The sequence below is a fragment of the Triturus cristatus genome, chromosome 8 (genome assembly GCF_964204655.1).
Source record: "Triturus cristatus chromosome 8, aTriCri1.1, whole genome shotgun sequence".
Classification (NCBI taxonomy): domain Eukaryota; kingdom Metazoa; phylum Chordata; class Amphibia; order Caudata; family Salamandridae; genus Triturus; species Triturus cristatus.
In genome coordinates, this window is record NC_140591.1 from 402466596 (window position 1) to 402610774 (window position 144179).

The 144179-nt window shown below is 43.0% G+C and overlaps 1 protein-coding gene across 1 annotated transcript; it reads right to left on the bottom strand.

Annotated features, from left to right (window-relative positions):
• Window positions 1–665: 665 nt before the first annotated feature.
• TMEM272 (transmembrane protein 272) lies at window positions 666–97937 on the bottom strand. The gene is made up of 4 exons (XM_085620415.1): window positions 97863–97937; window positions 81270–81329; window positions 14571–14653; window positions 666–1206 (listed from the first exon to the last, which is right to left on the bottom strand). Exons 1-4 carry the CDS (start codon window positions 97918–97920, stop codon window positions 844–846), a joined length of 564 nt encoding a protein of 187 aa, XP_085476541.1. The 5' UTR covers window positions 97921–97937; the 3' UTR covers window positions 666–843.
• Between the last annotated feature and the right edge of the window lie 46242 nt (window positions 97938–144179).

Consider the following 144179-nt stretch of genomic DNA (forward strand, 5'->3'; position numbering starts at 1 on the left):
AGCTTGGAAAGGGTTGGAAACTTAAGGGCCAATAGGAGCATTCCCTCATAGCGTACGTATTGGGACAAGGAAGGAAATGAGGAGGTAATGTAACTCTTCATCCATGTCATTCATAAAATCCAGATATTTCACCCACAGCACCTCCATGTGCCTGCGTCTGCCCTTTCCCTGAACACAATTGCTTACTTTTAGAGTGTGTGTTTCTTTGAGGTCGTCCTATGTGTTAACATAGTTATAATTTGGGTGTTTCATTGTGGGGCAGTGCAAAACAAACCAAAACACGTTTTTTCATGGCTGATTTAGATCCATAATGCTTTGAATGTGTATAGTTTGGAAAAATGTAAAGTAGATCATTCATGCTAAGCCTTGGCCTACTAAGCAGCTGGATGTTTGTCCTCTTCGCGCTTTCAGCTGAAAAACACTTAAGAAAGATTTAATGAATTCAATATTTTTTCTTCTCTAAGGGCCTGGTTCCCACAGGTAAACTTACACTTTAGTTTACGTTTACAATTGTTTGCTATTCACAAAGGAATTTATGACTAGTATGTTTATTTCTGCTGCTTCTTTTTAAAGCGCAAACTCGACCCAAAGATATTGGGGCGCTTTTTGTGATTCACCAATTACATTACACACAGTCAGTTTTTTGTTTGTTTTTATGTTTTTTTTAGGCCCAGGGAGAATAACTGATTTGATCAGAATCACTTGATGTGGATTCCTAAACTCCAAACTCAGCAGCACTGTCAGTAAAACCACATGTTCTCCCCTTCCGTAGGGTTCGCGCCTTGGTCCACTGCATGTGCTGCACCGTTCTCATTAATAATAGTTGCCATTTCTACGTTCCCCCTAGTCCTCCTCATCTGTATACCGATGCCTGGAAAGCCAATATATGCAGCTGCTACAACAGATGACCAAGAACAGCACTATGTGACTAAGGACGAGCACCCCAGTGGCAAACACGTACAAGGTTTTATCGCAGTAGTCTTGAGGTTGGTGGAACGGAGGGATGAAGTTGGGCATGAAAACAGAAAACACCCAGTAGTTTCCCAGTATAAACCAGATGAAGAGGAAGAAGCTGAGGATCACATGAATGTAGTACTTGTGAGCGTTCACTCGCCACGGATAGTCATCATCGTCATCATCATCTATCATGACAGACTTAGAAAGCAACTGTCTCATTCTTGTGGAGTCGTAGAGTAGCATTGAAACCTAGACAGGAAAAGAAAGAGAAAAACAGTTAGCTTCAAAGAGATGTTGTTGCTAATCAGTGCTTTAAACTGAAATATAGAAGTGCAGGTGCTCAATATTTAAACTACCTTTTGCTCCCCAGAAGTGCTGGTACTCTCCCATTAAATGTATTGCAGCAGTGCTGAGTACCGGACAGTACCTGCCCATTTAAAGCACTGTTGCTAATACAAAAATATGTATCTAGAATAATAATCCAAAACAAATTTTGTAGGTCTGGCCTCTGTCTCACCAGACTGTCTTTAAAAAAAGAATTATTTATTCACTACCGTGCAAATGTCAAATTTGAGATTATTATGACAGTACTGATTGTACTGTAAAATAAACATGAGAAAAGCTATTTTCACCGACTCACAGATTCAAATTGGCATATTACACTGTGGTTGCGTGTGTATGTATATGTGTATATCTATGTATGCTTTTTTTCTGCTTCTTTGAAGTAGATATATATATATATATATATATACACAATTTTTATCTACTTCAGTGAAGAAAACAAAGGGTAAAGGGGTATTATAGTTAGGTATGAAGTAGTACCTTACTTTACTTTAAAAATAAAATAAAATTGCTGAAAAACAAAAGTTAATGCAACATTATAGTTAGGTGAAAATTTCAGTAGGGCTAGGAGGTCAGGTTATCCCTACACTTCCCCCTATATTCTTTTTTGAAAACATTTTAAGGACAGGGGGCCATGTCCCAGAGTCTTGTAAGGGCCACCACAACATCTCTTTTCATGTTGCTGCCCGTCAATAAGAGCGCTTTCTAAGAAAAAGCCCCCTCAGTACCCAGAAGGCTTGATTTTTCGAATTTCAGCCCTACAGGTGGAAATACATTTTGAGCATTCATTTTGCAAAAACTACTAAACAGATTTACACAAAATCACACTTTCTGATTCAAGATCTAGCTCTCTGCCAAATTTGATGTAATTCCGTTCAGCCTTTTTGGCTGTAGCGCTGTTCAAAATACCTATGGGAAATTCTATGCAGAAAATGTATTTTGGGAACCTATTTTTTCTCAGCCGCCACTTGACAGATTTCTCAGAAACCTTTCAGGAAGAAGCTAAGGTGGATGAACCTTTTTTTTGTAAAATTTTCCGAAGATTTGTCACATGGCACCAAAGTGATTCTCAAACCAAAAAATCAATTTCCTATGGAAACCCGGTCCTAACTGTAACTACATAGTAGCGACTGCCACTGTTTAATATGTTTCCAGTGATAGTTGATGTGATCAGCAGTGGCCTATTAAGGGCCCTATGAGCTCTCAGGTAAGCAAGGAAAATGGGTCCACCTACGAAGAGTTTAGTAGTGGATTATAGTCATAATTGTGGTCCAGAGGGCCCTATTATACCCATGAGGCCTGGTGCCACTGCACCTGCTGCACTCTTGGTGCTTTCTCTCATGCCTGTGTTAAGGATAACAATCACTTTGTGCCCTGGGGCCTAAATAGGCCCAGGTGAGGGGCAGTGCAGGCAATGTCTCCTGGGAGATAGGGTCCCCGGGGCTTAATAAGGCTCAGGGGAGGGGTGTTCACCCAGCCCCATACCTGCAAAAATGAAAACAAGCATTTGCAATGCAATAGGTCTCGCATTTGCAAAAGTTTAAGCTATTGGCATTGTTCATGACAATGCCTTTTTCAAAATCTATTTTATAAAACAAACACATAAATAAATGCAATTATCATTTACAATGCCAATAGCTAGTGTTGCATTATTATTAGCAATGCCAACTGCTCACACTTTTATATTGCGAGACCTATTGCATTGGGGGCCGGGGGAGAATCACAAACAAAGAGTAAATACACTTGGTGCATAAAACTATTTGCATATTGAATTGTTCACCTCACACCTGCATTACATACCGAAGTCAGGATGTGTTGCCTCTTTTAACAGTACATGCTTTTTTGTATCCCTTGACAGCGCTCGACAGCATGAGACAGTCCTTACCATCCCATTAGGTTTTTTTTTGCTAATTTGAGACGTCTTACACCAAGAATGCAGTCGTGATCTTACAAAGACTTTGGAGACAATGTTTGTTTCGTAGAGTGTCTATCTCTAATGTGCTAACACTCTTTCACCTTGTGTCAGCACTTTCAACCCAGACCTACTGGCATTCTAAAGGCATATTCTCATTTTTGATTGGGTACTTGCTGTAGGTGGCAACTATAAAGACAATTTATTGGAGACAAAATGGTATATCTGCTCATTGCTTATAGGATATCACAGCCAGAGCCTGCCCAGTACATTTGTTGCATTAAAACTCTCTTTCCTCTGATAAGTGTTGATGTTTACAAGATTTCTCCTTCTATTTAAAGGGGTTTTCAGTGTGCCAATGGAGTTATTTTTTAAATCTACTTTTATGTTTCTCTCCTACCTTTTGGTGTGCGGTTATAGTTTGTCACATTTTTTTATTTTCCTTTTGTGTGAACCTAAAATTTGCCTGTTTTACATTTCTTTTCAGGTTGGTACATCTTTAGTTGAGAATCATTTTATATGTGGAATGCTCCACTGGGAATAGTTGTGAACATCCACAACATTTCGACCTGTTATTCACACTTCAAGGTCCACTTATCTGCCCTTATCCTGGAAACACCAGTTTCACCATCCTTAATCCTCAATTCACAGTGCTGTAAAAATCTAGTGCTTAATTTGTGCTGGGTTTTCTAGCAAGTGTGTGTTCTTTCATCAATGCACTCTGACCAAAAGCAAGAAAGAAAGGGACAATCAAGAGGAAACCAAAGCATAGGAAGCATTGAAAGATATAAAGAATGGATAAAAACCTGCAAGTGACATTAGGAGCCAGGAGGCGTAGGGTCAAACAAAGAGTCATTGAAACCATGAAGTGCAATCTGGACTAGGCAGGCTTGGTGTACTGCAACCGCAGCCTTCAGCAGCATCAGCAGCGTGCTCTGAAGGAAAACTTTGCGCCTCTGGACTTGCGCGTTTTTGGTTAAGTAAACACTGCGTAAAATCGAGCATACTCTCGGTTTTCCTCCACTGGAAGAGCACTTTACCATCTTAAACTTCATTTTAGATCACAAATTACTACTGGCCACTCTCTGCGGTAATCTGTGTATGATTCCATGGTAGAATCACTCAATTGGTTAATGCACTGGTCATATAAATGGAAGAGGTAATACTACAAGTCCCAGCATTCTTAGTACAGCGGTCTGAGAACTAAAACCCGCTGAAAGTCATCGGTGTCACATGAAGCAAGCTGACAGCTAGGAGCTCACAGTTTTACTCAAGAAAATGTTGCCAAGTAAGATGTGCCAATGTGGACCTGCCGAAGGGTGCAGTTCAAAATAAACTTTGCAAAAAGGCCCGGGTACTGATGGACTGTGCCAGAGAGACTGAGAAGCGGCCTCTGAAAGGCCTGTCGGGCTGGGGCAGGGAGCCTCCGCCAGATGTCTTTCTCCACCCTCGTCCCTAAAGCCCTCGTGTAACAGGCACACAGCTGGTGACAACTGTCCCAGAACGACCTCGCCCGTGCTAGGCCTGGGCGATATTCTATTTGCGCTAGCGAAATTCTCAAATTTCAACTTACGCGAAATATGCTGGTTTTCGTGATTGGCAATTTCATGTCATTGTTGTCCATTAGATATTGCTCTGACCAGAAAGTGTCTCTGACCAGAAAGTGTCTCAGCAGAGTCATTTTTTGTTGCAAATTAGATTTTTTCATGTGAGCTGCACACTCACGTAAAACCAGCCACACGAGATTTGGGCAAGCCACATGGCATATGTAGGGCACCAGGGCACTTCGGAGCCTGCCAGGCCCGAAGCCAACTCTCGGCCGTCCTCTGACGCCAGGCTGCCCAGAGCAAGTGAAAGTAAGGGGCAGGACAATAGAAAGAGACACGTGGTTGTAGAGCCAAGGATGGTCCCTATCCACATAAGATATGATGCGGGCGGGAGGGCCAATGCAATGAACGATGTAAATTAAGAGATATAGGTAAGGGGGCGAAGGAGAGGGGGTGGGGGGCTAGATAGAGACAGAGTAGTTCAAATGTCAAAAAAGAAACCCCCTAAACATTTTTCTCCGTCACTCTGTGACCTGTTTATTTGATGCCTCTTTCCTGCAGACCCCCTTTCATTTACGTTCAGAGGGTGTGAGAGTGTCAGCACCGGAGAGAGACAGCTGCAGGACAAGGAAGAGTGAGCAGGGAGTGTGGCATAGGCAGAGACACGAGACTGCTTTCAGTAGAGTCAGATAAAGAAACATTATTGAGTCGAGACATATTCAAAGAGATGATTGACAGAGGGGGTAGAAGGAGAGAGAGAGTATCTTAAAAGAAAACCGCCAAAGAGACAGACTAGTCAAGGGGGAGAGTGGATAAAGAGCGATGGAAATAACGGCAGGTGCTGATGAAAAAGACGGCAGGCCAGATCAGTACAAATAGATAGCGAAAGAAGAATGGAAAGAGCTGGATAGATACAAAGCGTAAGAGACAGAGTGGTGAGCAAAGTGAGTGACAGAATAAGCAACAGAGGGAGACGGAAAGAGCCGAAAACACATAATTGTATGCGAGAAAAGGGGGGTGGGGGGAATAAAAAGACGGGAGAGAACATATAGTGCCCACTACAATTGAGAGATGCCTTTCTCATTTGCATAATATAGTCTGCGTGCTCGCCTAGGTTTTTAGTCCGAGGTCATTTACCATATTAAACTCTCATTGCATTTAGATACTCTTGACAGTTATACCGAGGACGAAAGTAATGACTGTATGCAAAACTAAAGTAATAGCGATCGCGATCAAAGCGAAAGTGATCGCGATCGCTTGGACGGGAGCGCTGTGTGGCAAGTACGTGAGTGGTGCGCGCGCAGCAGTGATTGGCGGCTGCGCGCGTGCACGCTCACGTGCACTGAAGCTTTAGGCCACAGGCAGCACTTGAAAATTCCTGACTACAAAATGTCTCTCCGAGCCAGCGCATGCGCTGGGCTCAGCGAGACCTAAAAACGGCTATGGAGGATGGGTTCCCCAGGACCTAATAAGGCTCAGGATGGGGGCCACTTGGTCCTCCTTCCCTTTAAAAAAACATAAGGCCCTGGGGGATAGGGTCCCCAGGGCCTAATGGGCTTAAGGGGTCTCGGGAGGAGGCCCACATGGCCCCCGCATAGGGTAATAAAATATGACTTTACATTAAAAATAATTTCTTGGAAACTCACTGAAAAACCCGAAGGTTCAAGTGACATGAGCAGAGCTAACTATAACTTGATCCATTGCCATGCACTGCTTATGAACTCACATATTACATCACTCATGACATTTTCTATGACATCACTGATAGGTCCCACGGGCCATTAATGGCTCAGGGAAGGGGGCCGCGTTGCCCTCTTCCATATAATTAGTTTAACGGCACGGGGGATGGGGTCCCTGGGGCCTTTAGAGGCTTAGGGCGTGGGTCACCTTCTCCTTAAAAAATACAGTGGGCCCTGGGGGACGGGGTTCCCGGGGCTGAATATGGCATTGGGAGGGGGGGGCACGCATCCACTTTCTATAAAAAAATGCTTCAGGCCCCAGGAGTTCGGGTCCCCGGGCTCAAGGCGGCTGAGGAAGGAGAAGACGCGCACATCTCTCCCCTTAAAACATAATTTGGTCCCTGGGGATGAGGTTCCCAGGGCCGAAAATGGCCTGGGGAGGGGGTCCACGTTCCCCGCTCCCCCCAAATGGCACTACAGGCCCTGGGGGATGGGGTCCGATGGGCCGAAATTTGCCTGAGGATGGAACCATGCAAGCCCCCTCCCCCAAAAATTAAAAGCATCATCCCCCACAGGCCCTTGCCCACCCCGCGGGGTTTAAAAAAGTTCAGGAATACGCACTTCTTTTTTTTAAACACATTTGACGCAAATTCACTGCAATTAAAAAATAAATGCCCCACCACCAGGCCTAACAGGTCAGGGTATTCATACCCTGCAAACACAACACAGATCTGTGACTGGGGATGAGTGTCTGAAAAGTTTCAGTGCTCCGTCCATCATCTCCTTGTGTTTGCTTTATTCGCCCTAAGTTGGCAGGGTAAGCCTAAACGTGGGCTCCTTGCTCACTTTGCCACTGGATTCAAGCTAACCTGGCTGATGAGCGGTGTCACCCCGAAACCGGGCCCAGGATGCTTGTTTTCGGTCCAGGGAAGACCTGGCTTCATAGTTCAGGCTTGACTGTTCCAATGAGGCATAGGGTCAAGACTGATTTGCATATGGCTGGGTCTTAACTTGGGTTGCGAAGTGAGCTAAAGAACGATGATGGATTCAACCCAGATCTGTGACTGGAGGTGAGTGTCTGAAACCTTTCAGGGCTCCGTCCATCATCTCCTGTTGTTTGCCCTAAGCTGCCAGGGTATGCCCAGACGTGGGTCCCTTGCTCAGATTGCGACTGGATTTAAGCTAACCTGGCTGATGAGGGGGTTACCGCGAAACCGGTCCCAGGATGCTTGTTTCTGATCCAGAGAAGACCTGGCTTGGCACTTCGGGCTGGACTGTTCCCATGATGCACATGGTCAAGACTGATTTGCATATGGCCGGGTCTGAACTGGGGTGGCGAAGTGAGCTAAAGAACTATGATGGATTCGCCCTAGATTGTGACTGAGGGTGAGTGTCTGAAAAGTTTCAGGGCTCCGTCCATCATCTTCTAGTGTTTCCTTTGTTTGTCCTTAGTTGGCAGGGTATGTATAGACGTGGGTCCCTTGCTCACTTTGCCACTGGATTCAAGCTAACCTGGCTGATGAGGGGTGTTACTCCGAAACCAGTCCCAGGATGCTTGTTTCTGGTCCAGAGAAGACCTGGCTTGGCAGGTCGGCATGGACCTCCCATGAGGCACAGGGTCAAGACTGATTTGCATATGGCTAGGTCTGAACTGTGGTGGCAAAGTGAGCTAAATAACGAATGATGGATTCCACCCAGATCTGTGACTTGGGTTGAGTGTCTGAAAAGTTTCAGCGATCCGTCCATCATCTCCTTAGGTTTGCTTTTTTCATACCTTGCTCCTTATGTCTTTTTTTCTTAAACCTTTTTTTAGGACTCAGGAGTGAGTCCTGAGTCCTAAGAGGGCTGCTATCACTTCCTGGTTGAGGTGGTGGCAGTCAATCAGATCTATCTCACTTTTAGAGCTGTTGGCTCCGTTGATCCTTCGCTACGTGAAATGTCCAATTTGTTTTACCCTGAATTTCTCCAAAACTACTGAACATATTTACAGCAAAACACAAAAAAGTACTATTCTGGACCACGATCTAGCTTTCTGTCAAATTAGATGTAAATCTGTTCAGAGGTTTGGGCTGTAGTGGTATCTAAAGTTCTCATGGAAAAGTGAAAGCGGATAATGCGTTATGGGACCCCCCCTTTTTCTTGGCCCCGCTTGAAGGATCACACCGAAACTTTCAATACTCAAACTAGTCAACACATAGCACTGTTTTGGAAAGTTTCGTGGAGATTCGTCAAATGGGGCTGAAGTTATTAGCAACACAAAAAATACATTTCCTATGGAAACAGGATCCTAACTATAACTACATATATACGTAACTGCTTACTGGCTTCCACTGTGCTCCTGACCAATGGGCTCATTGGCAGTGCAAAAACAGCAAAATCCACAATACTTTGATTAATCAGACAAAGGAGCCGATGCTTACTGGAAAACTGCAGAAATACGGTTTATTTCAAAGTGCTGATGTGCTACACTGACGCGTTTCGGCTGCCCTGCAGCTTTGCTCACAGAAGCACACACAAAACCATAGAAATTCAGGGGTTAGAGTTCTAGTTATCTCAAGTAACTATAACTCGTGCCCTAAAGTAACTATGACTCGCATCCTCGCCATGCACTGCTGATAACCCCACATGTTACATCACTCATGACATCTTCTATGACATAATTGATAATATCACTGCAACATTTGCAGTGAACTTATTGATGAGAAAACTGTGCAAGGTGGGGGTGCACTAGTTATAGTTACTTGAGATAACTGTAACTATAAGTGCCGAATTTCTATTGTTTTGTGTGTGTAAAATCTGAACCTAACCATAACGTCCCTGTAACCTTTGTTTTTTAGTGATATTATATCTCATTTATAGACTTTATGTATATATTGGATATGCATATACATATATGCGTATGGTCCTGTAGAAAGCTGGGGAGCCGAAATGCATAGTTCATCCTTTGAAGCTGTTTTTTGCACTTTGGTGTGCCAATAAATAATTTTTGAAATTTTACCTCTGTTGTGGTGCTGTGAATTTTCGCTGGATGAAGAGGACAAGCGTAGAGTTGATTTTTCTTTTTATAAATCTTTTTATTAAACATACATCGGTTCAAATAAACATTACAGAGGAATCAACAAATCCGTGCACTGCAATGACATAGGGGAGATTATGTTACATCGTTACATAGAAGGGGAATGTTACAGTGAGAGGGAATCATCTTGTTCAATACAACGAGGCAGCGAACATATTTCTCCACGGTAAATATTCCAAGGGTTCCAAATACAGGACCACTTTTAGGGGCAGCCCCTGGCCGAAAACACCGGGGCAGATTTATATCAGACTTGTGCCACTTTTACGCCGCCGTTGCGTCACTTTTGTGACGCAGCGGCGGCGTAAACATTGTGCCATGTTGCGCCCCATTTACATCGTGACGCATCTATGGTGATGCGTCATGGTGTAAAGCCCTGCGCCACATGAAACCTGTGTCAGGTTTCATGTGGGCGTTTCTACTCAGGGGGGGTGTGCCGTTGCAGGAACGCCCCTGAAAAGTGACTCAGTGAAATCTATAAGATTTCACTGAGTCACTTTCCCAACGCTGATGCGTCAAAACCCTGCGCCTGCTTGAAGCAGGCGTAAGGCTTGACGCACCATGTTAGGGATAGGGTAGGTTGGAACAGTGCTGGAGTTGCGTCGCGCTTGCGACGCAACTTCAGCACTGCGCCAACCTTACGCCGGCAGATGTGTCACATATCTGCTTGTCCTTGCGCCACGATGCACTGCATTGTAAATGCGGCGAATCTGCGGTGGCGCAAGGGCAAACTTGCGTGACGCATCTTCCGTGGCGCATCCATGCTGATTTGCAGGGATGCGCCAGGGAACATAAATCTGCCCCACCGTTTTTTCCATACACATGCACCAATCAAGGTCCTTTTCCCAAGCTTCTATTGTGGGTGGTTGAGCTGCGCCCTATAGCTGTGCAATATTTCATTTAGCAAGCATGAACCCTAGTGTGACCTATTGTTTCTGGTGAGTGTTCTGGTCCGTAGGTTCCCATATGTTCAGGAGGCACCTTCCCGCCTCTGGGTGGAGAGAGACTGAGAGCAATGTATTGATTATATCGTGCATCTTGCGCCAGAAGGATTTGATGTAGGCACACTCCCATATGATGTGCATGAATGTTCCCATATGCCCACATTGTCTCTTGCACTCCCCTCCATCAACCCTCCTCATATGTATCAGACGGGGTCCCGTGATATACACCCTATGGAGGATTTTGAGATGTACTAATCTAAGGCGCGCTGGAATGGTGACCACCCTAGGGGAGGACACTGCCTCCCGCCAGTCCTCCTCATCCAGCTCAATCCCATCCCTTATCCATTTCTCCCGCAATGATTTGGGGATCCTCCATGTTATTTATCAGTTTCTTATATATTAGGGAAATAGTCTTTTCGGGTAGGTGTCCGTCTAATATTCTGTCCTCCAACGGCGAGGACTCGGGACAAGTAGTACCCAATGGGAGAAGAGAGTGTAGTGAGTGTAGAACCTGTGCATATCGGAAATATTCAGTGTCTGTCAACTCGTGATCCGTTTGCAGCTCGGCAAAGGACTTGGCCCCTCCCTCCCCCAAATGTCTTTGATACGTGAAATTCCGATGAGGTCCCACCGGTCAAATCCCTTTGACCTCCATAAGCTGCTTAGCTTCTCAGAGTCCCAAAGTGGAGTCGCTAACGTCAATCTATGACCCCATCCAAGAGAGTTAGTAGCGTCGTGCCAAATTTGGACGGAGTGTTTGGTGGGGCCTGTTAATGTATATCGTTTAGGCAGTGAGTATAGTGCCCTGTTATAATTCCCTCCGGGTAGGAGCCATCTATCCATGGTACAGCCGGCGTCGTCAAGACGACCGGAGGTGCCATGATTGACGGCTGCTAGATGAGCTGCCCAGTAGTATTTGTTGATGTTAGGGAGGCTAATGCCTCCATCATACCAATTTAATGTCAGCTTATTTGGGGCGATACGCGGCCTTCCCTCCAATAGCAGGTCTCTCTGGAGGCTCTCGACCTCCTTGAAGTATTGCGTGGGAACAAGGTCCAGGGTGTTCTGCAGGGCGTAGAGGAATCTAGGCAAAGACATCATTTTAAACAGGGCAGCCCTACCCAAGAGAGAAAGGGGGAGTGATTTCCAGATGGCAATGTCCTTTTTGAGCCTATGCAAGGCTGGAAGAAGATTGTGGGCGTAGCGGAGTGAAGGGTTAAGAGAGATGAAGATCCCTAAATACTTAAAACCAACCGTGTTAATCTGTATTGGACAGTCTCTCGGGGGGATAGGTAGGTCCCCCCTGAGGACATACAAAAGGGACTTACCCCTGTTGACAGTGAATCCAGAAAATCCACCGAATATTGCCAGAATATCTAGTACCGCTATCAGGGATTTCGTAGGGGAGGCCAGGTAGAGCAGTATATCGTCAGCATAGAGTGAGATGCGGTCTTCCCAATCGGGACCATCTCAATTCTCGTATCATGGGGTCTCTGCGGATCCAAGCCGCTAGAGGTTCTAGGGCTAGGGCAAAAAGGAGTGGTGAAAGTAGGAAAGTGGCTGACAGTTCATTATTGACCACCACCTGAGCCAGAGGCTCACTGTACAAGAGACGTATCTATTGGATGTATTTTGGAGCAAAACCCACCTTTGCCAAAACTGCCCAGAGGTAGGCCCATTTGATAGTGTTGAACGCCATGGTCACGTCCAAGGACACGATAACTGCTGGCTCTTAGATGGTAGGCGCTCTGCCCAGCACTCGGTGGGCTCGACGCTAGTTCAAGGCCGTATTTCTGTGGGGCATGAAGCCGGATTGATCCGGGTGAACTAGACTACTTATTATTTTACCCAGGCGATTAGCCAAGAGTTTGGCCAGAATTTTGGGTTCAGCATTGAGAAGGGAAATAGGTCTGTATGAGGCACAGTCAGTCTTGGATTTGCCTTCTTTGTGTATTGTGACTATGGTGGCAATCCTCTGTTCCTGGGCAGCGTCCCACCCTCCCTCGATTCCTCAAACATAGACTTTAAATATGGTGCAAGTTTATAGGGTCGAAGTTTGTACAGCTCAATGGGGAGTCCATTGGGACCAAGGGCCTTCCCCGAGTTTAAGGATCGGATTGCTTGCGCGATCTCATCCGTTGTCAAGTCACTGTCCATAAACTTACGGTCTTCTAAGGAGAGTTGGGGGAGCCTAATGTCTCGTAGCAATTCCCGAGAGTCCTCTTCGGTGTGTGAGGTTACGGTCATGCAGACAGTACGGAAATGGTTGGCGAGCCTATCTACTATTTCCTGCGGCTCTGTGAGAGAAGTGCCTCCATCAACTTTGAGTTCCGGAACCAGCCTGCTCGCCCATTCTTTTTTGTCAAGCCATGCTATGAGTTTCCCTGCCTTGTCTCCCAGGTCGTAAATCCTGACCAGTCTTTCCCTGCCTAGCGTTTTGGCTCTATCCGTCACTAAAGCCTTATAGTTGTGTTGTTTCAGGCTCAGCAAATGGAGTTTCCGGCGTCACTCCAGATTGTAGGTCGCCCTCTAATCTGTAAATTTCGGCTCAATATCTAGAACTGCTTTGTGTTTATCTTTCTTCATTCCAGAGATCAATGACAAGGCCTGACCCTGAATTACAGCCTTAAATGCTTCCCATAAAGACTGGGATGAGGACACGGACCCTTCATTGTCCAAAAACTAGTTATCCATGGTTTTGACGAGGTCTTTGTGGATTTTCAGATCTCTGAGGTACCATGAATTAATGGGGGCTAGTTTTCCCACCGTGGTCTGATTAAGGACTATATGGATCCATACCGGCGAGTGGTCAGAGATGCCCCTGGCTAGGGGCTTGATTTCTTGAATGTAGGTGACCTGTACGGCGGAAACTAGGCAGTAATCTAAGCGGGAAAGGCTATGGTGAGCCCCAGAATGAAAGGTGTGTTGTATCTGATCTGTATGATACGTTCTCCACTCATCCACTAACCCCATGGCATCGAGAAAATCATGCAGCCAGCGGGAAGAAGGCCCTATCTCCCGCGGGGGATAGCGGTCTAGTGTGCCCGAGACCACCGCATTAAAGTCGCCCCCGAGGACTAATAGGCCATCTGGAATGGTGTTTAAGACAGAGCCCAGGTCCGCAAAGGTGGTACTCTGCAATCCTGGTGGAACGTATATGGACATAAGTGTGATGGGACGCCCCTCCCATATGCCCAACACCCCAATGTATCTGCCCCGAATGCCCGTCCACGTGGAGCTCACAGCAAAGGGGAGTGAATTCATCATGATACCCACGCCCCGTGAACCAGATGTAAATCCTGCATGCGCCACCATTTTATACCCCCATCTGTGCATCACCTTACATGAAGTCCCGACCAGGTGTGTCTCCTGTAGCAGGACAATATCCGGGGCCTGCCGTTTAATATATTGGAGTACCACACTACGTTTAATCTTGTCCCCAAGGCCGTTAACATTCCAACTCAATATCTTTACACTTTTGTCTCCCTGTGTACTCATTGGTTAGAGCGTAGGTAGAGTTGATTTTGGATATATTTATCTTTTTGTAAATATGATTTGGAAATATAAAATGTAAATATTTTTGGGCAGAATGTGATACTTTGCTGATAAAGGAATATACACTTTGTACTTTATAGAGATAAAAAAATGGCGCTCACCGATTGCCATAAGCAAAGTGAAGACTTCGAGTCTAGTTGTTCAATGAAGTAAAGGAGGGGTTACTGCACAAGAGCATTTTAAAAAGATGCACTAGACGCAAGGACACGACGATCCAGTAGAAAGCTGGGAGCCGAAACGCGTAGAACGTCCATCCGTGTGATTGCGCTATGCACTTTGGTGTTAAACAGTAAAAAATAAAAAGGAAAAAAGAAACATACCGATATCTGTGGTACCGTGAATTTCTGTCGGAGAAGTGAAACGGAGGCAGTGAAGCATATATATCTATATCTATATATTTATAAAGATATAGATATATAGATATAGATGTATGTATATATCAAGTGTTTAATGTGCATGTCTAAAAGTGCTTATTTAATATACACACAAGTATGTAACAAAGTTGGAGACAAATTCAATGTATATTTGTTAGAAAAATTGCACCTAGTGCACATACAGTACCTTTAAACTGCCAACAACTCCTCCTATCAGCAAGTACAAGGGAATTAATGGCTGGACTGGACAGTGTTCCAGGAACTTTATCCCTAGATAAGAAAATAATGTTGAGATAAGTAACTAAAAAACTGTAACAAGGATTATACTGTGAGACATGAGAAGTGTGAAATATACATGCCATGTGTTTAGGTTTGTTTACGGTATTCATGTTGTGCTGACTGGCTGACCTTTAGTACGGACAAATGCCTTAAAATGGAGGTTTGCAGAACATATCCCAACACAAATATATGCATTTGTTCTTAAACTTTCTACAACTGTGTTCCTATCTTCAGTTATAGAAGAACAACATCCCAGTGCAGCTGAAATCTGAGTACCAACACTTTACTTAAGAAATACTTCTGTTGGTGTAAAATGTGCATCAGCAGTAGCCTTGCTTTTCCAATGTTTCATAGATTCTGCTCAAATCAACGACTTTGATAAATGTTTCATTTGCCATTTTTCTCAGTTAGCTTAAATATACAGGGCCTGATTCACAAAAGTAAACTTAGACCAGAAGTCTAAGTTTAGACCTAAAGTCTAACTTTCCTACTACTAAAGTCAGACTTTTGGTCTAAGTTTACATCAAAAGTCTAACTTAGACCAAAAGCCTAACTCTTTTGGTCTAAGTTTAGACCAAAAGTCTAACTTAGACCAAAAGTCTAACTATAGTAGTAGTAAAGTTAGACTTTTGGTCTAAGTTAGACTTTTGGTCTAAACTTAGACCAAAAGTCTATCTTTAGTAGTAGTAAAGTTAGAAATTTGGTCTCAGTTAGACTTTAGGCCTAAACTTAGACTTCAGGTCTAAACTTAGACTTTTGGTCTAAGTTTACTTTTGTGAATCAGGCCCATAGTGGTTTGCAGTATTTCTGCGTTCAAAAGAGTACATAGCCTCTACTGGAGTTACCACTTAGATTAATGGATCTTGTGTGATTGGTGTAAACACAAAAAACGCTCATCTATCCCATGGCTATGTTTGCGTTAAGTAGTTGCCTATAAGCAGCTGTCATCAATGCAACGATAAAGGTGCAAAAAAATCTTTATACAAGGAACAGACAGAACAGTGCACCTAGGGCCAGAAGTACGACCCTCAGTGTTTGCGACTCACAGTTTGCATTTTTATCGACTTACAATTTGCATTTTTTGCGACTTGCAAATTGCGAGTCGCAAACACTGATGTACAGCAGTATCTGAGACACAATTTGCAATTCCCAAATGGGTCGCAAAGGACCTGCCTCATTAATATTCATGAGGCAGGTCGCATTTTGCGACCCATTGAGAATGGCCGGCACTCACAGGGATGGGGTTAGCAGACCATCATGTCTGTGACTGCTTTTTCAATAAAGCAGCTTTTTAATTTCTTTTTTTAATGCAGCCCGTTTCCCTTAAAGGATGCATTTAAAAAATTAAAATTAACGTTTCAGTTTCATTTTTTATTAGCAGGCAGTGGTCCATTTTCACTGCCAATCATGGGACCCCTTCCCATTTGTGACTGGCTTACCACCAATTTGGAATTGGTTGTAAATGCGATTGTTTTGCTATGCATTTGCGGTTGCAAAACAATCTTACATCCCCTTTTGACGCACTATCAGGAAGGGACGCGCTTGGCACGCCCCTAAAACTAATTTTGGGAGTCGGTAACAGGTTACCGACTTGCACAATCGGTTTGGTACATGCTACAACCCTTTTTAGCAGTCGCAAATGGGCCGATTTATGGTTTGCGACCGCTAAGAACAGTCATGCATCTCGGTAACAAACGGGAAATCGTCCCGTTTGCGACTGCTAAAAAAGGCCCTGGATAGAGTACACCACTGTCATGCATCCACCAGAGTGAATAAATAGTGTCCATATCTAAGTGTTTCCATTCAACTTAACTTCATGAAAACCATCTCACAAACACAATGTACTATTTTATACTGCCTTCCTTGCTCCTACAGGACACTCCAATATCCAACCAATAGAACACACTAGACAGAAAAATCACGTGCTTTCAGCACAGCCAAGATTACATTATAGCCAGTTATTATGTAACTCAGAAAAGTAATAAGCAACAGCAAACACATTAGACAAAACCTTTTTACGCACCTAACATAGCCGAAGTAAGGCACATCATATAACAAGCTATCACAGCACTAACACACATTAATTACACGCATCCAAAAGAAAATATTAAACCAAACCCTTGCATACATACAACTCTGTGCTCACAGTGGCATTTTCCACATGATGTGCCACAGACAAACATCTAGCACAACGCATTAGACAGGATTCTTAGTGCACACCCAACACGCCCTGTTTTCACCATCACCATACACCATCATGGTATGCAGAAGCACTTGACCGCCAGGAAGCTCTTTGCACAAATGCACACAACCACCAGGCAATTGATATGTCTGTGACCCTAGTTTTTTTTTCAAAAAACGATTATTAGATTTTGCTGGTTAGATCATTTCATGATAGCGTCAATACATAATGAAGATAGCAATGCACATGTATGGGACGTTCACAGCATGCGAGATCTGTATTTGACATGTTCTGCTAGTAACAAAACAACATCAACTGTATTGGGGAATGAGAAAGGGGAGGGAAAGGGTGGAGTGTCCCTGCTGCCATCTACAAGCGGGTCCTGCCTCAGTTGAAGCCAGGCGTGGTTAGACTGTAGGTGTTGCATGGGTGGGTCCGGTGTTGCAGTCTATGGGGCCGATCTTGGCATAGTGGCATCTTGTAATGAAGGGTCATGGAAGGTCAGCGCGGGTCCGAGGCCTCAAGCAGGGGTAGGGATAGACAGAAGGAACCTTCAGCGAGACCCAGCTACACCCCACATATGGGGGGAGAAGTGCTTCTTCCAAGCAGGAGGTCGTCGTCGGAGGCCTGATCTTGATGAGCTCGGACCGGGGTGTCACATAGACCAGAGATGGGTAATCACCGAAGTCCTCTCTTTTACTCTTTGCAAAGTAATGTGCCCTCGGCTTGTGCCCAGTGTTGAAGGTCTTGAGGTCAGGAGGACAAAGTGGGAGGGTTTCCAGCCTTCCATCGTCGAGAGATGGCACAGCATGCCAGAAGGAGGGCAATGAACCTGGTGTTGAGTTTATCTCCTTCTAGTCTGGAGTAACCCCTCCGCCACCCACAAGAGGATTGATCTCAAAGAGTGTTGAAGTGATCTGTCTGTGAGCAACTCCAGGGTAGCAAGGACCCCAGACTAAAAGGCCTGCAATTTCGTACAGCCCCACATCATGTGGGTACGTGAGCAGGTGCCTGTTGGTAGCGGGTGCAGTTCGGGGAGGCCCTGGGGAAGAATTTCTGGGGAGTAAAGTAAGGTCTGTCCAGGAGACTTTCGTATAAACTTTAAACGTGCATTCTGGGGAATCTGTGAGGGGTATTTGGAGTGCAGCTTGCCACTGCTTGTCGTTGATGACTGTATGGAGTTCATCTTCCCAGTCTGCCCTAAGTATGTGTAAACAGATGTTTGTGTGTGCCTGAATTCCTTTGTTCAGCCAGGTCCCTAATCTCCTCCCGTGTCCCATGCTTGTAGGGCCACATAAGTTGGTGCATTGCAAGTCATATTCTACCGTACATGAGGAATTCTCCATCTGGGAGCTCAATGCACTTGATTTTTTTTTAAACAGTAGTTAGTGATCCTTTTGCAAAAACAGCATAGCTGTTCAGCAGTTCACAGCACAGCATTCGTTATGCGCTCATTCGTCATTACAACTGATAAATACATATCAAAATGCTCCATAATCACAGCCAGCATTGGATCTATAGCCCTAATTGTCCCCACCCCCTTCCCGCGAGTCTTCAATATATTGATTTGTGTCTTGGGTGCAGGTATGCATTCATAGCAATCAGTCTGAGTGCATCCGTAGGGTGTCATAGTATGGAGGTAGCGTATTAGTCTGTGGGATCTAACTGACATGGGATCTAGATAATGTTGGTTCTGTTCTTGTACATATGTCAGGGGGTATTCTCTATGGGTCTGCTCCTTCTTCCTGTTGGGTCTCCACCTCTGGGTGCTCTAGGTCATACATGAGGGTCTCCCAGGCTCTGGCCATCTCTATGTTTCGTAATCCTCTTTTAGCTTCCCTCATCAGTATTCACCCTTCACACCCAGCCCATTTCAGGGGTTCTTTTCTCCATGTGGTTAGATTAGGGTCTCGTGTGGCTTTCCAATTCCTAGTTATCTTGCGGTACGCTAGCACAAATGCCAGAGCTTGGAATTTACTGCTGACTTTGGTTTTGGCCGTATGGGGAAACCATTTTAAGAGACAGCGTGTTAGGGTGCAGGGGACCTCCCTATCGACAACCTCACTTACAGTTTGCACTACCCCCTCCCAGTATCCTCGTAGCAAGTCCAGAACATGTGTATAATATGTGCTCATACTTCACTGAACCACGGGCAGGCTGCCCCTTTTGCTTGGAAATATATGTGAATGCGATCAGGTGTCAGATAGGCTCTGTGAAAAACATAGTAATTTATCAGCTTGAGTCGTTCATTTCTGGATACCTTGGGTATTCCAGCTAGTATATTGTCCCAGTCCTTCGTTGGGATTGGTGTGTCCAAACAGTCTTCCAACTGGAGGCAGAGTGCCTCAAGCGGGTGCCGTCTGTCCGCATGGAGCGCTTTGTATAGGCAGGATACTGCTTTGATGGTTCCTGCCGACAGGGCAATATAGTAACAGCTCTGTTGCGGTGGGGGCTCTGTAGATCCCGTCTGCCAATGTTTACGGGTTGCTGCTGTGATGGCGCTGTGCAACAGGAAATATCCATGAGATAGATCGAACTCGGTTCGAATGGCAGCAGTTCATTGTCTTTGTAAAGGTCGCTCATTTTTGCCACCCCAGCTTCCATCCATACCTCCAAGTCTCGTCAGTTACCTCCATGCGGGAGAGCCTTTAGCACATCCATCGGGATGTCCGGTGAATACGGTTCCCTCACACCTATTCTCAATTCACAAGATCAGGGCCTAAAAGTCCATGAGGATGCCATCCTCAAGCAGGTCCACTACATTGCATAGTCCTGCAGCCTTCCAGTGTGACAAGTCACCTGAGGAGAGCCACGTTGGCCGAGTTTGCATATCTTACAATGGAGTGGACGGGGCCAATGGGGGCGTAGTCTTTGTATATAGCAGGGCATTGCACAGGCAGGTGCACGCTGTGCCTAGTAGTGGAGTACACTTCGGAAGGACTCTAGCATAAGGGAAAAGTGAATTATGGGGCACCAGTGTGAGGCCTGTTTCAGCCATATGGTGCGCCATCAGCTGGAGTGTTGGCCACTGTAGTTGTGCCGCATAGTAATATGTTCAAAAGATTGGTTAATTTAGGCCACTTTGGTCGATGGAAGGTATTGTTTGGACACAGTGATTCTCTGTCTCCCAATGCCCCATATTAGGTAATGCAATATAATTTTGAGGTCACTAAAGACTTTCCCCAGGATAAGCATCTGAGGGTTTACAAAATAATAGACCAAGCATGGCAAAACCCCCATTTTAGAAAGAGCAACCCTCCCCTGAAACATTAGTAGAAGAGTGGTTTAGAATGCAACTTGGTCATGTATCATTCATGTTGCAGCGCCTGGCTTGCCTTCCAAAATGTCCCTTGGGGGGTGGAATATTTTTATATTCAAATGAATGTGGTGCCCACTGAATGGGATCTGCCTCTAGTGTAAGCAGGCACAGAGTTACCTTCTGTGGTAGTGGAAAAATAAAAGTCTTTGTCGGGTTCACCCTGAGTTCAGCCAGAGCATAAAACTCAGTCAGCAAGCAGGTAAGGGGCTCAAGATCCATGTGGGACGACCGGATATGGATAATATGACTGCGAAGAGGGAAACTGCATATTTTGTGTCTCCTAGGGGTGTTCCTCAGTGTCCCCCAGCCATTCACAGGTTGCTAGCAATTGGTTTTATCACAAGGACAAGGAAGAGGGGGGACAGGGAACAGCCCTGCAGGATTCCAAGGGCAATTGGGTATGCCTCAGAGATATGGCGCCTGGTCCTGACCCTAGCAGTGGTGCGGCGTGCAAAAGTTGGATCCATACGAGGACCAAAACCAAAGCTCTGCAGCACTTCCGGCATGTATTCCCAGCCTAATGTGTCGAAGGCCTGTTCTGTGTTGAAGGAAATGCATGCTGCCTCAGGACAGACCTGTGCAACTCCCTCCATGATCCGGAAGACCCAGCGTATATTGAGAGAAGTGTTGCGCCTGAGCACAAGCCCATTTTGATCGGGATTGATTAGGTCTTGAAGGTGTGGAGGAATACGGCCTGCCAATATTTTACTCAGGATTTTGTAATCTATATGGAGTGTAGATAGGGGACGATAGAAGGCAACATCAGTCGGATCCCCATCGGGCTTTGGTATCAAAATGAGAACTGCCTTCTTTGTTGTGGGGGAAGGGCACCAAGCTGTAGGACCTTGGCAAATAGGATCTCCAGCCTTAGAGCTAGGAGTGCCTTGTACATGGCATAAAATTCCATAGGCAATCCATCCAGTCCTGGCGTTTTACCGCACAGTAAATTCCCTGGTGGGTTTCTGGCTTTGAAATGGGAGGGTCGAGGTCCTGAACAACCTCTAGGGGGTTATGGGAAAGGGTCAGCCCTTCCAAGAACTGTTGGGAGGCTGAATGCGCTCAGTGTAGGGCCCGCTGAGTAATGGTGTCTGTAAAAGTGTGAAAATGTTACATCGATGTCTTTCCAAAATGACAATAATCTAATCTTTAAAACCAAAGTTACTATTTTTTGAAGTTATTTTAGTGAAAATAGCACCAAAAAGCACAAAGCGCCAACTCAGGATATCTGGTCACACTGGACCAGGACAAAGTCATGCTTTCAGGCTGACTACGATGGAGCGCAGTTCGGATACGGTTACCAGGTTAGGCCCACTGAAGTTTACCTTCTAAAGTCTGTGCTGAGAGTCCCATTCGTGTTGTAGAGGGCCGCGAGGAGCAGGGTCAACGTCGCAGAAGGCTGTTGGGTGGACTTTGCTGGAGATTTGTGTTGGCGGTTGATGCTAGAGCGCACAGAGTCGGGATGATGGAGCTTCGTGCTGAATCACAGTGCGAGGTCTCGATGCAAACAAGCCTGTTCGCGGTTGTGAAGAGCCCACAAGCTTAATTTCGGCTCACAGAGCCACACCAAGGGCCCTGGGGCTGAGGGGCACCTCTTGGGGGCCAGGAGCTCACTGCAGCTGGGTCCAGGGGCTGGTGCAGGATGTTGGGGAGCCTTTTATGTCCCTGAGACTCAGATCAGGAGGCCAGAAGACTAGTCATTGGAGTCACTCTGGTGTCCTGGGTTCAAGATGAGGTTGCATGTCCAGTTCTTCCTCCCAGGAAAGAGGGAAGCAAGCAGCAGGTCAGTACAGCAGTGCAACAGTTTCTTCAGAGCTGCATTCCTTTCAGCAGCACTGCAGTCCTTCTTCCTGTCAGAGTATTCACAGTTTCAGAAGTGTACTCAAGAGTTGGTGTCTGAGGTCCGGTATTTATACACAGTTGTGTGTTTGAAGTTGGGTGAAGCTTCTAGAGGCATGTCTTTGAAGTGCACAGATGCGCTGTCTTCCTGGCCCTGGCTCCAGACTAACTGAAGGGGGTATGCAACCCTTTGGGTGGAGAGAGGATGCAGCCTATTCAAGTGTAAATGGGGCTGGGCCCAGCTCTTCCCTCCCATGCTGCCAGTGATGGCTTATCCAGTAACACCTAAGCTCCCCATTGTGGGTGGCTGTCTAGGAGGAATACACAAAGCCCCCCTGTCACTCACTACCAATCATGTGACCTAGAGACAAGCTGCAGGCACCAAACAGCTACGGACAGAAAGTGTCCAACTTTCTAAAAGTGGCATTTTTAGAATTGCAATTTAAAATCCGACTTCACCATATGTCAGGATTTAAAATTGCAATTCCATCGACACAAAACATGAAGGGGTTACCTGTTACAATTTGGAAATTACACTTATAAAATGTAAGAAGGTAACTCGAATGTTAGGCTACGGGAGAGGTAGGTCTTGCACCAGCACTAATTTAAGAGTTTTTCACTACCAGGTCATGTAAAACAAAAGTATATGTCCTACCTTTTAAATACATTGCACCCTGCCCTCTGGGCTTTCCAGAGCCTACCCTAGGGGTGATGTGTATGTACTAAAAAGGAAGGTTTGGGCCTGGCAAAAGGTTTATTTTGGCAGGTCGACATGGCTGTTTAAAACTGCACACAGGCTCTGCAATGGCAGTTCTGCGACATGTTTAACCCCTTGTGTGCCCCGCCCTTTCCCCGCCCTGTGCCGGGCGTTGAATTAGCGGGCGGGGTTCATGACGAGATAGTCTCGTCATGGGCACAGCGCAACCGCGGCCCATGACGAGACCATCTCGTCATGGGCACTCAAGGGGTTAAAGCGCTACTTAAGTGGGTGGCACAGTTGGCACTGCAGGCCAACCAGAAGCCTTTAAATTACAGGCCCAGGGCATAGGTAGTGCCACTTAACAAGGGACTTACAAGTAAATTAAATATGCCAATTTGGTATAAGCCAATGTTAGCATGTTTTATGGAAGGAGCACAAGCTCTTTAGCACTGGTTAGCAGTGGTAAAGTATGCAGAGTCCTAAGGCCAGCAAAAACGAAGTTAGCAAAAACAGGAGGTATAAAGGCAAAAAGATAGGGGAAAACTACACCACAGATGCCAGGTCTAACATTTGTGCAATTACTTTTCCAGCTGTTGTAATTCAGTCATTAGAGAGGACTGCGTGCCTATTGCATGACTGTTATACCTGAATAACCACCTTATAGGACTCTCGCTCAATTGACTGGTTGTGACTGTCTATGTGTTATAGTAGAAGTAGTGTATCGTGGCGTTGCGCAAAGTTTTGTGGAATGCCTCATTATCCAGCCATAAGGACTGCATCCACCAGGCGGACACTGAGGTTAGGACTCAGCCTCAAAGCCATAGGAAGGCGCAGTGGGTTGTGGTTGGAAATTATTTTGCTTAGGGATATCACGTCACAGGCATGTCTGTAACACCAGATGATTTATAAGTAATTGATATAACCCTTCGACATTAACCTCAAAACTCCAAACTCATACATTCACATCACAAAGAATAAAACATAGCTACTTAACCGAGAATATAAGCAGACCACAATGGGCCTGATTCACAAACTACATTTTATGTATTGTAAAGTAGTACTACAGTAGCACTACTTACATACTAAAAATGCCGTTCAGTTCACAGTTGGAGAACTCCACCTTCCCTATCCTTTCTGTGTGGATTTTAACCCCTGAAACTCTGCACTTTTTTTATGAATAAATAAATAATTATGATTTATATTTATTGGGGGAAACTACCCAAAACCTCCATGTATTAATTACCCTTACCACCCTATGCCCCTACCTACCCCTAAATCCTAACAAATAATGTTATCACCCTATGTCCGTACCCTCCCCTCACCCCAAAAAATACCCTTATCACCTAATTCTCTTACCCACCCTTAGCCCAAACACACTTACCACCATATATCTCTATCCACCCATAAACCCTAAAAGATCCCTTATTACCCTATGCCCCTCCCTACCCCTAAACCCTAACATACTCCTACAACCCTATACCCCTACCAACCCCTCAACCGTAAAAACACCCTTACAACCCAATACTCTTAACTACCCCTAAACCCTAAAACAACCCTTATCACCCTATACTCACCCTATAACCAAACCCACCCCATAACATATAAATATAAATAATTATATATATATACACATGCATCTCTCTTTCTCTCTGTCTCTCACTCTCTCTTTATATATATATATATATATATTACCTACTGGCGGTCGCCAGTAGGTAGTTATAGTTAGGACCACGTTTCCATAGGAAAACCTCAAGATTCTATTTTGAATAACTTTGGCGCCGGTCGACGAATCCTCGCGAATTTCTCAAAATAGGTGGGGCGCTACGCTCCGCTCCTACCCTGAAAGTCTCGGGGGGATCCGTCAAGCGGGGGCTGAGATAAAAGGGGGGTCCCAAAACGCGTTTTTCCCATGCATTTTTCCATAGGACCTTTAGAACGAGCTACAGCCCGAACGGCTGAACAGAATTACTAGAAATTTGGCAGAGAGGTAGTCCCTAGGTCAAGGAAGTGCCTTTTGTAGGTTTGGTGTAAATCTGTTCAGTAGATTCTGAGAAAATAGCCTTTAAATCAATATATATATCTGAGCCAGCTTACGGTACGCTTACCGTACGCTTACGGTAAGCGTACGGTGGCGTGCGCGAGCGCGATTCTGATTGGCTCTTAGATCTTAGTAAACATTCGAATCGACCGAAACCAGGAAGCGGCGGCCGCCATTTTGTGTATTTCACTCTGAAAAAAAAGAGTGAAAACAAGGAAAGGGGGCAATGAGGAGAGTTACAGACCCCCTTACATTTGTGAGGGGGTCAAAGAAGGACAGAAAAGTACAAAAAAAACATTTATTGATTTTTAAAAAAATCACGGGGTACGCGTACGGTAAGCTTACGGTAAGCGTACGGTAAAAAAAAAATAATAAATAAATGAAAATCAGATTTAAGAGTTTAGAAATTAGGGAGCTCTAAAAAGAGCTGTTGTGTTTATGGAGTCATTTTTTAAGTGGTACCTACAAGTAAGTACCGATGCAGAGTCTAAGGTTCAAGAGGAAGACTCTGTTCCCTTCATCATTGAAGTGCACACCATCTCCTCTATAAATGTCTTGCATGTCGTAACGCAAGTTGTTGTGGTAAATGGCACCCATACCATAGTCACGGAGGAAAGCAGAAACAGATTTGTTGACGTGCTTTCTTGCTTTGTCAATCTGTGGACAGAAATGATTGGACCAGTTCCATTTTTGCCTTTGGCATATGTTGGAAAACACAAAGGCAGTTTTAGGGAAAAGTGTAAACAGTTGTGCAAAGGTGTCCTTCATAAGCATTTCCAGACCTACCCCAGTCAAAGTGCCTAGGTCATTGCCACCACAGTGCACTATTATGAGGTCAGGGTGTTGGATTTGCATGAAGGATTTCACCAATGGCATCAATTGGTGCCACTTTAACCCTCTCTGACCAATCCATTTAATGTCTACATTTGGCAAAGCAAGGTCTCTCACCATATCTGTTTTCTCTGCAAACTTTTCACTCCAGAAGACATAGCTGTGCCCTACAATCCACACTGTGAACATCTTCAAAGGAGAACTGGATGCACTCAGGAGGTGTCTTTCAGTAGAATGGCAATATGAAAAGAAAGACAGTTTGGAAATGGAGGCATACATATTTTTTACAAAACAAAAAGAACTGATTGGCTGTTTCATACCATTCTAGAAAAAAAACTAGGCTGTATGTGAAAATTAATAGAAGCATGTTTTGTATTGGTACAAAAAAATGTGTAACCAAAGAACAGTACTATGGATTTGCAGTTAGGATTGAAAAGTCAAGCACTCTTGCTCTGTGGAATTGAAACATTGTGTGTCGAACTTCTGACCTAACTGCACACAGCAGTGTTCCATGAGCTGTTGCTATGGTAGCAGGCAGAAGTCAAGTTGGGGGAAGGGTACTAGGCAGAAGTCAAGTTGGGGGCAGGGTACTTTTGGAAAAGGGTTGGTTTTCAACCAATAGAAATGTGTCATTACATTTGAAAAAAAGGGGGAAGCACTGAGATTTGAAACTTACATGTATATGTGTGGAAAAATAGAGGGAAAGTTTGCCATTATCTGGTTCTGCTGAGAGGAGAGAGGTGAACACAACAGAGATCCTGGCTCTGATAATCTGCTGTTTGAGTGACACATTTCTTTCACAACTAACTAATTTTAAAGGTGAGTTTACAGTTTGAGAGGGGATGTATGTGGTAACTTAAGAAATGAATAATAGAAATGGGAATTGTTTTTGTTGTAGTTACACATGGTGGATTCATAATGTGTCAGTCTGTAAAAGAGATTTTCACTTGGCCCGAAAAAAAAAGAGCAGTAAGTGTGCTTTCAAATTGGCAAAGAAATTTCGTTTTGGGACTAATGTGAAAACATGACTCTGTGTGCATAGAAGAATTATAGGCAGAAATTTATTGCGTCTTGCTCTGGTGATTTCACAGTTGCAGTAGATGGAAAAGAGGAGCGAATTTTTGGGGGAAGAAGCAGAGGCTTAGCACACACCCATGTGCTTGCCATGTATAGTCATGCACAGTAATTAGAAGCGAGTGGGGTTTTCAGGTTTAAGTCTGTAATGCAAATACATTCAGCATCACTAAGGCTGGTTGCCCCTGCTGGAGTGTAGGCAGTCACAGAGAATACACACGGTGGTGGTCTGAAAAAAAAACAGCTTGGACATGTGCATTTAAATAAATTTAAAAAAAAGGTTTCAGAATGTGTCAGTCTGTAAAAGTGATTTCAAAGTGTAAAAAGAGATTTTCACTTGGCCCGAAAAAAAAAGAGCAGTAAGTGTGCTTTCAAATTGGCAAAGAAATTTCGTTTTGGCACTAATGTGAAAACATGACTCTGTGTGCATAGAAGAATTATAGGCAGAAATTTATTGCGTCTTGCTCTGGTGATTTCACAGTTGCAGTAGATGGAAAAGAGGAGCGAATTTTTGGGGGAAGAAGCAGAGGCTTAGCACACACCCATGTGCTTGCCATGTATAGTCATGCACAGTAATTAGAAGCGAGTGGGGTTTTCAGGTTTAAGTCTGTAATGCAAATACATTCAGCATCACTAAGGCTGGTTGCCCCTGCTGGAGTGTAGGCAGTCACAGAGAATACACACGGTGGTGGTCTGAAAAAAAAACAGCTTGGACATGTGCATTTAAATAAATTTAAAAAAAAGGTTTCAGAATGTGTCAGTCTGTAAAAGTGATTTCAAAGTGTAAAAAGAGATTTTCACTTGGCCCAAAAAAAAAAGAGCAGTAAGTGTGCTTTCAAATTGGCAAAGAAATTTCGTTTTGGCACTAATGTGAAAACATGACTCTGTGTGCATAGAAGAATTATAGGCAGAAATTTACTGCGTCTTGCTCTGGTGATTTCACAGTTGCAGTAGATGGAAAAGAGGAGCGAATTTTGGGGGGAAGAAGCAGAGGCTTAGCACACACCCATGTGCTTGCCATGTATAGTCATGCACAGTAATTAGAAGCGAGTGGGGTTTTCAGGTTTAAGTCTGTAATGCAAATACATTCAGCATCACTAAGGCTGGTTGCCCCTGCTGGAGTGTAGGCAGTCACAGAGAATACACACGGTGGTGGTCTGAAAAAAAAACAGCTTGGACATGTGCATTTAAAAAAATTTAAAAAAAAGGTTTCAGAATGTGTCAGTCTGTAAAAGTGATTTCAAAGTGTAAAAAGAGATTTTCACTTGGCCCGAAAAAAAAAGAGCAGTAAGTGTGCTTTCAAATTGGCAAAGAAATTTCGTTTTGGCACTAATGTGAAAACATGACTCTGTGTGCATAGAAGAATTATAGGCAGAAATTTATTGCGTCTTGCTCTGGTGATTTCACAGTTGCAGTAGATGGAAAAGAGGAGCGAATTTTTGGGGGAAGAAGCAGAGGCTTAGCACACACCCATGTGCTTGCCATGTATAGTCATGCACAGTAATTAGAAGCGAGTGGGGTTTTCAGGTTTAAGTCTGTAATGCAAATACATTCAGCATCACTAAGGCTGGTTGCCCCTGCTGGAGTGTAGGCAGTCACAGAGAATACACACGGTGGTGGTCTGAAAAAAAAACAGCTTGGACATGTGCATTTAAATAAATTTAAAAAAAAGGTTTCAGAATGTGTCAGTCTGTAAAAGTGATTTCAAAGTGTAAAAAGAGATTTTCACTTGGCCCGAAAAAAAAAGAGCAGTAAGTGTGCTTTCAAATTGGCAAAGAAATTTCGTTTTGGCACTAATGTGAAAACATGACTCTGTGTGCATAGAAGAATTATAGGCAGAAATTTATTGCGTCTTGCTCTGGTGATTTCACAGTTGCAGTAGATGGAAAAGAGGAGCGAATTTTTGGGGGAAGAAGCAGAGGCTTAGCACACACCCATGTGCTTGCCATGTATAGTCATGCACAGTAATTAGAAGCGAGTGGGGTTTTCAGGTTTAAGTCTGTAATGCAAATACATTCAGCATCACTAAGGCTGGTTGCCCCTGCTGGAGTGTAGGCAGTCACAGAGAATACACACGGTGGTGGTCTGAAAAAAAAAAAACAGCTTGGACTTGTGCATTTAAATAAATTTAAAAAAAAGGTTTCAGAATGTGTCAGTCTGTAAAAGTGATTTCAAAGTGTAAAAAGAGATTTTCACTTGGCCCAAAAAAAAAAGAGCAGTAAGTGTGCTTTCAAATTGGCAAAGAAATTTCGTTTTGGCACTAATGTGAAAACATGACTCTGTGTGCATAGAAGAATTATAGGCAGAAATTTATTGCGTCTTGCTCTGGTGATTTCACAGTTGCAGTAGATGGAAAAGAGGAGCGAATTTTTGGGGGAAGAAGCAGAGGCTTAGCACACACCCATGTGCTTGCCATGTATAGTCATGCACAGTAATTAGAAGCGAGTGGGGTTTTCAGGTTTAAGTCTGTAATGCAAATACATTCAGCATCACTAAGGCTGGTTGCCCCTGCTGGAGTGTAGGCAGTCACAGAGAATACACACGGTGGTGGTCTGAAAAAAAAAAAATAGCTTGGACATGTGCATTTAAATAAATTTAAAAAAAAGGTTTCAGAATGTGTCAGTCTGTAAAAGTGATTTCAAAGTGTAAAAAGAGATTTTCACTTGGCCCGAAAAAAAAAGAGCAGTAAGTGTGCTTTCAAATTGGCAAAGAAATTTCGTTTTGGCACTAATGTGAAAACATGACTCTGTGTGCATAGAAGAATTATAGGCAGAAATTTATTGCGTCTTGCTCTGGTGATTTCACAGTTGCAGTAGATGGAAAAGAGGAGCGAATTTTTGGGGGAAGAAGCAGAGGCTTAGCACACACCCATGTGCTTGCCATGTATAGTCATGCACAGTAATTAGAAGCGAGTGGGGTTTTCAGGTTTAAGTCTGTAATGCAAATACATTCAGCATCACTAAGGCTGGTTGCCCCTGCTGGAGTGTAGGCAGTCACAGAGAATACACACGGTGGTGGTCTGAAAAAAAAAAACAGCTTGGACATGTGCATTTAAATAAATTTAAAAAAAAGGTTTCAGAATGTGTCAGTCTGTAAAAGTGATTTCAAAGTGTAAAAAGAGATTTTCACTTGGCCCGAAAAAAAAAGAGCAGTAAGTGTGCTTTCAAATTGGCAAAGAAATTTCGTTTTGGCACTAATGTGAAAACATGACTCTGTGTGCATAGAAGAATTATAGGCAGAAATTAATTGCGTCTTGCTCTGGTGATTTCACAGTTGCAGTAGATGGAAAAGAGGAGCGAATTTTTGGGGGAAGAAGCAGAGGCTTAGCACACACCCATGTGCTTGCCATGTATAGTCATGCACAGTAATTAGAAGCGAGTGGGGTTTTCAGGTTTAAGTCTGTAATGCAAATACATTCAGCATCACTAAGGCTGGTTGCCCCTGCTGGAGTGTAGGCAGTCACAGAGAATACACACGGTGGTGGTCTGAAAAAAAAACAGCTTGGACATGTGCATTTAAATAAATTTAAAAAAAAGGTTTCAGAATGTGTCAGTCTGTAAAAGTGATTTCAAAGTGTAAAAAGAGATTTTCACTTGGCCCAAAAAAAAAAGAGCAGTAAGTGTGCTTTCAAATTGGCAAAGAAATTTCGTTTTGGCACTAATGTGAAAACATGACTCTGTGTGCATAGAAGAATTATAGGCAGAAATTTATTGCGTCTTGCTCTGGTGATTTCACAGTTGCAGTAGATGGAAAAGAGGAGCGAATTTTTGGGGGAAGAAGCAGAGGCTTAGCACACACCCATGTGCTTGCCATGTATAGTCATGCACAGTAATTAGAAGCGAGTGGGGTTTTCAGGTTTAAGTCTGTAATGCAAATACATTCAGCATCACTAAGGCTGGTTGCCCCTGCTGGAGTGTAGGCAGTCACAGAGAATACACACGGTGGTGGTCTGAAAAAAAAACAGCTTGGACATGTGCATTTAAATAAATTTAAAAAAAAGGTTTCAGAATGTGTCAGTCTGTAAAAGTGATTTCAAAGTGTAAAAAGAGATTTTCACTTGGCCCGAAAAAAAAAGAGCAGTAAGTGTGCTTTCAAATTGGCAAAGAAATTTCGTTTTGGCACTAATGTGAAAATATGACTCTGTGTGCATAGAAGAATTATAGGCAGAAATTTATTGCGTCTTGCTCTGGTGATTTCACAGTTGCAGTAGATGGAAAAGAGGAGCGAATTTTTGGGGGAAGAAGCAGAGGCTTAGCACACACCCATGTGCTTGCCATGTATAGTCATGCACAGTAATTAGAAGCGAGTGGGGTTTTCAGGTTTAAGTCTGTAATGCAAATACATTCAGCATCACTAAGGCTGGTTGCCCCTGCTGGAGTGTAGGCAGTCACAGAGAATACACACGGTGGTGGTCTGAAAAAAAAACAGCTTGGACATGTGCATTTAAATAAATTTTAAAAAAAGGTTTCAGAATGTGTCAGTCTGTAAAAGTGATTTCAAAGTGTAAAAAGAGATTTTCACTTGGCCCGAAAAAAAAAGAGCAGTAAGTGTGCTTTCAAATTGGCAAAGAAATTTCGTTTTGGCACTAATGTGAAAATATGACTCTGTGTGCATAGAAGAATTATAGGCAGAAATTTATTGCGTCTTGCTCTGGTGATTTCACAGTTGCAGTAGATGGAAAAGAGGAGCGAATTTTTGGGGGAAGAAGCAGAGGCTTAGCACACACCCATGTGCTTGCCATGTATAGTCATGCACAGTAATTAGAAGCGAGTGGGGTTTTCAGGTTTAAGTCTGTAATGCAAATACATTCAGCATCACTAAGGCTGGTTGCCCCTGCTGGAGTGTAGGCAGTCACAGAGAATACACACGGTGGTGGTCTGAAAAAAAAAACAGCTTGGACATGTGCATTTAAATAAATTTAAAAAAAAGGTTTCAGAATGTGTCAGTCTGTAAAAGTGATTTCAAAGTGTAAAAAGAGATTTTCACTTGGCCCGAAAAAAAAAGAGCAGTAAGTGTGCTTTCAAATTGGCAAAGAAATTTCGTTTTGGCACTAATGTGAAAACATGACTCTGTGTGCATAGAAGAATTATAGGCAGAAATTTATTGCGTCTTGCTCTGGTGATTTCACAGTTGCAGTAGATGGAAAAGAGGAGCGAATTTTTGGGGGAAGAAGCAGAGGCTTAGCACACACCCATGTGCTTGCCATGTATAGTCATGCACAGTAATTAGAAGCGAGTGGGGTTTTCAGGTTTAAGTCTGTAATGCAAATACATTCAGCATCACTAAGGCTGGTTGCCCCTGCTGGAGTGTAGGCAGTCACAGAGAATACACACGGTGGTGGTCTGAAAAAAAAACAGCTTGGACATGTGCATTTAAATAAATTTAAAAAAAAGGTTTCAGAATGTGTCAGTCTGTAAAAGTGATTTCAAAGTGTAAAAAGAGATTTTCACTTGGCCCAAAAAAAAAAGAGCAGTAAGTGTGCTTTCAAATTGGCAAAGAAATTTCGTTTTGGCACTAATGTGAAAACATGACTCTGTGTGCATAGAAGAATTATAGGCAGAAATTTATTGCGTCTTGCTCTGGTGATTTCACAGTTGCAGTAGATGGAAAAGAGGAGCGAATTTTTGGGGGAAGAAGCAGAGGCTTAGCACACACCCATGTGCTTGCCATGTATAGTCATGCACAGTAATTAGAAGCGAGTGGGGTTTTCAGGTTTAAGTCTGTAATGCAAATATATTCAGCATCACTAAGGCTGGTTGCCCCTGCTGGAGTGTAGGCAGTCACAGAGAATACACACGGTGGTGGAATGAAAAAAAAAAACAGGTTGGACATGTGCATTTAAATAAATTTAAAAAAAAGGTTTCAGAATGTGTCTGTCTGTAAAAGTGATTTCAAAGTGTAAAAAGAGATTTTCACTTGGCCCGAAAAAAAAAGAGCAGTAAGTGTGCTTTCAAATTGGCAAAGAAATTTCGTTTTGGCACTAATGTGAAAACATGACTCTGTGTGCATAGAAGAATTATAGGCAGAAATTTATTGCGTCTTGCTCTGGTGATTTCACAGTTGCAGTAGATGGAAAAGAGGAGCGAATTTTTGGGGGAAGAAGCAGAGGCTTAGCACACACCCATGTGCTTGCCATGTATAGTCATGCACAGTAATTAGAAGCGAGTGGGGTTTTCAGGTTTAAGTCTGTAATGCAAATACATTCAGCATCACTAAGGCTGGTTGCCCCTGCTGGAGTGTAGGCAGTCACAGAGAATACACACGGTGGTGGTCTGAAAAAAAAAAAAAGCTTGGACATGTGCATTTAAATAAATTTAAAAAAAGAGCAGTTTGTGTGCATTCAAAATGGCAAAGAAATTTCGTTTTGTGACTATTGTGAAAAGAAATGTAGTAATATATTTAAATACAATAAAGGATTTTTTTTTTAGTTTTTTTCAGGTATTGCTGAAGAACAGTGAACAAAATTTAAGATGCCTACAAAATCTCGAGTTCAAAAAACGCTAAAAAAAAAACTATATTTGAGGACAACTGGAGGACCAAAGTTAGTAGAAGATGCTGATGTTGGGAAAAAGAAAAAATCTTCTGGTAAGCAAAAAAAACAATTCCTAAACAAAATATTGAAAACAAACAAAAATGTACAAAATGTCTGTTCTCGGAAAAATGTAACAAAACCTACAGAACAGCAAAAAATTGAGGATTTAGTTAATGCAAATATACCTTCTGCAATTGAAAAGTTTAACATAAACAGAAAAACAGCATTTAAAGAGATACGTAGAAAAATGTTTCAGAGAAGAGTTATGTCCAATTTGATAAAGGATATAAAGAAATATAAGCAAAAGGCTAAATATTATAAGAGAAAAAAAGAAATTGAAGCCATTGCAGCAAAAGCATTAGAATTAAAAAGGAAACTATTCATATTAATTTTGAATAGGATGCGTACATTAGATAAAATGGTTAATGTACTGAAATCACAAAGCAAAAGCAAAAGAGTAGTGAACAGAACAAACTTTTGTAAAGTGTTTTTAGGAAAGTGGATGCATAGTTCAAGTAGTGAACCTTTTTTTAATGAAGAAAGCTATTTTCAAAGTAATAGTTTGCTGCATGCAGTTGACACCAGAGGTCGTTCATACGAAGTAAAAAATGGTTGCATAATGGAGAAGGAGATAATGGTTCCAAGAGATGAGGTACAAGTGATGGCAGATGAGGCAATGGGGAGACGTCCTAAAGCCCCAGTGTACACTTGGAATTGTAGTAGTATTTGCACTGTGCGTCAGGAATCTATTGACAGATTTCGAGAGTTTCTAAGAGAATATAGTAAAAAAAGTGTAAAACAAAAGATTAAGGTGCTTCAAAGTCTGGATCCATGCAGAGTGAGAGAGAATACTGGTTTGCAGGGTCATTCTCTTGCTTGTCTATCTAGAAAAGTGTGCAATAGTGTTTTCCATCATTTTAGGATGCTGGCTGTTCATCATACTGAAATGAGAAAGTTTGTGAGACGGTTGTATTTTGCCAAAAGTCCAGCAATAAAGTTAAATGAATTGAATAGGGCTCTGTTCCGAGGAACGGTATCAGATGTAGAGAAGGTTGTTGATGAAATTCAGTTTTGTTACTTTGGTCCTGAACAAAACAGTGCAGAGAAGGACACAGTAAATGAGGCAGAAGTGGAAGAGAATGTAGAACCCTCTGTAAGTAACACATTTAATGATCACATAACAAAATTTGCAATAGTCTCTAATGAAAGACCAAATGTTACTTGTATTTGTTGCCGCAGAACTCATTATAGAAAACAAACTAGGAATGTTGATCTCTACAGAAAGAGTGAAAATGAAGATAATTATAAGTGGATGGATTTTGCCACATATATATTTCTTGAAAATTGTTTTGAATTGGGTGAAGATCAGCGTATTTGTAAATACTGCTACAACAAGTTAGAGGAAAATAGAATGCCGACCAGAGCTGTACATAATAATTTAGAATTGGATGCTATTCCTGCTGAACTTTCTGAATTAAATACATATGAGTCTATACTCATTCAATGTGTTCATCCGTTCCAGACCATAGTACGTATGGAGCCCAAAACTGGTAAATTACCTCCTTCAGATTTACTGAGAGGTTTAAAAGGTAGAGTGGTGTATTTGCCCTTGGATTTGAAAAAAAATATGGAAACTATTGATGCAGATACTTTGGAAACTGAACCATTAATGATTCTGGTTAATGGTGTCCCTACAAAGAATAAGAAGATTTGGCAGGAGCTGGTAGATGTGCGGAAAGTACAAAGAGCAAATTTGTATTTGAAAAAAAATAACAAATGGTATGAATCAATTTATATAGAAGAAGAAGAAGAAGAAGAAGATTTACAAGGAGACACAGAAACACCAACTGGACAAATTGAAAAAGTGGACAAGTCAAAGGAAGAAGAAATTTATGAACATTTTAGCATACATCCTCTCCATTCGAAAGAAGTTATGGGAGACAATATTGATCTCTTTCAGATGAAGAAAGCAAAAGGAAATCCCGTGAGTGTATGGGAGGAGAGCTTGGAAGCTCGATGTTTTCCCCAGCTGTTTCCTAAAGGAAAAGGAGGACGATACGATGAACGTCCGGAACAGATTCCAGCTTCTGAGTATCGGACTACAAGACTATATGCTGAAGATCCCAGATTTCGACAAAGTATCCCTTATTTGTTCCATCTTTTATTTGAAAGCGACTTGTCTGCACTGTCTTATGCAGTAAATCACATTTTAAAAAGTGGAGTACATTTACAAAATGTGTCTGCTAAGGATTTTATGGAGAAAGTGCAGCACCGAGATGATCATTTGGAAACACAACTGATCAATCTGATGGCTTGTCAGCGTGGGACAAATGAATATTGGTACCGACGCCATGGTGAACTAAAATGCATGTTACGCAATTTAGGAACACCAACATGGTTCCTTACCCTAAGCTGCGCCGAGTACGCTTGGGATGATTTACTGGATTTTCTACGAGAGGCCAATTCAAACATTGAAAACATCGAATACAAGACAGCAGGAGAACTGTGCTCATTGGATCCGGTTAATGTTTGCAGATATTTCAATCATAGATTTGAGGCTATGATGTCCTTCATCTGCAATAAAAAAAATCCACCCCTTGGAGAAGTAGTGGATTTCTTTTGGAGAAAAGAGTACCAGGCAAGAGGTGCTCCTCATATTCATATGCTGCTGTGGATCAAGGATGCCCCAAAGTTTGGAACAGATACTGATGAAGCAGTGTTATCTTACATTGAAGAATATGCAACATGTGCTATACCTAAAAGCACAGAAGAGAACAAGTTAAAGGAGCAAGTTCTACGTTTCCAAAGTCATCGGTGTGGAAAATACTGTCGACGGAAATACAAGAGCAAAGAAAAATACTACACTAAATGTCGATTTGGATTTCCTAGACCTGTTCTTACAAATGGAAGAGTCAACAGTTTTATGTCATCTGTGAGACATACTATCACAAGAAAATCACCTAAGAATACCTACAACCTTAAAAGAAAAGAAGAATCAAAAAATATAAATGACTACAACCCAGTCATTTTATCCATGTGGAACGCTAACATGGATATACAGTATGTTGCTGACAATTCCATTGCTGTTGCTCGATATGTAACGTCTTACATTACGAAATCAGAAAAAACAGAATTGAAGGAAATGTGGGAAGAGATTTCTCACGAGAAGACTGTCAGTAAGAAGCTGTACAGTTTCAGTTTGAAGATGTTATCGCATCGAGAAATTGGATCCTACGAATGTTCAGATAGGTTATCTTCTGCAAGTCTCTACTCGAAGTCAAGAAGAATAATTTGGGCAAGTTTAGGCCTTGCAGCAATGAGAAATCGGGTACTGAAATCTGTTGGAGAAATTGAATATTTGGCTGAGAATGACCCAGAAAGTACAGACATATTGAAAACAAACATGTTGGACACATATTATCCCAAGAGAAGTCATCATCTGGAGAACATGTGTCTCTATGAAGTGCTGCAGAACTACATTTATTCACGGAAAGCTGCAGAAGACATCAACAGTGGAAAATATAAAGTTGTTGGTGAAGAAGGATGTTTGGTGAAGCAAACCAAAGGAAGTTTGATAAATCACCGGAAGCTGAGTTGCGACACTACCGACAAGAAAGAATTTTACTACTTGGCTCTTTTACAGTTGTTTAAACCATGGCGTACAGAGGATGAACTACTGGGAGAATTCCAGAGCTATGAAGATTCTTTTAATGCTTGCAAAGACAGCATACAATGCAGTACATTCTCAACTTATCTGCAAATGTTAAATGAAGAAATTGAACAGGAAACTACAATTGCAGCAGAAATAGCTAGAGACAGTTCTCAGGACAGCCAAAGTTCAGGAACATACAGTCAAGATCCCCTAGGACAACCAATCGTTGAAAATGAAGCATCAATAGCCATGAATGAAGTGGAAACGGCTATGAATCAAGCTCAAGAAGAATTTATAGACTTAGAAAATTTGGAAAGACAACTGAATCAAGAGCAGCAACAAATTTATGAAGAGATCAAAAACAAAATTGATCACGGATTTCTACATATCAAAAAAGAGTGCTCATGCACATCATTTCATCCAATCAGGATGTATGTAAGCGGACAAGCTGGCACTGGAAAAAGTTTCCTAATTAAAGTCATCAGAAGCTACCTAAAGCAAAAAACGGATTCTACTTTGTCTTGTGTGGTTACTGCTCCAACTGGGTTAGCAGCATATAACATAAAAGGAATCACCTTACATCGTTTGCTAATGTTACCAGTGGAGCATGAGAACAAAATACAATTCAACAAGCTAACTGGAGAAGCATCCTTGGAAGTGTCAAGAGTATTGAAGAAGATGCAAGTTCTCATTATTGATGAGGTGAGCATGGTATCAAACTTAATGCTTGCCTTTGTGCATTTAAGAATGCAGCAAATTTTGAAGACAGACTATGACGTGTTATTTGGTGGAAAACACGTCATAGTTTTTGGGGATCTTTTGCAACTTACTCCAGTTAAAGGACAACCAGTGTTTAATACTGTGACACATGAAGACACGAAGAAGTCATTGGGAAGCATTGGAAATACAAATATTTGGTCCTTCTTTGAGTACAAGGAACTTACAACTAATATGAGGCAAGCAAACGATGAAGAATATGGAAGTATTCTGAAAGATATCAGAATTGGACTACTCACAGAAGTTGGCAAAAAAGCATTACAGAGTCGGCTGTTACATAACTTATTTCCAAAGGAAGAAATAGTTGCAGAGAAAATATACAAGAATATTGCAGAAAACAAAAGTGTCATCTGCTTAATGCCAACTCTACGTGAATGCTCAATATTTAATGAGGAGCTTTTGAAATTGGAAAATGAAGACATCAGGAAATTGGAAGCAGTGGACAAAATTGAGGATGGAAGAATTACTGTCACAGTAACAGGCAAACTGAAAAATAAATTGGACTCACTAGAGAAGAATATCTCCAAAACAGCAGGATTAGAAAAAAATCTATATGTTTGCATGAACTGTAGAGTGTTTTTAAGGAGAAATTTGGATGTTGAAAAAGGCTTAGTGAATGGAGCGATGGGAAGAGTTGTGGGTTTTATTAATTATCAGAAAAAAGATGGAATTGAATGTTTAAAAATAAAATTTGATCAGATAGAGGAAGTTAAAGACATTTGTCGTTGTTCAGTTCGTTTCATGCTTGTGAAAGACTTATATGTACGTAGGAAGCAGTTTCCGTTTTCACTAGCATATGCTGTAACTATCCACAAGTCTCAAGGATTGACTGTAGATTGTGCATTTGTGAACATTGGTTCAACTGTGTTCAAAGAAGGTATGGCATATGTAGCTTTGTCACGAGTCAAAACATTATCAGGTTTATTCATGATTGACTTTGATGATTCAAAAGTTAGTGCTGATACAAACTGTGTAAAGGAGTATAATAGATTAAGAAGAAGCTATGCTCCTCATTTAGGTCAGTATCCTGTGTTGGAGAAACGTGTAGTTTCTCGTAAAAGGAGAAATGAGAATATCTGTAATGAAGATGTAGAGAAGAGGAAAAAAAAGAGGAGTGATGTAATTGCAAGCAAAAAGAATAAGGAAAATGAAGAACAGGTTGTAGGATGTCATTTTGAAAATAGCTCTGGTGTCAACTGCTACGCTAATGTAGTGCTGAATGTTGCATTTTATCTGGAAAGTTTGCAAGAGCAGATAATAGTAAATCAGGGAAAAAGATTCTGTTCAGAGCTCAGTCTCCTTTTTCAAAAGCTGAGTAAAGATAAAACTCAAATAGAAAGTGCTACTGACATTAGAAAACTTTTAGATGTATGTTCAGGACGAACACAGTTTTCTCAAAATGAACAGCAAGATGCACACGAATTTTTGATGTATTTTCTTCAGGTAGTGGAAGAAGAAGGAGTTCCCATTGACATTTTTTTTGGTCTCTCTTATAAATGGGAACATAGTTGTGAAAATTGTTATAATATATGTGGCTCTATTGTTGATAATGAAAGGTTTATTTATTTGACATTGCCAGAGAGTAAAACAGTCACTTTTGCAAAATTAGTTAAAGATGCTAATCATAGCATGAAATGTGGTGAGTGTAATTCTGACATGTTTTCAACATTAATTTTAAGGGAATACGGACAGTATGTAATTTTAATGATGCAACGATGTAGAGCTGATGGTTCAAAATTGGATACTTTAATAAAGAAGTTTACAGGACAGCAATTATCAATTTCAGGAAAAACTTTTGTAACTGTTGCAATAATTTTCCATGATGGACCTACTGTTACTTCTGGACATTACACAGTTTATCTTAAATGTGAAAAAGGCTGGACACTGTGTAATGATTCCCAATTGATTTTCAAACAACGTTTGCCTTTTGATTTAGCAAATTCCTATCTAATCTTTCTGAAACCTAAATTTTAGAGAGACTTGGCAAGATCTGGACAAAATAATTTTACCATTTTACTGGATTCCCATTGCAATTTTGTAGAAAAAATATTTTTTTAAATTATCATTTGGCCTAAAGGAAAGATATAATCTATATAAAGGAGCTAAGGGGCAGAAAGCAGGTCATCCCCCACTCAGTACATTATAAACAACAAGGACCTGCTCACAATGTGAACCAATAGTTTATACATCCGTATTGGTGGCTATGAATATTAGACCCTCATTTGTAGCTTGCGATGCTATCGTCTAAGCTAATTTACGGTGTAGTTCACAGAAAGAGGACGAAAAACAAATTGTCTACGTGGTGTGTCAGAATGGCTATCTGTGTATACTAGTCCTATGTCTCCCCCACCCAAATATAGTGAAGTGAAAAATGGAAGAAAAAAAGGAGTGAGAGGAGTGTTGGTGCCTCACGGTAGCGCCACCAAAGAGGGTTAAGCAGGATGGTACTCGCCTGCTACCTCAATTTCTCATCATCAGCTACCAACACTCCAAAAGCAAGAAATAGTGTCTGATACTAGTGATAAACTAAATAGGTGCTAGGGTGTATGTTTAAGAAAGAAAAAGAAACTGTGCTAGAATATGTGCACGTCTCAACCCCTTAGTGATATGTAATAATATCTAAAAGAGCTGAATCACACTGGCTTGTATACTTTATTCTCAGCTGCGTGATAGCTCATGTGTTAAAATGCCGACATGTTTCGTTACCATTGGACAACACTCACGGTAACTTCTTCAGGGCGTGGGGTCTGTTCCATTCACCCTGCACCTCAATGTTCTCGTTTAAAAACCATTCTGTGGGAGACAAAAAGAGAATATACACACACACAACAGCACAACTGGGTTGGTAACCTGTTAGAAATAGGGCGAATGTCCTATTGGTCTTATAGAACCCCCCATATGGCATATATTTACCAGGGTTTTGCCCGCGTTGGGCATACCTTGACCCTTAGGACCTTGCGGCTCTCTGTGCGCGTTCAAGGCACCGTTTGCTTCGCTCCAAACGTGAGTCTGTAATGTATAATACATGATAAAAGATACATGCTTACTCTCGTTTTTGTACTTGTATATTTTGTAATATGGATGTGTCCCCCTCCCGTTTAAAATGATGCTTCCATGTCTCCGGTAATCATTGCCTACACATTATACATCCCCTATAGAGATGCCAGTGCCCCTCCATCTCCACAACTACCTCTTTTTACATTTCAGATTCAGATCACCCCTCGTAGGCCTGTTTCGAGTCCAAATCCCCAAGATTTCCGCTTTCTAACAACACTCACCGTGCATCTGTTCGTAACTGGCGTTTACTCAGCCCAGGAACAACACGATCGTTCCACGGCGCCGTTTAAAAGCGTAATAGCGCATACCATGTGACTGTCCTACGCTGGAGAAGGAACTCGGTAGTGAAAGCGCGGCGCCATTTCGTAATGGGCAATGTAAGCTAGGCTCGCCATAGAAGTAAACTTCATAATTGATTTGCTCTAAGCCTGCCTGAACGCTTTGCGAGTTAAAACTCTTATAGTTAATCTACTTCTCATAACACCAAGGGACAGTGCTCAGTTTGATATAGATATAACTGAAGTCCGCTGGTAAGAGAGCTCGGTAGTGAAAGCGGGGCGCCATTTTGTAGTGGGCATAACCTGCTAGACTCGCCATGAGAATAGACATAATTATTGATCTACTCTAAGCCTGCCTGACCGCTTCACGAGTTAAGTCTCTTTTAGTTGATCTACTGTTCGTTCTACCAATAAACAGTGCTCTGTTTAATGTAAACAAAACTTGGTGTAGTGCAGCGGATGATGGCCATGTTACAATGGGGAGTGTCTTATTATCATAATCTGCACTCATTGGCATACTTATTTTGCTGAATTTCCCAAGTGATGTATTTCCTGGGTTGTTCCTATAAGTATATATCCGAGTCTGCTTGTCTCACCGATAAGGATGATGTATACAGAACTTCAATGTTAAGTAGTTGGCAACTGCGGTCAGTGGTTCTAGGTTGAAAATACCAAAGTAGCGTTCCCTAATGCTACATATTTACTCATTAAACTGATGGTGTAACCTCAATGGCCATAGGTTCAGATGATAAATTATGCAGTCACCTTGCCCCATTCTATAAGGTCATTAAGTCCCGTTTGATACACTCCCTCTTGGTAAATCCATCGTGCTTCCCTATTGCTTAGTCTGGATTCAATACTGTATTGATCCCCTGTAACTCTCTCAAGAACTACCCAGCGCACTTCTTGCGCCGTATGTTTTAACGCTTGAAAATGTTGCACCAGTTTGGTGCTCAATTTTCCTGCACGGAGTGTGCTTAGGTGTTCCTGTATTCTTGTTTTTACCTTTCTGGTGGTAAGGCCGATGTAGTGGAGCTCACAGGGGCATGTCAATCTGTATATTACATGTGAGGTGTTACAATTGCTAAATTTATTTAGAAACCAGATCTTGTTGTTTTTAAGAGTGACACTTTTGGTTTGTGATGTAAGTGCGCAAACCGAGCAATTGCCACAAGGGTAATGCCCAGAGGGGATGTTGGTTTCACGTGGACTTGTTTTGGGTCTGGTGTGGACCAGTCGGTCCCGGATATTCGCAGACCTTTTGAATGCGAAACGAGGAGGAGGCATCTGCATGTTGGTGGTACTAAGCAGATGCCAGTGCCTCCGGATAATTTGCCTGATTTTTGTGGACAGTGGTCCAAAGGTAGTGACCACTGGGATGCAATCTCCTTTCTCTTTTTTGGTTTTCTCCAACAAGGCTGCGCGTGGAGTGTTAAGTGCTCGTTTTTTAGCCTGTCTTATGACCTTCCTGGGGTACGCCCGGTCCTGTAGTTTACTGGCCAAGATGTCAGATTGTGCAGAGTACTCCTGTGCGGTGGAGCAGTTTCTACGGTATCTAAGAAACTGTCCCACAGGCAAGTTGTCCCGAAGGGCCCTCGGGTGGTAGGAGCTGTAATGCAAAAGAGAATTTTTGTCCGTTGGTTTATGGTGAACCGTGGTCACCAACCTGTCGCCCTCAGATAGGATGTCTAAATCCAAATAGACTGCTCTGGTTTTACTCACTTCCCAGGTGAATTTTAAGCACTCATCCAAACCATTGAGCCAGGCCAAAAAATCATTTAGTTCTGTTTCGGTCCCTTCCCAAATACAGAGTATATCATCTATATATCTCTTCCAGAGGACAATGTTCCTCTGGAAGAGATTAGTGTCGGTATCGATGTAGTAGGCTTCGAACTGGCCTACATAAATGCAGGCCAGACTAGGGGCGAATGTAGCCCCCATCGAAGTCCCCGACACTTGGAGATATATCTGATCTTTGCATGAAAAGAAATTTTGGGTCAACGCAATTTCTATGCATTGAAGGACAAACGTTTGGGGGCAATCATAGAACCATTCAGAGTCCCTCAGGGCACGCGCCGCTGCCACCAGCGTGGCTTCCTGAGGGATGCTGGTATACAGCGATTCTATGTCAATGGTGACTAGAAATTGGTTAGTTGGATTATACAAGACATCCTCCAGTATTCTCAACACGTCCGTGGTGTCCTGGACATATGAGGGTTGCGTGATGACGCATTCCCTGAGAAAAAAGTCTGCAAACTGGGATAGAGGTTCTAGTAACGACTGGATCCCGGAGACTATCGGTCGTCCGGGCGGGGGCTGTTGTTTTTTGTGAATTTTTGGTACGATATAGAATGCCGGCATCCTGGGTTTTGTATTAATCAGGAATTCGGCTTCCCTATACGTAATCCATTTCTTTTCTTTAGCCTCAGTTACCAGTTGGACAATGGTCGCCTGCAAGTCATTAGTTGGGTCCCGCGCTAAAGGTCTGTAGTTGCAGCGGTTCCCCAAAAGCCTAGCCACCTCTGTGTCGTAGTCAAGTGTATCCATCACTACGACCGCCCCGCCCTTATCGGCTGGCTTGATGGTGATTGTTTGGTTGTTTTGTAGGCTCGTCAATGCCTGCCAATCTCTAGAACTCATATTGCTGTGATCCACAGTCTGCATATTTTGTTCAATTTTGCCAATCTCTTGTAAGATCTTTTGTTCAAATACCACAGTCTCCGGACCTGTTGTATTGCCAGGAGGGCAAAACTGGGAAGGGCGCCGCAAATTAGTACAGAAGTTGGATACGTCCTCTTTTTCTTTACCGGCAAAGTACTTTTTAAGTTTTATCTTCCTCATTAACCCGTACAGTTCTGCCCGGAGTTGGAACCCATCATGACGTGGGGTAGGGACAAATCCCAACCCCTTGTTAAGTATAGCGGATTCCGCCTCTGTAAGGGGGTAATGGGAGAGATTGACTACAATGTTGTTAACCTTCGTGATTATAGGGGTGTTCTGCCTCTGCTGCGGGTGATCCTGGGGGAGAAGGCCTGCCAGGTTGAGTTCGGGTTCTGCCGAGCCCGGCCCCGTCCCCGACCTCTGTAGTTGTTGCCCCTCTGGTCTCCCGTGTTGAGTGTTTGTTGACCTAAAAAAACCCGGAACATGGCTCCTAGATCCTCATTGGTCCTATCTTGTGGATTGAACCTAACCCTGGCGTTAGAAGTTGTTGTTTGGGCACTTGTTTCATCATCTTCGCTGCTTGTATTATCAAACGTCCAGTTGTTAGGTGTCCTCCTGCCTTGTTGGCGACCACCCCGTCCCCGAGGTTGGAACGTAGATTGGGGAGGTGGTGGTTGCTGATAATACTGATCTTCAATATAGGGAAAAGCCCATTCATGACTAAATCTCTCTAGGTTGCGCTTGAGGCCTTTAATCTTTTGGTTAACCATGTATGCCTGATAATCCCCAAGATCATTTTGGATTCTGGCTAGTTGTTCCTTCGTGTCAGTGATGGTGGTGTCCGCTTTTAGGGTTTCCTCTATATCCAAGATTTCTTTTAGGAGTTCATCACTGAGTCGTTTAGCTGTATTGATTATCAAGACAAGCCAGTCCCGGGTGCACTTGTTAGCTATGTAGCTCCAGTCCACCCGGAATCTCTTGTCTTCTAGAAAGATCTTTTGGGGAACCGCTGCAACTACAGACCTTTAGCGCGGGACCCAACTAATGACTTGCAGGCGACCATTGTCCAACTGGTAACTGAGGCTAAAGAAAAGAAATGGATTACGTATAGGGAAGCCGAATTCCTGATTAATACAAAACCCAGGATGCCGGCATTCTATATCGTACCAAAAATTCACAAAAAACAACAGCCCCCGCCCGGACGACCGATAGTCTCCGGGATCCAGTCGTTACTAGAACCTCTATCCCAGTTTGCAGACTTTTTTCTCAGGGAATGCGTCATCACGCAACCCTCATATGTCCAGGACACCACGGACGTGTTGAGAATACTGGAGGATGTCTTGTATAATCCAACTAACCAATTTCTAGTCACCATTGACATAGAATCGCTGTATACCAGCATCCCTCAGGAAGCCACGCTGGTGGCAGCGGCGCGTGCCCTGAGGGACTCTGAATGGTTCTATGATTGCCCCCAAACGTTTGTCCTTCAATGCATAGAAATTGCGTTGACCCAAAATTTCTTTTCATGCAAAGATCAGATATATCTCCAAGTGTCGGGGACTTCGATGGGGGCTACATTCGCCCCTAGTCTGGCCTGCATTTATGTAGGCCAGTTCGAAGCCTACTACATCGATACCGACACTAATCTCTTCCAGAGGAACATTGTCCTCTGGAAGAGATATATAGATGATATACTCTGTATTTGGGAAGGGACCGAAACAGAACTAAATGATTTTTTGGCCTGGCTCAATGGTTTGGATGAGTGCTTAAAATTCACCTGGGAAGTGAGTAAAACCAGAGCAGTCTATTTGGATTTAGACATCCTATCTGAGGGCGACAGGTTGGTGACCACGGTTCACCATAAACCAACGGACAAAAATTCTCTTTTGCATTACAGCTCCTACCACCCGAGGGCCCTTCGGGACAACTTGCCTGTGGGACAGTTTCTTAGATACCGTAGAAACTGCTCCACCGCACAGGAGTACTCTGCACAATCTGACATCTTGGCCAGTAAACTACAGGACCGGGCGTACCCCAGGAAGGTCATAAGACAGGCTAAAAAACGAGCACTTAACACTCCACGCGCAGCCTTGTTGGAGAAAACCAAAAAAGAGAAAGGAGATTGCATCCCAGTGGTCACTACCTTTGGACCACTGTCCACAAAAATCAGGCAAATTATCCGGAGGCACTGGCATCTGCTTAGTACCACCAACATGCAGATGCCTCCTCCTCGTTTCGCATTCAAAAGGTCTGCGAATATCCGGGACCGACTGGTCCACACCAGACCCAAAACAAGTCCACGTGAAACCAACATCCCCTCTGGGCATTACCCTTGTGGCAATTGCTCGGTTTGCGCACTTACATCACAAACCAAAAGTGTCACTCTTAAAAACAACAAGATCTGGTTTCTAAATAAATTTAGCAATTGTAACACCTCACATGTAATATACAGATTGACATGCCCCTGTGAGCTCCACTACATCGGCCTTACCACCAGAAAGGTAAAAACAAGAATACAGGAACACCTAAGCACACTCCGTGCAGGAAAATTGAGCACCAAACTGGTGCAACATTTTCAAGCGTTAAAACATACGGCGCAAGAAGTGCGCTGGGTAGTTCTTGAGAGAGTTACAGGGGATCAATACAGTATTGAATCCAGACTAAGCAATAGGGAAGCACGATGGATTTACCAAGAGGGAGTGTATCAAACGGGACTTAATGACCTTATAGAATGGGGCAAGGTGACTGCATAATTTATCATCTGAACCTATGGCCATTGAGGTTACACCATCAGTTTAATGAGTAAATATGTAGCATTAGGGAACGCTACTTTGGTATTTTCAACCTAGAACCACTGACCGCAGTTGCCAACTACTTAACATTGAAGTTCTGTATACATCATCCTTATCGGTGAGACAAGCAGACTCGGATATATACTTATAGGAACAACCCAGGAAATACATCACTTGGGAAATTCAGCAAAATAAGTATGCCAATGAGTGCAGATTATGATAATAAGACACTCCCCATTGTAACATGGCCATCATCCGCTGCACTACACCAAGTTTTGTTTACATTAAACAGAGCACTGTTTATTGGTAGAACGAACAGTAGATCAACTAAAAGAGACTTAACTCGTGAAGCGGTCAGGCAGGCTTAGAGTAGATCAATAATTATGTCTATTCTCATGGCGAGTCTAGCAGGTTATGCCCACTACAAAATGGCGCCCCGCTTTCACTACCGAGCTCTCTTACCAGCGGACTTCAGTTATATCTATATCAAACTGAGCACTGTCCCTTGGTGTTATGAGAAGTAGATTAACTATAAGAGTTTTAACTCGCAAAGCGTTCAGGCAGGCTTAGAGCAAATCAATTATGAAGTTTACTTCTATGGCGAGCCTAGCTTACATTGCCCATTACGAAATGGCGCCGCGCTTTCACTACCGAGTTCCTTCTCCAGCGTAGGACAGTCACATGGTATGCGCTATTACGCTTTTAAACGGCGCCGTGGAACGATCGTGTTGTTCCTGGGCTGAGTAAACGCCAGTTACGAACAGATGCACGGTGAGTGTTGTTAGAAAGCGGAAATCTTGGGGATTTGGACTCGAAACAGGCCTACGAGGGGTGATCTGAATCTGAAATGTAAAAAGAGGTAGTTGTGGAGATGGAGGGGCACTGGCATCTCTATAGGGGATGTATAATGTGTAGGCAATGATTACCGGAGACATGGAAGCATCATTTTAAACGGGAGGGGGACACATCCATATTACAAAATATACAAGTACAAAAACGAGAGTAAGCATGTATCTTTTATCATGTATTATACATTACAGACTCACGTTTGGAGCGAAGCAAACGGTGCCTTGAACGCGCACAGAGAGCCGCAAGGTCCTAAGGGTCAAGGTATGCCCAACGCGGGCAAAACCCTGGTAAATATATGCCATATGGGGGGTTCTATAAGACCAATAGGACATTCGCCCTATTTCTAACAGGTTACCAACCCAGTTGTGCTGTTGTGTGTGTGTATATTCTCTTTTTGTCTCCCACAGAATGGTTTTTAAACGAGAACATTGAGGTGCAGGGTGAATGGAACAGACCCCACGCCCTGAAGAAGTTACCGTGAGTGTTGTCCAATGGTAACGAAACATGTCGGCATTTTAACACATGAGCTATCACGCAGCTGAGAATAAAGTATACAAGCCAGTGTGATTCAGCTCTTTTAGATATTATTACATATCACTAAGGGGTTGAGACGTGCACATATTCTAGCACAGTTTCTTTTTCTTTCTTAAACATACACCCTAGCACCTATTTAGTTTATCACTAGTATCAGACACTATTTCTTGCTTTTGGAGTGTTGGTAGCTGATGATGAGAAATTGAGGTAGCAGGCGAGTACCATCCTGCTTAACCCTCTTTGGTGGCGCTACCGTGAGGCACCAACACTCCTCTCACTCCTTTTTTTCTTCCATTTTTCACTTCACTATATTTGGGTGGGGGAGACATAGGACTAGTATACACAGATAGCCATTCTGACACACCACGTAGACAATTTGTTTTTCGTCCTCCTAAAGGAAAGATAACCAATTGTAATGTGGACTTTTTAAATTTTTAATGCAATTTTGAAAAACCAATAATTTAGAGATAATCGGTAACTTCTGCACATTTTAAATTTTGGAATGCTATTGGACTGCCATTGGAAATTTTTACAAAAATGATTTAAAAAATTACTATTTGGCCATGTGGAAAAGTAAGCAATTCTATTGTGGACTAAATAAATTATTCAAAAAATTTTCGTGAACCAAAATGTTACAGAGAATCGGTGAGATCTGGACAGATTAAACTTAAGAATTTTAATGGTTTTCCCTTGGAAATTTATTCCAGAGAAAAAAAAAAAATACTATTTGGCCTAAAGGAAATAAAATCAGATGTATTTTGGAGTTATTTGAGATATAATATTGTGATTATACTCCTGAAACAAAAATATCAGACGGTATTTTAAAGAAAAAAGTATTGTTTTTAGATGATATTTTTTTAGAATAATATGCATTTCTGTAATGATAAGTTTAAGTGAGAAGAGATTCTGGGCTTTTTTAATACAATCTTTGAGATTGTTATTTTTTTTTGCCCGCTGTAAAATGATGAATGCAATTGCTTTCACAATTTATAGTGAAATGCAATATATTCTGAAAACAGCAAAAATAAGGCAAAAATATTTTTTGGTAAAAAATGTAAATATGTGTACTGTATTATAAAATGGTTTAAAAATATTAATACTTTTTTCTTTTTTTTCAGATCGATATAGAAAATTTTCGTAAACTACAACCATTTTAAAAACTATTTTTAAAAAAAACAAATGAATAAATATTTTTTTGAGTGAGTATGGTAAGTCAATAGTAATAATTGTAGTCTCTCAAGGACCTTGTAATGTGATAAATGATTTTTAGTGTTTTTTTTTAAAAATAAAAAAAAAGGTACGCTTACCGTACGCGTACGGTAAAAAAAAAAAAAAAAAAGTTTTTAAAAAAAAATGTAAAAAAAAGATGAAAGATAAGGTTGGCTCTTAAAAGAACCGTTGTGTTCATGCAGGGACAGAGGAAAGGAACCATGGGAAAATCATTCAAAGCTACAAATGTGCTGATCTATTTTGTTATTCACTAGGGAAACACTGGTCTCCCTATAACAAATTAGAGCTTTACAAAATGTGCAATGAATATCAACCTTCCGAAATCGAGGGTTCATTTCCAGAGGGCCAGCAAAAGGAGATTCTCCCCCCACAGATGAAGGGCTCACCTGAGCTGCAGAAGAAGGAGTAAGCTCTGCAGGTGATGGTCCAGGCTGAGCTGCTGTGGATGTACTGGCTCGTCTTTCTGAAGAGTTACCTCCAAAAAGATGTGCATGTGTCCTTTTGTGTACATCCTTGAGGTGCCTCATCATGGTGTGATTCCCAAAGGAATACTTCCTGTCAGGATTACCTCTAGAAAGTACACGCTGACACAGCTTGCAAGTAACTAAGGGTGCATTCACCTTTTGCTGGCCTTCTGGAAAAGTAAAATAATCCCAAACATAAGAAGGTTTTACTTTCCTCGCTCTCTGCCTCAAGACAGTGCTGCTGGTGCTAGCCTCACTCTCAGAAGAGCTCTGCTGTTCTGCCATCGTATCCCAAAGACAAACCAGCTCCTTCTCCCAAGGGATCACAAGCAGAAATGAGGGGAATGGGTGTGGTGTAGGAGAGTTCTAGAACTGAAAGTAGTTTCAACCAATCAAAAGTTGTGTTTCATGATCACATGACCAACCGTACGCTTACGGTACGCTTACGGTACGCTTACGGTAAAAAGTACGCGTGCGCGTAAAAAAGACACGCGCTTCCGCGCATGCGCATAACAGTCACTACCCGGCACTTCCGCGTAACGTGCGCGTGTGGCGTAAGCGCGCACGCGTCCCACGCGCAGTACGCGCGGCTACGCAAAGTACGTAACTATACGCAAGTAGCGTAGATAGATTACGGACGTTGCGTAAACCGTACGCTTACCGTGAGCTTACGGTACGCGTACTATAAAAAAAAAAAAAAAAAAAAAAAAAAAATCTGGAAATAAATTTTACATGTTTATTTTAAAAAATATATATAAAAAAAATATTTAAGGATTTTAAAAATTTAAGCATAGTCTTTATAAAAGGTAAGAAAATTAAATTAAAAATATGTTTGAAAAAAATGAAGAATAAAAAAAAAAAATAGCATTTAAAAAACCTTGCAAATTCACTGAAAAAACCATGGGTTTCACACACGTTATAGTTAGGAATTAGCATTTAAAAAACCTTGCAAATTCACTGAAAAAACCATGGGTTTCACACACGTTATAGTTAGGAATTAGCATTTAAAAAATCTTAGAAATTCACTGAAAAAACCATAGGTTTCACACACGTTATAGTTAGGAATTAGCATTTAAAAAACCTTACAAATTCAGTGAAAAAACCATAGGTTTCACACATGTTATAGTTAGCTGGACATTTTACTCGTAAAAAACCAATGAAATTGCCCCGTTATAGTTAGTTCAGCTAACTATAACTCGCGCGCCCGCAATGCACTGCTGATGACGTCACATATTACATCACTCATGACATGGTCAGTGACATCACTCATGACATCACTGATGACATCTCAAATGACATCACTGATGACATCACTGATGACATCATCCTTGTGATAGAGTGGCAGACCTCCTCTCACCTTAATATAAGCTTTGATACACACATTCAAAAATAGAGACTAAAAATTTCAAAACAATGGACATACCAATACCAGTTACAACAACCTCTTCAGTAATTCTAAGATCCATATACACATCCACTCATTCACCAACAGTCCTATACAGTCACTCATACATGTACTCACTCATCATATGTACTCATACACCTATACATCCTGTTACATAATGCCACTCATCCATAGAGTTACTCACACACATAGTCACTCATGCTAATAAAGAATCAAACATACATTCACCTGCATATACAGTTATACACACACCACCACACTTACTTCTACGGAAACTTACACATACTTAGTCTTTTAAACAATCACTTATAGAAACACATACTTATTCATACAGGAACTCTTTCAATCTCTCCCTCTCACATATACTCACATATATACACCAATAGTCACATATACTAGTTTAAAACATATGTAGTTACTCCTGAAGACACTATTGAGACAGTCTTTCACTCACTAACACACCCATACACACACTCATCCACCCATACAGTCCTGCACACATGCTGTCTTCAACACATACAAACAGTGAGTCACTCATTCATGCACCTATGCACTACGTAATACCCCCCACCGAACCATACAGACACTCAGACTGATACTCAAAAAAACAACTAATAACCTATATAGACACCCATGTAGCTACTCACCAACCCATGCAGCCACTTATACACAAAGTGAGAGATACACTTAATCAGTCAGTTACACAATCAATTTTTCAAAAACAAATCATCCATTTAGACACTTATATACCCATTTATTCTTCCATCGACCTTGAGATATACATATATAAAACATATTTAATTTTCAGAAAAACACACATTCACTGGATGATGTCATCAGTGATGTCATCAGTGATGTCATTTGAGATGTCATCAGTGATGTCATGAGTGATGTCACTGACCATGTCATGAGTGATGTAATATGTGACGTCATCAGCAGTGCATTGCGGGCGCGCGAGTTATAGTTAGCTGAACTAACTATAACGGGGCAATTTCATTGGTTTTTTACGAGTAAAATGTCCAGCTAACTATAACATGTGTGAAACCTATGGTTTTTTCACTGAATTTGTAAGGTTTTTTAAATGCTAATTCCTAACTATAACGTGTGTGAAACCTATGGTTTTTTCAGTGAATATATATATATATATATATAGACACACACACACATCATTTTATATACACACTTCACTCACATATACTTACATTAACTATACTTATCATGGTGAAGAGAAAATAAAACTCTAACTTCAACTATTCAGGAAGAGTGCGGCGTCTTTGTTCTTTCAAAGCTTGCTTTTGATACATTTGCGAGGTTGTCCTTACCCCGCCGCCGGCACCAGCTATTCAGTGCTCCTCCTGCAGGGACAGCTTGTTGGATTCATATATATATATAGACACACACACATCATTTTATATACACACTTCACTCACATATACTTACATTAACTATACTTATCATGTGTGGGAAATGATGCGTGGTAAAGGCATTGCATGGTAATGCATGCGTTGTAAAAGCTGTTTCCAGGAAAGTGGACCAAATACACTACTGTGCTGAGGTAAACCAGTGCAGTCTCCAACAGGTAGGATACCAATGTAAAACCTACAGACCACAGCAAGTTCCAGGTATGCGCACATGCGTGCAAACACACACACACACACACACACACACTTATATATATACAAATACATTCAAATATAATCAGGGAACTGGTTCCACCAAGTTCCACAGATCTTATAGTATTTCTGCAACCACTCTCTGGACTCACATACAGTTTTTCCACCTTACCATAGTAGTCCATTCCCTAGCCACACACTAACCAGTGGGGCTCTGTTTGATCGCCGGTAGAGCACTATCGTCACTTGGCCACAAGGACATCCATCTTCACAACCACTCAAGCACACCAGGACCCCATATCTTCTCTGAGTCCTAGGGTTGCTACTTTGGGATCTGAGATTATAAAACTTTGCACTGCCATACTTAGGATGTGGTGGAGCTCTTACCAGTATTCTCTGATGAGGTATTCCCAGACATGGAAGTATTTAAATTGTATCAGGCGTAGACAGGATGATATAGCCTGTGTGCAGTCCGCATTCTTGGACTCTGTCCATTCCTCTTCCTCCAGTGTCTACAGGTGTGGCTCCCACCAGGTACGGTGGTCTCACAAGTAGCTATGAGTATTTATCTCTATAACTTATTATTCAGAATACCTCTTTTTCGTCCTAGGTGTTCCATGATTAGTTTGGTAACCAGCAGTTTGATCTCATAGGTGAAGGCCAAGTCTGGCCTGTGCACCTCCAAAGGATGGTGTAGTTGCAAGAAACAATAACACTGGGACTGAAGCAGGGCAAAATCCTTAGCTAATCCCTCAAACAAATGCATCTACCTCTCTTCTCACACATTCCCAAGTTTTCTGATTCCTATAAGATGCCAACGCCAGAACTCCTTAAGTCTAGTCTTGTGTGTTAGCCAAGACCCATGCCATAGAGGGGGTCCTTCCCACCTGATACACTGCGGGGCCTGGCACTAATATTTAATTGATATAGGGCCATATTCTCAAGGAGCTATCGCCGAGTTAATGGCAATTTATCGCACCCAAAGTTGCGATAAATTTATCACCCCATTCACAACAGCCCATAGCACCAGTTTACTTGCGATAGGAGCCGCAAAAAACATCGCCACAGATGACCCCGGCAACTATCGCTAATGAGATGCAGAGTAGGCGTTCCCGTGCCAAAAGCAGCGACAACACCACTTCGCAATATTCTTAATGACCAGCCAGATCGGCGAAAAGACCAGGAAAATGCTATAAGGCACATTAGCAGCAGAAAATCAACACCTACTCTGACCTGGTTCAAAGTCGGACGGCAGCCTGCACCACAAAAGGGATCCCAGCCCAGAGCCGGATGTATGATGTTACAACGCATACTATTACAACGCAAGCCTTTACAAAGCATTTTTAACAACGCAAATACCGTTACAACGCATGTTTTTACAACGAATACTTTTACATCGCGATATAGTGTTATTAGTTGAAAAGTGCTATTACAACGACTTCAAATATAACGCATACCTTTACAACGCACAAATATATATATTTTTTGTAAAATAAAACCTGGCACGGGATGCAGGGAAATTAGGGGTTTTAGGGTGGGGAAGTGTTTTAAAATGTCGTGAAAAACAGAACATTCATTTAATTAAATGCAAAGCATTTATTAAAATTAATACTCGAGTATTACAATTAATACTCGAATATTAAAAAATACTCACTTTTTCCGTTTTTGGAAATTTTACACAGCCAACGAATTATTAAATATAATAAACTTACAATATAATACTATTTCACTAAATCAGTATTCGTAAAAAGAAACATTTACCATACACATAGTCGCCATTTTTAACATTGTAGTTCCAAAAATTGTCCTACTACACTTTCCATGAAAGTAATACCACAACACTCCTTTCAAAATGGATGCCAAAACGGAACTAAAAAGTGAAAATAACATATCTTAACACGCTTTTTAAAATTATAAGTTTCCACAGTAATTAAAAGATTTTTTTTAAATATAACCAACGATATATTTCTTAAATTTAACAATGACACTACCTAAAACTTATAAATAGGAGCAACACACCATTTTAAACTCAGTTGAATATCAACTCCCAGAGTGACCAGACGCCAAAAGCTGACCCTCTGACCTCTTCACCGAGATAAGACCCGAATCCATGAAAGAAGCATTATTTGTCGAAATACAAGTAAGTTTGTAAAAAGAATCACAGAAATGTTTACTTTAAACTTTTTAAAACGCTGCACCTAATAAATTTGAGGTTGCATTTTTAATTAAAAAAATAACACCAAGCTATTACTATAGTGATGGAAACATATATCATTACAAAATACCACAAAATATTTTAAGCTGACTAAAATCTAAAGTAAAATATTTATTTAAGAAAACGATTGTCAAATAAATTAAAATATATATTATTTTTCAAACATCACTAAATGAGTCATTTTTTTATAATATAAAACTTCTATAAAGTGTGACGAAAAATACTAGTTGAAAAAAATTACGTTTTGCAAAACGAGCCACACTCATCAAGAATAATTAAAAGATGTTGTTTTTACATTTTTGTAAACACAATTCCAAATTAGTAACACGACAAAACATTTTCTAATCCACACATATTTAATCTATTTTTCACACAGAAATTCAATAACGAAAAATAATTAAATACTTTCAACTTTAAAATTTCAACCGTCGAGTTTCAAATAAGGTAAATATTTTTTAAACATAAAATAACTGCATTTTTTTTTCTGTCTTCATTAATATAAAAAAGCTTGTGAAACTGTAAGAGAGTGTAGAGGTTAAAATAATTGAGGTAACTCCAGGAAGGTGCAGCAGTAGAGAAATTGTAACATGATGTAAGGGTAACAATTACTATTCTTACTCCAGGAAGTTGCAGCAGCATAGAACGTGTAGAATACTCTAGGGGTAACAATTACTATTCTAACTCCAGAAAGTTGCAGCAGTAGGGAAAGTGTGGGATGGTGTAGGGGTATCAATTACTATTCTAACTCCAGGAAAGTGCAGCAGCTGGGAAAGTGTGGCATACTGTAGAGGTAACAATTACTATTCTAAATCCAGGAAGGTGTAGCAGTAGGGAAAGTATTGGATAGTGTAGGGGTACCTAATACTATTCTAACTCCAGGAAGGTGCAGCAGTAGGGAATGTGTGGGATACTGTAGGGGTAACAATTTCTATTCTAACTACTGGAAGGTACAGCAGTAAGTAAAGTGTGGGATAGTGTTGGGGTAACAATTACTATTCTAACTCCAGATTGGTGCAGCAGTGGGAAAAGTGTAGTATAGTATGTAAATACAATAAAGTAAAATGTCACTTATGCACAGAAAAGTTTACATTTTTGACTGTATCACAAACATTGCATGAAAAAAATACATTTCCATTGCTTTCTCATTTTCTCAGATACTCACATAAATCTTCTGAACACCAAATCAAAAGTTGAATCCCACCAGACGAGACAACAAAAAAACCCAGAAAGAAACGAGAAACCAAACCAGAAACCCGATCAAAAAGAAAACACCTAAATTAAAAGGTATTTTAAATGAACACTCTAAACTAGAAAACCATTCAATTGTCAAAACTGGAAAAAACATATTCAAGAAAGCAGAAACAATACAGAAAGTGTGGGATATTATAGGGGTTACAATTATTATTCTAACTCCAGGTAGGTGCAGCAGTATAAAAAGTGTAGGATGGTAAAGAGGTATCAATTACTATTCTAACTCCAGAAAGGTGCAACAGCAGGGAAAGTGTGAGATAGTGTAGAGGGAACCAATTACTATTGTAACTCCAGTAAGGTGCAGCAGTAAGGAAAGTGTGGGATAGTGGAGGGGTAACAATTACTATTCAAACTCCAGGAGGGTAAAGCAATAGAGAAAGCGTGGGATAGTGTATGTGCAGGATTTACTATTCTAGCTCAAAGGATATGGAACAATATGGAAAGTGGAGTATAGTGTAAGGGCATTATTTACTATTCTAACTCCAGGAAAGTGTAGCATTAGGGAGAATGTATGATATTGTTCTCTCTTATTTGTCTTTTTATTCAACATAGTATAATTAAAAAAAAATTCTTCACAGTTAGGGGCCGATTCCGATCCTGGAAAAAACGGGTACGAACCGTCGGTCGGAGCGTTTTCTTCGTCCGACTCGTACCCGGGAAAAAAACATTACAAACATGCAAGTACGATTCGCACGGAAACACCATTTCCGTACGAATCGTAAAAAACACCGACCGACGAAAAAATACATACCAATGTGATCCGGGACAGCGCCGACGTGACGTCGGGACGCATTCATGCTGCGTTTCACGAACCAGGAAGTACGATTCGAACCGACAGCAGTCCGGACGGCAATATTTTTACGGCACACAAAAAGTGCCGGAAAAGCGAAGTACGCCACGATGCGAGCGGAATTGGGGGTCCGGTACCCTCCCCCAGCCCCCGTATGTATGGTGCGTACCCCCACCCCACCCCCGTATGTACGGTGTGGACCCCCACCCCACCCCCCATATGTACGGTGCGGACCCCCACCCCACCCCCGGATGTACGGTGCGTACCCCCACCCACCCCCCGTATGTACGGTGCGGACCCCCACCCCACCCCCCGTATGTACGGTGCAGACCCCCACCCCACTCCCCCGTATGTACAGTGCGTACCCCCACCCCACCCCCGTATGTACGGTGCTGACACCCACCCCACCCCCCGTATGGGAGTCCGCACCGTACATACGGGGGTGGGGTGGGGGTATGCTCCGTACATGCACGGGGGGGCTGGGGGTACAGCGCGTCCATCCGCGGGGGGGGCTGGGGGTACGGCGCATCCATCCGCGGGGGGGGGGCTAGGTGTACGGCGCGTCCATCCGCGGGGTGGGCTGGGGGGACAGCGCATCCATCTGCGGGGGGGCTGGGGGGACGCCGCGTACATACGGGGGCTGGGGGGGACGGCACGTACATACAGGGGGCTGGGGGGGACGGCACGTACATACGGGGGGCTGGGGGGGATGGCGCATATGTGGGCACATGTCTCCATGGTTGCTATTGAAGTTCGCTCCGTGCGGTGTTTTTTCCATACGGTTGTACAATCGGATGGACGGGATGGATCATACTTGCGCGCTCGGACTTCAGTTTTCCGATTCGTACGTAAATTCGTCCGGGGACGTGTCGGGCACTTTTTCCGACCCGAGGACGTGTGGGGGAATTTTCCCAATGCGATTCGTATGTATTTTTTCCCATGCGAATCGTACTTGCCAGTTTGTACGGTACTTGTACGATTCGGACGGAAAAAAATCCGGATACGATTCGTACGGGGAAAATTTTTCCAGGATCGGAATCGGCCCCATAATGTCTACTCAACAAACAGCTTCCTACATAAAATCCAGAAAAGGAAACAGATTACTTAAGCATGCTGGATACATATATTGTAAAGAAAGGATACGTTTTCCAAGAAATCATTGGAGGTGTGTGCAATACTTCTCATCCCATTGCAGCGGAAGAGCGGTTACACATGATGATATCATTATTAAAACAACAGATCATAACCACTCTGCCTCTGCAATGGAGATTGATGTAAGGGAAACCTTAAATGAAATGAAACAACTTGCAAGCACCTCCAATGATTCTACTGGATCCATTTTAAGAGAGGTTGCACAGCATCTCCCCAGTCATGTTGCTAGTAATATGCCTATAATTCCTAATTTGAGGCGAATTATACAAAGACAAAAGCAGGCAAGTAACACACAAACCACAACACCTCATACCTTTTCTGACATTGTTATTCCACAAGAACTTACTATTTCTTTTGCTAATGAACCCTTCCTTCTCCTTGACAACAAAAACCCTCAAAAACGTATTCTAATTTTTAGTACACCCCGCAACCTTGTTAAATTAGAAAATAGTGAAATTTGGATGATGGATGGTACGTTTAAAAGTACACCCCATCCTTTCACTCAAATTTACACTATACACGCTAAAATTAACCATAATGTGATCCCCTTAGTATATAGTTTGCTGCCTGATAAAACTACTGCAACCTACACTGAACTTTTATCAGTTATTAAAAGTAAAACATCCAAAAGTCCTAGGAAAATAATTGTCGATTTTGAATTGAGCATGATCAATGTTATCAGTAAAACGTACATGGATACCCAAATTCAGGGCTGTTTTTTCCATTTTTCCCAGGCATTCTGGCGTAAGTTACAAAAAACATCCCTGGTTGCAGAATACTCAACAGATAGCAAACTACAATTTGAATTAAAAAAATTAACATCTCTTTGTTTTGTTCCTCCCGTAAATGTACACGAGTACTACACTGCCATTACAGAATCAGATTATTACAATGCTAATGAAGACAAATTGGCACCCATCCTAAATTATTTTGAAGACACATGGATTGGGCATCTAAGCAGATCGGGTCGCAGGAGGAAGCCACGTTTCCATGTGGAGTGGTGGAACTGTTACACGAGCTGTTTAGAGGGAGAAGCAAAAATAAATAATGCCATTGAGGGATGGCATAACTCCTTCAACCATACAATTGGCAAACCACCCCCTAATTTCTACTCTTTTTTGGATACTTTGAAGAAGGAGCAAAGTTTTCAGGAAATGAGACTTTCACAAACGTTAACTGGTAGTCTAAACCCACGAGTTACACAAAAAACCAAAGAAATGTCTGAGAGACTATTGGGTATTATACAACAGTTTTCGTTGTGTGTGGCTCTAGACTACGTTGAAAATCTTGCTAACATTCTAAACTTCAAATAACTTTTTCACCTTACTTTCCTGCTTGTCCCTAAATTTAATCAAACACTAATTACAATTGGCAATAACATTTTTCCAAAACATTTTTCCAAAATATACGTCGGGTCTGCCTACCTTTTGTTGCCTTCTTTCTTTTTCTTCTCCTTTTTCCACCATAATAAATCCAATTTTTGCAACATGCTAAAACCCCAAGCATTCCAAAGTATAAAGGAGATAAAAATTGTTTCTATGTTTCTAAAATTGAATATCCATTCCAATCTTGCTACCATGAGAAAGCATATTTTTGTTCCTTTAAATGCATATTTATTTTTACAATATTATCTTCTAGTCTTTGTTATTAAAAGTAATCTTAAATAAACTTCTTGAAATAACCATGTATATTTCTTCCGATTTTTGGTTACTATGTCCAAATTTTTTTCTAAAGGTAAACTTCTTTAAATTGCTAAAATATCTAAACATATATTTCCTAAAAAAATTATTTGGGTATTTGTTAAAATCAAATATACCATATCTGTTTTCTATCCTTTTTGACTCAGTCCTTAAACGTTTTCTTCTCCTTACGGAGTTTATAAATAAGTTTTGTAATAGGAAATATTTCCCTAATTAATATTTTATTTCCCAAAAATATTATTTTTCAAAAAACCCATAGTTCGAAAACGAAGAAATCCAAAAATTCCATAAATCTACTTTTTTGTCAAATCCAAAAAAATGCTTCTCCATAAGCATCCAGGTGAAGTCCACGATAACGAAAAATGTAAATCTTTTCCACTCCTTGTTGATTGAATATGTAGATCCATCTTCTTCTTTTTTTAAAAACATATAGCAAAAATATGACAGTACTATAATAACATCCTTTTAAAATTACTAACTCCTAGCAATACATTTTCTCACTATGTCACCCTTGCTATTTACCAATTTCATGCATAAATGTGCTTCCATTATTTAACAATAGATCAAAATCTACCTCCTAATAAAGCATATTCTCCCTATGTCTACCCCTGCTATTTTCCTTTTTACACATGACAAACTTTAGTATTTCTTCTGACCAACCAATTCCAAATTAAACAATGACTTCCTCCTACCAAACCATACTCTCACTATGTCTACCATAATACTATTACAAAACAACGCTAAAAATGTTAAACATTTTTAAACTCAGCTTTTCATAAAGAAATACGTTGTTGAAAACATTTATATTACAACTATTTTTTTTTTGTTTGCAACAAATTCGATACACAAATAACCTTTAACTTTAACTTTTTGAGACCCGACATAGGCATACTCTATTAACACGATCTGCAACATGCTTTTTTAACAGTTTAACATTACATTATTAAACCGCAACCTCTCCTTATCCTTTCTTTTCAATATATGTATCCTTTTTTAAATTTACATGTATAAATAAAGTTTAAATTGTTTCCTACCTGGACGTAGATCAGCTTCCTGCTGCTTCCTCCATCGATGCTCTTCAAAATGGCTGCTTACCTTCACGTTTACGTGCTTACGTAATCTGAAGCTGCAAAGATTGTTAACGGACTATTTATTTATATAATTTTTGGAATTACTTATTTAATTTAATAAAATAATATATTACTTTTAAAAATATGTGAAAATATGTGAAAATTAAAATACAAAAAATGCTTTTTTTCTATATTTTTTAAATAAAAAAAAAAGTTACGAAACTATGTGAACGTTATTTTTATTAATCTATTTATTTAATCTATACATCTTATTTATATGTTATTACTTGTAAAATATAGTAATTTTATCCTTACCTGGATGCTTATTCCATTTCCTTTCCAAAGATACCCTTTCTTCGTTTTTCACACCTTCCTTTTCAGTTCCGCGATAGAAACAGCTTCATATATGGAAATAAATGAAGGACAATTTTTCCCATTGAAAACAATGCAAAAGCGTGGGACCTTTTTTTTTATTCATAGTTTCAAATAATTTTACAACTAATTATTTCATGAAAAAAAATATATATATTTAACATTTATCTTTTAATACATGTTAATAATTATTTTACATTTTTTTGTTAATTTATTTTTAAATATTAATTTTAATTCCTAAGTAATAAAATATTACATTTACACGACTTTTTTTCTCTTAAAATATAATAAAAAATGATTCTCACATTTAAAATCAATTTCCTAATGTACTCTATATATTTTTTTTAAAAAAAATACTAGATTATTAATTCCCACATTTTTTAGTTTGTTCAAGAATTTTTTTTTTTACAAATCTATATAATTATATATTTTTACTTTTTTTTAAAAACATTATTTTGTATATATTTCCTCACTTTTAATACTATTTTTTTCAATTAATAACACTTTAAATTGACTTGTCAATATTAATATTAAAAATATTAATACTATTTTTAAAATTATTTATACTAAAGTATTATTTCTCAATACTGAAGTAATTTTACCATTTAATAATTTTAAATACTTATAAAACAACTTCAGTAAATTAAAATGTTTTTTAATACAATTATTATAATAATTCAGAAATATAATGTAATATTATTATTTTTTTTTTAATACAATAAATATCATAAATCAGAAATATAATTTAATAATATATATAATATTTTTAATGAAAATTAAATAGAAAACATAATACTTACGTTGTGAAGGTATTTGCGTTGTAAATGTACTTGCGTTGTAAAAGCAGGCGTTGTAAAAGCATGCGTTGTAAATCCAGTTGCGTTGTAAAAGTTCCGTTGTAATGGTAGTGCGTTGTAAAAGTTGCGTTGTAAAGGTTGTTTACCCCCAGGGCCACATCTGAAGAACAACAGATGCCATGGAGCCACTGAACATGCGTGCCGGACACCCAAGAGAGCCACAACACCCACTGCCACTACCCCCAGCACCACACCCCAACCCCGGGCCCCACCTCGGGCACCCCCCTACTCCCCCAGACCAAGACACTGCACATCAACGGCACGAAAACATGAACAAAAGCACCTGCCTGATGTCGCACAATTGCAACAATCAACATACATGTGAGCACTGAAACCCTGATTCACACATTCACCATTGAAAGACCAAACCAAATGTCACATCCTATTTGTCACCAAAGAACTATTTTGAACAGTCATGGCGGGGCATCCCTGGACAATCTGTGACTCACAGCCTGCAAGGCAATATCCAAGGCCTGGCATCAAAGTCAGCGCGAAGTCCACATCACATTTAGGAAATGCAAGCAATATCCAGACTGAAATCAGGAATGAAAGCCCCTTTGTCTCAACACACAAGGCTGAAGGCAAACCGAACCCCCGACCTTGGTCCTAAATGCGGCTGGCACACCTTGCGTGAGATACCATTCCAGCCTCCGATGACTCCCACACCACGGACTGCGCTAATGAAACACAAATGTGCCAAAACCCCACACACACTTGTCCCTGCACGATCTACACCTGCAAGGGATGTCCTTGACACATTGGCTATAAACTACCCATACGTCCAAACGTTGCACACACATACAACTCATTGCCCAGAACTGTGGCATATCGTCCACCGAACTTTCGCCGGTCTGAGGAGTGCCGGTGCCATGAGCCCAACAAACGCAATGGCATTCCTGGGCACATGCACAACCCCTGTCACGTGGAACTGTACCGTGCACGAATGCTGCATCTATTGGGATTAATGCCACTGGCAGTGTTGCAAATCAGTTTTCATCTGAATTTCCGTCTTGCCCACGTCACCTGCATCCAGCCCTGGTTCCACTGTCGATCATGCACATTCCAGTGGCCCATGGAGGTCTGCCTATCCAACACATCGGTAGGTGAATTGGATTATGACCTGACAGTGCCCCCCCTGTTGGCCCATGAACAGGAGTGTTACCGGGTTAGCCGTGCATGGGATGCACTGATCTTTGGCGTATGTGCTGGCAGTTGCGCATGGGAGATTGCACAACTCCTCGTGTGCAGTGACCACATCGAGGCGCTCCCCTATTGGGCTGTGTTGTGGATTGAGGAAACAGCGTGGACTGAGCACATCTGCCCAGACCAGTTAATGGATTGGCTCACTCTGGTGTTCCTAGAACCCGACAACGACGTACTATTGGAACACATTGCACATGAAGCTGCGCTGGCATTCATGTACGAGTAACTACGTTCCTGCAGCCACATCGGATTGTCACCCACAGCACAGGTCCCAACACCATGTTGCATCGTGGGGAATGCTCACATATCCCACCACAACAGAGGACATGTCTGCCTTCGTCTGGACTCTGAATGCATATGCGTGGAACTACGCGTATGTACACACACCTGTGCAAGGTGATGCAGTTCCATGGTCGCAGTGTGGAAATATGGATTTTTCTGATCAGTTATGTCCCCTATCTTGGACCCCAACGGTTTCATGTATGAATCACAAGTACATGTATGTTCCCTCCAGTTCCAGTTATGAAGACGCAAACACATGTGCGTCCACCGTCAACATGTCCTTTTTCAGAGCCGTCATGAATAGGCCGGATATTCCATTCCTAAGTATGAAAGGCCACCGGCTTTATATGGTTCACTTATGCCATTTTACAGTCCAGGCAAGTAGGCCCTGAGTCTGTCATCAAACTCTTCTTGCCTTCTGCCTCTGAAAGCTCCAGTCTGAGCCTGCATCTGTGACCATGAACTTTGTCTCATTCTCTGCGCGGCTCACGAAGCCTGACATCAGCCTATTCTCTGCCAAAAACTGTATTTCACCTTCGAAATTATCTGCTCCGTTCCCTGCCCAATGCATTCCTGTCTAGCAGTTTAAGTAAACATTCTTCCAGCTACCGAGCAAAGGCCCGGCTTCTCTGTCTTTATGCAAGTAATTCATAGCCCTATTGCTATGGAAGATTTCCGCCCTCGCATCTAGTGTAGACACTTAGACGCTTGTACACGCACTAACAGTCAGTATAGTCAGTATAGAATAAGATTCTACTTGAAGAGACCTCTCTTTTGGATAACATAGTTCTTTAAACATGGGATGTTAGATATGATTTGGGATTAGGTTGACTTGACCCTCCAGACTTCTGTCGCCACATGTAGAGCTAAATGTCAAGTCCCCTTCCCCCCCTAGTTGCACGTCAATTACACGTCATGCTGCTGCGCGCGCATTTCTGCCAAGTATTTCTGCTGACATTGCGAAATTCTTTCATAGAACCACCCTATTATGACATCACATTTAATGACGTTCTTTTATCACTCCCAGTTACGCCTATTTTTGCTACGCACGAATATATTATCCATACTATCAATTGTTACGCCTCTTGTATTTGCTTCACTGTAATGCCTATTGTATAAAAGTGATTGATTGTCAATAACGTATGTACTTCACTTCCTGAACCTTCGTGGTGATGGAACTTGGAGCAACCGATTATAATCGACCATTGGAATAAAGCCCATTCCGAACCTCTAATACCACGGATTCTGCCTCTTATTTACTGAGCTATTTTATTAAGTTTCTGTATCAAATTAAGTCCAGGTAATTAAATTATTTACCACATGAATGGCGCCCGAACAGGGACACTTTCTCATCTCACGCGCCGGCGGTGAGTTGCAGGCCCGGTCTCCTGCCACAGCTGGACGGACAACAACGCGTACCAGCAGGATTTCCTGTATCTCCCTCCGGTCAAGCGGGGGCGACTGAGGCTGCGATCAACACCCAGACGAGGCGGTGAGAAGTGCGAAGTATCCCGACCAGAGCCTAGCTGAGAGAGCAAGATCCGAGGTATACAGAGGCCCACCAGTTTCCGAAGTCCCGAGTCGAGTCCAGTTTCCGAAGTGTTCGAGTCGAGTCCAGTCCGGTTCAAGTTCAGTTCAGTTTCCGAGGCCTTCCGTTTCCGAGCTACCCGGTGAGTACCATTACTGGGGAGGCGTTCTGACGTGCACATAGGTTGTGCCGGTCAAGACGGGTTTGGGTACACAAATCCGGTCTGCACTGTTTCAGCAGTGTATCTGTACTGTTTAGCAGTATATCTAGTATATCAAGTATATAAATTCAGAATAATTCAGTTAATGTCGAGTATTATGTTTAGTGATTAAGTTTTCCTTAGATCGTCATCATCATTGTTGCTCAATTAAAAGTTAAATGTTAAATGTTAAATGTTTTAAGTACGTTCTGCATATTGTGGTGTGAATGACTGTTCATTATCGTGTTTACTGTATTAAGTTTGTTCAAAATCAAGTATCAGATCAGTTCTCAATATGCCGCTCTTTTCGAAATTAAGACAGATCACAACAAGAAAAGGGGTACTCGAAGAAGCCGTTCCTATTCCTCCTAGGGACACTCCAGGGTACTTCATGTATCATAAACATGGCTTAGACGCTATATTATTTCTTGATTTATGGGTAGACTACACCAAGGAATTACCAGAAAGTCAGAGGTGGCCCGCAGCGGGGACCTGGGATGCAGAGTGCATCATGAAAGTAGAGGAAGAGTTATGGAAAAGGAAAGTCAGACAGTCACAGATAGACGCCATTGAGTTATGGCGTAAAGAATCTCATAGACGTACAGAAAAAGCACTCCGACAGGAAGAGAAAAATAGAGAGAATTCAAATAAAGTCCGAGAAAATCTATTAATTGAAGAAGGTACCCGAGTGAAATCAGAACAAGTAGACAGACAAAGAAATGCCCTTATGAATGGTATGTATCCCCTTCTGGCCGAAGGATTACCTAAGGCTACTCCGGAGATACCAAAAGACTTGCCACCCCCATTGTTTCCAATAAAAGCACATCCTAAGGGGCATCCTAGAACCGCAGAAGACGTTTTTCTTTCCTCATATTTAGATGACGCAGCTCCCGAGTATGCTAATTCCGCCCCACATAGACCGCCTGCCAGGGAGGTTCAACGCCAAGATCCAGTATCTGTACCTCTACAGCAACAAATCCTGACACAAGTTCCGGCAAGCACATCTGTTTCTACATCTGTTCCTACAGCTACTTCTATAGCCGTGTCCACACCTATAGTTGCTGTATCGCGTTCAACGAATCCTTTCACGCCCGATACCCCAGACGGGGCTACGGGAGGTGCTACCAACATTTTTTCTACGCCACCCAGAATAAATAAACTTACCTTTCCAGAGTCAGCACATTCACGTACCCCCAAACTCATAAATGCCCGTACGCTTAAGGAACTTCTTATAGATTGTAGATATGACCCTGTGCCCGGCAAAGAGGACGAAATGACCCTGGCATCATTACGTATCAGACGAGCGGCAGTGTATTTAGGGAAGTTACCAGGAATGACTGCGCATCTAGATAATATATACCATTTTGTTCAAACAGGGCGAGATTCAGAATGTATTAACAGAGCTATGGAATACCAGAAAGTGGAGATACAGGGGGAACTGTTACGTTTCCTTATAAATTGTGTGATCAGAAATCAAGACCGACCGGGGGTAGACCCGGAAGCAATGCAAATTCTTACCAGATGGAGCCAGAATATATCAGAAGGGAGACATGATAAGCAAAATTGTATAATAGCCATGTGCCGAAAGATCCGTAAAGAGATAGAACGCCTACACGAAGAAAGATTAGCGGTAGACCAGTTCGAACAAGGCGAGGAGGAAGGATCAGGACTGCCCACAGGACAGTCAGACACCATAGCCTATGTAGGTAGAGGAAGATCTTGTAATAGTAATAGATGTCTTATTGACCCGATACGTCCGATATGTCCAGATAATAACAGGAATTTCCAAACACCTATAATTAATATAAGGTCTAACGAGCATTCGTTCCAAGCCGCTGACAAATTACTCCGAGAACGAAGGGGTTATCATTTTCTCGATTCTATGGATGAACAAGAATTAGCTAGGTCAGCTGTCCATTGGGTTGACAGTCCCGGAAAGTATGGTGATGATACAGTAGCACGCACCTTTTTGAATCTCACCCCAGATGAACAGCGTTTAGCTGGGATTTATATGATTCAACAACTCCTTATACTATATCAGAGTCAGCATTCGGATCCTGGTCCCTTGCCTGATATATTGACTGAATTACTCATGAATAGATGGAGAGGTTCAGGTACTAAATTAATTAAAGAAATACTAGAATCAAGAAAACAGTACATTCTTTTTGTATGCTCAGAACATGTCTCACTGCCCATTAAGGAAAGAACCACGTATTACATGGACAGACAGAATCCCTTACGAGAAGTGCACCCAATAAAAGGCGAGGACAATGAGTTTAAACGCGTATTTGTATATACGCCCATATCGAAAATAGAATTGTTAGAAATGAAGAAAGTGGTACCCAGTCATGACAAAGACCCAGCGGGTTTCCACCGAGAAATTAAAGACATGTTACTCATGGGAGAGTATACCTATCCCGACATTATGACAATATTAAAAGTATTAATGCCTGCTGGCATTTATGAAAAACTCAGGGAAAAAGAGTGGGAGGTAGGAGACCAAAAGATAGAATGGTCAGCATTAGAAGCAGAAGAAAAGGCCCGAACTGCAGGAGCAGGGCTTGGGGATAAAACTAAAGCACTACCAGGTTTACTAGTACAGGTACTGCCACGTTTATTAACTACGAAAAAGGAAGATTGGGGTACAATTTCAGCCTGTAAACAGAAGCAAGATGAAGACACTAGTGATTTCTATGCCCGATTTGAAAAATGTTTTGGTATAAATAGTGGCATAAAAGCAAGTAGCGAATCATACCCACATCTGTTTGTGACAAAATTAGTAGAAAATGCCTTGCCTCAAGTGAAGAACAGAGTATTAAAATTCGAGAGTACCTGGCAAGGTAACACTCCATCACAAATGTTACAAATGTTACAGTACCATCACAATAGAATTAGAGAGGAACAAGAACATGAACAAAGACGCATGAAAGACACGAAAATGAAAATGCTAGTCTCCCAGACAGTTCCAGCTGAAGGACATAAAAAGGGTACGACACATTCCGGTGATTCAACAGGACCTGTAAAAGGGATATGCAACTATTGTAAAAAGCCAGGTCATTACGTACACGATTGTCCAGTTTTGAAACATAATATCGCCATAGGTAATACAAAAGAAAGACCACGGCCACCTAGACAGGATCAGAATGAACAAGGAGCCCCGCAGCATGCACAGTCCATGCCAGCTCCACCACAGTCTATACAGTTTGTGCCAGCTGCACCAGCGCTGCCTGTTGCTGCCACCCAAACCACGACACGACAACTGTACCAGACCGCACAGTACGACTATCCTGATTATCAACGATACGCATGAACAAGCCTAGAGAGGGAAGTTGACGTACCCCTTATCGAGGTCCCTGTAGACCAAGAAGGACCTTATGTACATAGTGAATTATTAGGCCAAGACAGAAAAATTTTACTCGATACAGGGGCAAGTCGAACAACTATAAAACGTAGTGAAGTTCCAGGGGCACCCCTCTCAGGCTCACAGAATATTTCCCTTGGTTTTTCAGGAAAACCTATTGTTAATGAAGTGTCACAGCCTCTTCCACTTACGATAGGACCTTTGACCCGAACTACAGATTTATTGCTTACTAAATCATGTCCAGAAAACTTGTTAGGAATAAAAACACTGAAAGCTCTAGGAGCTATAATATGTTGTTCTCCGGAAGGAGTAAGATTGTTTTTACGTGATTTTAAAGGTCACTATGTGTCTAGAGACATGGATCCCCGACTGCAGACTTTACCTACACATCTATGGGCACAAGGCCCTACTGATGTTGGTTGCATGAATATTACACCATATCGAGTCACACTAAAGGCAGGAGTGGTACTACCACGAATGCGACAATACAAGTTACCACCAGATGCTGTAGTGGCTTTACTGCAAATCATTGACGAGCTCATTGCCCAAGGAGTGGTTGTGGAAACAGACTCCAACGTATGTAATTCACCGATAATTCCGATTCTTAAACGAACAGATCCGAAGGCCCCGCCAGTATATCGATTGGTTATTGATCTGCGCGAATTAAACAAATGCATTGTGCCACAATTCCCTGTGGTCCCAGATATCTCGTCATTACTAACAGCTATTGATTCCGAAGCAACATTCTTTACTGTAATTGATCTCAAGAATGCCTTTTTCAGCGTCCCAATAGATCCGGAAAGCCAATATTTGTTCGGATTTAGTTTAAATGGACGTAGCTTTAAATTCTCCCGCGCACCTCAAGGATTTACAGAAAGCCCCAGCATCTATAGCCAAGCACTGAAACGAGAACTCGACAGTATCCATATGCCAGTTAACACTGCCTTGCTTCAATATGTCGATGATCTGCTGATCACCGCTAGAAGCGAACCAGAATGTGAGAAAGCATCGCTGACAGTTTTACAATTTCTAGCCGAAAAGGGGCACAAGGTGTCCCCTTCTAAGCTGCAATTCTGTGTCCAGCGAGTTGTTTATCTTGGACACTCGCTGTCCAAGGAGGGAAGGCAGCTTACACCCGACCGCATTCAGTTAATAGCTAACATGCCAATACCCAAGACACAAAAGGAGGTACGGGCTTTCATAGGCCTCACTTCATATTGTAGGCAGTGGATCCCTCAGTATGCATTTCTAGCAAAACCACTCATTCAGTTGACAACACAGGAGGCAGCCACATCGACTGTTCTCCCTTGGACTCAGGAACATACACAAGCTTTTGAAAGCTTAAAGAAAGCTTTATGTCAAGCACCTGTCTTAGCAACGCCATGTTACAGTAAACAGTTTACACTTTTTGTTACAGAACGCGAAGGTACTGCCTTGTCAGTACTCACACAGGAACAAGCAGGATCACACAAACCATGTGCTTATTTTTCTAGTACATTAGATCCCGTAGCTCAGGCTTTGCCTGCGTGCCTGAAATCAGTGGCAGCAACAGCTTTAGCAATCAGACAAAGCGATGCCATAGTGTTAGGACATCCATTGACAGTTCAAGTACCACATGCAGTAGAGGTTCTTGTAAATAGAACGCAAACACAACACTTGACTATAGCGCGACTTACAGGGTATGAATTAACATTGTTTCAGCCACATATAGAAATCAGACGCTGTAACACATTGAATCCTGCCACACTTTTACCTGTAAACGGAACAGACCCACTAGCCCATGACTGTATTGAAGTTATTACAATAACGACGAAACCCAGACAAGACTTAACCGATGTCCCATTGTCAGACCCACTCCTGACGTTGTATGTAGATGGTTCATGTATGAGAACAAGTACAGGAGACTTAGTGGCCGCTTATGCAGTCACAACAGATACTGAAATCATTGAAACAAATTGTATAAATACCTTGTCAGCCCAAGCCGCAGAGCTCATCGCTCTGACCCAAGCCTGTATTCAAGCCACAAATAAAAAAGTCAACATATACACTGATTCACGTTATGCATTCGGAGTTGTACATGACTTCGGCGTGCTGTGGCGAGAGAGAGGTTATTTAACTTCCCACGGTGCCCACATTCAGCACGGACCCCTCATTCATGCCTTATTAGATGCAATACATCTACCCACTGCAATATCAATCATGAAATGTAAAGCTCATACGAAAGTTACTGATATCATTTCTCAAGGCAATGATCTAGCCGACAGAACAGCTAAACAGACTGCTCAAACTCAAACATCCGACATGACAAAGACAATAGTCCTGACGCCAACACATTGTATGACGGTTAAAGATCCTACTCTTGACGTAATTGATATACAGACACATGCTACACCAGACGAAATAAAGAAATGGACTGAATCAGGAGGGATTCAAACGGATCAAGGATGGATGATGAAGGAAAAGTCTGTGTGGTTCCTTCCTGATTCAATGGTCCAAGTTATAATTAACACTGTACATAGTCCAGCACATCTAGGAGAAAAAGCTATGCTAGATAGCATTCAACACATTTGGTTCAATAAACATTTACGAGCAGCAGCTAAACAAAAAGTTCGTACCTGTATGATCTGTTGTCAGTTCAACCCAGGAAAAAGCGTTCCCGTAGAACAGGGTGGATTTCAGCCTCCTGATCACCCTTTTGAAGCCCTCCAGATGGATTATATCCAGATGGAACGATGTCGAGGATTCAAATATGTTCTCGTAGTTGTTTGTGCTCTTTCCCGTTGGACGGAGGCATACCCGGTTTCAGATTACACTGCCCCGACTACTGCCAAACAGTTGGTTCGAGAATTCTTCCCACGGTACGGTTTACCACGTGTTGTCTATTCAGATAACGGCCAGCCGTTCTCATCCGAATTAATGAAACACGTTTCACTTTTGTTAGGCTATCAGTGGAAATTCCACTGTGTCCGACACCCCGAGGCAGCAGGTCTCGTAGAAAGACATAATCAGACCCTGAAAATTAGATTGTCCAAAATATGCAGAGAGAAAGGTGTCGACTGGGTAGTAGCATTACCAGTTGCACTCTTTTACACGAGAATGGTAGCACACTCTCGAACAGGGCTATCCCCGTATGAGGTGATCTTCGGCAGACCACCAAATATGTGGGGGACGCCCATACCACGCAAAATAACTGACATTGACTGTAATATGCTGACAGATTACTTGGCTTCCTTGATGTCTGCACTACAATCTTGTCGTTCACAGGTAGCTGCAGCTTTTCCTGACAACACTGAGGTGAAACCCCATGACGTAGTTCCGGGAGACCTGGTCCTGGTGAGGAACTTTGATCGAAAGACTCAGCTGGAACCTAGGTGGAAGTCGCCTCAGCTTGTATTGCTCACCACAAGGACAGCCGTGAAGATCGAGGGCAGGAAAGGCTGGGTTCATTCAAGTCATATCAAGAAATTTCATGGACTACAATCGGATGTGAATACCACACCTCGTGTGTCTTCACCCATTGACTCAAAACTTCCTTTTGTTGAAAAGAGTAAATCCGAACTTTATAAACTGAAACTCAGGTCCAATCAGTCAAGCAATTTGATTGTTTAAGTCCTCTCCAAGGTGAAGCGGTTGAATTGTCTCTGACATGTATCCCTTGGACCTGAATAGAGAAAACACCCGAAAAATGTTGAAACGACAGGCGTACTGTAAATCACTGCGTAGTCATTGCATAGTGACGTTATTAATTTTGTTTTTCTTAAGTCTTTTAATAATTACTGCAAGTATATTGTTGCACATATATTATCCTATTTCTAGACATGTTTATAATATTACTGCTGAACATTCTTTTAGTGAATTACCTCCGCTTGAGTTGTCTTATAGATTTGCGCTGCGCAATAACACGTTTATTAGTATGTTACATCATTCCCATCAGGTTAGCAATGCTACAAATTGTTGGATATGTGGTCGACTCCCTCCCTATCAGAATTATAAGGGAATTCTACCTCTCTTTCCATACCCGTTCACACACAACGGCTCCTGTGGAGCATGGTTTAGTTTAATTAATTCTCTAGATTCGAATTCTGCAGTTTATCAAGATAACTGGGTATGGGGAAATTTGAACTTAGTTTTGCTTAAGGTCTGCTACCCTAACAAGGAGGGACTTCCCCAGAGAACAGGAACTGATCTAGAAAATGAAGTGTATGGATTAGGTAATTTTACGCTTAATCTTATGATCCTAAATGTCGAATCCGAAGCTACTCCAATTTTGCCCACTATGTCAATATTTCCAGTAAAGGGTGAACTATGTGTAAAGAAGAATGGTTCCATACATATGGGCCATAGTAGATGCACCACTGTAGTAGAATTTAGTGATCAAGGCAAGTCTACATTTAGAGCTTCTCGCCATTCCTATTTCATATGTGGTCAGACGGCATATGTACGTTTGCCTCTAGATTGGGATGGTACTTGCTACATTGGATTCCTTTTGCCACCTGTTTTTCTAGCTCCTCCTGATTATCACAGAAACACTCATTTAGTAAATAATAGAGTAAGGAGAGATCTCCCAATAGTCGATTACACTGAAACAGCATAGGAAAAATACACAGATTTCAATAAAGGTCTCTTTCCCTATATAGGTACCGTTACTAATAGTAAGCTGATACGTAGATTAACTAGAACCCTTGAAGCAGTAGTGAACGAAACTATTTCCGCCTTAGGCAATTTAACAGAAGAGCAGTCTGCTATGCGGATTGTTGTGCTTCAAAATCGTCTTGTCCTTGACGTCATCCTGGCCGATAGGGGCGGAGCCTGTAGGGTCATCGGATCAAGCTGTTGCATTTTCATACCAGAAAATTCGCCATCTGTATATAAAGCCATAACTCGCCTTCATAAGATTGTAAGCCAGATACATCAGAACCCAGGCACCTGGACTTGGTCCGGTTGGTTTTGGAGTGTATTATCTACCTTTGGATGGAAGGTCCTATCTTTCCTAGGTATTGGCCTTCTCATACTATTCAGTTGCTGTCTATGTCTACAATGTGGACCAGCGATCTGTGGTCTGTGTGCCACATCGTGTATTCCACCACCAAGATTTCATTCGTCACGGAAGAAGAAAGAAGAACAAATGATGTTATATGAACAGATCAATGGATTGATGAAGATTGATATCTCTTAACGGGCAAGTAGGGGACAAGGAGGGAATGTGGAAATATGGATTTTTCTGATCAGTTATGTCCCCTATCTTGGACCCCAACGGTTTCATGTATGAATCACAAGTACATGTATGTTCCTTCCAGTTCCAGTTATGAAGACGCAAACACATGTGCGTCCACCGTCAACATGTCCTTTTTCAGAGCCGCCATGAATAGGCCGGATATTCCATTCCTAAGTATGAAAGGCCACCGGCTTTATATGGTTCACTTATGCCATTTTACAGTCCAGGAAAGTAGGCCCTGAGTCTGTCATCAAACTCTTCTTGCCTTCTGCCTCTGAAAGCTCCAGTCTGAGCCTGCATCTGTGACCATGAACTTTGTCTCATTCTCTGCGCGGCTCACGAAGCCTGACATCAGCCTATTCTCTGCCAAAAACTGTATTTCACCTTCGAAATTATCTGCTCCGTTCCCTGCCCAATGCATTCCTGTCTAGCAGTTTAAGTAAACATTCTTCCAGCTACCGAGCAAAGGCCCGGCTTCTCTGTCTTTATGCAAGTAATTCATAGCCCTATTGCTATGGAAGATTTCCGCCCTCGCATCTAGTGTAGACACTTAGACGCTTGTACACGCACTAACAGTCAGTATAGTCAGTATAGAATAAGATTCTACTTGAAGAGACCTCTCTTTTGGATAACATAGTTCTTTAAACATGGGATGTTAGATATGATTTGGGATTAGGTTGACTTGACCCTCCAGACTTCTGTCGCCACATGTAGAGCTAAATGTCAAGTCCCCTTCCCCCCCTAGTTGCACGTCAATTACACGTCATGCTGCTGCGCGCGCATTTCTGCCAAGTATTTCTGCTGACATTGCGAAATTCTTTCATAGAACCACCCTATTATGACATCACATCTAATGACGTTCTTTTATCACTCCCAGTTACGCCTATTTTTGCTACGCACGAATATATTATCCATACTATCAATTGTTACGCCTCTTGTATTTGCTTCACTGTAATGCCTATTGTATAAAAGTGATTGATTGTCAATAACGTATGTACTTCACTTCCTGAACCTTCGTGGTGATGGAACTTGGAGCAACCGATTATAATCGACCATTGGAATAAAGCCCATTCCGAACCTCTAATACCACGGATTCTGCCTCTTATTTACTGAGCTATTTTATTAAGTTTCTGTATCAAATTAAGTCCCGGTAATTAAATTATTTACCACAGCAGCAGCACAGTGTTGTTTGGCAACGTTACCAATTCGAACACACTGCTGGGGTGAGAGCACACAAATGGCAACGTAGCATGACATGTGAGCTTGTCGGACCCTTTCACCTGATCACTGTCAGCAGAGCAGACAGTCGACACAGTCCTGTGGCAGAGCACCATGCAGACCCATGGGCTGTGAGTCGTGCCCCCTCACACGGGGCAATGGGCAGACGCCAAACAACATATGACTCGTCCAGCAGGGCAAGGTGGACTGAGACCGTTGCTATCCGTAATGATTGGTGTTCATTTCTGCCTCCCCATTTCCTGCACCTCGACATGTTCCCATGCTGCGTGTAAGTGTCTTAAGCATGTACCTGCATGTTGTGGCTGTTGCCTTGCCCGTACTGACACGCACATGCCAATAAAGTCTACGCAACTTCACTGGTGTCTAACTGTGATGAGTGTTGATTAGATTGACCACTTGTGTGCCACAATGAGCATCGTCCCTACTCAGGGAGGGTCTGACTGATGCATGTACAATGGGGGTGGGTCCCTTTTGACAGCTCCACCTCTGTGAGCCAGACTTTGTTTTGGGATAGTTGCTGGCAGACCTGTGCACTTACGTGTCTTCAGCAATGTGAGTATGGTGTCCAACCTCTGATCATGTGGAGCAATGTCATAAATCATAACAGAATGTGTCCACACAGATGTGTGTGAGTAGGTATGCGACATGAAGTTCCGTTGTCACATGTGATGTAGGACACCACTCTTGGCCTGCTACCGATTTGGTCATTCCTACACACAGCCCTATTCAATTCATGGACGTGTGCCTACGTTGGGGGGGTTGTAAGATTGTTGTTAATGTGCAATGGAGACACAGCTAGTACTCACCTTTCACAGTCATCCAATTGGCCATGTGTCTCAGGGATAAACATGCGCATTGATGTCATTCACCAGGGTATAACATCTTGTTTAATCATTGTCCCTACATCCAGCCATACTTTCATACTTCAGTGAACATAGTCATGACACATCTGTGTGATTTCAAATGTTTTATTCACATTCTAGTAAATGACGGACCTGGAGCTGTACATGGCCATCCAAGCCCACATAACATGGAATCCCAGTAGTGGGCCACCTAGAGTCCTTTGGGGATTGAAAGGTGATTTGGAAGAGCGAGAGTGCAGTCGGCAGCAGGATTGCTGTGTAATTGTCAAGCAGTGAAGATGTGGCAGACCGTGTCGGGGTCCGGGTGGATGTCGCAGAGTGTTCCGGGGGTCAGTGGAAGGTGTTGTTCCAGGGCATGATGCATAGGGCAGAACCAGGCAGAGACAGGCCATCTGGCGGTGATGGATGCTACTACCTCCTTCCTCACACAGCAATTACCATCTATGTCTTACTCCTCTGATACTTCTTCTGTGTCCGGTGTGTGTGGTGGTGTAATGGCTGCATCACTGTGTGCCACTGACACATCAGGGTGCAAAGGTGATGGGGCTGCATCACTGTGTGCCACTGACACATCAGGGGTTGGAGATGTGTGTGTCGAAGTTCCTCTGCAGTTATCTGGGGCTGGCTCAGTGGCAGCAATGGCAAGATGATGAACTGCAGGGCATGGGAGATCCCAGCTACATCTCGCTGGTGTTCAGCCGTGGCAGCCGTACTTCCAGCCAGCATCTGCTCCATGGTCTCCACTGTCCTCTGCATCTGTGCCAACTCTGTGCTGTCATCGCTGGTGCCTGTCTGACTAGACAGTTACTATATCCGAGTAATGGCCCCAGCGAGGTCAGCCAAGGATTGTCGGTGAGCATGGTGCGGACAGGGGGTGTCAGTTAGGGACTGTTTGTGGTCCCTGATGGGACTCAGACACCCATGTATGGCATCGAGTTTGGCTGCCACGAGCTCGAAACCCACCCGCAGCTGATCCGCCAACTCCACCTGGCAACCCAACACACGGCATTGGAATTCCATGTATTTCTCGTGGGGGGCCAGGGACACAGCCGTGGTGGTGTGTGTTTCCTGCTGTGTGGTCTGTGCAGGTGGAGGGGGGTCACATCGTGGCAGCTGGCCTGCCCTGCTCCTGGGGGTGGGGTGCGGAGGCTGTCCATTATCCGTTGGAGGGTGTCTTGACATATGTGCAGGTTGTCCTCTTCATCATCAGTGATGGGGCTTGTGGCCTGCTCTGCAGTAAGTGTTGATTGTCCCTCTGCAATGTTAAGGGGAGATGCAGGTTAACAGAGTTTCCCATGTATCTTAGCAGATGTTTACATACAGGCTGCATGACAAGGCATATTGTGACTGTTTTGGTGGAGCTGGCTATTTGATGGCAGACAGTGGGATTTTCGACTACATGATGGATGTGTGGTAGTACCCGTACATTATCATCACACAGTGTCATGCAATGCCAGATGTGAGTGGACAGTTACTATGCACATGCGGAACCTGTTGTGTCCTCTGTTCTGCAGTGTAGGTGTTGCACTTTGTACCACATTGTCGTCGGATGTGCTGTTATTTCTATGTGTGTGTGCTGCAGTGTGCCACAGGGATGAGGGACATGTTCCACAGTCACTGTGCGTGTGCAGTGTGCTACACATGATTGTGCATGTGTGTCATTGTGCCCATCTCCCCTCAGTCCCTGGTCGTTACTCACCCTGTTGCTGTTGGGTCAGGTCATATCGAGCTGTGTCCATGCCCCCAACTCCTGCCACCGTCTCCACGCTGATGACTGTGGCCACCATTTCCTCCAGCTCATCCAGCTCCACCTGTGGCGCAGGACTCCCACCTCCAGTCACCCTTGCTGCCTTCCTGTTGGCGGCGAGCTTCTCCTTGGTTTGGCTGTGCACTTCATGCCAGTGCTTCTTGACCTCCTCCATTGACCTACTCGACACTCCGACTGCAATGAAATTGGTGACGATGGACTGCCATATTTCCGTTTGGGTTGACAGTGCTGCAGTGGAGGTGACGAACAGTTGTTGATGGTGTTCTATCACCTCTGTGACAATGAGACGATCTTCCTGAGGACTGAACCCCGTCTTCCTCTTCTCCTTGCCCTTCCCCGAACATGTGGTTCCAGGCTGGTCCTCCGTGGGGCTTGTGGAGTTCGGGTTGTCCTCTGCACTCGGTCTGGGTGCATCGATGGTGCTACGCAGTTCGAATTGGTTTTGGTGTTATTTTTGTTTTTGCTTTTATAGTGCATTTTCATGCATGATGCGTGGGAATTGCAGGCCTGTCGGTGGTTTTCGCTGATTTTGGTACCACGCTTTGGGGCATCGCAACTTTTTGGGCGTTCGGGTTTCGCATTTTTGGTTTGTCGCATTGGTTTTTATACGGTCATTTGGCGCGATATCGTGCTGCTATCGCATGGTACCGCCGTGTTGGGAATTGGACGTTAAGACTGTGTTTTTTTCTCGTGATGGACTGCGATATGCAAAGTTGCGCTAAGTTACTTTTGCGATGATTATCACATGTTCTTGAGAATATGCCCCATAGTGTTTATGAAGGGAATTGTATGAGGTGTCGACAACCTGTATACTAGATCCAGTACCACTGATCTGTAATGGAGATCAGCATCAAGTGTATCAGCAGAACCAACCTTATATTCAAATCGCCAGCCTTTAACTGGGGTAATAAAATCTGACATCAGCCACTTCTAGGCCCCCTACCTACGGTGGCTGTATGCCCTTGTCCAAAGATATCCATTGTTGGTGGTCAGCCCACAGGATATTATAAATTCAGGACTGCAGTCCCATAAAAATTAAGAGTGGAATTGCATAGGGGTAGTTTAACAGCATTTATCGTAGTCTTGGGAGTGTGATAATTTTAAACGGAGCTTCCCTACCCAAGATGGACAACGGAGCTTGTCCTTTGCAGACACACCTCTTTTCAGCCTATCTACAGTGGGGACCATGTCCAGCTAATTTGGGGGTTCATTGCAATGCACATACCTTAATAAAAATCATCACCTGCAGTATGTAGCTTTGTGCGCCACTTGGAAGCATGGTCTATGTCTCTGACCTGGATATACGTAGATTTTTCCCAATTAACTTTGAGACCAGAGGCTTCCATATAAACCTGTAGAGTTTGCATGAGCCTTGGTCCAGACAATTCAGGTTTCTGAACAAAGAGGAGCATGTTGTCTGCATACAATGAGACCTGGTCTTTAAAGTCTAGCATCTTTAAGGTCAACCTGTGGAATACTTAGTCCTGGGCATCATAGCTTATCCACCCCCAGCAGTTTAATTATGTGGGAAATTAGGAGGAGAGGGATAGAGGAAATTCTTAGCAAGTGACATGCTCAATACAGAAGTGGGGAGTGACTGCTGTTAACCTGAATCTGCGTCCAGAAAAGGCACACAGGAACATAACATAAGTGAGGAAGAAGGGCCCTAAAGACTTCTTTTCCACAACTCAGTTTAGGATTCTCCAACTCACTGAGTCCAAGGCCTTCTCAAAATCTACCATTACCAACGGGCCCAGGCTGACATTTCATGAGACATTCCTAAGGGCAGCTGCAGCCACCTGAGAAAATTCTGCGTGCAGCCTCCAAGCATGAACCAAAGTGTTCATCACGTTTACCAGCATTATCTGGTAAAAAATAAAAGATATTTACATGAGCTTCATTTATATTTTCAAAATAATGTTAAATGAAAACAGCAAACTGTACCTCCTTCACTCCAAAAAAAAAATCAATGATAATAGTAAGCACTCTGATTGAAGGCCTCCTTCTGTAGAGAGCTCACGTTTTCTCTCACTTTAAACAGGAGTCTTGTTTTTCCTTTGTATTCTGGTACTTGTAGTTTTGCCATTTAGATGCATGACTGCAAGCTCTAGAATGCAATGGATGGCCATAAACTGAATGAACTATTCACACTAAACAATGTGAAGTCTGTATAAAGATGTAGTGAAGGATTTATTGGACACATTAGGGACACATGAATCTTCCTACAGGTGTCCCTTTAGGTTCTGTTTGAGTTTTCATATTGGTAGCCCCCAAAGCAATACTTACTACATTGTGGGTTACTTTAGTGTTTTTTTAGGTTTCCCAATTATGATGTATATGACGTAGTTGTCAATGTCAGAAAAACATTTACATTTTGTGGGCTTTAGGAATGAACTGTGCCCACTGTGGTTTAGTAAACAGGTGATGGTAACAGCTGGCCTTCAAGGAGATATTGCTAGCAGTGGAAGATGTTATGATGATGAGAATTCACAATGAAGTAAAGTAATGTTGCTCGGATAATCTTCGCTATTGTTAAGGTAAGTCCTCTGCTATGGGGTGTTGATTATACATCCGGGGAAATTCCTGCTGCTGGTGAATGGAATTTCTCTGCTTGGATCAACAATTAAAGTTTATGATAAAGACGCACTTCACATGTCACACATGAGCTGGGAAATGTCACACATCGGCGCAATGGCACTCTGCAAATTTGGAACTATCACACCTAGGCAGACTCAGTACTTGGCAGCTGTAGTACAGTAGCTCCTGTCTGGCAGCTGTACCATTGAGGTAGTTTCTCCCACTGAGAAAAGTCGATTTATTGTCGAGTATGCACATTCACACCCATTTCTGTGGCCGGTAAAACAGTATGAAAAGGTAGGGAGCAAAATGAATACATCTAGTCATAATACCTTATTTATGTGGCTGCATTTCATGCATTAGTTGAAAGTGCTCATGGAGATGAAAAACATAACCATTTTAAAAGTCGAAATTGTTATAGGAAATGTGTGTAAATTAAAATACAATAACATTATATTTAATTAAAACTGTGTGTGTTTCTGTCAGTTATATTTATACAAAATAGAGAAGCTCACCTCAATTTATTTTCTCAATAAAGCTCATGAATGCTAATGTGTCATTTTCTTTTGTGTTGGACACATTAGGCAGTGTTTGGCCGCAGGCTGCAGACAGCTTTTGCTCTCTATAGACAGAACTAGTCTTTCTACTACATAATTTACATTTAGAGTGGGCTGTGGGTCAGCCCCTTGTTCTTGATTGGATGGCTTTGATGTCTATCTCAGTTGTCTACTCTTGATTCAAGGACTTTCCTGTCTGTTCTTGTGCTTGTCCCACCCTTTGCGGTATCATTGTTGTGACTGGATGAGTTGACTCTTTCCGTGGTATGCTTGAGGAGCTTTTATTAGGGCACTCCATGGGAGCGCAGGTGTTTCTTTGCTCTCTCGCCCTTTTCCACTGTTGGAATTTCTGGACCATTTAAAGCGGAGACCAATTTACTTTGCCAATGCTTGTTTTTAGTTGTTATAGGGAAATGAAGCGTGGCAGATAATAGTTAAAGAAAAATGCAAGTGGTTGCAAAAGGCCCACTAATATGTGAAACGAGTTCATTCAAGCTGGTGGACTTGCGATGTGTAGTCGTGCGATTTTCTAAGACAAGCCCTTACTCCAAAGTGAGAGAATAAATAAATAAGAAGTGGCTTACCTGTGAAAGCCATGGATAAAGGCAACGCAAGGAAGGCAAACAGCCCAAAAACAAAGCAGGCTGCAGAAAAGAAACATAAAAACATGTGATGTGAGCAGGAAAACGAATGAAAATCCTCTGTTCCTCAAGGCAAGATACTCATTTATCGGCTTGGTTACATAAGAAGCGTAATACTACTGTTCTAGCCCAACCCCTCATGAGCGAGGGAGCCAGCAGCATGCAAACACTATCTCACTATAGTTAACAGCATACATGGAACAGCAAAGGCCCTCCAAATTCACCATTATTTCTATTATTGGGGTCCCTGTAATTTTGGAGGGGGGCAATAAGGAGCTTATCGGTTCTTGGGGAATAATATCTCGAACCCAGACTTGTTGTGACAATTTCCACTCGTTTTTCTCTGGTTCCCCAAATGGAGACTTCATCTGCTTGCAACAAGTAAAATCTTCAGGTGGAATTCCACTGAGCAGCAATGTTCCTGCCAAACCCATAATTGCCATGGGCCTGATTACACCGTCCATCAGAATAGTGTGCCACTTGCCCTGAGGGCCTCAGTATTTGATAGTGGCAGTTAGGGGAGCTGGTAGCATGTTACAACCATCCGAAAGAAATCCCCAAATCAATGAATGGATACTTAAAATTGTATTTATTCAAAAGCACTTTTTTGTGTAAATCATATAACAATGGTTATCAGTAAGTACAAACTTATAGTTACCACTGTAATAAAATGTTCAGTTAGAAAAACTGATTCACTATGCAACTTAATAAAACAATTCATGCTAATATATGCCAGTTGTTATTTAAGTGACTATGTAGAAATACATTTTGCATTTTTGTTTCACAAGGTGCTTTTCAGAAAATATGACAAAACACAATATTGTATATTGTGTTGTTTTTGAAAATTTAAGAAAGAAGCGAAATGCAAAAAAGAACATAGTTGAGGCTGGATATTAAAATAGAACTTAATTCGAAACTCTATTAATTTAAAAAAATGTATTTCGACTTCTTAAAAAAATAGAACCTAATTGGAAAAAATATATATTAAACTGAATGTTAAAATGTGTATATGTATATATATATAGTAGTTATTGCTGTCCATGCCACTGGAATCAAGCTATCCTGGCTGAAGAGGGGTGAAACCCCGAAACCGGTCCTAGGATGCTTGTTTCAGTCCAGGGTGTTCGCTGGCTTGGCAGTTCGGGCTGGACTGTTCCCATGAGGCACAGTCTCAAGACTGATTTGCATATGGCTGGGTTCAAACTGGAATGGCATGGTGAGCAAACAAACAATAGATTTAGGACCAGATCTCTGTACTGGGGTGAATGTATGACATTGTTCTGCATTCTGTCCATCAACTGTTGTTTTTGCATTTGTCACCCGAGTGGGACGAGTATGCTCCGACGTGAGTCCCGTGCTCTCCATGCCACTGGAATCAAGCTATCCTTGCTGAAGAGGGGTGAAACCCCGAAACCGGTCCTAGGATGCTTGGCAGTTCGGGCTTGGCAGTTCGGGCTGGACTGTTCCCATGAGGCACAGGGTCAAGACTGATTTGCATATGGCTGGGTTCAAACTGGAATGGCATGGTGAGCAAAAAAACGATGGATTTAGGACCAGATCTCTGTACTGGGGTGAATGTATGACATTGTTCTGCATTCTGTCCATCAACTGTTGTTTTTGCTGTATATGTGATGACTAGAAAAGGATTTCTTGCATTGCTCCTGTATCCAGGTAGTAGTGCACTCATTACCCTTTTCAGTCATTTATTTGAAATACAATACTATAAATATAAATTTAAGATGTTTCAGTTGACTTATTTGCCATCTTTTTAAGTTGTCTCCTTAATTCTCATTCATCTTGATGTTTTAAATCAGACGCATATCAGGTCTCTTAATTCAGTTAGTCCCTTTAGAAATAAATGATTTAATTTATTCATCTAATACGAATTCTACTGAGATTACATCAAATTTCTATCAACAATCTAACATTTCATCTGGGATAAAGAATTGTTTTGCTCAGTAAAAGGGCTTGCAATAGATGAAGACTAGTTCTTTGTGTAAACATTAGACTTCAGTTTATTTTGTTGATATTTTGTTTTACAAGTAGTTACAGCATAGACAGACACGTGTATCATGTTGTGTACACACCATATTACCTTTCACATATAACAATTCATTTGATCTAAATAAGATTTCCAGTGGGAATGTGATAAAGTTTATTTCTCTTTGTTCTAAAACCATTGCAGTAGTTTCACCTTAGACACAATGCTTGTGCCATATTTCTAACTTGTTAGTGTTTATTGTGGTTCTGACTGAATATTTTATTCTCTCATTAAAACCCCTTTATATTTCTTTCTCTTTGCCCAAAAAAGGTGGAGATTCAAAAAACAAATGTCTTGGTGTTCAATCATGTGTCATGAATTTCCATTGTTTTAACATTTTATTTTGTATTTTGTCATTCAAGGAGGGGTGTGACCTATGTGCTATGTTCATTAGTTGATAATATTAATTAAGTACCTTTTTAATTGTTCAGTTAGTTAGAACCATTACAACAATAATAAATACAATAATTCAATATACATTTTTAAAATTCAACAGAAAGTCTATTACATGGTGGTCCAGTAGTTACAGTGGCCAATGAGATGGTTAGCTGGTGCGCTGTCACTCTAATAAACAGGGATGAATGAACTGGCGGGATGACCCTCTTGCATAGACTTCTAGACACCACCTGTTAGACTTGCCATCTTTGGCGTGGTTACCCTGACTTTTTGCCTCTACCTCCTGTATTTATTATGCAGTGCTGGACTTCATTGTTGCTGGCTTAGATGCTTTGGGACTTTGCCACTGCTCCGCACTTTCAAAGTGCAAGTGCCCCCTGTGTAAATTATTAGTACAATTGGTTCTCCCTGGTTGGAATATTTGATTTACTGGTAAGTGCCTAGTAAAGTGCAATGAGTGTACAAGGGCCTGCAAATCAGATGCTACTAGTGGGCCTGCAGCACTGATTGTGCCACCCATCGAAATGTATCTCCGACCTACCACTGCAGTGTCTGCGAGCATTTTTAACTGCCATGTCGACCTGGCAAGTTCCTCCACTTGCCAGGCCCTGACCTTCCCTTTTCTTACATATAAGACACCACTCAGGTAGGCCCTACGTACTCCCCACCCACCCCAGACAGGGTGCAGTGTATGTGAAAAATAGGACATATACTGGTGTGTGTGACATGTCCTGATAGTAGAATACTGCCAATTTCGTTTTTCAATCTTGAAAGGCTATCTGTCCCATTGGAGATACTTTGTAACATCTTACAAGTATAACTTCCCTTTGGGACAAGATAGAGGACTAGAGTTTAGGCTCTCTGAACTCAGAATTTAATCACACATCTTTTAGCAAAGATGGTTTTTAAATTGTGTCTTTGAAAATGCAACTTCTAGAAGGTACTACTCAAGAAATTGGGTAACCCAATATACCCTTGAAGGCTTGGGTGAGACTAATGTCAGGTAAAGATGCCTACAAGGGATTTCTTTTATATAACTGTCAGAATCCCGATGACGAATCCCGGACTGAGCTACCGTATTTCCCCACCGAGACTTTTACCGGCATACTCTCACCCCGTATACAGGCTGGCCTGGAACCCTTTAACAGAACCCTTCCCGGAGAACTCCAAGGGGCGGGGCTGATGACGCGTCCCTCAGTCGTCCTATCGGACAAGACGCACAGCGCAACAAGAGGAGAGGCATTCGTGGCGGAGGCGGAAGTGAGTTTCCCAGTGGGAGAGGACCCAGAGACGCGGAAGCCGAAGGAAGCGGAGGAGCCAGAGAGAGAGCTGACCGAAGACGCTGCCCCTGACACAGACGTCCAGCCAGGAGGCCAACGAGACTGCTCCTTGCCCCACCACTCTCCTGGAGGAGGGTGGCTCCACAAGGTACGGGTGAAACTCCATAGATTTTCAGGGCACGGGCAGGGGAGGAAATCCATATAAAGGGAGGACATGCTAGGACTCACACAGTGCAGGGTTGTAGGTGAATCTTCCCTCACACCCTTTCCCACTGCCAGGAAGCATCACCCTTCCGTAGGACTGACCCCGTATTGTTTTGTTTGGTTTCCCCTTTCGGTTGCGAGTCTTGGGAAGACAGCAGAAGCAAGAAAACAGTAACTTCACTCCCTCTTTCTGATGGAACTCTTGGTGAAGACAGGAGAAGCCCAACCAGGAGGAACTGCGTCACATTGGACCTTGTTTGTTTTCCTGTACAACCAAAATAAATGACCTGACCACAGCCTATCCCTACGGCTCGTTACCTCCTTGTGTAACTGAAGTGAGTGGCATCGACCCCTTCATACGACAATAACGATCCTATTACATTGTTTGACAAACCAATTCTGAGGGCCCAAAGTGGTGGCCTCAAATAAATAAATTGTTAAATTAAATTCGAAAAAATTGTGAAGAACTAAATCAGAACAAAACAAGCAAACATGACAAAACAAAGCCAAACAAAATAGGACAAGCAGGTATTATTTTTCTATACAAATTTATATAAATAATTAAATAGCATGAGGGTAAAAAAAACAGTTCACATCAACAAAAATGACTGAGAAAAATAGCCTTTACAATAATATTATCTCATGGTCATTTTTGTAACAGCCCATTTCATATATATGCAGAAACTGTCATGAGACATATAAAGATCATCTCCTTTATAACAATGATAGTGAAAGTGGGCTATAGTTGTTGACGTTTCGGTATTATCTTGTAAATTACCCGGAAGACCATCTTGAGGACCAAAAAATACAAATTCAGCAAGGGGTCATTTGTGTATATCCTTCAAATTTTTTTTTTAGAAACTAACAGTTAAAAATATGAAAAATTGAAAATGAGTTGGAAATAAACAGCCATTTATGCCAACATTTTCACCTGTAACTTATGACAGATTTTTTAAAGCAATATACCGTTACATCCGCTGGACCCTTCTGCTTGTGGGGATATGTAGGACTTGTAGGTTTGCCAAGAACCCAAGGAACCCAGAGCCCATAACTGAGCAGCGTCTTGCAATGGATTTTCATTGTGTACTGGGTATATAGCAATTCATTTGGTAAAATATAAAGAGTGAAAAATAGGTATGAAAGACACCTATGTATTTCCGAAATGGGAACAACATATTGAGTTTAGGAACAGTAGCATTTACACATCGCCGAAATTGTTGATACCCATTCTAGCATGTGAATTATAGGACATTTTTCAAAGTTACTTCTTTTTTAAACATTGTCTTACATTTGGAAGGCAGAAATGCATTGAAAGTCAATAGGAAATAGTTGCTCTACAATTCTGTGTTGCCCTAAACCCCTAAGTCTCCCGATAAAAATGGTACCTCACTTGTGTGGGTAAGACTAGTGCCTGCAACAGGAAATGGCCCAAAACGCAAGCGCAATGTGGACACTCCACATTTTTACAGTGAAAACAGACCCCTTTTTTTCAAAGTGCCTAGCTGTGGATTTTGAAGCCTAGCTCAGCTGGCACCTAGAGAAACCTAGCAAACCTATACATTTTTGAAAACTAGACACCCAGAGGAATCCAGGATGGGGTGATTTGAGTGGCTCTCACCAGGTTCTGTTACCCAGAATCCCTTGCAAACCTCAAACTTTGTCAAGAAACCCATTTTCCTCACATTTCTGTGATGGAAAGTTCTGGAATCTCCTTGGATCTACAAATTTTCACCCACCCCGCATTCCCCAAAGTATTTCAATAAAAATGGTACCTCACTTGTGTGCGTAAGCCTAGTGCCCGAGACAGGAAACAGTACAAAATGCACCGTGGACACATCACATTTTTACAGTGAAAACTGACCCTTTTTTTGCAAATTGCCTAGCTGTAGATTTTGAACCCTAGCTCTGCTGGAACTCAGGGAAACGTAGCAAGCCTATACATTTTTTAAAACTAGACACCCAGGGGAATCCAGTATGGGGTGACTTGTGTGGCTACCACCAGGTTCTGTTACCCAGAATCCTTTGCACCTCAAAGGTTTGTAAAAAAACACATTTTCCTCACATTTCTTGCAAAGTGCCTAGCTGTAGATTTTGAACCCTAGCTCTCCTGGCACCTAGGGAAACTTACCAAATCTATACATTTTTGAAAACTAGACACTCATGGAGATCCATGAGGGGTTGACTTGTGTGGCTCTGACCAGGTTCTGTTACCCAGAATCCCTTGCAAACCTCAAACTTTGTTAAAAAACACATTTTCCTCACATTTCTGTGATGGAAAGTTCTGGATCCACAAAATTTCACCCACCCTGCATTCCCAAAAGTCTTCCGATAAAAATGATATCTCACTTGTGTGGGTAGGCCTACTACCCGCAACAGGAAACGGCCCAAACACAACTTAGACACACCACATTTTTACAATGAAAACTGAGCCTTTTTTTGCAAAGTGCCTAGCTGTGGATTTTGAACCCTAGCCCCGGGCTCGCGACTATCTAGGGGAGCCTACCAAACCCACACATTTCTGAAAACTAGGCTCCCTGGGAGTCCAGGGACGTATGTCGTGCGTGGATCCTGCAATGTTTCCCTACCCAGAATCCCCTGCAAACCTCAAATTTAGCTGGAAAAATCCCATGGGAATCCAGGGAGGTGTGTCTTGAGTTGATCCCCCAACATTTTCCCTTTAAAATCTGTGTGGGAAAGATATGGGATCACCACACAGCACAAATTTCCTATCACTCAGAGTTTCCCTCAGTCTCCCAATAAAAATGATACCTTACTTGTGTGGACGGGCCAAAAACGTGTAGAGATTGAGGGGGCCCAAAGCGGGTCCAAAAGGGTAGTTTGTCTATACGTTTTTTAGGCTGATGCTACTTTGGGCACCCATACATGTGAGGTATCATTTTTCACGGGAGACCAAGGGGAATGCTGTGTAGTAGGAAATTTGTGCCTGTGCGATGATCCTACACCTTACCCACACAGAAATGTGAGGAAAATGTGACTTTGTAAGTAAATTTGTGCTTTGCAGGGGATTCTGGGTAAGAAAATGCTGGGGGATTCATGAAAGCCACACCGCCAGCCAAGACTCAGTACACGCACACCACCATCCACACACACTCCCAGCCAAGCGCCATCCATGCACACCGCCAGCCAAGCATCATCCACACACACCGCCTTCCAAGTGCCATCCATGCACACCGCCACCCAAGTGCCATCCACGTACACAGCCAGCCAAATTCTATCCATGCACACAGTCAGCCAAACAATATGCACGCACACTGCTAGCCAAACACCACCCACACACTCCGCGAGTCAAGTGCCACCCCCGCACACTGCCAGCCAAGCAAGGCCAGACTGGGAACAGCAACCAGCCCTAGCAGATTGCTGCTCGACTGGCCCTGGGAGGGTGGGGGTGAGCTAGTAAAAAGCACTGATGCCGCTTTGCTTACTGGGGCCTGCTATTGCAGCATTGCTGCAAAAAACCTGCTCCCAGTGAAAAAAACCGCCCCCCCCACGGCCTAAAAACCGACACTCAACCCCTCCGTCCCACTGGGTAAACGTCCGGTGCCCCCTACGGCTAGTCCGGACCTGCAGCCGAGCAGCATCCATGCACACAGCCAGCCAAGCCCCAGTCCACGTACACCACCAGCCAAGCACCACTCCACTCACACCACCAGGCAAGCGCTAATCTACACACACTGTCATAAAGCGCGAATCCACCCACAACTTTAGCCAAGTGCAGGTCTACACACACCGCCAGCAAAATGCTAGCCAAAAGTCAGTACACGCAGACGATCAGCCAAACTCCAGTTTACACACACACAAACTCTCCCTGGTTTCTAGAGGTTTTCTGCCCCCGCTTGGGTGCAGATGAGAATATAGATATTACTGAAACAGCCAAAATGTGTGCCTAAAAAAAGGGAGCGACCCTTGCCTGTGGAGCTTCTCACTGGCATGCCCATAAACATATCCCTGGTGCCTAGTGGGCTTACTGCCCCAGTGGAGGCTGATAGGTGGCTATTGCCCCGATCTGCATTCCGGGGGGGAGTCAGAAAGCCTTTTTTGGCAGTGGGGGCATTAGCATGCCCATTCTCGGCAGCCCTCACACCTACGTATAAAAAAACATCAAAATCCCTGGTGCATAGGGGGCTTTCTGCCTCCGGGGGACGCAGAAAGCCTGTGGCAATTTTTTTTGGTGGGGGGGGGGCATTGGCATGCCCATTTTGGGCAGGCCCCACCTCTCCGTATCAAAAAAAAAAATCCCTAGTGGGCTTTCTGCCCCCCCCCCCAGCGGCAGATCAGAGGCCATTGCCCCATCTGCCTCCTGGGGAGGTAGAAAGACTGTGGGATTTTTTCTTGGGGTGTGGGGGCCTTGGCATACCCAATTTGGGACGCCTCCACCCCTATATACATAAAAGAAATCCCTAGTGCCGGGGGGGGGCAGAAAGACTAGAATTGTTCTGGAAATGGGAGCATTGGCATGCCCATCTTGGTCAGCCCCCACCGCTAAATCAAATAAACACAAACATCCCTGGCTTCTAGTGGGCGTTTTGCCCCCGGGGGGGGGGGCAGATTGGGGGCTACTGTCCCTATCTGCCCCCCAGGGGAAATCAGAAAGACTGTAATAGTGTGGGGTGGGCAGCCCCCACCCCTAAACTGAATGGAAAAAAAATCCCTGGCATCTAGTGGGTGGGGAGGGGGGGCAGAAAGACTGATTTTGCCCAGTTATTTTGGGGGGAGCAAAGGCCAGTCCCCCCTCCCTGGTGCCTAGTTGTTGGATACCTGCTTGGGGATCGACCTCCTGGGGATCCACTCGGGAGATTCTCCCCTTTCCAACGATACCTCTCCTGACTTTCTACGTGCTCAGGGGGCTGCGATAGCTCCCTGAGCATGTTGAATGTGAAATTGAAATGAAGCTAATGGCTCATTTCAGTTTTGGTTTCTATGGAATGATGTCAGCGCGACGTGCATGCTGATCGTCATTTCACAGAAACCAAAAATTCAGTCTTGGGAGCTGGGGAAGCTCTTCTCCAGCTCCCGAGGCTGTTGGGGGAAAAGGGAATCCCTCTGGTACCCGCACTAGAGGGATTCCCTGTGCCATGGTGTCGGATGCGGGGGAGCCGTCTGACGCACATGGACACTTATGCGTCGGACGGCTCCCGCGTGTCGGACGCATGGAAGGGGTTAATTATTTATATAAATTTGTATAGAAAAAGAATACATCTGCTCATCCTATTTTGTTTGGCTTTGTTTTGTCATGTTTGCTTGTTTTGTTCTAATTTAGTTCTTCACAATTTCTTCGAATTAAGTTTAACAATTTATTTGATTGAGGCCACCACTTCTAGAAGGTATGCATTTTCTTGTTTAACCATTCTGTTTGCCTCTGCCTGTTTGTGGATTGAGTGTTTGGTTTTGGAGTGACAGGGGCTGGGGATGTGTGTGCCTGGCCCTTCCTAGATGACTCAAGCGGAGCTGAATAGAGCTTGGCTACATTTAGAGTATTGGGAGGAGTTTTCCTTGCACCTGAATAGGGATTTTCTCACTTGCTCAATGCTGTCTCCACCCCCTGTGGTCATACTGCATCAGTGAGGTCAGAACTGGTTTGGACTGGGCTCAGAGACCCTTGCTCAAAGAAGAACAAAGACAAAATGGGGTATAAGTAGTGTACCTTAAACTCCAGAACTTTAGATCACTTTGCCAAGGAGAAGAGCTGAAGAGCTGCGAGGAGGAGTACTGCCCCTTTGTTGTGTGCTATGTGGGGTTGGCCTGTAATTGCTGCTTCTGCCAAGGAAAGGACAAAGACTAGACTTTGCTAGGAACCTGCTTGAAGAAGAATCCAAGGGCGTGTGTGTGCTGTCCTCCTGTTCTGAAGTCTCAGGGACACAAAGACTTCACTCCCAACTCCCCTGAACTCTATTGCTGAGAGTTTCTGACCTGTCAGGAGGTGCCTTCTTCCAGTTTTAGGCCTCGGGAGGTTGTTCCTGGTTTTGGGAGCTGGAAGAAATTTAAGAGAAGTAGGAAAAATAATCTCTGATGCCATCAGTGGCGCCGCTGTGATGCCAAGACCTGCACCATGGCCAGGGGCACTGCTCGTGAAGTGCACGATGCACCGCAGCTCCAACACCTGCAGTTATCGGCATTCCTGATGCCAGTACTCGCACTGACTCTGTCACCGCCAGTGCCTGCATCCTATTATCGCTGTGCCAGTAACCACCGACGATGACTCCACTAACATGCCGACTTTGCATTGCCTCACCGGAACCGACGCCTCACTGACAAAGCAACCTACTTCCCCTGTCCTGGATCTGACATGGCGCTCTCCTCATGGACATGACACCTCGCCTCCCCCATGGCAGGCAGGGAGCTGGTCTCGACCTTGGCACCGACGCCTCACCTCCAAAATGCTGTGCATCATCATAGACTTTGTTTTCCAAGGTACTTTATGTTTGGGGTCTGTGTGACTCTGTGCCCGATGCCGCGCACCTAACGGTCGGCGCCATACTTTGTATTTATTGCTGTCAGGACTTTGTAATAGCCCCGGGTGGAGTAATTTGGAAATAACAGTTTTTAAGTGCTACTTTAGTACATATATGTTGGATTTTTGTCGTTTTGGTCTTGTTGAGTTTAGATAAAGATACTTTATTTTTCTAAACTGGTGTGGTGTCCCTTGTGGTATTATCACTATTTTACAGTGTGTTTTGAGAACAAATACTTTACACATTGCCTCTCTGCTCATGCCAAGCTACCAAGGGGGTGAGCAGGGGTTATCTAGAGTGTGTATCCCCCTTACCATGACTAGAAGCAAGGGTCCCTACTTGGACAAAGGTACCTACCTCTGCCAATTAGAGAACACCAGTTCCAACACTACCCCCCTAGGAACTCGGGCAGTGTGTTACTATGAATGGCCCTATAGATTGGGACACAGTATACCTGTGAGGGCACAAGACCCACACACTATGCACCCCGCCTACAGATCTGGGCAATGCTGGAATGTGCAGGACTGAGGGTGACATACCGCACAAGAGATTGGTATGAAGCAGGGTTAGATTCTGAGCAGACGTGATGTCTTAGGGAGGGTGACATACCTTTGATGCCCTGGGCCTGGAATATGGGCTAGGCCTGCAACAGTTCCTATTGTATTTGGCTTTCAGAGAAGTGATGCGGAGGATGTTGGGTTCTGACCGTGAATTACCACTCTAAGCGTCCTGCTGGAGGTTGCTTTAACAGGAGGGAATTCCGCCAACGCCGTTACCTAGCTCTATTCCACATTGCGGCAGCAGTCCACTGGTGAGACCAAAAATCTGCGAGACTGGTGGAAACTGGAACTTGGAACCAACATCCCAGACAAAGGTTTTACCCAGTGCCTTCAATCAGTTAGGCAGGTGTCACGCAATGCTCGATTTTCACCTCATTCAATTTCAGTACCTTCATCATCCCCATCTCACGCCGCAGAGGATTGGTAAGATGTTCCAAGGAGCGAATAGTAAGTGTCCCAGGTGCGGAGTAGAGGAGGCAGAAGTTATACACATGGTGTGGTTGTGCGTGGTGATACACCCCTTCTTGTTGCAGGTCTTGCAGAGGGTTTTGGGGCACATGGTGTGGTTGTGCATGGTGATACACCCCTTCTTGTTGCGGGTCTTGCAGAGGGTTTTGGGGGTAACGGGACATCTGTTCCTGCTGGACCCTGTCCATTGTATACTAGATGTAGGTCACGTAACCAAGAAAACAAAGGGCCTGATGAAGTTCCAAAACCTAGTGTTGATGTTGGCCAAGTGTTGCAATACTATGTGATGGAAATCAGCCATGGCGCCCCAACAACGATAGGAGGCCGGATGCGTAACTGGGCACTGGCTGACCTAGTGGTACACAGAAATCTGTGTAAATGAGGGAGCGGCATGGGTCCACTAGAAAGCTGGGAGACCTATCTGGAGAAATTAGAGGCAAACCCAGATGACCATCCTCCATGAGAGTACTGTCACTAACAGTGCAATAGTGAGAGGTGCAGGGACTACACTTATCTTACACAGATGTTTGCCGCTTGGTAAGGATGGGGGTCTGGTGGATGTGGGTACTGGCCAGGCCCTGAGGGACACCTCTAATGTCGTCGACCAAAGGAGATCCTGACACGAGATTGGGTACTGAATGGGGTATGACAGAGATGCAGGGTGCCGGGGTGGAGGAAGACATTACAAACACACACACACAGGGGCTTTTGTGATTTGTATTTTTTCTTTTTGTATTGTTCATTTTAAAAAGTGAACGTGTTTGTTGCAGTTGTCTTTCCTCCTGTGAAGCGATTTACTCCCCAATTGACACAAGGAAGTGCTCAATGATATTCCGGCTAGGCACCCCTGCCAACCCACAATGATGGAGTCTTGTTGGGAGAGCGGGCAACTCATGGATTTTGTATTGGATGATAATATGAACAAATACAACCATAAAGTAACTGTCTTCCTTCCTCCGTTATGGAGTGTTGTTATTGTATGCCAGATGTGGACTTGTTGCCTATGCAAAAATGCAATATACATATAAAGAAAAAAAGGAACAGAAACGTGTATAAAAATCACATAAGGTACTGTGCAAGTACTAAAAATATGATCAGTGCAAATGTGCTTGGGTTAACAAACATTAGCCAACAGAGACATGTCTCAATTGAAGTTCTGTTGTTGAGAAGATTCCTCCTCAAAAGTAGAACTTCAATTAAGATCTGTCTCCGTTGGCTAATGTGTCCCACCCCAATTTGGTTCTGAGGGATCAACAACCTCAACCCCAAGGGATCTGTGATCTATGACCCAATCACACACAGTCTATTGAGTTTATTATTGGGTATTTGGAACATCAATTGGAATTGCCATCCAGTGGTATGTTATCCTTTCCTTCTAAAGAATTACATTGTAGAACCTAAATCAAACTAAGGGGTTTCATATCTTTCTGTCACTGGCTGGGTTTCCAGGGGGCGTTAGGTGTCTAAGGCATGTCTCATTTGTAAATAGCAGTAAAATTGTGTTTTATACACGTGAAATTCATTTGCAACATCTCCAAACAGTTTAATATGACTGCCTCTCCAAACTTCGCTCATGGTCGATATATAAATCAAGTCCAACTGGAATAACCGCTGAAGTGTTTCTGTGTAGCTAACCATGTGTCCTGATTAGGGGGGGAGTCTTTGCAGTTGTGTTATTATGCCATTTAATGTTCTTCAGCTTGGCATGCCAACTAAGACGTGGGAGTATTGTGATGGGATGCAGGAAGTCAGGGGCGTAGCACAGGCCCCCGCAGCCCCTGCGGTGCGGGGGGGCCCAAAGCTGCAGGGCGCCCCCTCAGCACCGTACTCAGGCCTGAGAGCTACATCTTAAATACTGAGTGGGGGACCCTTCATGTACCTTGACGGGGGGGCCCCCTCAACTTTCGTTACGCCAGTGCAGGGAGTGGGGTAGAACCCTACTATGCAGCAGCTTCTAAACCCTGTTACCATCAACTGATTCCATTTCCAGTTTGTAAGGAGGGTCATTTCTGTCTCTGTGTAGCCAGTCATTGATTGGAACTATCTGGCAGGCTCAGTAATGCATCTTAATGTCTGCCTAGTGGTTTAACACAGGCCCCTGCGGTGCTGGGGAGCCCGAGCTCCAGCAGGCCCCCTAAGCACAGTACACTGGCCTGAGCACGCCTGACTGACTCCGGAGGGGGTTCCTCCATGTACTTTTTGGGTTGCCCCCCTCAACGTTCGTTACGCCACTGACCCAGCCTAAACCCCCATCATATGGTGATTGCTGGCATTATCCAAATGATACCCTAGGGGTCCTACCCATTCATATTCAAGCACTGATAAACGATTGAAGGTTGGTAAAGAACAAGGTTGGGAGCATATAGGGTAATGCTGCTATCAGGAGATCATTTTGAGTAGGAGACCCTGGCCAGTTATGGGAAACGGCAGCAATGGCCATCCTTTAAGATCATGATTAGCCTAAGTAAGGAGCGGGCCTATATACAGGTCCCAGTCACATTGCGGGGATAGGGTTATTGTCATGCCCAGATAATGAAAGTGATTTGTTGCCACAGAGGCCTAGTATCTGCACTGCTCTTGGAGAGATCTCCTTTGACCGACGCTCATGTAAATTCCTCCCAATTGCTCTGAGCCCTGATGCATCCCCATAGATCTGGATGATTTCCACAAGGTGAGGGATCGAGGTCCAATGTTGCTGGACCTATAGGAGCATGTCATCTGCCTAGAGGGAGATTCTGTCTTCGTGCCCTCATGGCCAGTGAAACCCATGAACTTTGGACATTCACAAATATTATTTCTGCTATCGGCTGCATCACAAGTGCAAATAATAAGGGCTAAAGTGGACTACCCTGGCGCGCACCACATTTGATAAGGAAGGAATTGGACAATACTCCATTTGCCATGACCTCCGCCCATACAGTGGTATACAGTGTATCAATTAATCAAAGGAAGTGGGGCCCAAAGCTCACTTTATACTGGACGGCCATCAAAATGGACCAGTACACAATGTTGAATGCACGTTCTATGTCGACCAACAAAAAGGGTCTGTCTTCCGTTGAATCATGGATTATTCAATCATTTTCCTTTTTGACACTGGACTGATGAGATAAATATTAAGGGGCAGATTCATGAGCCCCTTGCGCCACTTTTGCGTCACTTTTAACATGGGAAAAGTGACGCAAAAGTGGCGCAAGGGGCTCATAAATCTGCCCCTAAGTGTCCAGAGTACTTTGTACCAAATCCATGAATCTTACAAAGTTGTTGATGAAGAAACCATCTGTTTTGATGAACATGAGAAGGCTGTTTCTTGAGATGCCCAATCTCTAAAACGTTGGTAGTAGAAACAATCTGCACTGTGTGGCAAATGCTGGACAACAACATACAAAGAGACATAAGCTTTCTGCATGATAGTCTCAAAACCTGCAGGCCAGACTAGCCCCTCTCTGTTTCCATGATTGTTTTATTGTTCCTACATCAAAAAGCACAAACTGTAATAATAGAGATGTGATTTTGAGTGCCCATACTATTGATATATAAACAATTAATATATCTTACTTCCTTATCCTTAAACAGCTAGAAGGTACGGTTGGTACATTTTTAAAAGTCTTAATTGGGGGACAGAAGAAAGGTGAGTTTCTTCAAGGGGCATTTGAAGTTGAGATATGAAAGTGCTTGGTCCCAAGATTTAGACATTCCCAGCTGTTGAAAAATCTTAATTTTAATTACTTAACAAAAGATAACCTTCACAGCCATGTTTGAAACATGTGTCATGAAAGGAGAAGATTAGAAGCAATCACATCACTAACAATTAACAAATATGCAAGCGTCTGGGGACACAATCAAGAATAAGTAAACAAACTGATAAAAAGCACAATAAATCACAACTATCACTGTAATGGCATTGTACAGTAGAGTAAAGATATTATATTCGCAAGGAATAATGTCAATTATGTCATTCTATATAACCGTTTTTGTCACTACTAATATCTACTCCTGACAGATTCCGCAGGGACCCACTCCCTTTACGAATGGGTTACCACCTCCTTTATGGAGTCTGTAACCTATCAATGTTTGCGACTGAAATAGGTCACAAATCATTTATACACAGCATTCATAATTGCAATTTGGAAGGGACGCCCTAAGCATGTCCCTTACAAATTGTGAATCAGTATGTATTTCTAAACGCATTTTCAGATTCCGTAAACACTTACCGAATTGCATAATGGATTTAGTACATTTAAGATTGTGATTTTGCTCTCGCAGATCCTGTGATTGAGCTAATGGTTGGCTTTGCAACTGCTGAACTGCTTAGTACAACTGACTCAATTTCTGACCCATTTCAAGAAAAATATTCTAAAAGATTGTTAGATAATGTTTATCAGATACCCTCCCATTCTGAACACCTACCTTCAGAACCACCTTCATTCCGCTGTTCGTGTGCTGTTCACTAGTGATCAATCTCTAGATCACATCCTCGGGTGATCCAAGGTTGGAATGGTCCCCTTCTACTTTCCTTGACTCAGTTCACAGCATTCTCATTGACCATTTCTCTACAAGGATCGTGCCACTTAGTTCCAAACATCAAAAGGAGTTGTAGGCTCTGGCTCAGCTGGAAACACTGGTTTTCCAATGGGCCCTAGTGTGCATTTGCTCATGTTGTAAACAATTAAAAAAAACAGATGCAACACATAAAACCTAATTTGAGTTGGGTGATATCAGAAAAGGTGCAGAATTGTGAAGAAAGTGGTAAATCTTTGATCCCCGATTCTTTGCTTGCGGCGTCTCCAGGAGCAGAGACTTCTCCAACAGGTAAAATACCCCTTCTTCCACATATCAATGTATTTCAGTCACATCCGGCACTAAATTATACGCTCTGTATCTAACAAATACTTATAAAAGTAAATAAATAGAGACTCAAAGTGTTATGGTCTTCATATTGCAAATGTATTACACCAGTTGCAAAATGCTTTATGTATATATGATTATTTGTAGTGGAACAGCAAATAATAAAAAAGAGTTATCAGAAAGGAAAATAAATAAATGATGCTATTGACAGATCTGCCAGACTAGTGTGGCTTGACATTGAGAAGGAAGCTGGAAGCAGTTGTCAAACTTACCATTACTAGCAATTTTAGCTATGCACCAGTGACAGGCTTTTTCCAGATCTGCAGACATCACTTTCTAAGTCTTTGCTGGGATTCTAGAAATAACAATTACACAATACATTACATTTGCACATGTTGAATACGTTTAGAGGATAGTATTTTCAGTAGCAGAAACTGTTATCTACAATCACAAGGTTTAATGGCCTAATTTAGCCATGACACATGCTATTAAATAGAACATTACGTATCTGATATCCGGACCTTTGTAGAATGGATGTATTTAAAGTAGTCACCTACTCTCCTTTTCTATTCCAGCTCTAGTTGATGGTAGAGCTGAACAAAATATGTGTTAAAAATTCAGAATAAGTGAAATCCGCCTTTATTTTAAGTTCTCCTGGAAAGTGAAACTGTGGCTTTGATGCTGGAGTAACCCAATTTAGACTCCATCCCTTATATGTCATCATTGCTTAATTTGCCTTTATACTTTGACATTATATATTCTGTTTGCCTTAATAATATTAACAAGTGTGAACATTCAAATACATTAATGAAATATAACCACTGAGAAACTGAAGCTTTATAAACGTGTACACTAATTTCTGATGGAGACATCTGTCTGTGGATTCTTCACCTTTTGAATCATCCTATGCGCAGCATTCCACGGAAACTTTTCTCCATAGCTCTCCCACGTCGCCGGGGACGTCACAATGGAACGTGTTCGCACGCGACTTCGCGTGATGTCATCTGAGCCATAAGAAGACCTTGTCGGCGAGCTGACGTCAGTTCCCTTTTTTCTGCACCGTCAACGTGTAATGGTTTTTTACAGGGTCTCTCCATTTCTGGGAGTTTTTTTGTTGTAGGTTCTACTTTTAATTGTAGCAGCGACAATGGCTACTCAGAGAAAGTCTTGATTCAAGCCATGCAGGGAATGTGGGGGTCAGATATCGATTACTGACCCCCATGAGTATTGTTTATGGTGCCTCTCGTGGGACTACGTAATCGAGGGATGTTCATCATGCAGGCGCATGAATCCAAAGGCCATAAAAGAGTGGGAGGCCAAGCTGTTTATGGCCAAGGCGAAAAAGCAGAAAAGGGGCCGGAGGAGGTCGAGATCCAAATCCAAGTTGCCGACTCCGCATACCTTGAAGTCGTCAAGGAAGCATTAATAAAGAGGGCCATGGATCCAGATGTCGGTCATCGAAGGATGAAACACCGAAGTCCTGATCTCCGGTTTTCCGATGTCACCGCAAGGATGAAGTTTCTCTTTCCCTTTCGCCTCAGGTGACTCCGGCTCTGAGAGTCTCTGCGACGCATCGAGAAATAATGCCTTTGCCTCTGGCCACTCCACCCCTGGCTCTAGGGTCTCTAGAGCCAATTAGACTGCCTCCTCGAGCGGTCTCTGAACAGGCGGTACCGGATCCAGGATATCCAGCCTTTCCGGCTCCAGGTACAAATCCGTCGCATTTCCTGAATGTGATGTTTGGCATGTTCACCAGAGCGGCTAACCCGGCTGGTGCGCTGGTTGGCCCCATGGGACCACTTTCCTACACCCTTGGAGGTTTGCCACCTTACTTCTCACAGGCACCTTTCATGCCATTGGCTCCAGTTAGTTGGCCTTGCCTGACGCCGAGGTTCTCGACTTCGGTGCAATCTCTGGAGGCAAGAGTGTCACTGAATGGGTCTCCTCTGGCGCCGTCTGGTTCCGGTCCGGTGCCATCTCGGCCTCGTCTGGCGTCTTTGACTATTCCTGTGGAGCCTCGATCAACGCAAGTCCTGAAGTCACTGGTGTCGCGTCTGGTGGCAGAGATGCCGGTCCCAAGGATGAGATCTAGAAGGAAAGCACAAAGTCTGCTGAAGGAGAAAGAATATTAAGAGCAGCAGGAGGAGGCTAAGGAGGGTGAGATTGTTGACTCTGTGCAGGAGTTTGATGGCCTACAGGAGGCTAGCGGACTGGACTTATCACCTGAATGGGAGCTCTCCTCACCAAAAGGCCTTCCAATGCAGGAAGTTTCCTCATATCACTCTGTAATAAGGAAGGCAGTGGATCTGCTGGATTTGCCATTACCTACTGCAGAGCTTAAATTCAACATTTTGATGGCAGTGCTTCATTCCCCATCTTCTGTTTCAGAACCTCTGCTTCCTTTTAATGAGGCTTTGACTGAACCCATCTTAGAGGTGTGGGAGAAACCAATGATTGCCCCTGCTGTGTCCAGATCGGTAGCAGGGATGTATAAGGTGGCCCCGGGAGATCCTGCTTTCCTTTCCTCACACCCGTCTCCTGAGAGTTTAGTAGTCCAGGCATCATCCTTCTTTAAACAACCTGCAGGCTCTTTCCCATCCACGTCAGCAGATAGAGAATCCAAGAGGATGGAGCAATCGGCAAAGTGTTTTCTTCGGCCAGTATGGCTCTGAAACCTACAAATGCGACATGCCTGCTGGGTCGCTATATCCATGCTCTGATGGACCGGCAAAGGAGGTAACTCCCTAAGCTTCCGGAGGATGTATAGGGCCATTTCGCCGAAGTACGATCTGACACCCAAGCTGCGGCCCGTCAGGTCATTCAATCAGGACTTGATACTGCAGACTCTGTCACCAGAGTAATGGGTTCCTTGGTTGCAACCAGAAGGCACGCTTGGCTAAGGGGGTCTGGGTTTTCACCTGATGTACAGGCCACCCTATTGGACTTGCCTTTTGATGGCTCTCGTCTTTTTGGAGCCAAAGTGGACTCAGAGCTACAGAGCTTTAAGGATAGTTAAGCCACAGTGAGATCGTTGGGTCTTCAGTCCCGGCCCAGAGGTTTTGGGTACTGCAGATTTCGCAGGTTAGTCAGGACTTCATCCTTTCAAGCCAGACAACAGCAGCAGTCACAAAAGCAGCAACAGGAGAACCCTCTGTATAGGTCATACAGAGGAAAAGGTGGAAGTAGTCTGCGAGGCACAGCTCAGCAGCAAGTCTCCTCCTCTTCTCCTGCCCCTCCAACTAGTACAGGAGGGAAGCAGCTCTAGCCCCTCCATCCTAGAGCATGTTGGTCCCATGGTAGGACGGGTGTCCCATTTTCTACGAATTTGGAGGTCTGTTACTTCAGATCTCTGGGTGTTGGTTCTCATGGAAAATGGGTATGGCCTTCCCTTCTGGGAGTTTGCCCTTCCTTTCTCCCCTCACCAGGGTTGGTGCTCAGAGGAGCACCTATTGCTACCACAACAGGATGTTCTATCTTTACTTCAGAGGGGTGCGATAGAGGTGGAAAGGGGTCAGGTATGCTACTCCCGGTACTGCCTGATTCCCAAAAAGGACGGCCGGTTGAGGCCAATCCTAGACCTCAGGGTCTTGAATTTTTACCTCAAGCAGGAGAAGTTGACCCCAGCTCAGGTTCTTCTAGCATTGCAGCAGGAGGATGTTGTTGATCGATATGCAGGATATGTATTTTCACATTTCCATCCTGAAGTCGCATCAGAATTATCTTCGTTTTACAGTGGGGTTTAACATTACGAGTTTGTGGTCCTTCCATTCAGTCTTAGTTCAGCACCTCGGATCTTCACAAAGGTGATGGCAGTGATAGCAGCACATCTCAGAAGGTGGGAGATTCCTGTTTTCCTCTATCTGCATGATTAGCTGCTCAAAGCGAAGTCGCCAAAGATGGTGCTGCATCATTTGCAAGAGACAACCCGTCTGTTGTTCGACTTGGGTTTTTCAATAAACATACCCAAATCTCACCTGGTGCCCTCTCAGTGCAATCTGTTTATTGAGGCAGAGGTGGTGGTCAGAATCACCAGAGACACTGCAGCCGAGCTTTTATGGTGGAGTGTCTCGGACAACCTGTCTCAAGGGGAGCCATTTCAACTTCCTCCACCGGTGGCCACAGTAATTACGGATGCCTCCACTTTAGGGTGTCGGGCTCGTCTAGGGGATCTGGAGGTCAAAGGCCTTTGGTCTCCAGAGGAAAGGTTGTTTCACATCAATCTTCTAGAATTGCGGGCGATACACTTGGCTCTCGAGGCCTTTCTTCCCTCCCTTCGTGATCAGTCGATTCAAGTCCTGACGGACAACACTACCGAGATGTGGCACATCAACAGGCAGGGAGGAGTGGGGTTGTATCATCTCTGCAGAGAGGCTCTGTGACTCTGGTCCTGGGCTCAGGACAATCAGATTAGCGAATCTTGTGGTTGGAGTGTTGAATGTGCGTGCGGACAGTCTCAGTCGGCGGTACTCAGCAGAACACAAGTGGCGTCTCCATCTGCAGGTTGTCCATCACATTTTCAGGATGTGGGGGTTTCCTCGGTTGGACCTATTTGCCACTAACGAGAACGCGTGCTGCCCATTGTTCTGCAGTCTCCAGTAGCCAATGCGGGGAGCTTTGGGGGACGCGTTCCAGTTAAATTGGGGCTCACAGCTTCTTTACGTGTTTCCTCCCACGCCCTTGATTCCTCGAGTTCTGAGGAAGATTCGCCAAGACTGGGCCAAAGTCATATTGATCGCCCTGGATTGGCCACAAAGGGTGTGGTACACAGTCCTCCTTTGCCTCTCATCGCCCCCTCCACTCCGTCTCCCTCTCAGGGCAGATCTCCTCTCGCAGCGGCAGGTTCTACACCCCCACCTCCAGAGCCTGCACCTTCATGCCTGGAGATTTAACGGGTCAACCTGAGCTCTTTCTTTCTCCCACCGAATGTGGTGGATGTTATTTTGTCAGCCAGAAGACACTCCACCATATCGGTCTATTCTGGTAGGTGGGACAAGTTTGTAAAATGGTGTGGAGAGAGATCGGTTGATCCCTTGTGCGCCCATTTGCCTGATAATATGAGTTTCACAACAGGGTTGTGCAGTAGCTATGGTGAAAGGCTACGTGTCTACCTTGTCTGCTTTTCTCTGTTTACCAGACCAACTCTCTTTATGTAAATCTCCCATAGTTAGGAGATTCATTAAGGGTCTCACCAATAGGTTTCCTCCCACTCCCTTAATCATGCCTCAGTGGGATTTGAATTTGGTTCTTACTTTCTTGATGGGGTCTCCCTTTGAACCCTTTCATAGTTGTCCCTTGAGATTCTTATTGTTTAAGACAATGTTTCTGATTGCAATCACTTCCGCTAGGAGACTGAGTGAGCTACAGGCTCTTAGCTCCAAGCCTCCATTCTCCCCATTTCGTGCTGATAAGATGGTTCTTAGGACCAGAGCTGCTTTACTGCCTAAGGTGGTCACTTCCTTGCACCTAGGGCAATCTATTGCTTTACCCACATTCTATCCTCCCCCTCACCGGTCGAAGGAGGAGGAGAGACTTCACCATCTGGACCCTAAGAGGGCGGTCAGCTTCTACCTGGATAGGACTAAGGACTTCAGGTTAGACAACCAACTCTTCATCAGATATGTGGGCAAGATGAAGGGCGATGCTGTCCACAAAACAATTCTGTCCAGGTGGATCATCCTCTGTATCAAGATCTGCTAAGCCTTGGCCAAGAATGAGCCTCCTGAAGGTATTCAAGCTCATTCCATCAGAGCTATGTCTTCTTCTTTGGCTTTAACTAGAGGTGTTCCTATTGTGGACATCTGCAAGGCGGCAACTTGGGCCTCCCTCCACATTTTCACGAAGCATTATTGCTTAGACTCAGAGGTGAGGAGGGACGGCCACTTTGATATAAAGTTTTTTGGGTATAAGTGGACAGGCAACCTCCGCCAGGAGTGGGACTGCTTGGGGATTCAATTCAAAGGGTGAGGAATCCACAGGCAGATGTATCCATCAGAAGAACAAGTTACTTACCTTCGGTAACGCTTTTTCTGGTGGATACAACATCTGCCATTGGATTCCTCACTGACTCACCCACCTCCCCGTTGCCTGCCTGTTAATACCAAAAAATAATAGACATGTAATATTTGCATTTTATTGTTGGAAATGATGTGATACCTGTCACTAGGTAATGTCTATATTTTAGAACTTAAAATTGGTTGTGTATACTATGTATACTTGTGAAAATGTTGTTGGTTCCACCCATTCACCTCAAAGGCTGAAAAAATGGGTGGAGCTGACGTCAGCACGCCGACGAGTTCTTCTTATCAGTGGCAGCTCGCAAAGGTAACTTTGAGGGGTGAGGGGGTGGGGCTGGGGGGGAGATAGTGGAGTCCGACATACGACTGCAGTTATTTATTTATTTATGTTCACCTTTGCTGTCGTACGTCAGACTCTACTACCCCCTCCCACCCAGCCCAGCCCTGCCTCCCCGCCCCACAGCGTTACCTTTGCGAGCCGTCACTACTCCTTATGGCTCCGATGATGTCACGTGGGGTCAGGTGCGGAGCCATTCCATTGTGACATCCTCATCGATGTGGGAGAGCTATGGAGAGAAGTTTCCGTGGAATGCTGCACATGGGGAAATTCAAAAGGTGAGGAATCCACAGGCAAATACTGTATCCACCAGAAAAAGCGTTACCGAAGGTAAGCAACTTGTTCGTTTAGTTTAAACATGAGGATGTAGTCTGTAATCATGTTGCGTTTATACTTTGTCACAGTTGCATACATTCTGTTTGAAAGTGTAATCATGTATACTTTTACTCATGTTTGCATTTTTTCTTGAGTTACGTGTGCACAAGTATAACCATGTATTTGAAGTGCACTTTCAAATGCTTAGTTGAAGTTAGCCTAACTAATTAGCCTTAATTTTGAATTGTGCTTTTCTTGATCATCTTGTTCTTTCCTATGCAGGTGCGTTCTCAAGGTTTCATTAGCTAGAGAAAGGAGTATTGTTGTCTGTATTAGTTTCTTGATAGTAAGGCCTGAGAAGAGGAATCTTGGCAAGAAATGTGAAGATCTAATGAGCAGAAGAAGCGTCCTATTCATTGCATATCAGGAATGGAGGGATGTTCAATGTCGCAGTAACTGTCTAAGTTCTGTGGGATTAGAAAGTCTGGTAATGTTGCAAATGCACAACATGAGGATTGAAATGATTGGTTCCTGGAGGGATGGGAAGAAATACAACTGTTGCTGAAGTCTCTGTTGTTTTAATTGAGGTTCACACTGTTAGAAGTTAGAGCAGATTCCCTTTGACCTTGAGGGGTACAGACCTCTTTGCTTCCCTTATTCTTACATACACTCTAAAGCTCTCCCATGGCTCAATGATGCCATCAAAAGAGGTGAGGAAGAAATTAGTTGTTGCACTGTGGAAACAATTTAAGATACTGCACCTTGCTGACATGCTTAGGGTTGGCCCTTCTGAAACCTTTCCCAGAGTTCAGCCAAGAATATGGAGTCCCTCACTCACAAACATGGAGACATGCACAGTTAACACAGGCACTGCCCAAAGCCTTGGGTCCCACACACATCACGTTGCCACATTCAACTTCAACACTTGGAAGGCATTCAGAGGCACAATTGCAGGACTTTACTTCCCATTGATTGATCACCAATTCACCCAAGATACATCCACCGCACTATGTCACTGATGGAAGAAACGTCTACAAACTCAATTCGTACAGAGGATATACTGGGGGATTATAATAGAAGACTGAGGGAATCCCGTCTAAAATACAGCTACTGCAATGTGCTTCATAGATGGGACTGGTCCCTGAACAAGCTATGCAAGGCTAAACTGAGCACATGTTTTTGTTGCTGGAGGTGCATGGCTCAGAACTGTGATATTCTACACATCTCATGGGAATGCCCCAAGGTACAGGCGTTCTGACAGACGTGTGTGGACTCAAATAAGACGTGAACTCAATGCATCAAGCAATCTAAATGTGAGCGCTGCTCTACTTCATGACATAAGTCCTGTATCTCAATCATGGTCTTTTAGAGTGGAATCCCCGTTTTGGTTACAAGAGAAATCTAAGAAAATACACTGTTGATTTTTCGTTGGTATACTTTTTCGGTTAAAAAGATAATAGAGAAATGTGATTTAAAAAAAGAAGAACTAAAATCTTCCTGTCTGCTATCAAAGGGAGGCTGGTACAAGTGGCCAAGGACAACGGATGTATGACGTTACAACGCACACTATTACAACGCATGCACTTACAACGCATTTTTTACAACGCATAATCCATTACAACGCATGACATTACAACGCATGACACTACAACGCATTTTTAAAAAATACCTTTACAACGCACTACCATTACAACGCATACTACCTTTACAACACATACCATTACAACGCATAATATTAAATTACATTTAAGGTAAGTATTAGATAGTATAGGGGTAAAAATTACTATTCTAACTCCAGGGGGTGAAACAGTAGGGTAAGTGTTGGATAGTGTAGGGGTAAAAATTACTATTCTAACTCCAGGGGGTGCAACAGTAGGGTAAGTGTTGGATAGTGTAGGGGTAAAAATTACTATTCTAACTCCAGGGGGTGCAACAGTAGGGTAAGTGTTGGATAGTGTAGGGGTAAAAATTATTATTCTAACTCCAGGGGGTGCAACAGTAGGGAAAGTGTTGGATAGTATAGGGGTAAAAATTACTATTCTAACTCCAGGGGGTGCATCAGTAGGGTAAGTGTTGGATAGTATAGGGGTAAAAATTACTATTCTAACTCCAGGGGGTGCATCAGTAGGGAAAGTGTTGGATAGTATAGGGGTAAAAATTACTATTCTAACTCCAGGGGGTGCATCAGTAGGGTAAGTGTTGGATAGTATAGGGGTAAAAATTACTATTCTAACTCCAGGGGGTGCATCAGTAGGGTAAGTGTTGGATAGTATAGGGGTAACAATTACTATTCTAACTCCAGGGGGTGCATCAGTAGGGTAAGTGTTGGATAGTATAGGGGTAAAAATTACTATTCTAACTCCAGGGGGTGCATCAGTAGGGTAAGTGTTGGATAGTATAGTGGTAAAAATTACTATTCTAACTCCAGGGGGTGCATCAGTAGGGTAAGTGTTGGATAGTATAGGGGTAAAAATTACTATTCTAACTCCAGGGGGTGCATCAGTAGGGTAAGTGTTGGATAGTATAGGGGTAAAAATTACTATTCTAACTCCAGGGGGTGCATCAGTAGGGTAAGTGTTGGATAGTATAGTGTAATATTATGCGTTGTAATGGTATGCGTTGTAATGGTAGTATGCGTTGTAATGGAATGCGTTGTAAAGGTAGTTTTTAAAAATGCGTTGTAGTGTCATGCGTTGTAATATCATGCGTTGTAATGGATTATGCGTTGTAAAAAATGCGTTGTAATGGTAGTGCGTTGTAAAAGTTGTTCCCCAAGGACAACACCACCACCATGTGGCACTGCAACAAGCAGGGTAGGGTTGGGTTGTGGGCACAGTATCAGAAAGCACTATGCCTATGGAAGTGACTGGATTGCCAAGGAATTTTCCTGGTGGCGGTCCACTTAGTGGTATCTCTAAACACCAGTGCGGACGCACTCAGCAACCCATTTTAATGGGTCAGAAATGGATGTTACAGAGGTGGTGTGCAATGTCAGCCATTTTGTATGCTTGAGTTTACAGGCCGGCTCTCAGTCAGACCGCTCCTATCCCGAGTTCTGAAGATTAGAAATGACCTGGCCCAAGCCATCTTGGTGGCACCAGATTGGGCAAGGAGATTGTGGTAGCCTGAACTCCTAAGCATGAGCATCTGTCCTCTGATCAGGTTGCTGCTTCGACATGATCTTCTGTCACAGCGGCAGGGCAGGGCCCTGTACCCAGTGACAGTTGACTGCATTTAACCTTCCTTCTGAAGTCGTATTTACAGTTGCCAGGACAGCCTTCCTTATTTAAATCACCCGTTGTGATGCGTTATTTGAAAGGTTTGCAGCATTTGTTCCCAACTTCACCTTTCATCATGCCTCAATGGGACTTGAATTTAGGCCTCAAATTCCTAATTTTATCCTTTTGAGTCATTACACAGCTGTCCTTTGTGGCTCCTTGCTCTCAAGATGGTTTTATTCATTGCCATAGCATGTGCACGGTGTGTGAGCTACAAAGCCCTCTCTGTCAACCTCCTGTACACAACATTCTGTATGGACAAGTTGGTGTTACTGATGCAAGCATCTTTTCTACCAAAAATTGACACTTTTCCTGTTGGGCAAATGATCACCCTACCGGTATACTTTGCTAAGTCTCACCTTTCTAAGAAGAAGGAGAAACTCTGGAGGTTGGATCCTAAGAGAGCCCTTAGGGGCACATGTATCAAGCCTTTTTGTATTCACAAACGGGCAGATTTTGCAAACTCAATAAATGCTTTTCAGATGCAGCAAATCCTATTTTGCAAATCAGTTAGCTGTTACCGAATCGCAAAATGGGTTTGCGATTCGCTATTTGGAAGGGGCGTGTTTAGGGCGTCCCTTCCTAATACCGAATCACATTGGTATGTAGGAATGTTTTTTGACCGAAATGCGGTCACAAAACATTCACATTTACCACCTGGGTGATAACCCATTCGCAAATGGGGAGAGGTCCTCAAGGGACCCCTTCCTCTTTGCGAATGTTTGTTACAGCGGTTTTTAAGAGCAGGCAGTGGTCCCACGAAGCACTGCCTACTCTTAAAAAAATTAAAAGAAAACTTTTGAAAAGTTTCCAGATCCTGTCTGACACCTGGCGAATGTTCACAAGGACACGAATCTGCAGTTAGAGTATCCACATGAAAGATCATAACAGAAAATATTTGTTTTCTCTCCGTTGTGAATCTTTATTGATGCTTTTACTCCCCCTCTGGTGTTGCTTTCAATCAAATGGTAGGAACTGCATTGTATCTCGTTAGCTACCTTCTAAACTCATGAAGAAAAGAATCAAGAAAATTGCTTCCATCATTATAATTTAACACAAGACACTATGTTTTAGTGTCTCGTTCTATGGTTTATGCTTCTGAACCAGTAAGAGTTTTCCTCTCCCTTATGAGATAATTATGGTTATTACATCGAGCTGTTCAGTGGTCAATTGAGCAGAATAGGGTAGCACTTATATACTTCCTCCACAGGAAAAGACGTAGCTAATTATAAATACAACATTCATGATGAGGTATTATGATATTCAACATTTAGCACACATGTATGTTTTTTAATTAACTTATAGGATAAGGTATTACGATATTCTTAGAGAAACTCAGTACATATGTCTGGTTAAGATGAGATAAAATCCTGTTTAGAAATCTTGTACATTTGCACATTCCCGAAAAATGATATGTGTTTGTTAAGCTAGAGGATGTCTTGCTATACTTTCAGGGTTTGTGGAGCACTTTAGGCACTTCCTGCCAAACTTTATGAATTTTGCACCTATATCAACCACTTTAAAACGGATTAAGTACAATTTTTTGAAGGAAAGTCTTAAGCCTGTTTTGCAGATTTTCGCATTTAATACAAGTGTTTTAGATGTCTACTCTTATATTAGGAAATGTTTATACTTTCTTGAACATTTCCCTAGTTGACACAGCCAGGGGTGACTTCACTTCATTTTCTGAGATTGTTAAGCACTTTAGACATTATTAAATTTTGCGAATTTTGCACAGTCTGTTAAAAAATAATTGGGAATGTTTTGCGGATTTTTGCACTACGTATAGTTAGAATTGGGAATTCATTATGTGTCATAGCACAGTGATCAGACAGAGTACTAAAGAAATTTGATCTATTCTTTCAAGATACTTATTCTTATATATGTGAATCTGCCTCTCATCCATTTACATATATTTATTTATAATTTATGCAATCAAAAATATTTTGATACACTTATTTAAGCTGCCTGAAAAGCTTTTTTGTGGGGTTGGATCATTTAAATATTGGGGTACTTTACCACAATTGTAAAATTGTATTGTGCTACCTTCTGATTGAACAGTGATATACATATGACTTACTCAGGTTATTTAAAAAAAAAAAAATCAGTTAATAGTAAACTGTTCCCTTTAAATTGTGTTTTTAATATAGGTGGTGGGAGGACTGTAATAGCCCTTTAAATTTGACACTCTGCGCACAGAACTCTATGACCCAGTTGAAGGCTTGTTGCCGAAACGCATTGATCGAGTCCATTTTAAATTCACGTGCACTTTGCAGAAATATAAAAAGAAAAAAATAAATAATAAATCTGATTTAATCCACTCGCCTGCGGGTGTGCCATATTCCTCTGGTTGTCCATGGTTTCATCTGGGAGGAATGGAGGTTGCCGAATAGTGATCAGGAAATCTGCATTCATAAGGTAAGTAACTTGTTCACTAGGACTAGAAATCGTCGCTTCCCTACCTAACGGTCACACCATCATAAATAGGGATCATCAGGGAAAATTAGGTGGAGGAATTGCTATATTTTTTTTTACTGACTTTTATATAGCGCAAACTCAACCTGAAGGAATCAGAGCCCTTTACATGAGCAACAGTTACGTTACAGACGGATACATTCATTTTGTTAAGCACGGGGAGATTACGTGATTTGCCCAGAATCACAGGATGTTCAGCGTCCCTACCGAGACTCAAACCCGGTTCCCTAGCTTCAAGGTCGACCGCTCTATAATTTATATGTCACATTAGTTGCACCCTCTCAGATGATAATATTCATAATGCAGAGGGATAGATCTTCTCACTCCAATATAAGGCTGAGAATGGAACATTGCTCTATTGCACTCCTGGACTTCGTTTAAAATTGTTTTTTTAAATTACATTTTCACAGAACTATAACCTTACGTTAACCTTTTTTCTAATCAGTGAAATGTTAAGTTTTCTTTTTACGTAAAGTATGATACTAGTATCAGATCTAACGATAACGTCACTTTAACCTTTAGATATATATTTTATAGCATACTACAGCTCCCAAGACGGGGCAAACAGGCTCCTTGCTTGTTGTCATTTCATCTATAGTGCACAACATCCTACGAGATCACAACCTCTAGATCAGGCCACCTTTATGAAATAGTAATGTTCATAGTTTCACTGTTTTACCATTCCAAGATGCCTAGCACGTTGGTTCTAGACGTGGTTACTTACTATGCTGGTACTTCAAAACAATGAAACACCATGTTCAGTACCATTGCAAGATGGGCACTTGCTGCTGTGTTTATGTTTACTTGTTTTTTTCTACTTTTATTATTTTTATTTTTCTTGCATATGTTGAGTTTGTGTGTGAGGAGGCACTTTCATACAAAACCAGGCCTATTGTCATTGACAATGCTTGTTTAATTTGTAAAGGTTTCTTTCTATACAGGATTCCAAAGGAATTTAGCAGAACTCTGATTAAACCTTGAAGCTGCATTACTTACAATGTTTTGATGATGATGAGTACATATTTACGGTTTTGAATGTGTATTTAGATGTTCAAGCCGGATTTTGCTTATTTCTGTTTCTTGCATTGTACTGGTTTATTAGGTCTCGCCTGGCGTAAGACTGCGCAGACATGCGCAGTGTCACTGGCGAGATTTAATGTTTTGATTAGATTTCTCTAGTGGGCTTTAAGCCCCGCCTCTCCTTTCCATTGGCTGGCGTCACCGTTTATGCTAAACGGTGGCCAGGCATTGGAAAGGAGCGTCTCGTGCCGTACACTTTTCACTTTTAGCGCCGTCCCAGTTGGACTGGCTACCCCGACTTACTGCTGGCGTAAAAGGTTTTCTTATCTTTATGGGGCCAAACACATGGCCCCATAAAGATAAGAAACCAGTCATGCGAGTCAGTCCAACTGGGACAGCTCGCGAGCCAGTCCAACTGGGACGGTTCTAAAAGAGGAAAGAGAACAACGTAATTGCGAGCGCTTGTTCACAATGCCGACAGCTTTTTTTTGTCTCTCCCCACCCCCCTCCGAGATCGATTCACGGCACTCCCGGGGTCGTATGACACACGAGGCGCTCCCAGCGCCACAACAGACGGATTTTTTTCCTTTGTTTTTTTGTCTCTCCCCACCCCCCTCCGAGATCGATTCACGGCACTCCCAGGGTCGAATGACACACGAGGCGCTCCCCGTGCCACGACAGACGCATTTTTTCCCTTCGTGTCAAATTACTAGCGGATATTATTAACTTCCCCTTTTCTCATCGTTGGACGCAGCGGCGGGATGCTTTTCCAGCGCCGTGTGTGTATTTTGATTGATAATCCACCCAACATGGGTAGTTATTTGTTCTGCCTCTTTAGCTTGCTTTACGCTAAAAATGCAGCGTGTTGCTTTCTGCTTTATTGGCTGTGTAGCTGCAGCAAAACAGAGGCGGCTTGGAGGATAATTTCTGCTGTGTTGTGCACTAATCGGTTGCAGTGCTCGCCACGGAACCAAATCCTTCCTGGTCCTTTCAACTTGCCTTGCCTGGTCTGTCGCGCGTGTATGTAGGATGCTGTCCCTCCGTAACAGTCCGATGCTTCTGATAGTCCTTTATGTGTGTCTGTTGATACGACCGACATGGGGAAAAAAAGGTGCGCCCTACTTAGAACTCAGGCCAAAGTATGATGTATCACACAAAACAAATATGACTAAAAAACTAAAACACTGTCAAAAGAATGATAAACATTTCGGTATTTCACATCAAATTGTTGCAAGATTTATGCTCAATTTAGTCAAATACCTACAGCTCCAGAACCAGAATGACTAAAGCTTCCCATTTCAAGATGGCCGATGTCGCTATCCTCGACTTTAAATGGTGAAACTGTCACCATGGCAACAGTGGGACAGCCGCGACTTGGAACATTGCTTGGGCGGAAGCGAAAGATCTGTTGGTTTCACATGTTGTAGACATCGCCGAATGTATGGGGGTGATTTTTCACAGTCGGACCGGAAGTTGGGGTGCTGCTGCTGCTGTGAAGATGGCAGGGATGGCTGGTATGGCGGGTATGTTTGCGAGAGACCCAGCAGTGGATCGATCACTGCGCTCTGTCTTTGGTAAGTATTGAGCTAGAGGATGTGGCCGAGGCACACTATGGGGAAGGCGTCAGCAGCGAAGTGCAGAATGAAGGCCAGTGATTAAATTGAACATGAAACCACCACATAGGACAGACAACCTGATGTAGTTGATGAGCAATATGTTATCATTAGTCTTTTACCCAGAAGTATGTGCCCGCGTAGCACATGCTTCTTTAGGGCGTCGAGCTCCTGTTCATAGCTACTATGGTTTTGGTTTGCCTATGTGTGACATTTCCACATTTTTAATTTAGTTATTTTTGGCATTTCAACAGCTTGTGTGTGACACTTTGACACATTCTCACACGTAAAAAAACAGCAGTTATGAGTATGTAATGCAGTCAATTTCCGAAAAATCTCTTTGTGCAAAATAAAAGGCTTTACAACTCAGAGATGATCCTTAAGTATACAGGTATTACTAGAGGGAGTTGGGAGTCCCTAGATAGTTTGGCCTATTGCCTGTGATGGAGGGAGGCCATCTGTCTCTTCACTAGTCACTTGTCTAAAACACTGCAAGTTACAGAGTAAACTAGCTCCACATTCAGATAATGGATGTTGTAAGCACCATCTAACATAAACATCTCCGAAGGTATTGGAGTGCTTTACAACTCCCCCACTTCTTTCCTCTTTAATGATCTTTCGCCTTCCACTGCCTCCTTTATGACGTGTCTCCCTACTCCTCTACCACCGCCCTCGTGCCTTCTCCTGACTAGACACCCTTACTGTCATTTCCTATGTTTCTCTCCCTGTCCTTTCATCTCCTGTACCTAGCTCTTCTTCTTCCTTTCCTCTCCCCCTTCCCTTCTCGTGACCTCCACCAGGTCTGTTCCCTCTCCCCGCACTCCTCTTTCTTTTCAACTTTTTCCTACCTCACTTACCATCCGGCCTTCTGCTCCTCCACTACTCTCCCCCATGCATTAGCCTGTCCCTTCGTTACCCATCGACGCTCCTTCCTTCCCCTGCTGTCCCCGCTTCGGAGAGTTCCTATGTTTTCATCTCCCCTTTCATCACCACTACCCTCAGCCCTCCTCGTCATCTCTTCCCTCTTCATCTCCTTCCCTCCATAAGACTCACTGATCTGCACTCTCCCTCGTCAGCATACTTCCCTCCTTTACTCCTCTCTGCTCGCTCTCCTCCACTCCTCCTGTGTCCTGGCTGGACCTCCCTCTCCTCCTCCGCTCCACCACTCTCCCTCCCAAACTCAGCTGCCCTCCACCCTGTCTATCAAATGAACTCTTCACTCATTCACCTCATCCTCTCCCTCAAGCCCCTTTTTTCCGACTAGCCCCCCTCTCTTCTACACCTATCTTCTCTCGTCCCTCGTCCGCTTTGCCCTCTCCCTTCCGCGATCATTCCAGCTCACCCCACCCTGTCCACCTTCCTCTCATCTTGACTCTCTCACATTTACTGTATCCACCCCCCTTCATCTTGTCTTCTCTGCCTGCCCTCTACACCACAACCCTGCTTTTCACCCCTCCCCTATCCGCCGCTCACTCCCTCTCTACTTCCCCCTTCGCTTCTCTCTCCTTTATATGTCTCCTCTTTTCTCTCACTGCCTCTTGTATTCAGCCGTCCATACCGCCATCTTCCTGTACCCACCCCAGTGTTCATTTTCCTCTCCCATTTCTAGCCCTGCCTTCCTCCCTCTTCCACCCGCCCATCATTTAACGTCTCTCCACAATCTCTCCTTCCTCCACCCCTCTACTCCTTTTCTTCTTATGTCAACCATTAACTTTACTTCAGCAAATGGCATTGATCAGTGCCTCAAAATAAGCATTTGAAGCGCAGGTACAGGTTGCGGCGCTGGCTCAACATTCTCGAAATTTGTACAGATATTTTTTAAATGCATTTTCGGGCCCGAACTTCCCACCTGACTTCAAAACAGCACACTGTACCTGGGTTTTCAGCACCGCCGGTTGAAAATGCAATAGGCCTCACCTTTTATTAAGTTAAAGCCATTTGCTTTGCTATATAATACCATTAGCAAAGCAAATGGCTTTAACTTAATAAAAGGCGAGGCCTATTGCATTTTCAATGCTTGTTTGCCGTCCCATGCATTCTCCTCCCGTGGGCTAATAATGTCTTCATTTGAATGAGGGAATAAATACACAGTGGGGTACAACCGGGGCTGCCGAAGAAGGATGACTATATAAGCAATAACCAGAGGTTAATGACTGGGCCAATGAAGTAGCCGCTCACTTGTCCTCACTTCCTGTAAGTTCTGTCTAGGATAAGTCAGAGCTTTTGGGAGAAGCAGCAGAGGACACGGAATAATGTACATTTAAATGAAGCCAAAGGCGGTATTGACATCCATTACTTGAGGCTTTTAGCTTTCATAACAAGCCAGCTGAGCAAGAAGTGTTAATGTAGCCTTCAATGTATGAATCGTAAACACTCTAATGTTGCTTAGAGGAAAGTGTGGGTCTGAAAAGAGCAGCTCTCTTGTAATCAACACCAACATTTTCTTGTTGTTATAGTGCATACTGTGCAAACGAAATTGTCTGTTAGCACTGACAGTGCTTAATTTGAGCCGGTGATTGATGGTGGTGGACACTGGCTCTTTTTCGGAACTGGCACTTATTTTTCCTTATCGAGAGCAAAAGAGGAAAACACACACATCGAAAGGCGGGGAAGAGAAATACAGAAAACCTGTCACAAAAGGGAGAAAGCAGGAACCTGCATGAGTGAGATAAATGGGCAGGGAGTGTCTGGCAGTGGATTAAAGAGGCACTGGTGGATTTAGGATGACCATCCTTAGTAGTGGGCATGGCGACGTTTAATTGCACTGTCCGTGGGCATCTGAGCAGAGTTTCAGGCCCTGGCAGTCTTTCTTTTACAAATTAAGCACTGAAACCCAAGCGACATTATTACTCAACAATATAACTTTAATAACCGTCTACTTTCTCCCCACTGGCCTCGCCTCAACTCCTTTCTCCCTGGATACTCTTCCCCCTCTCCTGTATTCCGCCTCCTTCCTTTTTGTGCATTTCTCTTTTCTTTGACTTGCCTTATCCCTTCTGCTTCATGACCAACAAATTGTGTACTTTCTTGTTTCCTCATTTCTTTTTTCCTTCTTACCCTCCCATCTTTAATTTCTTTCGATCCCCTCACATCATCTCCTCATAAGCTCCTCACTCCCACTACCACATTCCCTGTGCTTACTCTTATCCTCCATTCCTCCATTTTACCTTTCCATTTCCTCTCCATCATCTACTAACCTCTTCTCCTCTCTTAATTCGCCTCACCCAATTTTTACCCTCCCTACCTTCTTGCTTACTAACACCAACTTGCTCCCACACCTCGGGGATTACATGATCCAGAGGCATAGGCGCTAAGTTTCCATGCATGACTATTTAGTCCAATCATTGTTTTTTTGTGTGGAATTCATGTAGTCTTATTTATCCCAGTGTAAAACCAGGACTCCAAGTCCCAGAATTCTAAGACAAAAAATGGGGCTGGAATAACTAGTGATGCATAGATTTAGGCAACTTGGCAGCTATGCAGAGCCCCAACAAGGGCGCCCATTAATATACTATCAACAACAGCAACAACAATAGCAAATGTTTCAGCATCACAAGCCAACCACACAAACGTCCCATACCCCAAAGACGCTGCAACTGAATGACACTTCACTCCACCTCAAAAGTACCCAAACAAGTACACCTTCTCAAGCCATGCATGAAATCTCAAGCCCCCATGCAACAAATCTTATACCACACCACACCAGTACAACATATTCACACCTAAAGCACTCATCACCCTACAATGTCACTTCAACCTCACAGTAACATACTGTATCACAAACCCACACTCCAGAGTCATACATTACACCTCGAATCAATCAATCACTCAATCAGGATTCTTATAAAGTGCGACTAGTCACCCGTGAGGGTCTCAAGGTGCTGCGTGGGGCGAGAGGGGGATCTGCGCTTCAGTCGAAGAGGTCCTTCCTGAATTGCGGCAGCGATGGTGATTGCCTGAGGTTCCGACTCACCAGGTGACACCACTTAGGCGCCTCCATACAAGTAACACACTACTTCTATCTGCTTCAGACATCAACTGCTCATCTCACTACGCTACTGCGGAGTTGCAACACAGCTCGGCTCTCCTGTAGCATACCTTAGACCTCAAAGGTATGACAAGAGGCTGTAGAGGGCTATGCAATAGGTCTCCCGAGAAAACAACTCATCATTCTACCTCCACACAACACACCACATCTAACAGAAAGTCATAGAAAAATCACCACTGCTCCAATACAGCAGAAAATGCAGTACAGATCATAATAGCAAACAGCATCCATGGTACCACATACCACCAGAGAGGGCAATATATAACACTCCTACACCATAAGACTGCAAGACTAATATATACTGTTTTGCAAACCCACACCAACATCACATCACGCGAGTACATTTTACACAATCCTCAATGATAGAACCCACAACAGGGCACATTACGAGGGCACACAACATATACCACCCACAACACAATGCTTCAAATGACAGCATATGCACCATACATCAGCACACCCTCTACTAATGGACTACAGAACATGATTGGGCAATGTATGACATCCCTAAACCGATTGACACTCTGGTATTATATATCGTTACATACTGCCTGATAACACCACACCTGCAGCATATCGCACCCACGCATCTTACATCACTGCTCAAGCTCACAAAATAAAACAGATTAGTTTACTGGAGCAAATGACATCTTAGCTCACCCAACCCTCGTTCGCCAAAAATCATCACAATGTGCATGCCACGTCACATCGCATGACGCATATTATCTCTTGCTAACTCTATGGGTTCTCTCCAGAAGGTCACCGTATCCATCATGAACAGCAGCTCAGATGTGTGCACTGCCCTCTAACGCATGCATTTATATCAGGCAAACGACTTCAGCCAAACTGCACCAACTTCTAATTCTGGAAATCTACCTCCCTTTTGTTGCTGTAAACTTTCATGTGCAAACATGAGTGACTTAGTGCACTGACAGCACTTATGGCTGCATTATGTGAAGTAAGTGGGAATATCTGTTGAAGGGGACCCATGCAATGCCCACTTTCCTCATCGCTGCCTTCACATGCATTGTCTACCTTACGCCCACCGAGCCCACACCCCCAAACACGTGTTCCCCATGTACAATCCCTGCTCCCGTTGCCTTCTCTCCTAGAAGCTCTGCAGTCAATTCACATCCCAAACTCTCCTGCCTGTATGTGTGCATGTGGTACTTATAGAATGCAAGCCTATCCGAAAGGCAGGGATGTGCAGAATCCAGGGCATTGTACAGTTAATATATGATTGGAGGGGTTGCTGGGAGACTCTTTTTGGGAAAAAACAACAACCCCCCGCTTTGCAAAAGAAAGCACTCGGAGCCCAAGTAATTGGCGAAAAAACTCTGTATCAAAATGACATAACGTAACATAACTTAACATAAAATAACTAAACATATAACTTAACATGGCATAGCTAAACATAACATACCAAGACATACATTACCAAGACATAACATACCAAGACATAACTAAGCATAGCATAACTAAACATAACTTACCTAGACATAATGAATGAATGAAGTCATTTATAGAGCGCAGCCATCACTCCGAGGAGCATTTTGGCGTTGAGTGGTGGGTGGAAGGGAGTCTCGAGGAGAGTGGTCTCAGGCAGTGCAGCTATCAGATGAGAGATAGAACCAGGCTATCTGGGGCTGCGAAAATCCAGGTTTTCAACATTTTCTTAAAGTTGGGTTCTGACTGCGTGAGTCTCAGCTGGGTGGGCAGGTAGTTCCAGGCTTTTCTTCCAAGGACAGCCATTGACTTTTCTCCTCTGGACGTCAGGTGGAAACGGGAAGGTGCAAGCAAGTTTTCATTGGAGGATTTCAGAGGACGTTGAGTAACATAAGGTTTAATTCTCGTCCTGAGGTATATGGGTCCAGTTTGCCTGACTGTTCTGAAGGTTATTACTAGGATCTTAAAGAGGATCCTTGTGTGTATTGGCAGCCAATGGAGGGTATGGAGTGCCTCCGAGACTGGGGACCTCCTTGGCAGTTTCAGTACCAGTCGGGCCACTGCATTCTGAACAGTCCGAAGCTTTTTCAGAGTTATCTTCTTTACTCCTGCGTAAAGACTGTTACAGTAGTCCAGGCGCGATAGGATTAAGGCCACTGCCACTGTCTTACAAGCAGTGGCTGGAGGAAGATCAAAACATTTTTATAGAGTTTTTATGCAATGGAAGCAGGCGCCTGCCACCGAGAGCGCTTGCTGATGGAAGGACAAAGAAGTGTCAAACCTGACCCCCAGGTTTTTAACAGTATCCACTGTATTTGGGGGGGGGGGGGGGGGGGTGCTGTGTCAGTCGGCCACCACAGTTTGGCCGTGAATATGTTATATTTTCCCCGCAGCATGATCTCCGTTTTGTGGCTGTTACACTTGAGATGATTGGATTTCATCCATTCAAAGACAGCGGAGAGGCATTGTGGGAAGTTTTCTTCTGCCGCTGTGGATTCTATAACTAAATATAATATAACATAACTAAACATAACTTACCTCGACATAACTAAATATAACATTAACTGAACATAACACTCACTAAACATAATATAAACATAACAATCCAGAAAGGCGGGACCAGGACTCCATCCGACTGTCAGATTGGACACTCATCTCTACAGCGGATGCACGAACCCACTAAGATATCTCAGGAGCTGCTTAGTGACAATGCTCGACGATATAGTTCCATACCTTCCAATGTATACAAATACCAATTATTAGCTTATCTGCAAGAATTCCTTAGAGGGATATTCTCAAACTACTTTCATATAAACAGGAATACTGATTCTTCATCTTTCAATGAGTGAAAAGTGAAAACCTACCCTAGTGTGACCCACATTGTTGATTGACAGTGCGTTGCAGTAACCCAGGTGCGTTTCACAAGAGGCACACTTAGTAGGGTCGTCGAATGGGACGTCGAATACTTTAATATTTTCTGGGTTGACCTTTTGACCTCTCCTGACATTCGAGGCGGGACATTGCCTTTTGAATTCTCAACTATTTGCTTTCCAACCAATTCTGGAGCCCTGGTTGGATTAACTGTGCATACTTTCCTTTGAGGGCGTGATAAGTAGGGGTTGGAAAAGTGTGCTCGGGGAAGTCTGTGGATGTTGTGGTGGAAATTCCAACTGTGAGCTGAGAATAAGTGCACGCGTTAAAATAATCCACACAATTAAATAGCAAGAAATAACACGAAGAAACAGCTGGAATAAAGGGAAATTGTGATAATAACAGATTACTATATGTTGACAAACATTGATGCTGCCAACTGGTTCCAGTAGGAACAGTTTGCAAGTTGTCTTTTCCATCCAGCATATTATAATTTCACATAGTGCTTCTAATAATGCACTTCTGTTAAAACACTTATGCACATGAATAGGTTAAAAACATTGTATTTAGATTAACCTACCTTGTCAGACGTGGAACAATGCAGATGAGATTGGAAGGTTCTTATCGGGACGTTCTTGCAGTCAGGGACAGCAAACTACTGCCGTGAAGAGCGCAACCCCGGTCCTCTGGCTCAGATACACCCATTGAAGCGCTCTGACTGCCGGTCCTTCCCACTGCGTCTCTTTCCCGCCAGCGACGCTCTTCCGCTGCCAGCCGAGGGGAGGCGTCGCTGCTGTTTTCAGATGTCAAGTTTCCCACAGTGCAGCACCACCTCATACACACCCACCCTGCACGAGCCCTGTTCAGCCCACTCACATCCATCACCGGAGAAGGGGGGGGGCAGGTTTACAGAAAGATCCGACTTCCCAATGTTTTTCTTTGAGAAATCTTTCAGCTCAATCGCGCGCTCTCTCACTTCTTGACGTTCGATACTTTTGCAATGCGGCACGATTAGTTTGCACCAATATTTTCACCAAATTAAAAATGCGAAAATTGTCATCTGGAACAAAGTACCATCGTGATAACACCATTGGAACATATAGACAGGTACAAAAATGTCAGTTGTATTTAAAAATAAAAAATGATGGGCCAGATTTACAAGCCCCGTGCAGCACTTTTGCGCCGCTGTTGCGTCACTTTTGTGACGCAGCGGCGGTGTAAACAATGCGGCCAATTTACTAAGTGACGCATCTAGGAAGATGCGCCACGTTGTAAAGTCCTGCGTCACATTATACCTTGAAGCAGGCGTAAGGAGTGACGCAGTGCAATGAGTATAGACCTCCCCATGCATTGCTGGAGTTGCGTCGTGCTTGCGACAGACTCCAGCAATGTGTGACTTTTGGGCCGAAAGATGTGTCAGAATTTCTAACGGATCTGTCAATCCTTGCGCCATGGTGCGCCATATTGTAAATATGACACATCCATGGTAACTGACGCATCTCTACAGATGTGTCAGTTTCTTGTAAATCTGCCCCAACATTTGTAGCGTTCGAAGTGTTAACATTAAACTACATTTGGACTGGGCGATAGGTGCAAAGAAGACATTTGCTGTGACATGTCAATCCAAAAACAACTGTTGTCAATCTGACATCTGTGCTGCCTGACGACCTGATGCACTGGAAAGTACAAAGACACAATTTTTGTACCATTTACTAGACACAAATCTCTTTATATCACTAGTCGGTTAGTGCGGATGTTGGTGCAAATATGCCTGGCTCCAGTTCCAGTTGAACCCAAGTCTGTGACTTTTAGGTCTCGCCTAGACTCAGTTTTAGCGTTTCAGCAGCTGTTGTAATCTTAAAAATTAATACTTTGTATACTTAGAATACCATGTAAGGAAAGGGGTGCATCATACTCCTCTTTGTGGTGCAGTTTGGAGTGTCATTCACACCTTAGTTCAGCCTCCAGGAGAGCGTATGTGCTGTAGGAGACTAGGTTAGCCTCCTTCAGCCATTGACTAGTAGGCAATGTCGCTCCCATTATGTATAGGACTGCCATTTGGTGTTTGACTTACCTGCTCACTGCTGCTTCCACTTCCGGAAGGACAGCCATTGTTAGGTAAAGGAGTATACATCAATCTTTGAACCTTCCTTCCCTTCACCTGTTCACTGTCATCATAGCAATCCTGGCTGCTGCCCAGTCCCTCCCTCCTTGTTCCTATGGCTCATGGTGGTCCCGAATATAGCACCTTACATTGCATGCGTTTAAAACGCATGTGCTTACAACGCGGTCGTTACAACGACCGCGTTGTTACATCGCAGTACATTACAACGCAAGTTGTTACATCGACTTGCTGTAGGGAGTGCGCTGGACTTGGAAATAGTATAATTTACTATTCCAACTCCAGTGTGCGCAACAGTAGGGAAGGTTCTGGAATAGTAAATTATACTATTCCTTAGGTTAGCGCGCCCCCTACAGCAAGTCGATGTAACGACTTGCGTTGTAATGTACTGCAATGTAGCAACGCGGTCGTTGTAACGACCGCATTGTAATCGCATGCATTGTAATGCATGCGATGTAATGGCTGTTTCCCTGTGGTCCCTCCTTCTGCTCTGCCCTATCCTCCATGTCACTGCCACACTGCATTTACAGAGGCTCTGTCATTTATTTTCAATGGTGAGCACCCAGTGGCTCCTCTGGCGTATCACCACTACTACCACTTTCACCACAATAGTAATTAACACCAACAATAGTACCAACCCCTCCATTACTATGAGACTAACATCACCACCACCATCACCACTATCACCAATACTGTAATCCCCACAACTGTTACACAACTACTATAATGACCACCTTCATTATCACCACCACCATTACCAGTATCATTACCAACCTATTATCATCACCAGCACATTTACCAGCACTGCCACCCTTAATACCACTACTGCTACCACCACCACCACCACCACCACTATTAGCACCACCCACGATCTATTACCACAGTTATCATTAACTCCATTATCACACTATCATTAATCTCTACTTTTACAACTGCCATCATGATTACATCATCATTAACGCCACTATTACCTTTATTACTGCCATTACTGCCACCACCACCTTTCGGCTCATCCATCATTACCATTGCAACCCGACCACTGCCAAGATTACCACAGTTACAACCACATTATCATATCAAATTTACTACCACAACTCTTGCCGCCACCACCACCACCATTAAGACAACTGTTACCACCACCACTATTATAATCTCCACTACTACCACCACCAGCATTACCGTCACCACTACTACCAACACCATTATCACTACCAATATTACCACCAGAACTATCACCATTCGGTCGGCCACAACAACAATCACCACCGCTATCACAATCATCACCACTTTTACCTCCAGCACAACTTCTTTCTTCACCACCGCTGTCGGCATAATTTCCATCACTCTCACCCCCATCATCACAATTATCATCAACATCACCACCCTCTTTACTACTACCACCACCACTATCATTTCCACTATCACAAGGGTAATATTGTTGTGAGTTAGTGTATCTAAGAACATTGTGTGTTTAACGGTGTTGTGTGCGCGTCTAATAGAAAGAGTGATGTGGACAGGTGTGAGATGCATTTTTGTCCGATTCACAAACTGGATTTTGCAGTATTTGAAGTAGTACCACAATAGTACTACTTAACTACTACAACATGCAGTTCTCAAACCTACGAGTGGAAATCAGCACCTCCACATCTCATGTCTTTTCTAAGGGAAAATTGCCACAAGTAAGTTTACTACTTAGTAGTAAGTGTGAGAGGGTCTTTCTCTTATCTCAGCCCTTGACCCCCGAGTCTTACTACCTTTCTGTCCTTTAATCTCAGCCCTAAGTCTGGTCTTTTTTAATCATTTATTTTCAGGATTTTGCCAGAATGCGTCTTGGTGCTCAGAGGTTGAGGCATTGTCCCTTGCTCACTTTGCCACTGGATTCAAGCTAGCCTGGCTGAAGAAGCTGTTAGCCCGAAACTGGTCGCAGGATGCTTGTTTCCGGTCCAGGGAAGACATGGCTTGGCAGTTCGGGCTGGACTGTTCCCATGAGGCACAGGGTCAAGACTGATTTGCATATAGCTGTGTGTGAAATTGGGTGGCAAAGTGAGCTAAAGATTGATGATGGATTCAACCCAGATCTGTGACTGGGGGTGAGTGTTTGAAAAGTTTCAGCACTCCGTCCATCATCTCCTTGTGTTTGCTTTGTTTGCCCTAAGTTGGCAGGGTATGCCCAAACGTGGGTCCCTTGCTCACTTTGCCACTGGATTCAAGCTAGCCTGGCTGAAGAGGGCTGTTAGTCTGAAACCGGTCCCAAGATGCTTGTTTCCGGTCCAGGGAAGACATGGCTTAGCAGTTTGGACTGGACTGTTCCCATGAGACACAGGGTCATGCCTGATTTGCATATAGTTGTGTCTGACCTGGGGTGGCAAAGTGAGTTAAAGAATGATGACGGATTCAACCCAGATCTGTGCTGTGACTGGGGGTGAGTATTTGAAAAGTTTCAGCACTCCGTCCCTCACCTCCTTGTGTTTGCAATGGCTGAAGCCTTGCCTAGAGAATTTGTACAATTATCCTTCAATAAATAATATATAGAAATTAAACAAATATATTCTCAATCACTTAAATTATGAACTAATACATTCTCATTTAATGTGATGAGGTTATGTGCTGTAAAATTTTATTTTATTAGTTATATGTTGATAATAAATATTATAAATTATTTGATAAAATGCTAAACTTTGATAATTTTCCCTATACTTTCCTGAAGGGAGACCTCGACATCAGTGGTGGAGATCACCTACGTGGGAAATGTTACTAATTTTAATGTTAACTCATAAATGCACTATTAGATGTCTCCATGAAAGTCTAAACTTAGGTGTAAATCTATACTCAGAAATGATGAATAGCGCAAAGGTGTAGTTTACACATATGTGTAAGAGTAAATGTACACATGAGTAAATCTACAAGTGTAAATATACCTTTGTCAATGGGGCCCACTATATGTATGCCATCAGTAAAAAAAACACAGGCCAGACATACTGGATTTGCCATCACTTCTTTATGCCTTTTAACGCGGCAAGGAAGTGCTTACTCTCACTAAAACTCGCCACAAGGTATAGCTCTGTTGTGAAATGATGGGAAATTTGTTAGACATCTAAAATACTCTCAGGCAAAAACGTTTCTAACAAATGCTAGGTGCCTGTCACCAGGAGGAGTTCAAATTGGATGGTAAGAAAATGCAGTGAATAAAAATGGCATTTATCAAGGTATTTTTAAGTAATTATCATTAATTGTTTGTTTAATTTTTGTAATGACCAGTCTAAACCAAGATTTAATTTATGTTTGCTTGTAATGTGTCTAGCTTCAGTTGACAGACTAGTAATTGGGAGGATATGGACTGAAAACATAGGTTCCCTTGAGCATTTTGCTTGGTGCTTATGCAAAAGCTTGGAAAACAAAAGACACACAATTGATGGACGGAATGCAGAACAAATCATAACATTCACCCCCAGTCAAGAGATCTGGGTTAAATCCATCATTCTTTTGCTCACCATGCCACCCCAGTTTAGACCTGGCCATATGCAAATCAGTCTTGACCCTGTATCTCATGGGAACAGTCCATCCCGAACTGCCAAGCCAGGTCCTCCCTGGACCGAAACAAGCATCCTAGGACCGGTTTCGGGGTTTCACCCCTCCTCAGCCAGGATAGCTTGATTCCAGTGGCACAATGAGCCCAGGACCCACATCTGGGCATACCTGGCGCATTTAGGGCGAGAAAGTAAAAGACACACCATTGATGGATGGAATGCAGAACAAATCAAAACATTCACCCCCAGTCAAGAGATCTGGGTTAAATCCATCATTCTTTTCCTCACCATTCTACCCCAGTTTAGACCTGGCCATATGCATATCAGACTTGACCCTGTACCTCATGGGGGCAGTCTAGCCCGAACTGCCAAGCCAGGTCCTACTTGGACCAGAAACAAGCATCCTAGGACCGGTTTTGGGGTTTCACCCCTCTTCAGCCAGGATAGCTTGATTCCAGTGGCACAGTGAGCCCAGGACCCACGTCTGGACATACCTGGCGCACTTAGGGCGAGAAAGCAAAAGACACACAATTGATGGACGGAATACAGAACAAATAAAAACATTCACCCCAGTCAAGAGATCTGGGTTAAATCCATCATTCTTTTGCTCACCATGCCACCCCAGTTTAGACCTGGCCATATGCAAATCAGTCTTGACCTTGTGCCTCATGGGAACAGTCCAGCCCGAACTGCCAAGCCAGGTCCTCCCTGGACCAGAGACAAGCATCCTAGGACCGGTTTCGGGGTTTCACCCCTCTTCAGCCAGGATAGCTTGATTCCAGTGGCGCAGTGAGCCCAGAACCCATGTCTAGGCATACCCGGCGCACTTAGGGGGAGAAAGTAAAAGACACACAATTGATGGACGGAATGCAGAACAAACCAAAACATTTGCCCCCAGTCAAGAGATCTGGGTTAAATCCATCATTCTTTTGCTCACCATGCCACCCCAGTTTAGACCTGGCCATATGCAAATCAGTTTTGACCCTGTGCCTCATGGGAACAGTCCAGCCCGAACTGCCAAGCCAGGTCCTCCCTGGACCCGAAAACAAGCATCCTAGAACCGGTTTCGGGGTTTAACCTCTTTTCAGCCAAGATAGCTAGAATCCAGTGGCACAGTGGGCCACATGACATTGTTCTGCATTCTGTCCATCAACTGTTGTTTTTGCATTGCGTCGATGCAGCAACAGCGAAACAGGTGCTGCATCGATTTCACAGTTATGAAGCAGGTGATGCATTGATTATTGAGCAGCAAAGCAAATGATGCATTGAAGTCGGAGTGGGTGTCATGGATGTCAGTGGCACAGTGCTCGAGACTCAGGCTACAGTAATTTTTCAGCTACAAAGCAGGTCCTGCGTCGATTCTTTAGCCGCACTTGGCAAGTCAGGGCTCTCAGCATAGGAGCCCAGGCACTGGTAAGTGAAATCTTTGATGGCCCTTAGACTTCTTAACAGGAGTCAAGCACGCACAAGTGCTTGGATAACCTTGGAAGCAGGACACAGAAAGCACAGTCCAGTCTCTTCACTCCCAGGACAGAAGCAGCAAGCAGTAGGCCAGCATAACAAAGTAAAAGGCAGAGTGACAGTCCCTCCTACAGCATCCAGCTCTTCTGTCTGAAAAAATGTCCTTTAATCCAGAAGTGTTGTGATTTTGGGGTGTCAGAGTTCTAATACATGTACCCATTTTTGTCTTTAAAGTAGAAAAACTTCAAACAAAAGTCTTTGTAGTGCACAAGACCGTGCCTTTCACTGACCTGGCTCCAGACACGGTACAGGGGGGTGGAGGCAGCTTTGTGTGAGGTCAGGCACAGCCATATCCAGGTGTCAGTGACAACTCCTCCCACCACCCTAACTCAGGAAGGCCCATCAGCCTGATGATGGCCCATTAGGATGTGCAAGGCAAGCCTCACCTCCCTTTGTGTGACTCTAGAGTGAATGTGCAAGAGCCGAACTGTCATCCTAACCCAGACGCGGATTCTAAAGACAGGAAGAGGCAGAGAATGGTTTAGCAAGAAAAATGCCAACTTTCTAAAAGTAAAAGACACACATATGATGGATGGAATGCAGAGCAAATCAAACATTCTCTCCCAGTCGATAGATCTGGGTTAAATCCATCATTCTTTTGCTCACCAGACCACCCCAGTTAAGACCCAGCCATATGCAAATCAGTCTTGACCCTGCACCCTATGGGAACAGTCCAGCCGAAACTGCCAGGCCAGGTACTCCCTGGCCGGAAACAAGCATCCAGGGACTGGTTTCGGGGCATCACCTCTCACCAGCCAGGTTAGCTTGAATCCAGTGACACAGTGAGCCCAGGACCCACATCTGGGGATACCCAGCGCACTTAAGGCGAGAAAGCCAAAGACTCACAGATGATGGACTTTTAAAAGTGTCATTTTTTAACACGCAATTTAAAAAACAACTTCACCAAAAGATGTAGTTTTTAAATTGTAAGTTAAGAGACCCCAAACTCCAAATTTCTATCAGCTCCTAATGGGATATTACACTTAAAAGATATTTCAAGACAATCCCTATATTATCCTGTGGGAGAGATAGTCCTTGTAATAGTGAAGGTGTCCTGTCTATTAAATACACTACACCCTGCCCATGGGGCTGCTTTTGGCCTACGTTAGGGGTGACTTACATGTAATAAAAGGGATGGTTTGGGCCATGCAAGTGGTGCACCTGCCAAGTTGAAATGGCAGTTGAAAACTGCACTCGCAGATACTGCACTGGCAAGTCTGAGTAATGTTTAAAGGACTACTCAGAGGGTGACACAATCAGTGCTGCAAGCCCACAAGCAGCATTTGATTTACGGGCCCTGGACACCTCTGGTGCTCTTTACTTGGGACTTATTAGTAAATCAAATATGCCAATCATGCATAAACCAATCACCAATGCAATTTAGAAAGATCGAGCATAGGCACTTTAGCACTGGTTAGCATTGGTAAAGTGCCTAGAGCCCTAAAGGCAACAAAATCAGGTCAGAAAAAATAGGAGGAAGAAGGCAAACAGTTTGGGAATAATCCTGCAAAAAGGGCCAGGTTCAACACAGAGTCTCCTGATAAGTTTTATGAAAAGCATATTAAACAGAGGTAAGCACATAGTTGACATAATGTTAATCTCACACTTTAGTATTAAAAGTGTGCTTATTACATTTAAGAAACAAGTAAATTAAGCTTATACAGGCATGTAGTTGACAAAGATTATTAAAGTAAAAGTTCAGGTTGTGTTGAACAGTTCCCAGTCAAATTTTGATTAGATTAGATCTCATCAATGAGTAACAACTTATTCCAATTTGCAATTCAGGGTTAATTCAAGTGTATATCCATTTAATTTAGGGCCAGGTGTACTAACATTAAGAATTGCAATTCTTACTGAATCGCTATTTCAAAATCGCAATTCCTAATGCATTGAAATGTTAAATGTAATATAGCGATTCCAAGTGGGCCACAAATTGACCAAGCTCTTGAATACTTTTGAGGTAGGTCACAATTGTTGACTCAGTAGAAATCGCAGTCATGACAAATATGGAGGCCTATTGAGGTGGGTCAGTAGACCATCATGCCTGTGATTGCTTTATAATAAAGCAGACTTTTTTTTTAAATGCAGCCCATTTCCCTTAAAGGAAATTGAACCGCATTTAAAAAGACAAGTATCTTTGATTTTTGTTTGTTTGTTTAAGAAGAGGCAGTGGACCACTGCCTCCTTTTGAACAAACATGTTTTTTAATTCACAAAAGGGCAGGGGTCGACCCCTGCCCCGTTGTGAATGGGTTATCACTACTTGTAAAATGTAGAAAGCATTTTTGAGGTCACAAATGGCCCTCTTTGCAGAATTGAGCCATTTGCCTCCAAAATGCTTTTCTAATATGCAAACATCAAATTGTGGTTCGGACCCGATACCCAATACCGATTCAATGTTTGGCAGGGATGTGTTTAGGGTGTCTCTTCCAAATTCCGAATGGTAGTCCTATGCATTAATGTTTCCTATTGAATTCTGGTTGCAAAATATTAATATTTTACCACCCCTTCAAAGGAGATGGTAACCCATTCGCAAATGAGAAAGTTTCGATTTCTACCTATTTGTTTGTAGTCCGAGATTGCTTCCAATTTATTCAGCTCTTGAGTGAGAATCCACACAGATGTTACCTGGTCCTTTAAATGGACTACATTGTAGCTGGCCTATATAGACCACACATGAACACCATCTCCCACTTTGATTCCCCACGTTGACAGTGGTTCAGTCTGCAGTGCAAATAACAGAGGCGATGAGAACACGATGAGGGCACCCCTGTCGCATCACTCTGTGTACCTCACACAGTCAGACACTGTTCTACTAACCCACACCCTCGCTGTGGGTTCAGTATGCTGTAACTACCAACTTTACGAAACTAGTTCCAAAACCCATTCTCATTAGTGCCCTGGGCATATATTGCTAGACTATGGTATCAAAGGCATTCTCTATACATATCACAGCCAGGGTGACCTGGTCTTCCACGCTTTGACTTATATTATTGGTCAAAAAACAATGTAAACTAAGGGTGGTGTTGCATCACAGGATGAACCCACATGAATCTGAATGTTCCACCCAACTCAAATATTTTACAAGAATCATTCTTAGGATTTTGACACCCTATTTGTCATCATTACTGGTATATATGCCCCGTGATCTATTGGGTCTCTATCTGGGTGTCATATAATATACAGTATTGCCTTTCAAACTTGATAAACGTTCAGCAGTTTGTCTACTAGCATGCCTTTACATTCTTGGCAATATTCTGGGAGCAGATTATATTATCACACCCTGGTGCCCTAGGTGTTCTGATTTCTTTAATAACTCCCAATGTCTCCTTTCTATCTAATGGGGCCTGAAAGTGAAGGGTTTCTCTTCGCTTGTCTAAAGAACTAGGCAGCAGAGTGTTATTGACCATGCGTTTAATCTGTGTTGTATCAGTTTGCTCACATTGCTTGAACAGTTCAGTGAGATATTTCTGAAACTTGTTGTTAATACCTACCTATCGCCTGTGTGTTAACGTGCATGCCATTATCTTCTCTTGATGATAGTGTCTGTGTGTGTAACTTGTCTTGACTATTCACCCTTGCTGTAGCCAGGGGGACAATTGGCCTGGCTTATCCACTTTCTGCCCAATTTATCCAAAGTGTTCAGTATCTCATCTGGCTTGTAGTTTGTTTCTAGTAACTCTTGCAGTTTCCCTGAGTGTGGTACTGTTACCTTCTCTAACCTTTTTAGTACTTTCTCATGGTCAAGGATTATTAGGTGTAGAAAAAGCTTTGTGCTATAAACTATGCGCATCCATTCTTCCCTCGCAACTGTTTTCAACTCTTCACATTCTGTTGCGCTATGCGCCGTGGCAGTCCAGTTAAGTATGGCTGTAATACGTTTTATACACTTCATTGAAAACTGTGTCCTGTAGGGCCTCCATCAGCAGGAGTATTCACAGTCAGTGAGTGCCACTACTGTAGGTTACCCTTAAATCTGCTGACAATAATATTCCTAAATACTCGGAATTAGCACATTTCTGTGCCTTTCCTCAACTAACCAGGAACTACAATTTGTCTTATACATCAAGGAACAGGAGCAGTATATTTTATGTGACACACTCTCCTTTTCTCTCTGAGCATGATCAATATTCCCTTCTTAGTCCCTGCATTGGTACCATCTCTATCTATTAAAACATGTATGCCCTGTTCATGTCCTGAGCTTACATCTGGGAGACATCCAGATTAGGGAGCATCCCCTTCAAAATAGTTGGAAACAATTGTGTATAGTCTGTGATAGGTGCATATATATTGTTCAAACATATTACGGTGTCATCTAGGAGTCCATGTACCACAACATACCTGTCCCCAGGTCTTTAATCATCTTCCCATGGTGGAAGGTAATATTTGTGGCCATCCGTATTGTGATGCACCTGGTTTAGGGCGAGCAGGGTAGCTTTTCAGCTGTTTTATGGTCCAGGTTATTAGGCTAGTGTCTATTCCCATTTAGACATAAACAGTGTGATTCTCTTATTAACAATGTGGCCCCACAATCTGAATGTTTTGGGTTTGTCCCCCCATGCATGTGTCCCTCCACCATTTGTCACAATTAAACATACCTTTATGCCTAAATAAAATTGTGGAAGCCCACCTCATCCTCGGGCATCCTTGGGCATATATCTTAATAAGGACCAGAAAAAACAATAGGAAACCAATGATACGACTCCAATTATTTTAGAACCTTATTAGAACCTTATCACACCCCAGTAAAGGTAAAGGAGCTAATTCACAATCTGCACTTTGTAGTGTGTTTAGTAGTATTACGCAGGTACTACAAAGTGCTATTCATCAACCTACATGTGGATATCTACGCCTGTGCATCTCCTATCTTTTCTCTGTGGAGTTCTCCACTACGGTGGGGGAGGTCTCTGCACACAAAGGTATAGGTTTTAGTAGTACAAGTGGGGGGAAGCTGGGGGAGTGGCTGGAAAATTGGGAATACTTACTTTGAAATGGGAGGGCATTAGAGAGGAATAAGGAGAGATTTGGTGGGTAATGAGGGATTTATGGAGGGACTTGCAAAGGCTAACAGACACCTATAAAAGTGTAAGGCCGCTGCTGTTCACAAACTGCACTTCTAAAATTACCTCTGCCAGAACAGTAGTAAATCTACTCCAGCCCAGACATAAAGTAAGTCCAGCACCACTCATGGCCACTCCTAGGCACTGCAATACACTCCTATTCAAAAATATGTAAGCATGGACTTCAAACAACACCCCATATGTTTTGTTTACAAATGATTAAATGTGGCTTTTGAACTTTTAATAACAGTGTAAATTAATTAAGCAAATATGTTGTAATAAAATTCAGTAATTAATAATTAAATATAAAAAATAGCGAGAGCTGGATTTTGTAAAAATTATTTTAAATAATGATTATTTATTTAATTAATATATTTTATTTATTGTTGTAGTTGTTTTAGCTCAAGGTTAATAATTATTATTTTAAAGTAATTCTCATTTTTATTTTACATTAAAATATAAAAAAAAATTAAATAATGATCAAACTTTATGATTTTTCCTTAAACATAGGGTGATCGCCACCCCAGTGGGGAAAACCTCCACCTACTTGTAAAAAGTTGCTACTAGCAACTTCACACTGCTGAATCCTGTTCTAACAAGTTCTATACCCTGTTCTGAATGGGTGGAGACATGTAAGTTTGTCCCTAGTAATAAATGTACACTTGGAAATGGAAAATAACAAAAAAGTGTAAAGTTAATAGTAAGTGCAGTAGCAAGTTTACCTTTCTGAATAAGGCACATAATCTTTACTCCCTAACACATACCAATGAACTTAAACTATAGAAACAACTTCCCATCTGTCACTTTCTCCAATCATGTATGTGTTTTAAATCTTTTAACCATGTGGAATGGGTGTCTATAATCCATGCAGAACAATTCCGAAGTTTGTATTATTTCTGTCCAAAGTCTCCTAATCGTAACAGCCAGCTAACAAATCAACTAGGGCTCACCACTAAGTATGTTCTCTGGTGATCACTGCATTATTCGATCCCGCCTCATGCTTTTGAGCAGGTGTGATGTCGAAGCTGGTAGCTCTAGATACCTCCCATATTCCTAGTGTCCCTTGTTAAGACATCTACAGAGCATATTTGAGAATATGAAGGTAAAATTAATATTTATACTCATCAGTATGGCTGCTGTTCGGCTGTTATTTGCAATATGAAGCAGTATATCACCCTTCTATGCTTGCACCTGCCCCCTTCTTCTTAGTGTTCTTTCTGTCTCAATTGGCTGAGCTGCTGGTCTGATTCACCCCCCTACTTTCACCCCACCGCAGATTTAGTGTGTTGCATCAGTTCAGCTACAAAGGTACCATTCCTCTTGTACAATTATTCTGTGGTCTCATTGCTATGGATCTTCTAATTCACTAGCATTCATGATCTCACTATGACCATTTAATTTAATTGTTTCTCACAGTTGTCTGTATGACCTGGATATTTAATTTGTTGCTGTGGTTTTGTCCCACATATTTAGCCAGTAAACATCTTTGGGATTCATAAAGAAGTGTGATTTGACTCCCAGGATCACCTGAGTTTTGCTAAGAACATCAACATGTACTTCAAATTGAGAGCTATTAGACCTGGCATACTTAGCGTGGTTTTTCCACTTATTTTTTGCCTTCAACTTTCCTGTTGTGCTGACCTCATTTTTTCTGGCTTTTGGACTCTGCACACTGTACCACTGTCAACCAGTGTTACAGTGCTTCTTCTCTGTCGTTAAAACATGATATAATTGGCTTATACTTAATTGGCATACTTCATGTACCACTAAATCCCTAGTAAAGAGATAATACCTGTGCTGAGGCCTGGGAATTAAATTCTACTAGTGGGTGTGCAACACTGATTGTGCCACCCACTTAAGTAACACTTTAAACATGTCTTAGGTCTGGCATTTCACTCTGTGTTTACAGTTTTAAACTGCCATGTCGACCGGCCAAGATATACCCTTTTGCCAGGCCCAATCCTTCCTTTTTAATAGATATAAGTCACCCATAACGTAGGCCCTGAACAGCCCTGAGGACAGGCTGCAGTGTATTTAAAAACGTGGACGTACTTTTAAGTTTTACATGTCCTAGTAGTAAAAAACTCTTAAAGCTTTTCACCATTGCAAAGCCTGCCTCTCCCATAGAATAAAATTGCAGTTACACAATGCCCTGCCTGCTAAGCCAGTGGCAAGTCATGAGGAAAGTGCAGGGCTCCCCTGCAGCCATTTCCTATCATTGGCACTTCCTTTGAACTGTTGGGCATCGACATTGTTTGCCTTCTGGGCCCCAAGACAGGTCTCGGCATCAGGTTCCTCCTCGTCTTGTGGACCATGTCACCCGGTACCCAGAGACTATACCGCTGAGGTCAGTGACTGCGCCTGCAGTGGCCAGTGTGCTGTTGAGGATCTTTACCAGCAGGGGGTTCCCCAAGAAGGTCATATCTGATTGAGATATCAACTTCATCCCTGCGTAGATGACGTCCATGTGGAAGGAGTGTGGGGTAACCTATAAGTCCTCCACATCTTACCATCCCCAAACTAATGGGCATGTTGAAAGGTTCAAAAAGATCCTAAAAGGCATTATCATGGGCCTATCGGAGCACTTAAGGCAGAAGTGAGATGTCCTCTTGTGTTGCTTGCGTACAGGCAGGTACCACAGAAGGGGGGGTTGGATTCAGCCCCTTTGTGCTTCTATATGGGTACGCTGTGCAAGAACCTCTCAGTCTGGTGAAGAAGGGCTGGGAGCAAGCTCTCAAGCAAGCGCCCCAGGATGGGGTCATTTACATGGAGGCACTCTGTATCTAGATGAAGCACTTCTGGAAGATGGCCAAGGAGAATCTAGACCCAGCCTGGATGTTATGAAACAGTTTTATGACCAGAAGGCCATTGTGGTCAAGTTTCAGTCTGCCCAAAAAGTGTGGGTGATGGAGCCTGTGGGGCCCAGGGCCCTACAAGACTGATGGTCTTGGCCCAGAGAATGAAAGAGCACAAGAGTGAAGTCACCTTCCTCGTGGACCTCAAGACTCCCAGGAACCCTTTAAGAGGTCTGAGGTAATCATGCTCCTTGTTACAAATTATAGAGTTGGAGGAGAAAAGTGAACATCTCCCAGACTTACTTTCTTCCAAGGAACAGGATGGGTCAGTGGAAGGTGTCAGCCTCTCCCCTACTTTGACCCTAGAGCAACAGAGGGATTGCTGCCAGTTTCTGGGGCAGTTTGGCTCTCTTTTCTCCCTTACTCCAGGACTCACAACATGGTGCACACATGATATTTATACTGGGGACAGTATGCATGTGAAGAGTAAAATCTACAGGCTATCTGATAAAGTGAAAGCCAGCATAAAGTAGAAAGTCACCAAAATGCTGGAGCTAGGGGTCACTGAGCGCTCAAACACTCTCTGGTCCAGCCCTGTGGTGCTGGTGCTCAATGCCTATGCCAAGATTGACGTGCACCACATCACCCGAGCTGATGAGCTCAGAGATTGGTTGGGAACTGCCAGTTCCTCAGCATGTTTGATGTAATATCTGTTGACTGGCAGATTGCCTTGACCGAAGTGCCCAAAGAGTGGTCCACGTGCTCTACCCCAGAAGGGCACATCCAGTTCCGGGGAATGCTCTTTGGGTTGAAGAATGCCCCTACCACATTCCAGGGGTTGATCAACCAGGTTCTGGTGGGATTGGAGAACTTCAGTGCTGCCTACCTAGAACTAGTCTTCCATTCTAGCTGGGAGGACCACCTGTACAACCTCAGGGAAGTGCTTCAGGCTCTGCAGAGGACAGGACTAACAATCAAGGTAAGTAAGGGCCAGATTGGGCAGAGTTCAGCGGTTTACTTGGTACACCAAGTGGGAGGATGCAAGGTGCAGCTATTCCACGCCAAGATCAAAACATTTCTGGCTTGGGAACCTCCCAAGAACTAGATAGAGGTGACAGCCTTCCTCAGCCTCATCGGATAACACAGGAGATTTGTTAAGGGTTATGGCACCATTGTTGCTCCCTTGACAGAGGTGACTTCTAAGAAGCAGCCCAGGCAAGTGATCTGGACCAAAGTGTGCCAGAACACGTTTGGCACCCTGAAAAAGACCAGGTGCACAGTACCCATGCTCAAGGCCCCTGATTTCTCTTGAGAATTCATTGTGAAGACAGATGCCTCAGAGTATGGTATAGGGACCATGCTCTCACAGCTGACTGAAGAGGGCATGGATCAACCTACCTTACTGCTCCACTTCTTATTCCACCATGGCTGGTGCCGTTTGTGTGGAGGAAGTACTACTTTTCTCTGAGATTAGCTGCCGATTGGCAGTCCAGCCTTCTCTCTCACGCACGGCCAGCTATATCTTGCCGATGCCAGTGCTGATGCACAGTGGATGTGTGCAGCGGGTGCGCCGATGGTGCGCCAAAGGCGCCCCAAAGGCAAGCCCGTCTGTGCCAGTCCGCGCCAACCCGTCGCCAGAAGCTATAACCCCTGCTCCTTTCATTTCAGAGAACTGTCTACTCCGCAGAACAGCTGAGAGCACTATACCACATCCAAAAGGCTAAGACTTCCTGCTGTGATCTTTCCCTTCCATTTTTGGAAGGTCCTGTTGCCTGCTTAAAGTGTAAACTTCAAACCTGGCATCTTCAATAAAGCTATATCTCATTTAGGAGAGTATTGTAGCAAAGATTATACCTCTTCAGCGGTTCCTACAGGCATGCAAAAGCCTCCCCTTCAAGATGCTGTCCCTCCCATTAACAGTCCAAACTGCTTTCTTGTCAATGTAAGATCCCTGCCGAAACATGCGGTGGAACTTTGGGATCTATTCACTCTTTCCTCTTATGAGTTGTATTCCTTACTGAAACGCGCGTAATAAATTAAAATAACATAACATAACCTGTAGCCTTCAACAGTAGGAGGTTACTTCCCAGGGAACAGAGGTGGAGTGCAATAAAGAGGGAAGCCTATGCAGTGGACCACACCAATGCTGATGGTCTCTCCAGGTTTTTCTGCCTTAATGATGAGAACTCACTAGGAGTTGGGTAGTTCTCCCCACTTTCAGTTGGGGGGGCACATGTTTGACCTGGCATCCTTGGTGTGGTTTCCCCCTAACCTTTTGCCTTCAACCCTTATATTTTGCTGACTTTGTTTTTGCTGGTTTTAGGACTCTGCATACTTTACCACTGCTAACCAGTTCTAAAGCGCTTGTGCTCTTTCCTAAAAATATGGTAGAATTGTCTTATACACAATTTACATATTTAATTTACCAGTAAGTCCTGACTAAAGTGACACTACCTGTGCCCAGGATCTATACATTAAATGCTAACTAGTGGGACTGTAGCACTGATTCGGCCACCCACCTAAGTAGCACTTTAAACACTTCTCTGGTCTGGCATTGCAGCGTGTGTGCAATTTTAAACTGTCATGATGACCTGGCAAGATATTACCTTTTGCCAGGCCCAACTCTTCATTTTTAATACACATAAGTCACCCCTAGGGTAGGTAGGCCCTAAACAGCCTTGGGGGCAGTGTGCAGTGTATTTAAAAAGTTGGACATATACTTAGAGGCTGCCTCCACCATAAGATAACATTGGAATTACCTTATTACAGTTATTAAATGATAATTTCCAAACAGGAGCAGATGATTAGTTCATGTTTGGTGTCTGGAATTATAATGCAAACTTCTCTCTCATGGTGAAATCAGATTTTAAATTATAATTTTGAAAATACCACTTTTAGAAAGTTGGCCTTTTCCTGCCCTGGCCATTGAGTACCTGCAGCCTTTTACTGAGTTACATGAATGGGTGTAGTTGGCAGTTGGGTTTTGTGCATTTCTCCTAGACAGCCACACACAATTGAGAGCTTAGGTGTGCCTGGATGGGCCATCACTGGCAGGATGGGAGGGCGGAGCTGGACACAGCCCTGCTTACACTTGAATAGGCTGTGTCCTGCCTCCACACAAAGGGCTGCATGCCCCCTCTAGTTATTCTGAAGCTGCCAAGACAGCGACGGCAGGGTGCCTGGGGAATCGACTGCTTGACGCATCCTCAGCTCCACAGTGGTCAACCTGAACTTGTGACTTTGACCCAGTCCAGTGTGACCAGATATCCACTGCTGGCCGTTTGTACTTGTCACTATTTTCACTGAAATCTTTAAACTTGCATATCCCCTGTTCTACTGATAGGATTTTTGTCATTTTGGTGTTGATTCATTTATTAATACTACATTGTTGTGGGATTTTTCTTGTGTTGTGTTTTCACTTTATTACTGTTTGAAGTGCTGCGCAAACACTTTACACATTGCCTCTAAGTTAAGCTTGGTTGCTTTGTGCCAAGCTACCAGAGCGTTGAGCACATGCTAATTTAGGGTTTCCTTGTCCCTCACCCTGACAAGGATTGTGGTTGCTGCTTGGGTAGGGTTTCACCCCTCTGAACCAGTAACCCAATTTCTCACAAGAGCCCTCAGTTTTCTCTTTATCTCTATAAACAATTTCAGCTGCTTTCGTACAGTCACTGTGTAGTCTGAGAAAAGCAAAATGGGAGGGTTTTCATATGTGGGGAGGGGGAGTCTGTTTTTGATTGTATTTTTGTTTTATTTTTTTGCTATTGCAAATATTTTTTAGGCATGCAATTAGGGTCCCATCTCTCCATGTGCTTTCTCAAGAGAAAAAGGTTGACAGTCAGTCTCCTATGCTTCAGGGTATTCACGATCCAATCCTCTAGAAACAGGTCCATTGATTCGCACTCTGCTGTCTCTAGACCCCCAAGGAATCTTATTTTATTCCTCCTTGAGCACCCCTATGTCTCATCTACATATCCTTCTAGCTGTTTTGTGAGGGGCGTAAGTAAATTAACCATATTCTTCAAGTTATGTGTTCACGTTTATGTTATGTGTATCATCTTTTTGATTTCCCACTGTTTCTTCAGTTTCTACCACTTTCATCACTATTGTCCTCAGAGCTGTATGTAGTAGGATGATTTCTATGAACAGGGTGTCCATTTTCATTTCCAGTGCCATTCTTTTACTTTGTATTGCCGCAGAGCGTTCTTATTGGGCAGTCTCCTCTGGTTCTCTTTGTTGCTATCTGCCTGAGTGTACTCTTAGTAGAAACATCAATGTGCATGTGTTGACTTATCTTATCACATAATCTAAGATAAAGCACATATGCAGGATCGGAGATAGTGTTAACCACAAGATTGTATGAGGCAATCTGCCCCAACAAGTAACAGTTTAGCAGCAAATAGATTAGCATAATCAACTGATTAAGTCTTAAGTCAAAAAGGGGCATATTATCAAGAAACGGCGTTAACATTATCGCCGCTTTAGCGGCAGAAAACTGCCACTAAAGCGGCGATAATGGGCTTGATAATATGCCCTTGAGAATTCCCATAGAAGTCTATGTTCTGGTGTGAACCTGGGCTTCTATTGGAATTCTCTGCGGCATATTATCAAGCCCATTATCGCCGCTTTAGCTGTAGTTTTCTGCCGCTAAAGCGGCGATAATGTTATCGCCGTGCTTGATAATATGGCCCATAGTCCCTTGAGCCATCTTTAAGTTTTCAATGATGAAGGTTTCATAAATAATTAAAGTACAATACATAAGGCAAAAATAACGGATAGTCAAAATACATGGTAAAACAGTATAGGAAATTGGCATACGGATAAATCAAAGGCAGTAAAGACAATGACATAAAGTTAAGTCTCAGAGTAAAATACCCCTGAGTCCTAAGCAAGAGACAGACTGACATGGGTCCGCTCTTTTGAGTCGGGGCAAACCAGACTCTGGTTCACCTCCAGAAAGGACCAGTTTTAGAATAAAATATGCAGCAAAAATGAAACTGTCAGCATAAGGTGATCTCACCATTTCACACATTTACAAATCAGAATACAAAATGTATTACAGCATCATATAGCACCATGCTCTAAGTGAATATTAAGACAACCCCTTTTGGCCTAATCATCAAATGTGTCAGTACACATCTAGTTGATCTCAAAATAACGACAGTCTAATTTTATGAACAGGTACACAGTAGCACAAGTAGGAAAAGCCTTGAAAGTAGCAAAGGGTTTCCTCTGGAGTTCTTTGAGAAAAGCATGTTACACATAGCACTATAACAGTGCACATTTTGTTATGAGAGGAGAAATGAAAACGTGCTTTAGCATTCAAGATGCAGATTTGCCTAGTTCGGGTCTAGTTTAGGGAAGTACAGGAAAATATGCTTTAGAAAGGTGCTGTATACTACTTTTAGTGCAAAAGAGGTCATAACGATAATCACACAATTTTAATAAATCGGAATCCTCTCTCTCACATGCACGATGGTCACTAACACGTTACAATTTCATTTCATGATTAAAGAAACACACATCTCAGACACAACCATAAGATCTTTTTCTAGAAAACATAAAACTATAAAAGGACTGGCCTAAATATACCAGATCGCACTTATCCCTTTCCCCACCCTCTGCTGCTCCTCCTTTCACAAAATAAATAACTACTTGATAAACATGAATTACTCCAAAATACATTCTTGGGGTTTTACGAGGAGAGGAGGCCAGCTCGGTGTGGCCTTCATTGTGGAACCTGGGTACAAATTCCATAACTACCAAATACTACCATGGCAAAAGTCCACAAAACATGGATCCGTGAAATATAAAATTGCAAAGCAAGGAAAAATGGTAAGGCAAATCCTTGCGTGATTTAGAGCAGTCTTGAGAAGCCCATCAAAGAAGAGAAAATGAAGACATTGATGCCTTCTACCTCCTTCTTCCCCTTTGTCTTTGTGAAACCCAAAATACAGGCACTTTTGAAACTAATAGCGTGGTGGGAGGAAGGACAACACAGAAATATTGCAACACAGAGGGAGGAGTGTGGGAGGGGAGAACACAGACAATGGAGAGGGTGGGGAAAAAGCGTTTTGACGTGGCCAGCACTGACCTCTTGACATTACTTTTAGTTTGCTTATTGCGGGGCAGGAGGCAACATGAAGGGGCAGAGGGAGGATCAGTGGGTTGGGGACAACATGGACAATGGAGGGTATGAGGGAGGTGGGGGGACACAGACAAGGAATGATGGGTGGGGCAAGCGACAACACAGGCAACGACTGATGTAAGAAGCATGTTTAATGGCAAGCAACAACAGATGGAAGGTGGGTGGGGCAATCAACTATGAACAACGGACGGACAAGGAAAATGGAGAAGTACATGAGGGAGCCAACTGAAAAAGATGCACTCTGGTAGAGTACTTAAACACAATCAAAAAGTAACGCCTAAAAACTGAGCAGTGGAATGATGCTGGGCAAGGAAGCAGTACTTGGGCCATGCTCCGAGGATAGGCAAACATACCAAGAGAAAGTAAACCCTGCAGTGCTACCCAAAGATAAGCAAGGAAATGAAAGTGACGATGAAGCCATCCAATGGTAGTCAATGTAGGCAATCTAAGCCCTCTGTAGGTAAACAAAATATCTTGCAAGCGAAAGGGCATGCGTTGTCTTAGGTCAGACTAATAAAGTATATTGTGTCCTGCCATCTTCTGTAGTACCCTTCCCTCTACAATGCATTAAAAGTATCTGATATCATATCAGTAATTATCCACAACCAGTCTGGGCAATACCGTCTCCTCTCCACTCAAAGCCAGGCTCTCCACTGTCAGTGTACGCAACTAGTACAATGTATGGGAGCCACTTGCCAGCACGGTTTGCATTTTCCTGTCTGTCGTGGATTTGCACAGACTTGCAACTAAACAGAAAAGTTTGTGACTGGTAGCACAAGATCCCCACCTGCATTCGCTCCCTTTCTTGAGCCTCAGGAGACCGAGGGAAAGCAACAGATCTGTGTGCGGGAGAGCACCCTGGCTTTAGAGCCTGGTGTGTGCATGCCGTGATGTCAGAGCAGAGAATCATCTTTTTCCCATGCCTGCTAATCTCACTATAGAACATGTTTATAATAGTACTAAATAAGTTCATTTCCAACGAGAAACACATTGGGAAGCCAAGAATGAGGCACATGCAAACTTGAAAGACAAATTCATAATTAAGGGGCATATTTACAAGCTGGCGATAAAAAATTATCGCCGCTTTTGCGGCCGTTTTCGGCCGAAAAGCGGCGATAATTTTATCGCCTAATTAGCAAGGCAACGCTAACGCGTGAACCCTTGCTTTAGCGTCGGGATTCCTAACGCCCAGCTTTGCATCTCTAATGAGATGCAAAGTGGGCGTTCCTGACCTAACATGACAGGAGAAATGTCTCTAAGTGACATTTCTCCTATCATCAAGCCCCCCGCTATGAAGCATAGCGTCAGGAAAAGTAGCGTTAACCCCTGTTATCGCTACTTTCCTTACGCCTGCTTTAGGACTGTGACTTAGCCATGATATCCTATGGAAGGTGGATATGATGGCTAAGTTTGTGAGTCCCTATCAGCAAGCTAACGCCACACTACGGGGCATATCAGCAACAACCGGCGATAATTATCGCTCAGCGCTCTTAGCGTGAGGATAATTATCGCCGGGTAACGTGGATTTTTATCGTTGAGATAGCGTGCTATTACCAACGCTTATCTCCTCAGCGATAAAAATCCTCACGCTAACTGCCTAACGTGAGATTATCTCACGTAGTGTGGCGTTAGCTTGCTGATAGGGACTCACAAACTTAGCCATGATATCCATCTTCCATAGGATATCATGGCTAAGTCAGTCCTGAAGCAGGCGTAAGGAAAGTAGCGATAACAGGGGTTATCGTTACTTTTCCTGATGCTATGCTTCATAGCGTGGGGCTTGATGATAGGAGAAATGTCGCTTAGCGATATTTCTCCTGTCATGTTAGGTCAGGAACGCCCACTTTGCACCTCATTAGAGATGCAAAGTTGGGCGTTAGGAATCCCGACGCTAAAGCAAGGTTTCACGCGTTAGCGTGGCCTTGCTAATTAGGTGATAAAATTATCGCCGCTTTTCGGCCGAAAATGGCTGCAAAAGCGGCGATAATTTTTTATCGCCAGCTTGTAAATATGCCCCTACGTGAGATTATCGCTGGGTTTCCAGCGATAATCTCACGTTAGGCAGGTAGCGTGAGGATTTTTATCGCTGAGGAGATAAGCGTTGCTAATAGCACGCTATCTCAACGATAAAAATCCACGTTATCCTGCGATAATTATCCTCACGCTAAGAGCGCTGAGCGATAATTATCGCCGGTTGTTGCTGATATGCCCCTTAGTCCCTTATAAGGTGCATCAAAGTAGCTGCAAACAAAGCTGCTGTCCTACTCTTCCAAGCCTGGGCCCACCTCCAAGGGGAATCCGTTTGCTGGTTTGCCCCCACACTTTACAGGCCACCGCTTTGAGTAGTGCTCATTGTCAGTCTTTTGCTTTTTTTTTTGTAACCGCAGAATACCTTTCCTTAGTACGAATGGTTGCAGGTCAAGTGGGGTCTGGAACACGAGATGGGTTTTAAGGACGTCTGAGCGGTGTTTTCATGTGCTATTATAAACGAAACAACAAGTACTTGACCTGTATTTGACCCGCAGACCATTACTGAATGCGAGGACAGAAACAAGATGTTAGGAGGAGGTGATTTGCAGCCTAAACGTCTCTTTATTTTTTAAGTACTGTACGAACCAGATGTCCTTGCTTGTACAAGGGAGAGGGGTTGCATCGATGTATACAGTGCTCCTGTTAATATGCATTTTAAAGTAATATAGAGCACCAACATATTGTTTTTAATTTCAGTCTTTTTGTTTCTCAGTATACCTATGGAACTGTGACGTGCATTATGTGATAGAGGCTTCTCCAACGAGTTGCATGTGAGCCAATGCTAGCTCTCAGCTACCTGTAAGTAGCTCTCCTGTGTGCAGCCAACCCTACTAAATTAGAAACTTTTGCTTGGTTGAATTAATATACGTATACCAAAATTGAGAGTGTGTATTAGAGATGCAAATTAGTTTCTTTTATGAACTCATGAACTGATATTTGAAGGAAAATGGCTGAACTTCCAAAATATATTTAAAGATGATATTTGAATGATAAACGTGTGGTATTGAGGTGACTTTTTAGAAATATTATTACCTCATTACCAGAGGCATTGCTGCTATGTCTGTTATGTATTACCCATGTAGAAGCATTCCATATTGGCAAAGCCTTTATTTTAACTACATTTCTTCTAGCAACCATGCCTGATGCACTGAGGTGATCGCTGGTAGTAGCCTTGAAAATGGTAGCCATTGATGTAACATTGTCTGATGTGGACACTGTTGCAATACTAGTAACATTGGTACCTCCCAATGAGTTTCATTGAACATAAGTAGCTCGCATTACAGAAAAGGTTGTGATAGAATCAATAATGACGTTTGGGAAGAAGTGATGTGGCAATGTAGGTAGTGTTCTACATACTAAGTACAAATGCACACAACCTGTACATACATTTGTTTAAGCTGGTGGTGCTCATCCTATAAAGGGGTTGGGCACACCTGATCGCCTCTCCTCATTCGTAGATTTACCGAGTG

Bases quoted from the DNA above. Each gene is read 5' to 3' on its own strand.
- TMEM272 (XM_085620415.1), bottom strand. From the start codon at position 97,920: ATGTCTGCAGATCTGGAAAAAGCCTGTCACTGGTGCATAGCTAAAATT. The intron at 81,330-97,862 runs GTAAGTTTGACA...TCTTTTCTGCAG, and splicing joins AGCTAAAATTGCTAGTAATG to CCTGCTTTGTTTTTGGGCTG. The intron at 14,654-81,269 runs GTAAGCCACTTC...TTTCTTATCTAG, and splicing joins TTTATCCATGGCTTTCACAG to GGATAAAGTTCCTGGAACAC.